This window comes from Phlebotomus papatasi, chromosome 1 (genome assembly GCF_024763615.1).
Source record: "Phlebotomus papatasi isolate M1 chromosome 1, Ppap_2.1, whole genome shotgun sequence".
Lineage (NCBI taxonomy): Eukaryota > Metazoa > Arthropoda > Insecta > Diptera > Psychodidae > Phlebotomus > Phlebotomus papatasi.
The window spans coordinates 106,838,294-106,982,472 of record NC_077222.1 but is presented as its reverse complement, the minus strand read 5'-3'; the positions used below and the strand labels follow the sequence as shown (position 1 = coordinate 106,982,472).

The 144,179-nt window shown below is 35.1% G+C and overlaps 5 protein-coding genes across 6 annotated transcripts; 1 reads left to right on the top strand and 4 right to left on the bottom strand.

The window, feature by feature from the left end:
- Positions 1–84,953: 84,953 nt before the first annotated feature.
- On the bottom strand, positions 84,954–98,075 carry LOC129799103 (uncharacterized). The gene is made up of 4 exons (XM_055842739.1): positions 98,022–98,075; positions 92,639–92,864; positions 91,957–92,467; positions 84,954–85,694 (listed from the first exon to the last, which is right to left on the bottom strand). The coding sequence occupies exons 1-4, from the start codon at positions 98,035–98,037 to the stop codon at positions 85,101–85,103; spliced, it is 1,347 nt and encodes a 448-aa protein (XP_055698714.1). The 5' UTR covers positions 98,038–98,075; the 3' UTR covers positions 84,954–85,100.
- LOC129799104 (zinc finger protein 43-like) lies at positions 97,934–103,340 on the bottom strand. Its single transcript, XM_055842740.1, has 3 exons — positions 103,142–103,340; positions 102,352–103,073; positions 97,934–98,599 (listed from the first exon to the last, which is right to left on the bottom strand). Exons 1-3 carry the CDS (start codon positions 103,259–103,261, stop codon positions 98,380–98,382), a joined length of 1,062 nt encoding a protein of 353 aa, XP_055698715.1. The 5' UTR covers positions 103,262–103,340; the 3' UTR covers positions 97,934–98,379.
- Positions 103,341–105,888: 2,548 nt separating this feature from the next.
- Positions 105,889–112,217, bottom strand: LOC129799102 (chromatin assembly factor 1 subunit A-like). 2 transcript variants are annotated; one of them, XM_055842737.1, is made up of 3 exons: positions 110,412–112,217; positions 110,193–110,359; positions 105,889–107,068 (listed from the first exon to the last, which is right to left on the bottom strand). In XM_055842737.1, exons 1-3 carry the CDS (start codon positions 112,039–112,041, stop codon positions 106,025–106,027), a joined length of 2,841 nt encoding a protein of 946 aa, XP_055698712.1. In that variant the 5' UTR covers positions 112,042–112,217; the 3' UTR covers positions 105,889–106,024. The 2 variants fall into 2 exon arrangements, with proteins under 2 accessions (XP_055698712.1, XP_055698713.1); XM_055842738.1 differs by having other exon boundaries at positions 110,193–110,347.
- Positions 112,218–114,788: 2,571 nt separating this feature from the next.
- Positions 114,789–119,012, bottom strand: LOC129799101 (dual specificity mitogen-activated protein kinase kinase dSOR1). The gene is made up of 3 exons (XM_055842736.1): positions 118,708–119,012; positions 117,626–118,619; positions 114,789–115,354 (listed from the first exon to the last, which is right to left on the bottom strand). The coding sequence occupies exons 1-3, from the start codon at positions 118,818–118,820 to the stop codon at positions 115,244–115,246; spliced, it is 1,218 nt and encodes a 405-aa protein (XP_055698711.1). The 5' UTR covers positions 118,821–119,012; the 3' UTR covers positions 114,789–115,243.
- A 3,099-nt stretch (positions 119,013–122,111) lies between these two features.
- Positions 122,112–142,110, top strand: LOC129809888 (ubiquitin carboxyl-terminal hydrolase 32-like). Its single transcript, XM_055860035.1, has 5 exons — positions 122,112–122,253; positions 128,364–129,833; positions 137,407–138,708; positions 139,278–139,402; positions 141,592–142,110. Exons 1-5 carry the CDS (start codon positions 122,196–122,198, stop codon positions 142,108–142,110), a joined length of 3,474 nt encoding a protein of 1,157 aa, XP_055716010.1. The 5' UTR covers positions 122,112–122,195.
- The last annotated feature ends 2,069 nt before the right edge of the window (positions 142,111–144,179 follow it).

Genomic DNA, 144,179 nt, shown 5'->3' with positions numbered 1-144,179 from the left:
TTCTCCTGGGCCATTTCTTCTCCGACATCACCAGAGAATTTTCCTCTCCTCCTCACCAGTTCCTCTGCACATAAAAGTAGGAGCATGAATTTCAATTTTTCCCAAGAACCGAAGCAATTTTAATGTTTATGCTGTCTGTGGGTTCTTGTGACATAACACTACTTGAAATGCACAGCAGAGAAGTTGTGGCGTCATTTTCTAACCCTCAGCAGTGCTATAAATTGCACCCCATAAATGTTCTTGAGGGCAATATGTTGCGACTTCTTGTGACATCTTGCAAGGCGAAAAGGGGGCATAAATTCGCCTCAATGATATTCATTTCCTTCCCTTCTAGCGCCCTTTTCCACACCATAAAAATTGTCACTTTTTCCTCATAACTCTCCCAACGGTCCAAATTTAATCGGCGGATTTCCCCAAGGATTTAAATCTTCCCAAAATAAGTGCTATATTTCACTTTTTGCAGGGATGGAAGAGCCAGCAGAATATTATACATTTTAGAATTTTAAATTAAAAATTTTTTATTGTAGTAGGGGGGTCACCAAATTCAGGAAAATAGTATCTGAAAATGCTTGGCTTTTGAGCTGATTATTATTCATGTCGATCAGTCAATCCTCGGGGACTGTCCAAGAGCACCGATTAAAAATTAAAAAGTCCTAAATACACATGTGGGTCCCTTCCTTGCGCCCTTTTGAGCTGGTAAGAGACGCAACAACCAGCGCTAAAACGGTTTAATATAGACCAATATTTTTTGGATTTCATCTAAAACATTAAGTACTCATTAAGAACTGAATATGTTATTAATTTAATGAGTTAGTTTTTGAAAGTCTTAAGACATCCAATTACTTAAAAAATTAGTCAAAACAAGTAAAACGTCAGGTCTTTTTGAAAAATAGCGAAAAAAAGATGGCATGCTTAGGCTTAACACTAAAGGACGTAATTAAGGACTTTGTTAATGTCCTTAATTAAGTAGTCCTTAATTAAGACATTAAAATAACTTTACACTGTAAGTGCTTAATTAAAGACTTTGGACTAAGTTTAAAAAAGAGGTCTTTTTTTGTGCCTAGAACTGGGCTAGAGGTTTAGCCAAACTTCCGAAGATGTACTGTCAATAAAATTTTCCCGTCCTTTCTTTTTAAATCTTAATTTGCCCTTAATAACCCAATCATAAGTCACAATATTCCAAAAAATCTTGACTAATAATGAATTAAAGAAGTTAAGCCATATGGCTAAGTCTTAGGTTTAAAACCTAAATAATGAACACCTTGTTCCGAATTCTGTTACTTAGTCCGGAATCAGGTCTTTTTATTTAGCTGTCTTCGAACGAGCTCCTGAAATTGTTTTGAAAAAAGTTCTAGATGTGTCTATGGAAGAAAAAAAATCAAAAATATGATTGGTTACAAAAGTAATAATGAAAATTTAGAAATATTTATATTCTTGCTGTACGAATTTATGATATTAATGGAATAGTAGGGGAAGGGCTCATAATTTGGGACAGGGTACTTACAAGCATCAATGTTTTAAATTTGAAGTGAGATATTTTCAATACTAATTGATTTTTTTGTTGCTGTGTATTTAGAAGGGCTGTTTACAAACTTGGCAAGCTGTTTATCGTCTTTGTTTTTACTAAAATTAGTCTTAAAACGTTTAAAAATGAATTGATATGTAAAGGTGAATTTAACTCAAATTTTGGACACCTTAGTTGTAAATTTGTACACTTTGGTTGTAATTTTGGACAGCTAATCCGCCTCAATAGGATGCCATTGTTCTCCATTTTAAGAACTACAATGATATACTAAATAAATCTATAAAATGTCTAAGCTCAATTTAAAAAAAATGACATTTGATGGACGATTATGACATAACATAACCTATAAAAATTTAAAACATTTTCCTGAAAAAACGAATGAATTATTATTTGCACTCGAAATTACTCTGGCTTCGAAAACTTTATATACTTCTTATATTTTTTTAATGGATTTAACAAATTTTTCAGGAAACGTGTAAACTTAATAACAACTTTTAAAATAAGCCAGATAGGTCAAATTCTTCAAAGGAATATGGAAAAGTATGAAGTGTTCAAAGCCAGAGTGCGTTCGAAGCCTGAAAGCTTTTTGCTACTGGGATTAAAATACCAGTTACAGGCCCTGTCAGTGACTAAAACAGAATAGAACTCGAAACGCTTACGTCATGAAACGAACGTTTTGTATTTAACTCATTTAGTGCCATTCAAAGAATCAAACCAATATATCAAATATATATATACTAAGCCTTTATAACTGTGTTATCACACTTGCTCATTAAAATTTTAATATGATTCACATTAATTGTCGCTAGTGAGAGTCTAAATGTGTAATTTGTGTGTTTGAATAATTTTATGTTCAAAATTTGATCTATTTGTTGATAAAAAGATAGACTTGGCCCGCAAAATTTGATATAAATTGATTTATAGCATTAATGCGAAAAATTAATGCGATTTTCTCTTTAATATTTTAATGTGAAAAATATTTTTGCTTTAGGCAAATTTAAACTTATTTTTGCAGGCCAAGTCCACTTCTTTATCAATAAATAGAAAAAAACCCAAATATTAAGTGACTCAAAGACACAAATAACATATTTGAACGCTCACAAGCGACAATTATTGTGAATCACATTAAAATTTTAATGTGCAAGTGTGATAACACCGTAAGACTCTTTAATTCGCTTTCAATATTTACTATTTTAATAAGTGTCTTAAGTCGCTTTCGTAAGATTATGTTGCCGTGGTTTTCAGAGCAATCTCTATCGTATGCATCGTATCGTATCGCATCGGATCGTTTTTAAGAGCATGCCTTAATATCACCAGAAACCTAGGCACATTTTATGTAAAGCTTTTAGGAATGGACGTGAAAGCAACACACGCAGCAACAATAAATGAAAATCTACAAATCTAATCTTATTCCATTATAAAGCGCTCGAAGACACCGCCATGGATAAAATGTGATCAAAAATCCTTTGGTAATAGTTTTGAAAATTATTGGCATACGATCGCGAGACTGAAGAAATTTATCGATTCAATTCCGTGTGTCTGGGAGAGAGAAGGTGCCCTATGTAAGAAAATTAATAACATCCATTGCTGTGTGATTGATGAAATGCCGGAGCGTGACAAGTGTGGAATGAAATTGGTGCAAATTGTGGGTATTTATTTGAATATTGAGAAATATTGTTTCATGTGGAATTGCTGCAAGTGCTGAAGAAAAATCTTGCCGTTGCGCTAAAAACAGAGAGTCTCAGCTGGTCAGGGTGCCAAAAGTTCTTCCAGGACTTGAAGTTCTTGCTGGAAGAAACTCAGCCAGATGACGCCTTTCCTTTCTTTTTTTCCGGGGATAGCTGTGTGGGAAAAAGAATGAGGTAATTAGTGGGTTGGATGAGGAGTGAGAACCCTAACAAGACATCTATCATTCTTATTTGAGGATTTTTTTTTGTGCGCCTCTCTTTGCTAAATCGTCTAACAAGATTTCTACGCTGCCCTTTTAATTACTACTCCCGCAACCCAAATAGTGTCTCAGAGGATTTTTTTCCTGGCTCTTGTTCCTGGGCGACACTGAGGAAAATGAGGGATGTTCGAGATGATTTTCTCGCCAGCAAGGGAAATCTTCTGGAGAAGAAAAATATCTACCCCTGTCCCAGAAGAGGGAAGCAAGAATCTTTCCCATGGGGTGAAATTAAGCAATTTTTCATTCAGCCAGAAAAGAAGTCAGGAATAAAAGAAGAAACCTCTTGAGCTACGAGATTTCAATCCCATTTCTCGCATCAATAACACTTCATGGAGATATGCCGTGGATACTAACGATGGACACTCAGAGCAAACTAATAAAATTGATTGAGATGATATCATCGCCTGGTATTTTTTTTAGTCTTCGGGGCCAATTCCATGTGATTCCTTTTATCTAAATTGTGTCATTCTTAATGCTTTTTTAATTTAATGATTCAATTAAATTTTTTTTATTTTGGCCTTCATGCGCTTTTGTGCTTCACTCACACGTTGGGACCACCAACAGAAGTTCATGACATGGGTAAGAGGAGAACATTTTGTCAGTAGCATTTTCACATGGCGTCTCCCTTTCAGAATCCCAGACGATCTAGCTGCATCAGCAATAGCAGAAGACATGGCCTTCCAGAATTTAAAATTAGAGACGAGCCCTGATAAGCTTTTAGTAGGTGGGATTTTCCAAGAGAAAACTTGAAATGTGAGAAAATTCGATATGAGACGTATCCCAAGATGCAAAATAGCTGCCTTATAGAACCAAGTATTAGACAAGTCTTTTAGTGCACTTTTAAAAGACTTAAAGTGAGGATTTTCTGTTGAAATTCATATAGAAGCTTTTAAGATCCTTAAGAGTGCGCCACTTTACTTATAATAATCTCAGTGATGGAACCAAGAGCGTTATAAGCAAATAAAAAGATTTTTAGTTCTATAGTGCCTTACTTAGGGAATTCTACAATACTACATTAAGAAAAAATTGCTTTTTGGGATACTTCCTTCTTAGTATGTTCAAGGTCAATTCAGGGACAAGATCTTTAGGACAGGAAGAAAATCTTAAGATCCTTAATTATCTTAAATATTCACATATTTTCCTTATTTATGCTCTTGAAGATTTGTAAAGTAAACACATATTCTTAAAGAAAAATGGAATCAAACTGAATAAATTAATTTTAATTAACATTGTAAATAGTTAAAATCGGTTTGATAAGATTATTTTTCAAGAGGTTATCCAAGATCGAAAAACCGACACATTTTCCTACCAGAATCCGTAGAAACCATGGCATCGTTCAAAGATCCCGGACGAATCCGATATGGAATATATGATACGAAGTCCAGAATCTTTAGAATCAAAGGGAATCACAGAATTTAATTTTCGCTATACGCTCATACTGCTAATAACTGATAATCAACGGTCAGTCAAGTACTCCTCCTATTCGGTTGCATGGGACAGTGTTTAAAATTCGAAAATTCGCAAAAAGGAATAAATTGGATCACAATCGTAATAATACAGAATCACGGAATACCGAGTTGAATCCTCAAAAGAATCAAACATTTGGAATACAATGAAATCACAAAGAACAAGGGAAGCCCTTGATTATTTCCATAGTTTATTTATTTGTTTTTTTAAATTTAACTCACAAACAATTTTATGATCGTTTCTATATATAGTAAAAGCTATTTAAAAATCTACATTCCGAAGCATATTTCAAACTTAATAAATTTTTCGAATTAGTGTAAATACGTTAAACTCGGCTGCAGCCAAAATCCCGAAAGCCAAAATCTCGAACGCCAACATCCGGAGAAAGGCCAAAATCCCAAAAGCCAAAAGCCTGAAAGGGATGAAATTATATAGAGGAAAATGTTTAGAATAATTTCCTAAGATACAGAAGATTTCCATTTGCCTCCAGCAAGCGCCGGCCGGTACAATCGTGGGAGTAACTATGATACTTTTAAGAATTTGGGATTTTGACTTTCGAGATTTTGGCTCATTCGGGATTTTGGCTTTCGGGATTTTGGTTTTCGGGATTTTGGCGTTCGGTATTTTGACCGGGACCCCCTTAAACTATATCCTAAATAGGTTTCCAGTCGATGTTCCATCTAAACTCTAAAATCCGAATTTAAATTTTCAAGTTATTTTAAATTATTGAACAGACATTTTCTTTCTATACTCTCAGAGCCTTTGTTTCATTCTTCAAAAGTGTCTAGGCTAAAATTTAAATAGCTTCTATTTATACAAAATTAATGTACCAAAAATTCGAAAAGAACTTAACTCTCGAGATACACAGAGGTCTCAGATATTCGAGTGACAGCTGTCAAACACTTGTCAAGGGTTCTTCCAATTTAGCTGCAATTTCTCCCTGGAGTATGCGGTGAGGAGATCCGGGTATGATAAAAGGTAATCCATTTATTATAACCTAGAGGCAGAACTAGAACAAGGTGCCTAAATCAAATTCAGGATCTTGCCTTGGAGCATCTTGGGATTAACTGTGAACACCTTAGGTCTAAAGCTCGTATAAGCTGTCAAATATATGAAAAAGTCAAAAAATGTCCCTTCTTGCATGGGGTTTTATCTGTCATTTTCGGTCTCACTCACCCGAATATCAAAAAGTTCTGTCTGATTCTGTCTGGTTCTGTCTTTCGAAATTCCTACGGGAAACTACATGAGCCATCTTTCCGAATTAGCTCAATGTCAAAATATCTTTTCCTTGGTTCTTAAAGGCAATCCTCGGCTTTTTCGAACTTCGACTTTGAACATATACAGCTTCTCTATAACTGCAAACATCCTTCAAATAACGTTTTGCTTCTTCGAATCTATTAAAAAATATAACAAAAAGAATTCATCTAAAAATTGTTCGATCTTCGAAACTTTGAACCCTTTTGAACCATTCAATACTCAAAAATATTTTCGGAACAGTAGGATCAACTTTTTCATTAAATTAAAAAAAAACAAATCAAAATAATAAAAAAAAAATAGTGAAAGCGTAAAAATCGCTTGGTCTATCTTGGATAATTCACTAGATCTGTGTGATCTAGTGAACTAGATTCTTAATATCGAAAGTTCGAAAACAAACCAATGAAACCGTTCAAGTGCCGAATATGTTAACTTCAACTTTAAACTTTCAAAAGATCTTTGGAATAGATTAAGCTTAGATTTCATTCCTCGAAAGTCTACTTTCTACCAAACGAAATCATCTTGGCGAAGACACTTTTGGAAAGTAAACCCTATGATTTACCGGCCGATCGATCGAATGTATAATATAGATCAGAGGGACAAGCGGACAGGTAAAAACATTTTCAGTATTTAACATTAATCAGACGACGATACTTACTTACTTATTTAGGTGACTGCAATGGCCCTTTAACGGACTGGACCTCTCTCATTAACCTATTCCAGTATTGACGCCTCTCCGTCAGCTCGCTCCAGAACGTAGCATAGGTCGCTGTCGTAAAGCTCATCCTATTGGTGGCTCCTTGCAAGTTTTCGTAACAACCTTGCTTTTACGGGGAGGGGCTGTCAGCCACGCGACCAACCCTATCTAGAAGGACCAGATCCTTTGTTCGTTAGCCTCAGAAACTCATCCTCGAAACTCTACTTTTTACTAAACGGAATCATCTTAGAAAAGTTACAAAGCATTTTCAGTGTTAAACATTGATCAGAAAAGGATAGGCCTCCTCAATGATCACAGAAGCTGTGACTAGTAAAGCATCCCAACTCAAAAAGATGATGGATAAAGAGGAGAGTTCAGTGTCGCATCAAATCTGTCATTCTCAATTTAATGTGTGTCTCTCTCAAAAGAATATAATGACGCTTTAGTGACAATTATTGGCGGGAACCAGTTTTTTTTATTGATCTCGCGGGATCTCAAGCAAGAAACCACCCGGAGACAGACACAAGGTTGAATATACCGAGATTGCTACCTATTCTTCATTGGCATAAAAACTTCTATACAAAAGTCAATTTCCCATTTTGATATTTTAACGGCTGGTGCACCCTGTGATTATTTTTACGACGTTGTCCATGGATGTGACTGAAAAAGAGTCACCTTCAATTAGGGCGAATTCAGTGGAGCCTGATGGACAAAACGACCGCCACCGATTTCAGCTTCTTGAATTCAATCCAGAGTCATCTTGTTCTCAGAATCTTCCACATCGAGATTCACGTCAATTCTATCCATCTCCACCTTCGATCTCTTTTTCAGGAGGAATTTTTGCTCAGAGAGGAATTTTCCTGCCCAGGAATCCAGCGAGCAAGTATTTGGCGTATTTTTTTTTGGTCTTGTCGTATTATGAGACACCAAATGCCAGTGATCTTTACGAGTCACAAAATGCCTTATCGCACTCTCAAAGTCACTTAATTATAAATAATCTAGAATTTTTACGATCCCCATCAAATTTGGGACACCAAATGGAGGAAGTGTGTTTCGCTGCTGTTCAAATGACCACATTAATGTTACTCCTCTCACTCCTTTTACCCAAAATAGTCCAAAAAACGTGTAGATGGCATTTGAAAGGAACCCTCGCAAATCGACTTCTAACTTGTGAGAACCCATAACGCATTTATTTCCCTAAGTAGTTAACATAAATAGTTGGATCAATAAATGATGAATTATAATATAAACGACTTCACTTAAACGTTTTATGCGTCTTATGCACATTAGAAGCGTTACATAATGCTGGGTTAAAAGATTCTTGCTGATTAAACATTACGCAAGAGAGAGTTACAAAATTCCAAAAAATATTAGAGGAAGAGCTAAACGTTCAGTACACAGGGTATGGTGGGGCAAATTCGAGTACAACAATTGATAGCTCAAAAATTCAATATTAGTAAGAGGTACTAAACTTTTAGCACATGCATGTACTACAGTAAATTTTGCAACTATTAATTGTTACTACTAATCTGTCGCTTCAATAGATACAGTTTCTGTAAGACAATTAATAGTTGCAAAATTCAAAATTATTAAGAGGATCTAAACATTTAGCACATGCATGTACTAAACAAAATTAGAGAATTGAAGAAATTTCTGTTTTACGAAATTTTAAAATAGTGTTATATGAGTAAACCTCTATTTTATCTTGCAAAATTCCAAGTGAATAAATAGGAGCTAAACATTTAGCACATGATACATGTTTAACTAAATGTTTAGCTCTTGATTATACACTTGATATTTTGTAAGATATAATAGAGGCTTACTCATATAACTACTATTCTAAAATTGAACTAAACAGGAATTTCACAATTGTATAATTTTGTTTAGTACATGCATGTGCTAAATGTTTATACTCTCTTATTATTTTGGATTTTGCAACTATTAATAACACTATATAACACTATTATAATGATTGAGTAAACCAATAAATAACTATGGCATAAACTCTGATAAATTCTCTTCAGTTCTGGAATTTTAAAATTAGACCTACTTCAGAATAACACAATAATCTCTTACAAAAATTCAAATATAGAGAAGAATAAAGTTTTAGCACATGCATGTACTAAACCATAGCTGGATACAAATTTACGTTCTTATGTAAGACTATCACTTCAGTACATACATTCTGTAGGACAATTTATAGTTACTGTATTCAAGATTATCAAGAGGAGCTATATATTATGTAGCACATGCATGTACTAAACTAAGTTAAACCATAGAAGAAATTCCTATTTTTATACAATATAAATGTATGTACTCTATCTTTCAAATTCCAAGTGTATATATAGGAGCTAAACATTTAGCACACGAATGTACTATATGGCATTGTAGTAATATAGAATAAACCCTGATAAATTCTCTTCAGTTCTGGAATTTTAAAATTAGACCTACTTCAGAATAACACAATAATCTCTTACAAAAATTCAAATGTAGAGAGGAGGTAAAGTTTTAGCACAAGCATGTACTAAACCAATTCGAAATAATTTGTTTTTATGTACGATTGTGAAAAAAATAAACAAAAAATATGTACTTAATAGGGTATTAGCACATATTCTGTGCGAAATTGTCAGACCATTACTTTTATTACATGTTTAGTTCAAAGGTACAACGTATTAAAACACTAATATTAAGAGAGATTCAATGAATTTCTAGATGGTTTGTGCTGGAAATATACTGAAAAATTGTAACTACAAATTCAAATTAAAATTGAGAATTATGTTAAAAATTTAGAACCTGAATGTACTAAAGCAATTTACAGAAAAGATTTAGTGTTTTTACATTCTAATGGCAGCAAAATACGTAACAAATTTTTGGCATATCTGAAATGAATATAAGAGATGTATTACAAATTTAGTTATATTTTTTAGTACACAACAAATAAAATTTTATTAGAAATTTTCTTAAGAAAAATGACCTTTACTCTTGGTAACTCTAAGATTAATACACCTATTCCAATAAAAAAATGAAAGAGCAGAACTTTTTACCTGAACATCTTTTTTTAGTACATGACATTCTTCATGTGCTTCTGCACAATCTACTTTTCTTTGCCTTTAGTTTCTCTAAAATCATTCTTAACACATTTTAAAATTAATGAAAATGTAGACGTAGCTTTGGTAGCCTATTTCGGCCGCCTTCATTATAATAGTTCCTTTCCCTTCCGGAATTCTTTCAATGTCTTTTTCGCATCGTCTTGTTTGTCCAGCGGCATTTTTTATTATTTTTTGCATAGAGTATGCAAAACCTAAAAATTCATAGAAATCCGAGCCGAGGAATAAAAAAAGTGGCCGGAATTGCAAACAGGCCGAAATTTGGCACATTTACCCTACTAAATTCTTAATTTTCTTTTTTTTTGAAAATTTGAAAATAACGTTCTTTAACGTTGTAAAAGAAGAATTGCAACGGAAACAATTCATCCACAGAAATCACAAGTAATTTTTCTTTTGACCTGTGGGTAAAACAATTACATTGATGATGGTATACTTAATTGGTCAAGTTTGACAGACAAGTAATTGAGCTGTCCACCAAAATATCTCAAGATAGCATCTGTTTCAATTTATAGTTGTGTCTTAAGTGAAAGTTTGACTTAAAAACTTTTGTCCACGAAAGCCTAAAATGTTAAACGCATCGCTCTCAGGGACACTAATGATAAGTGTTGAGTGAAAATGTGCTATTACATTGGGGATAATTAAAATAATTCCTGGACATGAAGACATGACAATGCGCGAAAAGAGTGGCGCTCAATAGTGAATCGAAGATGGATATTCTTTGTGATCAATTTGTTTACTTTGGGCAAGATTGAAACCTGCCCTATTGTCATGAAGTTGACATGGAACAATTATGCTCGGGGCACGACTGAGTTGGGTTTTGTGTTGTGCGCGCGTGAATTGGACGGGCTCCGGCGGTTCATGCACTCGACGCGATCACCTGGCACCACGGGGAGCACCTTCACGAACTGTCAAAGACTGTAGAAAATAGGAGAAACACATTCTCTCCAATGGCTTAACACACCATTCGACTCTGTGTCTGTCGATTTCCCGCCAAATCACTTTGCCATTCCCCATCCTCCTACCCTCATATCCACCTTCATCTTTGCTGGCGGGATGGATGCTCTGAAACAGTGCGCTGGAGATGAAACAATTTATTCCAAAGTGCAAATAATTGATGGATGCGTCTGAAGTTTTATACTCATAACATCATTTTAAGATGCCATTTCAATGCTAAATGTATCCTGCCCTTCTTTCACCATCTCAATCGCTCTTGCTCTCTTTGAATAAGTGAGAGAAGTCATGTATGGTCCATCCATATGTCCGACAAAAGCCGCTCTTTTTCACCCCACTCAAATGGAGTCCCAAAAGCTCCCAAGACGAATATATCGCAACAGGGCAGAAGACCAAGACCTTGTCCAAAGAAAAACCATGCGAATTAAATTGTTGGAAGTAAAGAAATAAACATTTACTTGCGGCATTGTTTTTTTTCACACTTCCAACCGACACAAACAGATTTATTGCTAATCGAGCGCCAAAAGGGCGGCTCACGATGACAAACGCCGAACTCGGCGGGAAACTTCCAGTGCGGGATTCATTTCCGTGATGTTCCGCCCAGAGACATCATCATTGATTCCCGCATGGGTGCCTTAATTGCCTCCCTGTGATCGCTTGCAATCTCGCGAAATCGATCCATGCCATAAATATTGGAAGATCGAAGAAACAGTTTCTCAGGCTCTTGGACGATTCCAGCGATGCATGTGGCTGGAAAGGCCTATCTCCAGGTGTTTCAATCACCCTCACTTGTGTCCTTTTCTGCATCTTCTTCGTGTACTTGCCTAGATCGGGGGAGAAAAGATGCTTAGTGGATCAAAGATGAAAACCAGTCAGTTTGAAGATTGCACCATGTCCTTGGAGATGCCCAAAGAAACGTTTCGTCAAACTCGATAGGATTAAATTTGCAAAGACGGAAACTTAAGAAACAGCTCGACTTTACATGCACTTGTATGCTAAAGCAGCCTTGTGGAGTGTCTGAGTTAGGGGAAAGTACTATCCCTTCGAACGTTCATGCCTTCGAATAATGTGAATTTTCTTTTACATTTCCTAGCAGACTTACATATTTCTATTAAATATTAGTTAGCTTATTATCAATTATTATTAATTATGTAATAATTAAGTAACATCTCGTAGGAAAAATTAATGGAAATTCGTATTATTCGAAGGCATGAACGTTCGAAGGGAGAGTACTTTCCCCTACGGAGTGTCCTACTTTCAGAGTGTCCGATATTCAACACTGTCCGACTTTTAGAAAATTTTCCTACAGTAAATTTTGGAATAATCAACTTAATATTCGAACAATTTTCTTACAAGTTGACGAAAAATCAATTAAATAATCTTAGGAGTACTCTTGTAGGGGAAAGTGCTCTCCCTTCGAACGATCATGCCTTCGAATAATGTGAATTTCTTTTGTTATTCATAAGAGATTTACACAAAATTATTACAGAATTATCAACAATTGCTGATAAGCCAACTAATATTTGATAGAAATGTGTACGTTTCTTAGGAAAACTAAAAGAAAATTCACATTATTCGAAGGCATGAACGTTCGAAGGGAGAGTACTTTCCCCTATTGCATAGCAATTTTATTACTAGCTTAGCAACGTCCGAACTTTTAATTTGATTAGTCCGGAATACCAAATTCTACCCTACCCAAGGAGTTCCTTTAGATAGATAAATTGATATCTTTTAGATGAATTTTCGGTGTAATGTGTTGTAGCGGTTGTAGCAGATAGTGAACGGAACAATAGACCTTTCTTGATTTTTCCTCTTTAATTCTTCACGACTTTTCGAGGATGGAAGTCTTCTTCATCATCTAGTGCTATATTTCGACCGTATACGTATACAAGCTGAAGTCAAAGTGGGAAATTCGGTCTAATTTTTTGTTCTTCAATTTGACTCTATTTTACCAACGTTTTGATCCTGTATGGGATCTTCCTCAGAGCCTATTAGGGGAAAGTACTCTCCCTTCGAACGTTCATGCCTTCGAATAATGTGAATTTTCTTTTAGTTTTCCTAAGAAACGTACACATTTCTATCAAATATTAGTTGGCTTATCAGCAATTGTTGATAATTCTGTAATAATTTTGTGTAAATCTCTTATGAATAACAAAAGAAATTCACATTATTCGAAGGCATGATCGTTCGAAGGGAGAGCACTTTCCCCTACATACAAATTGAATCATTTACTAAATAATTCCTTGCACAATTTTTAAACAATTTCTTTGGGACTTTAACTCCCATCAAAGTCCTCTTCATCAGGTTTTGAATGTAGAGGAAAAATTACGTACAGGTCGGAAAATCTGCTGCTGCACTGCACTTGGACTTTTTCACAACTCTTCACTCTGAAGTTCACCATCCAATGAACTGACATAGAATGTATTTTTTGGGCAATGACCATTTATAAGATCGACGAATTGCCACGTTTTAGCAGTTACTACGTAGGTTCATTAGATGGTCAACTGAAGTGAGTGAAGAATTGTAAAAAGTCCAAATGCAGTGCAGCAGCAGATTTTCCCACCTGTACGTGAATTGCACCTACACATTATAAACCTGATGAAGAAGACATCCATCCTCGAAATATTCGTGAAAAATTAAAGAGAAAAAATCAAGAAAGGTCTATTTTTCCGTTCACTATCTGACAAATTGATAGTTTCATGTGTGGCAACAAGTGGACACATAGTTGTCGGTCATGTGGTCAAGTGGTAAAGCACCCGCTCTATGATGCAAGTGTCCCGAGTTCGTATTTCCTTTAGGTCACCAGGAAATTTTCTAGAGTTAAAGGTGTTCGAATTGCATTCAGTTCCAGTGAGCTTCACTGCACTTGATTCCACGGGGCATGGGACTGATAACCACATTCAGTCCGTCTACAGCTTCAGCTTCAGCCGCTCCACCCTCCTCGTACGTCCTGTCCTCGCCAACTCGCCCGCAGCATCCAGGTCTCCGTCTGAGTTTCTTATGCATCTCCATTTTTGATTGATCCTTTTATTACGGGTTTTGTGTATTGAACCAGTCAGTTTTTCAGATTAATTTCATTAGGCAGTCCGGCTTCAGTTTGGGACGATCACTGGGATAGCTACATGCGTAAAGTAAGGCCGTTTCCTCAGAGTTGCTAGAATCTTTACAGGTTGTACTACACTAACGCTCAACACCCAGACTGTCGAGGCATTTTTAGGTAATGTCCGTTTATAAGACCGGCAAATTGCCACGTTTTAGCAATTACTGTTTAGCAGATACTCCGTGCTTTTCCTGTCCACAAGTATGGCATGAACAGTCTAGACTATACACACGCGACGCAACAGTTGTCTGTGGCCGGCCAGACCGCTTGGTACCGCTCAGACCGCACAAGTAAATCCTCCTTAACGATAGTTTTCTTCATTTAGGGGAACACCTACGATAGGGCCTTACCAATGAATTCGGTCTTGGGTACTGCCAATGCGAGGTGGTCGGCTGCTTCACTACCCTGATATGGAAAGTAAAGCAGCTTTCCTATCAGAGAATATAGGGATCTCAGTGGTGTAATAGACAAAAGCGTTTGTTCTTGGGTGGGTAGATCCGGGGCTTGACTCACAATGTTGTGAGATTAAGTCCCGCCTGGTGGAAAAATCTGAATGTCTAGTCTAGGACTTTTAGGACTTGGCATAGTTCACCATTGCTGTGCCATTAAGTTGCAATGGTTCACACAGAAATGGACTAAATTCCTTAATGAAGCAGAAGTATTTCGGACCCTCTGGGTCTGTTTCAACGTAGGTAGAAGTATAAGACCACCCTCTGAAATAATCCTAAACAGAAAAACCTATGCAATAAAAGTTGCAGAAGAATAAAAGAAAATCCTTTCACAAAAAAAAACTTTAAAACGAATTTATAAATTTTGGAAAATACTTATGAAAGTTAGTTCGAAATCAATGGACCCCGAGAAATTTTATTAAAAAACCAAGAAAAATTTCCTGAAATTCAATTAGCAAAACCTGTAAAATTAAAAAAAAAATAATGAAATTCAAAAAATAGTTTGGTAAACTTTAAAATTTTAAAATCGTATAGGAATAAAAGAAATTTAAAATTAAAATTAATAAAAACAAAAATTAAGAAAATATAAAAAGAAGGCATAATGCTAAAATTTTCAATATGAGCTGAGACACATTCTGTAAATCCTATTCTAAATGAAAAGAAGAAGAAATATGATCGATAATAAGTAAGGAAAAGTGTGCTACTTTCGGACGACTCAAGCTTCCAACAAATCAAGTTTTTCTCTATGTTCCTTATGGATTTCACCCATGAGGATGAAGACTTGGACTAGCTATTAAAATATTATATTATGATGGGCCAAATTCATTAATAACAAATTGAAAAAAAATGATTTGTACGAAGCATAAATCGTCTGAAGGGTTCGAAGGCAGCGCGCTTTCCTTTACTTAGCAGTGATCTCTAGCGAGAATATTTTTCGATTGTGGGCATAATTATTTTTTATCGGCGCGATTAATACGATGATGGAGACTGCTCATTAAACATCAAAAACATTAACATTAGATTAGCATTAAAAAGCAACGGTTAACGTAATTATAATCAAAATAATGTTCAAATTACATTACCATCAGTTTCTGACTGATCCGTCTCTAGAATTAGTTATTAGAAAACTAATAGAAATTTAGTCACAATATTATTTTGATTATAATTACATTAGGCCATCTCTCTGCTTAATGCCCAGCGCACAATAACTTTTATTTATAAACATGTTTTCATAATTTCCCATAAGAGTGAGCGAGATGACTAGATCAAGATCTCACTCACTCTCATTGAAATGTCAAAAATATGTTTACAAAACAAAAGTTATTGTGCGCCAGGCATAAGTCGTAAGTGTGTCTAGAGCTTGGTCTAAGGCATTAGCTTCTAGAAAATGTTTAATCAAAAACTAGGTAAAGGACAGTATGGGACAATTTGGTACTCAAACCGTTTACAATTTAGACAGGTTCAGTAAAGACGTTTGTGTCTAATAAAACTAAGATACCGCTTCTTAATACAGTTCATTGGCTTATTCTCCCTTGTTCTCCAGATTAACATAAATCTTCAAACAATATCATTCTGCAACTCTGTACAGTCAGGCAAAGATTAAAAGTTAACCAAAGAGATAAATGAAGAAATATTCAATTAACCATCAAATGCCAATCAATATGAGACGATTTATTGACGATGGACAGAAAATCATCTAAAAATATGCGTGTACTCAGTCCTCGGCATCTTCCACTCTCCTGCCCAGACATTTTTCTGTCGCTTGCGATCAGCAAAGAAAACATCTGGCACGGGGAGAGTCACAGCATTGCTGGTACCAATGTGATGGCCTATAAACAAAACATAAAACGGTGTGGCGTAATTCAATATTCATAACAAATCTGTCATTTGTCACTTTTCACAGGAGGAGCAAAAAAATAAACGACGCTTTTAAAATATTTTTCAGTTAATTTTAGCACAGATCTCTTGAGCTATATGGTATCACCAGACGTTGGAGAATATGAGGCAAGAAGATGCTAAGGCACTCTGTGGCAGAGAATGCTGAAGATGAAAGTCTTTGCACCGTGAATTAATTCTCTCTCTTTTTTTATTCTTTTCTTTTAGCCCAAAAGGCAAAACAATTGCTACGTTAACACGGTGTATTCCCTGGGTGTATGGGTCAATTAATTTATGTAAATTCTTCCCCATGCTCCGGACGAGGTCACGGGATCAGTGGGAAAGAATTTGTGAGCGTGCGCCTCAATGGAGCAGAGTGGCATGAGAAAAAAATCTTTTGACATAACATAAATCATTTTATTTGGTTATTCTCCAAAACAAACCATTTAAATAGCTAATCGAGCGGTGAGCTCAATCAATATGAAATTTTTGTCTCTCCATGGGCTAAAATTGTAAAGTCATGAAATCCGCGTGTTGTCGCACTGAAAAAAAAGCACTAGATTGTAATTTTAAGTCATTGCATAAGTTCTGTCCTCTTTTTAGTAAAATCATGTAAATTTACAATAAGATAATGAAATTTTTATTAATTAAAATACAATCAAACAAACATATTGCATTCAGGACCAAGCTTTCGAAAATTGGAATTTTTCGAAAATTTTTTCGAAGTTTGTCATTTGGTTAGCATTTTTTGTTCGAAAACTGCTGACCGGTCAGCATATTTTTGCTGATCGACTCAGCAAAAATATGAAAACGCTGCTTTTTTCAGCTAACTGGGCTCGCTAGGATCTTCGAATTCATTCAAACCATTTTTCACTTGTCAAATATATAGAGTGTTCGAATATCACACATTTAATTTATCAATTATTATATTTTCGAAATTGTTCAGTTAATTTCGAACAGTTACACTTGCATGTGAAGACATTTTCGCTTTTCGAAAGTTCCTTTTAAAAGTAATAGTATCAGTGCTGAGGCGAGCGATAAATTCGTTGACTTTAAGATTCTATTCGATCTCGATTGTATTTACGAATGAATTTCTAATTTAGAATAGTAATCATGAACACAAGAAATTTGTCATTAACCACAATAACAAACTCGACAACCAAATTTTATTATTATTTAAGCAAAGAACGATATACGAAAATCATGCATGTAATTCCTCATTTTTTAATCAATTCACTTAATTCCGAAATGTTAATCTTGAATATGAAGATCTTGAATATGATTATATCTGTCACAATCACAAATATCTCATGTACGTGTTTCAAAAATAAATATTATCAGTACTAAACGCCAAATATGTCAACTTTAAGCTTCTATTTAATTTAAATCGAATTTTCGAATTTCGAATAGTACTCATGAACACAAGTTGTTTGTTATTTTCCAAAAATATTATAGAATATTCGACAAGCAAATATGATCAGTATTTCAGCAAAAGACAATATGGGAACGTCATACTTACAGTTTTTCAGTATATTTTCGAAACAATTCATTTAATTTCGAGTAGCTAAACTTGATTTTGAAGCTTTTATCACTTATCAAAAATATCTAATCTATGTATTTCAAGAGCAATTCCTACGAGCAATAGAACATGCAATATGTCAACTTTAAGCTTGCATTTGATTTCAATTCCATTTTCGAATAAATTTCGAATTTCGAATAGCACTCATGAATACAGGAAGTTTGTTATTTTCCAAAAATATTATCGAATATTCGACAAGCAAATATGATCAGTATTTAAGCAAAAAGCAAAATGTAAACGTCACACTAACAGTTTTTCAGTATATTTTCGAAATAATTCATTTACAATGCCCGCTTTGTAATCCGGATGATTGGGAGACAAAATGACAGATGTCCGCTTCGTAATTCGGATAGATTTTTTGAATTTGTTCAACGTCTCGAAAATATAATACAAGATTTTTTTTGTAGAATTAGAATAAAACTTTTAAAGAAGATTAAAAAAAAAATCCGGATTAGAAAGCGGGCACTGTAATTTCGAATAGCTAAACTCGATTATGAAGCTTTTATCACTTATCAAAAACATCTAATGTATGTATTTCAAGAATAATTTCTACCAGCAAAAAACGCACAATATGCCATCTTCAAGCTTCCATTTGATATTTCAATAGAATTTTAGAATAAATTTTGGATTTCGAATAGTACTCATGAACACAAGAATTTACTAATTTAAAAAATATTATAAAATATTATCAAAAAAATATGAGCATTATTTTTCCAAAGAATGGATACGAGAACAATCATATTTTCGAATCAATTCTTTTAATTTCGAATCTTGAATACGAAGCCTTTTCTTCGGACTGGAACACCAAATATGCGAACTTTAAGCTTCCATTTAATTCCGAAATTCTAAATTGCGAACTTCGAATAGTTACTCTTGAACACATGAAGTTAATTACTTGCAATAATTTTACAAAATGTAAATAAACAATTTATTATCAGTACTCAAATAGAAGTTCCTTGAACTTTAATTAAGACTTCATCACTGCTGAATCAGAAGAGTGATCTACTTCTAGGTTTTCGAACGGTTTTGTAACTAAAAATTAATCGAAGAAAAATTGAATGCATAGTAAGTCTAATTTTATTATTAACTATTTGTGATATAATTCGGGTTCCCGAATGGTTTTCATCCCGATTCCTGAATGTTTTAAAAATCTTGAATAACAAGCAATATTACTGGTGTCTCAGGATTTACCCTAAATATCCGATCCTTAGTTAATATTTTCCAAAATATCTTCTTTGATAAGAAATTAGAGTAAGCTAAGTCATCTTACGGCCGAAATAGACTCAGGCTGATCCTCGAGAAGACTTAGCCTGAACATTAGGCCGTAAAGGATTAGGTGAAGGAAATTTATGCAGCGAACCTCTATCCAATGATCCGAAGCCCTTAATGTATGATAGTTCGGGATAAACCTTCACTGCTAAATTTTGCAGGCTAAATATTCTCAAGGATCAACCTGAGTATATTTGGATTCTTAGGTCTAAAGCCCATATAAAAGTAAGTACAATCAGCATTCAAGTAGACAATACTAAAAATGCGTTTGTAACTTCGAAAGATCTTCGAATAAATTTTCGAAAAAAATTGCAAATTCGAAGAGCAGCTTCTGAATACAAGGAATGAGACTAGTTCTCAGGTTACTAAAAAAAAAGCTCCGAAACATAAGTAGCAACCCATTAGAAAAAGGAATTCCAAGAGTTCTTCATCACAAATCGGTTTCTCTTGTCGCTTTATACCTTCGAATGGTGACCTTTTTCAAACTCATTGGATTTATTGGAATGAAATTGTCACACTGTGGGGTATTTTTTGGTCTGATCCACCTTCCATGGATGATTAAAGAGTTTCCGGGAATCATAATTCAAGAGAATTCTAATTAGTAAATTCTTTTTGGTGATTTTCTCATGAATTTCATCGTCTCTCAACTATGACACAATCCATTTAGTTGGTCGTCCAAGACGAGAAAAAAAAAGAAAGATGAGGACAGAAGTTGGTTGAAAAAGTGACAAATTGTGTGACACTCTCATTACCAGGCAAAAGACCTGGAAGATATATACTGTGGATCCAACCTGAGATGCATGAGAGAGTCTCTTCACGAGCAATTAATTCATCAAGATCAGCAATGGTACTTTTTTATGTCCCAACCAAAAGAGATTGAGGGCCAGGAAATGGCTATTGTCTCAGGTGAAATAAATTTGTCACATTTTGCGCGACAATACCCCAATAAATCTTCATGTACTTTCATCCCTCCTCCTGTCTTTGGCTATTTAATTGTAGACTCTCTGTGTGGCAAATAAGAACAATAATAACAAGAGAGAAGAAAAGACGACAAATGACTCAAGATAATTTACTGACTCTCGACCATTATTAAGACGCCCTCCGCGTCTTTCTTTGCACCATCGGACAAGAGATGGGAATTTATCATCATTCACCCAGCTGGACCTGGGCAGATTATAGAACTTGCGAGCGGCTTCCGCCAAAAAGGCCTCTCTTTTGATCGAAATCACTTGGACGACTTGGACGCTCCTCTCTCTCTCTCTGCAATTAAGCTGTAAAATGTTAATTAGTTCACACGGACGAAACTTTAATTGTGCTCTGGAATGTTTCCACCTTCTTTTCGGGTCACATGTTCAAGCACAGAAAATCTTCCTCGTCCAGCCATCTGCAAAGTGTCGTTCTGACCATGAGAATCTGTCTGACTGGAATGAGATGTCTGAATCACCGAGAGGTGTTGCAACAGACTAATCTTGATCCACTTGATTAAAGTTCTTATACCAGGATGTATTTAAAGTATCAATTGAAGCAGAGGCTTCGCTACTTCGAAAAAAATATTGATAGGGTACGATGAAGTAATTCGGAATCATGTCTAATTTGGAACTTTGAGGTTTCCTAACAATTTTAGATGTCAAAAGAAAAAACAACGAAGAAGTACCTACTCTCGAATGTAAAAATTTGCACTTCTTCGTGTTTTCCTTTTCTCTTTGACGATCTAAAACAGCGAAAAAATCTCAAAATTCCAAAATAGACATGATTACGAATTACTCTATCTTACCCTAGCACTCCAAAAGTTTGTCGAGGATGTTGTTCCATACAAATTATAAAAAACTTTTGCTAAACCAACGAAAGAATGTATTTACCTCTTAAATAAAAATCAAGAAATAGGATTAGAGGAAATTGCCCATGCTTCGTACGATCCCAAGTTTCATAAGGACTAAATTTTTTCTATGTTTCTGAATAAATGTGACTCCGCAATATATTTTAAAAACTGGAGACTGCCCCCTAGTTTTTAAAATATGAGTGCGATGGGTTACATTTATTGAGAAACATAGGAAAAATTTAATCATTACGAAGCTTGGGATCGTACGAAGCACGGGCACTTTCCCCTACAAACTTCCTTTCAAAACAGAGGTCATACCGTTCCGAACTTATATAGAATCACCTACCACTTCCCTTCCCTTAAATTACTTTTGGAATTAATGTTTCTTAAAAATATCGGATGTATCAACAAATTATAATATAAAGAAAAAAATATGTAGAATTCTACAATTGATAAAATAATAAATTCTTTGCTCAATACCCTTATAAAAAGTTCAAGAATTAAAAAAAATCCTGAAATTTACGATAATGTTTTAAATTAGTAAAACGCATTAAAAAATTAATAAAAATTCAATAAATTTTTGTTCTTATATGTTTCAAAAAATCAAAAAAAAATACCATCAAACTTTGTATAAAATTCAAAAATTACAGTTCTAAGCGGGGAAAAATAAAATTTGCAATATCAACCTTAAAATAAAACTAACTTTGAAAAAAAATTGTATAGAACACGAAATAAAAGTGACCAAGAAGTTATGAAAGTGCTTTAAAATTATTTAACTAAATTAAAAAAAAACTAGTTCTAATATATTTTAATTATTTATATTTGAAAAATAAATAAGCCAAATAACCAAAAATTAAGGAAAAGGTTTCACTAACTTGAAAGAATAAAATCAAAAAGAAATCTACTGTAGTTCTTTGGGAAAAAATGCAATCTCACCCCAATCACAACTACCAAAAATACCATAAAATTTTCTAAAAAATTCAAATATTATAATTCTAAACTGAAAAATATAAAATTTGCAAAATAAACCTTTAAATAAAATGAACTTTGAAGAAGATTTTGTATGAAGTAAATTGGTTCCAGAAGATAAAAAGTAAGTAGTTTAACACTTGTCCAAATTTTAAAAATAATAACATTAATAATATTTAATTGTATTTATTTTAAAATTAATTAATCCAATTCCCTAAAACTTAAAGAAAAGGTTTTATAAAACTGAAAGATTAAGACCAAAGTGCAATCAATTGTCTTTCTTTGAAAAAAAAATGCAATCACATCCCAATATTTAAATTAAAATTGAAAAAAAGACTTCAAATTCTAAATATAAAACCAATATTTTGAGAATATTTTGCTGCTTTTCAAGATTTTTAATATTAATTTTGAGAATGAAATAGGATCATCTAGAGATCTTACTATGTATGATATTGTTTCTTGTTTCGTAAGAGATCATAATAAATAAGTGTTAAATAATGTAATTATAAAAAATAAATAAATAGTACATATGTTTAAAAAACGGATAGGTAAAAAACTATACATGAAATATCGTACAGTTGATCTAGATCACCATTTTTCACATTTTCGTTTATTCTTACATTATTTACTATTTATTTTTTATTTCTTTTTAACTATGAATATTACTTAAAATTACAATAAAAATTGCTTAGATTTGAAAATAAGGTAAGACCATCTTCAGGCTAGAGGTTTAGCCTGTTCCAGATGGTCAGAAAATCTTAAACAACCAATTAATTTAGTTCTTCAGAATCCAATAAATTAATTGGATTTTATAATACAATTCTAAGTTAAGATTTTATGAAAAATCTTGATTAATAAGAAGTTAGAGAAGTTAAGCCATATGGCTCAAGCCCTGTAAGAATTTAACTCTTTAAGGACGATTGAGACGCCAGTTTCCCTTGAACAAAAACCATTTTTTCTGAGTATTTAGAGAACAAAACAAGTTTTAGTAAAGAAAAGTTTTTGTTTTTCCGACACCGGTATTCTATTCGTCCTTAAATGGTTAGCGGTACTGGCTAAGACTTAACGGACCAATTGATTCTTCCCTTAACCGAAAAGATCCCTGATGCAAACTCCAGTAGTAAAACCTAGTGAAATCTACATCCTTATACGGGCTTTAGACCTAGGGCTTAGCCATATGGCTTAATGGAGGTTTCCCCTAATTAGGAAATTAGGGAAGACTGGGGCAAAATTAGTCACGGATGCTATAGTTTGCCTTATAAGGAACATTGAGGAAACCATAATTTTAACGAAGTAAACACCTACTTCCTAATCTTTAAAATTTTTATAAACCTGATACTAACATTTTTTTGTGAATTATACGTAATAAAAAATTTCATTTGCTGACTAATTTTGCCAAAATCTCATCTAAAAACGATCCTGTTTTTCGAGATTTTTTTTGAAGATTAAAAAACGCCCAATCCCAATTAAGATAGTTAAATACATTTTTTTCGAAAAAAAATTACAAAATGTCAAACTTGGAGCGTCTCGTCGCAGAACTCCCTAACTGACAGAAATACTTCGAATTGGTTTTTAGAAATTTTCATGGTATATTTCTAGATAGTTTATCTATCGATTTAAACAATAAGAAACAATAAAAACAATAAAAAATAAATAATATAATTACTTCAAAAGGACTCGAGTGTAAGCGCAATAAATAAACAAATAAAAATATAGACCTCTTTTGACATTAGAATTAGGGGAACCCCTAACTTCAAACAATTTTTTTTTTAAAAATTACTAAAGATTCACTATTACAGGTAAATGATCCTTTATACAGACTTCAACCCTAAGGTCGGCTTCAGACTAGAGGTTTAGCCCAGTTCCCGAAGGTCTCACAAATCTTAATAACAAGCAATTTTATTGATTTTTCAAAATCTAATGAATCATTTGCCCTTAATATTCAATCGTAAACAAGAATTTCCTAAAAAATCATGCTGGATGAGGAATTAGAGGAGTTAAGCCAGATAGCTAAGCCTTAGGTCTGAAGCCCGTATAAGGCTTAGCTATATGGCTTAACTGCTCTATTTTCTTATCATTCACGATGTTTTGGAAAAACTTAACTTAGGATTGGGTTATAAAATATTAATCATCTGTTAGGTCCTCAAAAAGCAATAAAATTGATCAAAATTGAGCATTTTGAGACCTTCGGGAACTGGGCTAAACCTCTGAAGGCCACTTTAGCCTAGGGGTCGAATTGGTGTTCTAGCTCGTGCCATATGAGAAGCCTCTTGGCTGGAATTTGAACCTCTACTGATGTTGCTGAGGATGGATTTATGCATTAAGTCGTGGCTTTAATTCGTTGGCATTTTGCATCTCAAATTGCAGTCAATAGTTGAACGCCTGGAATAATTGCCAGTCGGGTGTCTGATCTCCCATCTCAAGAGGATTTGTCACTGATGCCCTGAGTAGGTGGAGGAGGCCCAAGAAGCCGATGAGACACGCTGTCACTTGCTCAGGTGATTAGAAGACAATGTCGAAGTGAAGATGTGAAAGGTGTGAGTCGTTTTGGCAATCATGCACTGTTTTCTTTGCCTCTTCATCTTGGTTGTTCCCTATAACCCTGAATGTTGTGCCCCAACCCATATGGCAGAATGTCTTCCAATTGTAAATGACACTGTGGCTCGCAATCTGACAGCTAATGAAAATTACGGTATTGCAGGATGGAGCAATTTGTACAAAAGCCATAGGCACCCTCCCATACCTCTCCTTGCCTTTCCCTGAGAAATGGTACCACGAGGAGTTGCACTTTAGAGAAGTTTCCAATGGTGAACCACAAGTAAATGTTCTCGGGTTCGCCTCATCTTGCCACATTTTCCAAACACAATGTTGTGTCACCAGGCAGAGGCAGGAGGATGAGGTGAATGGGAATAACTAATTCCGTGTCTCGAGACACAGTGTGAGGGACGATATGGTGAGACCACAAGTATTGATAGCGCGGCACAGAGACTAAGCGAGAAAGACACGGACATGAGGACATGGGACACGACACCATTAATTAACAAGATCGCACTGTGAGGTTTCTCATCTCATCCAGAGCTGCCTCAATCGCGTTCAATGAGGGAGATTTACGGGGCATTTGCCCATGCCCATGGGCTCAAAGGGTGACCAAGTTCGCTTGACCACTGCTACATAGATTAGCATAGATCATTAGATCTTTGACTTTAAGGTCCGATTCTTAGATCTATCTTACGTGGTCTAAAATTAAAAAGGTGCCTAATCGTAACGGATCAAGAATTCGAAAATCTTTGAATAACTTAATGATCCTGCGTACTTCCAATTTGGCATTTAGTAAATTAGGTAAAATAGATAAGGGCCCAAATCAGACTGATCCTCGAGAATATTTATCCAGTGGAATTTTGCAATAAAAGATTAAGTAAAGGAAATTTATGTAAAAGACCCCTAATCGATTATCCTGAACCTTGAGTGTATGACTGTTTTGGATAAATCTTTACTGCCAAGTTTTATGTGCTAAGTATTCTCGAGGATTAGCCTGAGTCTATTTAAGCCCTAAGGATCTACATCTAACTCGAATTTATACAATTTCAAGCCTTCTATTGTGTCGGATTTAGCCCTACACGGGTATAATGTAAAAAAAATTCTTAAAAACTTCGAACTCGAGATAATAAAGACCTCTACTTAGTTTTAAAAATCTAGGCAGGACTAAAATAATTTAGGACTTGACCGTAAATGTGTTAAATATCTTTTAAACCTTTAGATTCTAAATCAGAAACCTGCCTAACCCTACCTTAATCCTGGAAGTAAATTGAAGAGCAAGTTTGCCTCGTCATTAAAAGATGGAAAAAGTGTCTTGGATTAAGGAGAAATGGATTTGTAAAATCTCGTTTCCCCATATAGAAAAGTAACGAGATGTTTGGCTACCCCTGTCGTCATAGGGATTTTTGTAAAATCCTTTCATTTTCAACAAGATATCTTGTTGATACCGGATACTGCACATATTTTACTAAAAATATACAAAATCTTGTAAAATTTTTGTCAGTATTCTTTTTTTATTCACCAAAAATGACGATTTTGTAGTCGGAAATGGTCTCTAAAGTCCTATCTAACCATTTCCTGCAGACAGCATACCGGCTTATAATTGCTATATATAACAAAAAGCATGAAAATCGTGATTATTATATCCACCAAATTGATAAACAATTTGACAGAAAATATTCTAAGACCGTTTTGAGAGAAAGGGATAAAAATGAAAGAGAAAACGATATATTTTGCAACGCCATCTATTAAGAAATTCCCATGAAAACGAGATTTTGACAAAACTTTTACAAGAATTTTGTTAATTAAATTTGGTGGATTCGGTTTTAACAAGAAATCTTGTTGAAAATTAAAAGATTTTACGAGAATCCCTATGGCGACAGGGGTAGCCAAACATCTTGTTACTTTTCCATATAAGTTGACTTATTTTACAAATTTTTTACGAGATTATTTACGATATATTTTTTTTAGAGTACGAGACAAGTGGTACCGTCCATGGTTTTAACCAGGCGATCACCAGTAACTAATTTAATCTGGTACCAATCGTAAATTTATCGACTAACAATTTAAAATCTAAAAAACAGAAACTGCTTAAGCTGTCAGCATGACCTTAAAGAAATTGTCAGCCCCTTGGTGTAAATTCGAGAAGATCCCAAAGAAGGAAATTGGTGCCAATTTCACCTTCTTCATTTATTTTTCCATGCTGAGGCAGTCTCCTCACCTCGTAAGTGAGGAATTTCAAGCTCATTTCCCTCTCGATACGATGTAAAATAATTTCCTCATCTGGCTTTTCTCAAGCCCCCTTTAGCTTGATCAATTTTCATCATTTTGTGCAATTTCCCCGCTACAAATCGCTAAATCCATTTGGCTCTCGTCACAATTCACACTATTTGACCTCCCGCCACCTCCTTTGGTGATTTTGTGTCCAACGATCGCACATCGATTGGATCATAGACTATGAGGCTGGAGCAACTGAGTCCATAACCCTTTTAATGCAATACTGTTGTCGCTTCATACGAGAACCATTTAATTGGAAATTGTTCATAAAACGCGAGATCACGCCGATAACAAGGTGCTATACATAAAGAGTTGACTTCTTATGAGAAGAAAAGAGTCCTGGGCAACATGTGGAGTTGGGTGTCAGGCTTAAGAAGACTATCGACCTCGTGCGGTTGCTCGCCACTACAGACCATTATAATGTATTGGATCACATATGGGGTGATATATCTCTGAAAATTCCATGGGATTTTTCATAAATACTCTGTCAAGAGCAAAATACATCTCTCTGCTCTAAATTCCATGCACATTTTGCACCATCGTGGCTATTTTCAACCCAGATGCAACATTAAGAAATTTCTCCTTCTAATGTTGCCTTTGGTTCTGGGACAGATGAAAAATGCGTGGGTCTTCCAACCCAGACTTTATCTTCTGACCAGGCTGTGTAGAGAGTGATTTTCAGAAGCTAATGTTGAGTGGATGTTTTATCTGGAGCGGTGGCTTTTGATGTGATCATCAATGTGTGAGGCAAATTTCTCAAGCTTCTCTGTGACAAATTTGTCCAATGATCTTCATCACATCTTGTGTGAGCCACTCAGTCACAATTCCAACCCACGATCATCGAGCTACTTCTCTTATTGTTCTTGCAGTGTCCCAAACCTCGTGCCACTCTTCATCTCCACGTCAGGCTGCTATTCTTCTACATCTCGCGACCAGAAGAATTAATTTAGGGGAGGACGGGGCTGTGCTAAGGCTTAGCAATATGGCTTAACTTCTCTAATTCCTTATCAGTCAAGATTTTTTGGGAAAATATGACTTAGGATTGGACATTATGGGCAAATGATCCGGTTAATTCTGAAATAAAATTGACTGTTATTTTGAAATTTGTGACTTTCGGAAACTGGACTAAACCTCAGGTCTGAAGCCGGCATAAGTCTCTCAGGCAGCATGAAAATATCACATTACTCGAAGGCTTATACGTTCGAAAGGAGAGTACTTTTCCCTATAAGGGTATGGGTCAGGTCGGCCTTCGATTATTATAATTATTTCTTTTTTTTTTTCAAAGCAAAAATTATATTTTGTAATAAGTCTTTTCTATTAATAGAATAGAATTTTTCCATTGCATTTTTTTAAATGAAAAAAATGTTATATTCGGAAACCTACGGTTACGACATTTACAGGTTGATCTGTCATCATCTTCCTCTAAGTTTCTTCATTAAATCTTGAACAGATGAAATTTAAACCATCGAAAAGAGAAATTGATTTATGCGTCAATCCGGGAATATTACAATTTTCCGTAAATAAGCTGATATTCAAACCGAAGTTCCAGAATTTGGAATTTTGGATTTGCATAATACCGCACAAACCATCTTGGAAATTCTGATCTTGACATTGTGGTAATAATTTAGTAATTATACTGTCCAAGCTCCGCCTTGAGCAGAGCTCAGGCTAGAGAAGGAAATTATTCCGAATAGCTCAAAACAATTCCCTGCTCTTCGAGTGGCTCCAGGAGCTTCCTAGTCTGCGGATCCTGGTTGAGTTGTCCCCGGCGTCCTTCGACAGCCTCTAATGGTTGACCAAAAGGCCTCAGGTATAGGGCAGAAATGCCACCTGTTATAGGCAACAATCAGGTGCCTCTCTGGGGAAGGGCAGAAAAATCTGCACGCAACTCGGCTATGGGGAGCCTAATTGCAGGATCTCAGGAGAAAATTCACTAGGCATCTCTCTGAAAGCCGACTCTAAAATTGCCACTGGAGGCAACTGGAGCTTATTGTTCTAAAATAATCTAATGATATTTTCAGATTCAGATAACTTTTAGAATTTATTTGGATCAAAGCTTGGTGAAATCTAGCAACTAGTCACGAAAATATGAAAAAAAAATCGGATATTCAGTATTACAGGGGCACAACTCCAGTCACAGATTCACTTTCTGCGAAGGGGGTAATTTTTCGCTCTAATTTTTTACATTCCTATTTTCTACTTTTGCTTAATTTTATGCGTAAATTTCCTTTATTTTTTGCATAATTTTTAAACTATTTTGCCTAACATAAACTTTTTTTATAGAGTTATTTTTCTGTATATAGAATGCGTAATAATAATACAAAATTGTATGTATTTATATTCTTTAAGAATAATTTAATTCTTAAAAGTCTTATAAATTTAATAAAGTTAATAATTTAATAAAATTAGTTAATAAAGTGCTTATTTTCCCTTTCTGACAGTCCTTCACTTCCTCATGGAATTGCCCTACGGAGAGTGTAAAGAACTAATTTTGTTTTGTGAAACCGATTCAAAATTTATATTTGAACTGCCCCATCCTCCCCTACTGGCTTCTGGCTAAATTCTGTAAAGCGATGTCCACGAGACATTTATATGAATGTCGCCCCTCTTTTGTTGCTGCACGATCACCGATGATTGCGCTCATCTCTTAGGCCATTGTCTCCTCAAAAGCGGAAGATCCATCAGACAATGGGTGTCTTGTATTTCAGTGATTTTTGTCACTGTCACACCATGAACTTTTCACTTGGAAAAAGACTCTTTATGCCAAAAGTGAATGGCGAGAAATTAATTTATGCCTTCATGTCGCGTTCTTTTGCCTTCTATTCAAATTATGATTAATTGTCCATGGTGGACAATGGGAGTGGACAATTTCTTATGTCACTCTTGTCTCGTGTCTCAACCTCTGTCTTTTATCTCCTCAAGATGCACATAAAAAGCCTCTTGTGGCGGCTTCTGTTAGTAAACTACTGAATTCTCTCAGCACAAATCTCGCCAGAGAATTTTACTTTTTTGAAAGAAAAAGTAAGGATGGGCAAAACCTACGAGTTCCCCTCAATTTCCAACTAATTTCACTCGAAATCCTTAAAGTAAATATGTCAACAGAGGATTTCCCCAAACAGTTTGTGTTTAGAGTTGAAATGAACCCTCGGGCTAAATGTCTCTCCGAAGGGTGACTACTCCCAGTTGCTGAGTTGAGGGTATGGGGTGGAAAGTCGCATTTGCCCCCAAGGAGTGCTTCCTTGTGAATGTTCCAAAGAAATCTCCAACGTTTGTCAGTCCAAAACCAAGAAGGGTGTAATCATCCGATTGGAAAATCTAATTAGGAAACTGTTGTCTTTGATTAAAAATTGAAGGAATTGCGGTTGGATTTTGCGGAGAGGAGAGATACTTCCACATTTTTCCTGCTGGGGTGGTTTAAAACAAGATTGGATGTGTGGATAGGTACTACTGTAAAGGTGAAAATTAAACTTTTAAAGATTGAGTAAAAGGTGTTAAAGTCATCCGACATTTAGCCGAAATTGGTAATTGCAGAAACATTTTTGAACTAAAAATATTTTTATTTTTAAAGCGGTCTTCACACTAAAAGTAGAGCCTAATTTCCGATGGTCTTGAATTTCTAAAAAAAAAAAAGAAAATCAATTGAAGATATTTTTGGAAATCTGAAATAAATTAGTTGTCCTCAATATCCAATTTTCAAAAATCTTATTTACTTTGAATTTTAAGAAGTTAAATTTTATGGCCAAACCGAAGGTCACAAATTCGCAAATAGGGAGCAATTTCATAGATTTTTGAAAACCTATAAAGATAAAGATAGCATTATTAAAAATAAGTTTCCTAGGTTAAATTTTTCCAAAATTGTGATTCATAAGAAATTAGAGATGGCTATGCCTTCCGTCTGAAGCCCATATATAGACCTAAGCTTTATACGGACTTAAAACCCAAAGCTTAGCCATTATAGACGATTTTATCTTAAGATTTGGAACTTAAGGACAAATGGCCCATTAGATCCTAAAAAAATAATAATAAAAATTATTGATATTTAGGATTTTTAAACCTTATGGAACTGAGTTAAACCTGTATTCTGAAGCCCGTCTAATTTAAACTTCAAACAATAATAATGTTCTATAATGGGTCAAATTCATTAAAAACCTACTGAAAGGACTGAATTTTTCTAAGCTTGAGTCGTCCGAAAGTAGGGCGCTTTCTCCTAACTGTGTCCCACAAAATCCCATAATTTTTGGTATTAACTAAAAGAATCTACTTCCGGGTGAAAAGGTAACACAGAAATATATAAAATGTATAAATTCTGAATTCCGCGGTGCTTAGAAAAGTTCTTTTCATTTTACTAAACTAAAAATTTTTAGTTGGTGAAATGGAAAGTCCCGCAAAAACCTCAGGATTAGTCAAAAGAAGGAATTTTTCCGCCTCTGCCTCAAAAATATTTGTCGAGTGGCGCGGGATGTGATTGTTTGATGGTTAGCCCAACAATTGCTGTATTGTGAGACCCAGAGAGCCAAAGAGATCCAGATAGAATTCCAGTGTGAGATGCTGCGGGGGGAATAGTGGATTCCAAACATTATGGGGAACAGGCAAATGGTTTGTGCCTGTGGAGCGTTTTTTTTTTGTATTGAGGGACAACCGCGTGCGAGAGATCCCATTTTTTCACTTATGGACCATGACTTCTTCAAATTATGCACAGATTAAATCTGTCAGTTGCCATCAATTTTTTTTGGCATGTCATCTTGGTCGCGGTTCTCTGTCCCATTTTGTGGAGTTGTTCTTTTCTTGAATTTCCTCTCGGAGTGGGAGTGAATGACACAATGAGTGGCCTTTCTGTTGGAGAACCCCCCTTTTCGCGCGCAACACTATAAAGAAATTGGTCTCGTAATGTCGCTCTGATGATGCGATTAGACCACGATTTTGTGCGAGAAGAAGAAGTGACCTTATCTGATCGGCTTTCTTGTGCGGCTCATCTTTTTTTTTCGCGCTCGCGCCCCCCTGTGACCCCTATCCGCGGCCAACCCGAAAAAGACGCATTTCTTGCACATTTACAATCTGTCTCGCAGTTTGTCATTTTATTATGTGGCGAGTGCCCGAGACAAGACATCTCGAGAGATTTGTGTGAAAAAGAGATGGACCAACGGTATAAAGTCACTCGAGTTAACAATCGTTGTAACAGCACAATTGCAATTTTCGGATCTTTTTCGAAAATCGTTAATGTTGGAATGCAGAGTTTCAAAAGAAATATCGAAACTCTTAATTGCTTTGTCCGGAATTTTTCGTTAACACGAAATTCCATTTTTTCTTATTTTTCTTATTATACCAAGTTAAGATAAAATTTCCTCTGTCTGCAGTTTTCTTTCTTAAAATTGATATAGGGGAAAGCGTACTACCTTCGGACGACTCAAGCTTCGAACAATTTTTTTTTCAATGTATTTTAAAGTAATTTGGCCTATTGTAATATTATATTTTAATCTGGTGCAATGGCTCAAATTTCCAGAAAAGAGCTATGAGTAAAAATCATTAAGAATATAGAATCAAATTGAGCTGTCCGAAGCTGAAGTCGTCCGAAGGTAGCGCGGTTTCCCCTAATTTCATTTCGAATTATTAAATTTTGAATAGAAAAGTCTGTTGGAGTCGTCAAACACTTCAAAACATCACGATTTTAGACATTTTGTACCTGTAAACTATAGCATATTTGAAAAAAAAAGAATTAAAAAAATTTAGTGTGTTTTGTCGATGTAAGGATAACGGAACGAATACCCGCCTTTTATTCTTCCTCGTGCTGAAATATTTCTTCAGTTGGCTAATTTTTTCTGAAAGAATGCTCTAGCAAAAACTGAAATAAACCGGAAATATTTTCAGAAATCCACTTAGGAATAATTACTTATATCTAAAAATTAATTAAACAAATATAATACATCTTATTTTAAAAAATCATTTTTATTTCAAAACTTAACAGGATCCCTATTTCAAGTGGTACAGGGCTTGCTTTATGATTTCAGTATTCAAGGAATTCTGTAACAGTATTACAATGTCATATGAGAAATTTTCATGTTAAATTCTAGAGTAGAACAACATTGAAGCAGGGGCCTCTTGACATTTCATTTTTCCATACCTCTTTGAATAGAGGCACTGAAGACTATTGGCAAGTTTTTTCCTAAAGAGAATTGACTTATCAGTCTGATATATTTCGAAATCCTGCATTAAAAGCTATCTAAAAATACATATTTCATAATGTTCGCTGAAATAATACAAGAACTACGAGCAAATTTGTTTAAGTCGCGGTGCAATATCTGCAAAATTTTTACAAGGAAAAGTGAAAAATAGCTTCACTTTTTATTAGGCTTGATGGGCCCCTGATTAAAGCCTAGCGAACATCTAATAGCCATTGTAAAGCATCTCTGTGAAGCTCTAATTAGCAAATATGAGTCGGATCTTTAAGTAGTTCTTCCGAATTAATCACATAAAAAAATTAAAAGTTGTCCTATGGCATTGTCATAATGTTATAGAGTTACCTGGATTCATAATTTGATTAGATTATCAGAATTTTATAGAAGTAGGTGCTTGATTAAAAGTGCATTCAGTGAGCTTTTCTGCCTTTGATTCTAGAATTAGCGTTCATGTGAACCCGCAGCTACTTTATGGGACATTGTTCCGGGATTAAGAAATGTTAATCCCTTAAGATCTTTAGAAAATACCCTCTAGAAGAGTCTAGAAATTCCAGAAGGACTTACAATAAAACTTTTTATGTCAAACTTTACCAGCAAAGAAGTCATAACACAGTTACGACAATTGATGATACAAGCGACAATATATTGAATCCCATCTTCGAAGGCAAAAGTTCCTAACAAAAGAGAGACTTCAATTTCCAGTGAACAAACAACTCCTCCAAAAGTGGCTGATGAAAAAATTAATTGTTTGCCTTCAACGGAAAACTAATCAGTTCATTCATCTAACCCTTTTTTTCTACTTTACTCAGAGTCCGCGGTGTCCAACATCTTCACGCTCCTAACCACAAAATTTCATAATGTTGGCGCGCAGTAAAAAAAAGATCACTGATCGTGAATTTACAAATGTCACTCTTTCACACCAAATAAATCTTACAGAGAGATGCTATTATTAAATTTCTTAGGTCTGGACATTTCTCTCGTGGCGATTCTCTATCTTCCATTGTCGATCGTTGTGGCTGGGTGCGCGAAGATCGTGGCAAAATCACGAAATCGGATGACTTGGGAGCGTGTGGTAAGAAGGAGGATTCATCCATTGAGTGTATGACCAATTTGTTGGACTTCTGCTAGTTCACCTTCTCTGGTGGCACATTCTCAATTGCGAAAGAATCCCAACCACACCAAAAAGGCGGACTCCATCAGAGTCACGAACTTCATCACGCACAGAGAGATCACTTAAATTATAACCACTTGGCCACATTTCTCATGATCATCCGTGTGTTTTTGAGGTTTCTTCTGGGTGCTCTTGCCATTTCATCGCGGCTTCCCTTCCATTGACAATTCAGGAGACATAAATTTGTGATAAAGTGACCAAGTCAGGAATAACAAGACATGAGAGAATACTGGGGGATCGGAATAAGAAATCCAGTGATATGCGTAGATTAGCTTATTGTAGGGGAGATTCTTAATGGCAACCAATTGAAAATCCGCAAAATTCAATTTGGACCCAAAATTTAGATTATAGGAAATTGTTTATCAATTGTTATGCCTTCCTGAAAGCTATTTTTGAAGAAAGACTACCCAGAAACGCTATGCAAGCCATTGTTAGGAGGCATCGTCCTCGCGGCAGACTTAGGACAAGGTGGCTGGATCAAAATCAGGATATTGCCTTGGAGCACCTTGAGATCGAACCAGAACATCTTCCTGAAGTGGAGAAGGATCGACAGGCGTAGGCTGCCAAACTGGAAGTCATGGGCTTATGACCCCAATAGGGATAAAGGGTTGAAAATAATGATGATGAAAATCTATTTTGAAACTGTGAAAATTAATTTCTTATGCATTTAATTTGCACATTTAATTGCATTTAATCAAGGCCCAAAACCTTAAATAAATGTTTTATGTTGTTTGTATTTGATTCAAATGAATGGATTATAATGAATTCGAATATCTAGAAATATTTTTTTATAAGAATTTTGAAGATTCATTGCAAAAGTATTACTATAATTTTGATAACAAAAGCTTATTTTTTTTAATTCATGTAGCAAAACTGCGCACACTAATTTTTAAAATAAGGCGACCTATTGTTTCTTAAAGATCGAGAAGCATTATCCTAGTGGTTAAGGATATCGAATATAGAATGGTTAATTTTACTCCAAATTCTACAGAATGTTACAATTGATCAGCATGATCCTTTTAATAGAAATCTGTCTAAAAGATAGTGTGTGTGGAAGAGATTCAAGGGTCTGAAGAACTTATTGTAGAGACCCTCTTTTAACAATCCCTGAGATCATATTGATATGAAAATTTGGTTTTGTAATTAAAACGCCTAAACATCGCCCCTGCAAACTTTTAACGCCATGCCGGCTTCAGACCTGAGGTTCAGCCCAGTTACCGAAAGTCTAAAATTTCAAAATAGCAACAAATTTTATTGATTTTTTATAATTAACTGGATCATTTGCCCATAATGTCCAATCCTTAGTCATATTTTCCCAACAAATCTTGACTGAGAAGGAATTAGAAAAGTTAAGCCATGTTAAGCCAGCTTAGCTCTGAAGCCCGTATTATAGAAAGTTGTAGGCAGCTTATTTCTTGCATCCTAAGTCATCAAATTCGGTTAACGGCCAAAAGACTCAAATCGAGATTATAATGCGGGCTTCAGATTTGATTTTTAACAACATGTTTTAAGTTATAAAATTTCAAAATAGGTAAGTTTTTTAGAAAAAGTTTAACTTACATTGATAGAATAAGTGCAACCAATACTTCAAGTTTTTAAAATTCAGTGCTCATACTTTTTATTTAAAAATTAGGGGACATTCGGGAACGAGATCAAACCTCCAGTTTAAAGACCATCTTAGAAAATTACCGAGGTCAGATTCCTTAAACTTGTGAAAGATTCCTTAGAGGTTAGATTTCTTAAAGCGAATTTAAATGTGGGGGGAATAATGCTATATTTTTCCCTAAATTTCTTTGTTTACAAAGGATCTGATGCTTGTAAAGAGGATTGGGTGATGAGCTAATAACCCCTTTCCGTAAAAGCAAGATTAGGAGCTTAGTACGAGAGGTCCAATCCCTTAAAGGGACGGTGCAGTCACCTAAGTAATTAGGTTAAGGATTAACATATCGAATTTGGTATATAGGTCTCACATTTTTCGTTCTGCAATCGATCTTTATTGGTCAACGTATCGGTCCTTGATAGGGACCTTCCTCAGGTCCATATGCAATAACCTTGAAACATGTCCAAATCAACGGCACTCGATGGGTCAAGTGGTAGAGCACTCGCTCTACGATGCATCTGTCCCGAGCTCGACTCGAATCGTTTTTAAGTCACCTGGAATTTTCCTGGCATTAAAGATGTTCGGAGTTCGGATTGCAACTCCATCCCTGTAAGAAAAAATACAATGTGCGTACCAAACTCCCCTTGTTGAAAGGCCTAAGTTCCTCCATGGAACGTTGTGCAATCACTATTATTATTAAGGCCTAAATCAAGGACCGAATCGTTGGTCATTAAAAACCTATTGCAGAAAAAACTAAGACCGATATTCCAAATTTATCATCGTAAATTTCCTAAGGGCCTTAAGTAGACTCAGGACACAAATATTTAACCTATAAAATTCAGCAGTAATGGATTAGGCAAAAATAATTAATGTAAAGAACCTCTAATCGATGATCCTAAAGCATTCAATGTAAGATAGTTTGAGATAAATTTTTATAGGTTTTAAAATTTTTAAACTTTACAGGTTAAATATTTTCGAGGATCAGCTTGAGTCTATTTGGTCCTTACTGTCGACCTCCAACATTAAGTTAGAAGATTATCAGGTGTCTTTGTATTAAGGGATGATAACTGTAATAGTATGGTCAAATTCAGTTCAAGCAATATTTCAACAGGAATGATTTTAAAATCATTATAAAAGAACGTGGGCCTCAAGGCAGACCTAAACGAGATGGCTAAAAAAATCCAACATCTTGTCTGAGAACGTCTTGGAAACGCATCCGAACACTTTTCTAGAGGGGTAGATGATTAAAAAGCATGGAGTAGTAATATAGTTTAGGTGTTCTCAATCCACGACCGCATTAGCAACAATCAGTTGAAAATTAATAAGTCAATAGAATTGGATGTAAAGACCTTGACAGACCTGATAATTAGCCGAGAGACGGCTTAGCGCTATATTAGAAATAATGGTTGAACTGCATTTCCATCATTTTCCACTAAGTCGTCTCTCGACTTAAGTCGTAAGTGTGTCTAGGGTATAAGAAATATTGAATCTCGTAAACTTTACGCCCCATATCTCTTATTGTATTGAAACATCAGGGAACCTTGGACACTTTCCACAATAAATCTGTCTAGGAAAAAAATGGTTAAAATATAAAATAGAAAAAGAATTATTACCTTATTGTACTTTTAGATCGTGTAAAGTATTGTAGTAGGATCGGAAAAGTTGACCCATTATGCATGATCATGGAGTTACAAAGAAATGCTCTTCGGTAAAGTTCGAGCTTAATCTGAGGACATGAAATTTTGTAAGAATTGCAAAATGGAGATTTAAAAGAATCTTACCTAATAAAGGCTAATGTTTGCGACACTTCTTTTGAATTACATGCACTCAATTTAGCATGCGAACAGTGATCGCGAGAGCCGCAAGTAATCGCACTAAAGATCGCCAATGTGTGCACATTGTTGGTTGGAGAAAAATTGTCCAAGAGGAGAGATTGACTTACACCTTGCTCCCGATCGAACATCGTTTTTGCATTAATGTCCACTGATAAGGATATATGGCGATAGGGTCTTATCGTGGACAGTGAGTCTGGGCGTTGTGATCTCCCCCCTCAAAGAGCGGAGATTCCTATTGATCGTGCTCACTCCCTTTTATTCCCCAATCCATTGGAGGGCACAATAAATTCCCTCGTTCCTGGCTTCTTGTGAAATTCCTCATGATGTTGTGTCGCTCCGAGGAAGAACCAATAAATGGCTATCGTGTTGATCTCTCACCATCACTCCGCTGATTCCGATAGCACTCTGGGTGAGCACCCCTCTTGGTCTCCCCAGCCATGAGACCCGCGCATTTGTGCCCGCACTTGGGGCTCTGATCAAAGCCAAATGCGTCTCAAGTCATTTTGTCCGCGTTCCCTCTCGGAAGATCACACGGACACAAGGAGATCGTTTATTACAGCATCCCAATGATGGGTGTGCGAAATCTCGCCGAATATAGTGCTCGACTCTTGCGACCCGCCCGCACCACGAATGACTAAGTGCAGTACTATTTTGCCGCGTCTTTTCACATGCCTTGTGAAATTATAATAAGCATACCACATACGAGATGTAACTGAGCCGCTGGTACAGCAAATTATTGTCTATACGTCCACTTGATCGGCTTCACAATTGCTTCTACCTTATGATCACCGTCTGATCACCGATGATGTTGTTTTGAAGGAGCACAGGGTGATTTTGCAAATTAATCTACTGCTGGGATTGTTATAAATTGAACTGAGTTTTGTTATCGGGGGGGGGGGGGGTTATCGTATTTGTTTTTGATTTAAACTTTGTCATATTTAACGACCGAAATGGAAATCTTCAGAACTAAAATTTGTTTTTATTCTGAGGATCAAAATATGAAATAAATTTGAAGATGAAAATTGAAAACGAAAAAAAACCCTGCTTTTGAAGCTTTTTCAAATTAAAATAACGTAAAAATAAAAGCAATTTATTAGAAATGTGGATTCTCAAAAGAAAAAAAGTTTTTCCACTAAACATATAATTCATGTGAGCAACACATATGCGATTGCAACTGTAAACAAAGCAGTTTTGACTATCGTTTTCTAATTTGACAAACAAAACAATTAATTATTTAATAAAATTTCACAATTACTCTATTAAACCCCATAATTATTAGAAAAATATTTTGATCTTAAGCTACTTAAAGCCTTAAAAAAGAATACTCTACTAAGTGATACAGACTTATTCAAAGTTAGATGATATATTTGAAAGTGTTGAATTGTTACCTAGTTTTAAAAGCTTTATCGATACATTGTTTGCAATGGATTTCAGAAGGAATCAACGGGATCAACCAGCTACCTCTACTGAATTTTGCGGTAGAATGTCCTTTTCATCCTAATCAATTCTATTCATGATGGTATTTTTGCTGTCTTTATCAGACTTCCAGATGACCAGACTTATCTTTCATTTCTTGAAGAAAGCATCATCATCGATTCACGTAGAACTCTTTCATCTGCCGAAGAAATCAATTTATTTATTTTATTATTTAAAATTTTATTCCCTTAACAAGTTCACTTTTGACGTTTTGACAGAAGTAAAGTTGAACACAATTTTGTTCAAAATAATTTTAAAAAATTAGAAAAAAGCTGTCTCCATCCAAACATCTAGAATCTAGATTTTTTCGGCACCGAGTTGGACTCTAACTCATAATTGTGAGAACGAGCCAGGGATCTCTTCCGACAAAGAACTGACTGACGCTCTTACCAACTGCTCCATGAGATCCCCTGCTTTCAATTTTCTAAACAATCTTTCACAAGTAACTACGGACACAAGAAGAATAAGGAAGATCTTCAATGACGTAACGGTCATAAACGTTAATGAATAAGCATCTGGTCACAAGAGCCCAAACAGGCTCAGACTGATCCTCGAGATTATTTAGTCTTTAAAATTTCTTAGTAAAGCATTAGGTGAAGAAAATTCATGGAAAGAACGTCTAATCGATGGTCCTAAGTCCTCAGTTTAAGGTAAGTCTTTACTGCTAAGTTATAAAGGCTAAATATTCTCCAGGATCAGCCTAAGTCTATTTGGACGCTAAAGCTATATCAACTTTTACTTACGTCAGAACTGACTAAGATCCTTTTCCATTTGTTTTTGCTCGTTTTAGGAGAAATACGAAGTCAAACAAATCTTGGTACTATTAGTTGATGTCTAAGAAGTATGTCTTATTCAAATTTTTATTTTTTTCTTGTATAGCGTACGACCTATTTGACAATTGTGATCCCAGTCCCTTATCCCTAAGCAGGTGTTAAAGATTCTGGATCTTGATCATAAGACTGATAGCCCCGGTGGATAAGTGTGTGCGATATTGGAGTTATGACGCACAGGTCTCTCCGTTCCTAGCGACATACCTCAGTCAGTACTTGGATCTGGTCAACCTGTGCCACTGTCCACAACATAATTTATGTCCTCATGTACGGCTTAAGTCGAGAGACGACTCAACGTAATTATAATAAAAATAATGATTAGACTACATTCCGAATAGTTTTCCACAAAGCCGTCACTCGGTTTAAGCCGTAATGCCCTAGTCAGGCTTACTCACACTGGGACTCCACACAAAGCCATCTCTCGGCTTAAGCCGTAAATCTGTCAAGGTCATTACGGCTTATACCGAGATATAGTTTAGTGGGAAATTGATAGGAATGTAGTCTGATCATTATTTCGATTTAATTACATTAAGCCATCTCTCGGTTTAACACTAAAACGACCGTTTTTGCTCGTTTTTTCTAGCGCTTTCGGTCAAATGACAAACCACGGTAAGGTAGGATACTCAAAAAATTGTCTTGGAAAAGAGAAAAAAAAATAAAGTTTAAACACTGAAGAATATATTAAATGCATAGTTTAATAAATTCATAAATTTTGATAGTGACATATTGTACCGTTTAAATGTGGGTTAATTTTAAAAAGTTTCTAAACCGGCCTATTTGACCGGATCTTGGTAGGTTTAGTGTTGAACTGTAGGTCTGTCCAGCACATTGGTAAAGTGACACGGAAGAAGCATCTCCATCCAAAGGTAGCGTTCCTGGGCAGACGAACGAACGGAGGCTTATGCCCTAGGCACACTTACGACTTAAGCCGAGAGACGGCTTAACGTAATTATAATCAAAATAATCATTTGACTAAATCCGCATCAGTTTTCCACTGACTCAACCCGTATCTTTTCTGATCATTATTGTGATTACAATTACGTTAAGCTATTTCTTGACTTAAGTCGTAAGTGTGTCTAGAGCGTTACTCACTTTATCTTTAAATTTATGATTAATTTTAGAAACCAATACGCTTTTCAAATGCGATCAGAAGAAAATTTCGTTTCGTTAATAAATCCGAAGAAATACGGTTACCGTTTACCACCTTACGTTGACGTCAAATTCGGTCCAAAGAGAAATAAAAAACGTAGGGTGAAAGGAACGTCTATTGACACTTTAAGAACTCGTGTCAGCACCTATTGACACCCTACTCTGTACTATAATTTATTTGATAATTTGAACATCTCTTGTTTATAGTAAAAGGTATATTACAGAAAAACGTTATATTACTTATATTTTACTAGATACATTAAATAATTTTTAACATTGTGACAAAATTGTCAATAGGGGTTCCCTGTCGAACAGACGTTTCTCCGACCCTATTTCTCATCCAATTTTGATCCAAGTTTAAATAGGTTATGAACAAAATTAATTTTTGATAGATTAAGCTCCTTACTGATCCAATATTTCTAGAAAATCATCTGCTCTTCTCTATCACTCTAGCATATGCCTTCGTCAATTATGTTTTCTGATGATTGCAAATTTTTTTCTGCGAATTACCCTACAGTAGGAAGAAGGTGAGAGCGATTGTAATAGAGTGGTTGTATGTTGATCCCAGGAGAAAAAACCTCATCACATGAGACCATAAAGAGCATGACAGTGTAAGAAGTGAATTCATCTCAAAATTTATTGTACGATCCCCTATTTAAATATCCCATCTTGTCGTTCGTGTCACGATTCGCTATTGTTGACGTTGCTGACAGTAACACGATGATCATTGGGTGCACGATCGTGCGTTTCATTTCAATTAAAATCCCAAATCTCTCAAATCACATGTCATTTTGTCTCAATCAAAATTTCCGCCAAGAGTCCAAATGGTGCTCAATCAAGGCGCGATCGCGGCAAAGCCACTCTAACCAATATACAGACATTATCGCTATTATTGTTATTTAAAAAAAAAAAATATGAACAAGAGAGTGGCAATGCGAAAAAAAAATTTATTAGACATTAATTTCATGCCGTTGGATGATGCGATGAAAAACAAATGGAAACATATCATGACACGATCATCTCACGATTGCCACAGTTATTTCCACTTTTAACTTTATTGAATTGTTAACAATGCCATAATTTTGCACTAAATCTCTTTCTCTTTGGCTTCCCTTTCGTGGCGTGGGCTTTTTTCTTCTACTTGGGATGTCTCTCTGTTGTGGCTTTAAGGAGGAAAAGAAGAAAAAAAAATTACTAATAGCACTAAACACCACATTCATCTTGGGAAAAGGAGAAGCTACAGAGATGATGATGGCTTAGTGGATGAGACCCTGGGTGCGCTATCTCAGTCTCACCTGAGATTACTAGATGCGATGTCTCTCGATCACTTTAGAGATCATCATAAATGCACCTTAATTGCATTTTTATTTGTAGTCTGCATCTCATTTACACAGTTACTTACAACTTTGTGTCACTATCATGTGCATTGTGATTGGTATTTTCCCACTGGATCCCCCTCGAAGATCACTTAGTGATCGTGCACTTGAGATTCTTCAGCTTGGGAGATTCTCATCAGCTGTTGACACAGTGAGATGGCATTATTTGGTAATTTTTGTCATACAAATCACTCTCAGGGAATTCAATATCACACGCAATTGTAGGAATTCCTAGGAAATAATCCAGAGTTGTGATTAACAATGATCATCGATGTGAGATCATTTCCGCGCAATTTCTTTGTAAGATTGCATGTGATCTCCATATGCCCAAACTCTCGACAGTATCTGCAATCTGTGTGATTTAACTCTTCATCCATCAGACTTGATCTTTCGACCCAAAGAAGCAACATCAGTTGTTTATTGACATGATCACAATGTACCTGGCGATCGAGAGGGAAGAAGTAAACTTCAAGGATGTTAATTGTTGCCTTGTACAGGTATAACATGCCAGCAAGAAAAAAAAAGAGGCGAGGTCTGAAACGGAAGAAAGAGGAGACTTTCAATTAAATGTTTCTTTAGTTAGTGTTTATGCTGGCAGAGACCAATAGAAAACACCTGATAGTCTTTTCGAATTGATAGGCATGAAAATCGCTGGTGGATCAATATAATTGTGGCGTTTTTGAAGTTGCACGAGACCAGAAATTGCTCATTTTGGGCCCCAATGATTGTACAATTAATTTTGACACATGGTCCCGTAGTGCGACTCTCGGTCTTGGAAAGATGAAGGAGGAGATTTCCATGAGGAACGTGTCCTGATCACTGTAATTTGGGATGGTGGCCTAAATGTTCCCAAATTGCTCACTTGCAATTGGGTGATCTTTCTCCACCAAAAAGTGTGCAGCTTGTGACGCAGAAAGGACGCCAATTTTCGATCAATACACTCCCCTTTCTCTCGTTCCATTGCTTTGTGATCTGGATAAAGGGGGCAGTTTTGGACAGTGCAATTTTCTCTCACTATTCTTAGAAAGATTCCTCAGAAAAGCTATGCAAGCCATTATGAGAAGATCTCGATCTCGAGGCAGACCTAGGACAAAGTGGCTGAATCAAATTCAGGATCTTGTGTGGGAGCATGCTAGGATCGAACCTGAACATCTTCCTGAAGTGGCGCAAAATCGACAGACCTGGGCTGTTAACCTTGATGTCATGGACCCGCTATGATGATGACGGTACTTCTTTTAATAAACCCACACAAAAATATAAAGATAAATGAATATCATTTGAATTTAATAATAAATTATTTATATTATTTCCTTACTATTTTTTAATATTTTGCAATTACTTTATAAGAAATTTAAAAATTTGGACAATTTTTATTCAGAATTTTGCTTCAAAGCGTAATACCGGCTTCAGACTGGAGGTTTAGCCCAGTTCACGAAGGTCTCAAAATCTAAATAAAAGGAACTTTGTTGATTTTTAAAAGCTAATGGATTATTTGCCCTTAACATCCAATCCTAAGCAACAATTTCCTCAAATATCTTACCGGATAAGGAATTACAGGTATTAAGCCATAAGGCTAAGCCTCAGGTCTGGAGCCCGTATAAGGGTTTAGCTTAGCTTAACTTATCGGCTTAAGGGATTTGATGAATTTTGAGATTATTAAAAATCCATTTATTTTTCTTTACCAAAGTCAAGAATATTTTCCAGATTTCGAAAAAAATTAAATATTAAAATTATTTATTATTTTCAGTAGTCTTCAAGCTTGAGGATTAATCCAGTTTCCAAAGGCATTAAAGTTTTCAATGTACAATTGCAAAGATTTCTCAAAATTTGTAATAGATCAAGTGCGTTTGATATGCTAACTAAAATTTTTCCTAAAACTTTTGCTTCATAAGAAAATAATATAGTTAAATCACATGGGTAAACCTTCCCACCTAAAGGCCCAAATAGACTCAGGCTGATCCTCGAGAATATTTAACCTGTAAAATTTGGTAGTAAAGATTTAGCTTAAACTGTCATACACTGAGGTTTTGGAATCATCGATTAGAGGTCTTTTGCATAAAGTTTCTATAACTTATCCTTTGCCGCCAAATTTTACAGGCTTAATATTTTCGAGGATCAGCCTTAGTCTATTTGACTCTTAAGGTTTAGGTACATGGCTTAACTTCTCGAATTTGGATATGGTTTTCCCGATTGGATATTAAAGGCAAATGTTGAAAAACTGGCAATATTGCTTGATTTTTAGAATTACGAGACATTGGGAAACCGGGTTAAAGGTTGAACCTCCAGTGTGAAACTCGTATTAGGTAATAAAATTGTATTATCAAGTAATATATACTCCCTCCGTTCCGAAATAAGTCGTACGTTTGGGAAAAATTCTTGTTCCGAAATAAGTCATACGTTTGGGAATAATTGGGATTAAGGGAAAGTTTGGTGGTAAAAGTTTTGTGTATCAACAATTATCTCTTGTAAAGAACTATTGTTAATGTTCAGAACTAAAATTGGGGTCCAATCTTCATGGTAAGTTGAAAAACGAATGTCTTAAAAATGTCTTACTTTTGGCGTTTTATTTTCAATCTAAAATAGGTACAGAATGGTGAGAGATACAGACTTGGGACCTTCGGGGAACCCCCCCATAAGTTGACCCTGGGACCATTAATATGTCCTTTATTTTGCCCCCACCCCTTCCCTACCCCTCCAAAATCATGTTTTTTGGGATTGTTCGAAAACTCGTTGTGCGATTTCTTTTTTTTAAATCCTGGATATGTTTTAGAGAAACATATAAATGGTCCCAGGGTCAACTTATGGGGGGTCCGCTGAAGGTCCCAAGTCCATATCTCTCACCATTTAGCACTCAGATATTCGAAGACATAAAAAAAGGTGTTCTTTTTATTGCTCATTCTGGAAAATTTGAAATATAAAAAATGTCATATCGGTAATAACTGTTGATTTCTACATGTGCATACTAAAAATTTAGAACAAACTCTAATGTGTAATGTTAATCACAGTCCATTTTTTAGTAATTAACTATCTACCGGAGCTCTTTGAAAAAAACGCGAAAAATCAACAACTTCAACATATGGATTCCTCAACTTACCATCGTTGTAAGATCCCCATATTATCTCTGAACATGGAGGATAGTTCATACATAAGATATTTACAAATAACAAGAACATTCTCTGAAACCATTCTTTAATCCCTAATTCTTCGCCAAACGTACGACTTATTTCGGAACGGAGGGAGTATTTTTTAATATAGTTATCCACTATTCATTTTCTTATTGAAAAGATTTAAAATATTCTTGGTTAAATAAAAATTAAAAAAAGTTGTAAGCCATCCTGTCACCTTACGCGGGACTCAGACCTATGGTAATGGCCCTAGCCCTATGGCTTAACTTATTAAATATCTTATCAAGCAAAATTTTTGAAATTTTTTTATTGAAGACTAAAAATCAAGAGCAAATGGTCCATTACTTTTTCAAAAAATGTTTGAATTGCTTGTTATTCGGTATCGTTAATCTTCTGGGGGATCCCGGTCAAATTCCCGAAAACCAAAATCCTCAACGCCAAAATCTCGAACGCCAAAATTTCGAAAGCCAAAATCCCAAATGGGCCAGAATCCCGAAAACCAAAATCTCGAATTATTAAAAGTGTCATAGCTACTCCCACGATTGCACCTAGGCTTGCTGGAGGCAAAGGGAAATTTTCTGTGTCTTGCGAAATTATTTAACACATTATCATCCCTTTCAAGATTTTGAACATTCGGGATTTTGGCTTTCGGGGTTTTGGCCCTTTTGGGACTTTAGCGTTCGGGATTTTAGCTTTCGGGATTTTGGATACCTCCGCTTTTGGGAACTGGGCTAAACCTGAAACCTAAAACCCATATTACATATGGTTTAAAATATTTTTTGAGAAATTTGCGTCTTTTGCTGACTAAAATGAAAAGTTTTTCGGGAAAAATTGAATACTTTATTCAGAATATTGAATTTTTTATTGACCTGATTCTGGTTTTAACTAAGAAGACTACCTACATCTCAGATTGAGGACCACTAATTTTAGTTAATAGTTTGTACTATTTTATTCATAATCGTTTAGCAATTCATTTGATACTGAAGTCAAAGGTGATCGGAAGTCAAACAGCTGTCCAAAACAGCCCCACCTGTTACTACTTTTATTCTCCCTTAACCCTCAGTTAGCTCTGTGGTCCCCACAGTGAAACCGAGAAAGGAGAAGAAACATGTGATTATGGCGGTATAAATCTTTGCCATTATCGTGGATGGAATTATTCGCATGATTTAGTTTATTGGGAGGCCTTCCTTTATCTCTTCCCTCTTTCACTTCGACATTCTCTCCCTGGCTTTTGGATGCCGTTTGGTGCCTGATGAGAGAGTGACTCTATGGACAGAGTGTCTAAGGTGAATTGTAACCCAAGAAAAAGATCAGTGATCGATTTAATAATAGAGGTACCTTCTCGACTCTTGAATTGTCTCTCCTTTTGTTATACCCTTGGATTGCACTCTTCTTCCATCATTTCTCACTCACCTCCTCGATACTGGAAACCCATCAGCTGCTGCCACAGCACCAATGTTAAGATGGAATTAACTGCACGAAATGCTGTATAATTCACATCCCCACGCCATCGTGTGATCTTCTTCTCTCCACCATCTCATATATCCATGTCGAGGCACCGTGATTCACAAATCCAGAAGGATCCTTAATTACAATGTGTGTGCACCAGCAAATTCAGTCACTTCAATGATTAGGTTTATACACTAAATAGTCCGGGACCAAAAGTGTAACTGGATTAAATTTAAGTTTGATCCAAGGGGTCATAGTCTGGAACTAGAAATAATCTTTCCGGGAGGCTCCTGGGAAATGGTTGAAAACCCGAGAAACCCACCAGGTACCCGAAAAATCCATGGAACAAGAAGGTTATCATCAGACCTTACAATAGGGTTGTTTCCTCCCTGGTTCCGGATTTTCGGGGCATGAAAATATCCCCTTCCATTCATTCAGTTCCATTTACCGGGCGTTACCCGGCGGACGGGACTTGCGCTCTTATCAACTTCTCCAGGAGATCCCTAGGATCCATGATGAATCCTAAGGAACCACTGAGACCCAGAATATCTTACGGAGTCAGAGACAATGTAGAGAAACTTATGGGAAATCTAAGAACTAATGATCTCACTGCCAAAGAGATGACCAAATGACTACCGTTCTTATTGACTACTCCATCAGATCCCCAGAAAACTCACAGAACCAGAGACATTTTCAAGAAACTGATAGAAAACTCAAAGAGTCAATGAGAGGTTCGAGGACCCATAAAACTCACAACTGCGAGAGTCGAATCAGGGATCTCACTGCCAAAGAGCTGACTGGCACTCTTACCAGAAGATTAACTAGGTCCTTAGAATCCATGATGAACCTAAAGAACCAATTGGGAACCTATAAAATCTCACGAAGCCAGAGATACTGTCGATAAATTCATATGGAACTCGAAAAAAGCTAATGAGAATTTCGAGGACCGGTCGAAAAACTTTTTAAAACTCATGGAAAACTCAGAGATTCTTTTTACTGAACCAGGCCTCTAAGGCCTATACACACTATATGTTCATATTAGAGCAAATTTCCTACGTTTTTATAGAAAAAACTGTCAAACATGGACATAAATTACTCTAGTGTGTAAAGGCCATAAAGGCCCATTCAAGATCCCGAAAGCCAAAATCCTGAATAGATTGAAATTTGGAATGGGTCAGAATCCCAAAAATGCAAAATTCCGAACTCAAAAATTCCGAATTCTTAAAAATGTCATAGCTATTTCCACGATTGCGCTGAATTTTGAAAATTCCGGATTTTGACTTTTCTGGATTTTGGCTTTCCGAAATTTTGGCTATTCGTGATTTTGGCCTATTCGAAATTTTTGCTTTTCGTGATTTCGACTTTTCGGAGTTTCGACTTTTCGGGATTTTGGCTTTTCAAAATTTTGTCTATTTGTGATTTTTTCTTTTAGGGATATTGGTTTTTCAGGATTTTGGCTTTTCGGGATTTTAGCTTTTCAAAATTTTGGCTATTTGTGGTTTTGACTTTTAGGGATATTGGTTTTTCAGGATTTTGGCATATCGGGATTTTCGCTTTTCGGGATTTTGACTTTCCAAAATTTTGGATACTCGTGATTTTGATTTTTCGGGATTTTGATAGTTTAAAGATTTTGGCTTTGGGAATTTTCACGTTCGAGATTTTGGCCTTTTTGGGAATTTGGTGTTCGAAATTTTATCTTTCAAGATTCATGCCCATTGATACTCGGTACTTAAGCCTCCAATTTGCAGTATTTAGTAGTTATTCAAAAAGACAAGACATTTTTTCAAACTGCAGATCCAATTCAAACTTGCTTGCTACTAGGGGAAAGTACTCTCCCTTCGAACGTTCATGCCTTCGAATAATATGAATTGCTTTTATTTATCTTAAGAAACTTACACGTAATTATTAATAATTGATGATAAGCTAACTAATATTTAATAGAAATGTGTAAGTCTCTTGGGGAAAATAAAAGAAAATTCACATTATTCGAGGGCATAAACGTTCGAAGGGAGAGTACTTTTCCCTACCCACTTAGCAGATATTTTTAAATACTATTAGTTTGAAGTTTAAATTTAGTTAGTGTTAATCCCATAAATTAAAGGACTGTTAGCTCTACCAAACCAAATATCAAAAATAGATTTTGGTCCTTCGAACCAAAGACCTAGAGACTGGATGGGTAGCTTCATTCGACGCAAAAATTCAATATCTTTAAAATAATTTTTATGTTCTTGGTAATTTCAAAATTAAATCTTCAATGTGTAAGGACGACTCGGACCGATTCTCGAGAATATTTAGTCTAAAAAAATGTCAGTAAAGATTTCTCTGAAAATGTCACATACTGAGGGTTTAGGACCATCGATATAAGGTTATTTGCGTAAATTTCCCTTGCCTAATCCCTTACTGCAAAATTTTGCAGGCTAAATATTCCCGAGGATCGGTTTGAGTCTATTTGGCCCCAAATAATGTCTACACATTAGAAGCAATTTTCGTTTAAAATCGCCTTTTTTTTTAAATTCTGACGTTCCCGCTTGATAGGGTAAATTTTCTTTAAAATTGCATTGTTTAAAGAAATTTCTCCTAGTGTGTAGAGGCCTTAAGAGCAAATCCAGGATCAAATTAGCATATAAACGTAGCTAATGTGCTCACGATAAATCCGCCCATTAGATAAATTCAGCAATTCCCCTGGGAGAGAGCCCTACCTCTTTACCCTCAGAGACGCATTTTTCATCCTACCCAAATTGCTGACCAACCGAAAAAACAACTTCTGCCTTTTCCCATGTTCCAAAAAAGGGCGGCGAAAAAGGTGATCTTAAGCAAAATGACACAAATTGCGATCACTGTGAAAATAGATCTTTTCATCTCAAGAAATGGCCTCTGTGATTCCTTTTTTACCATCGACCCTTATCCAACAATTTGGCTAAATTCACCTTTGTTCTTTTTAGCGAGGGCTATGATGATCTTCGGAAGTTGTGGCAATTAAGTCAATTGTGGGTCTTCTAATCGCAAATAAATTGTGAGGGACTGCCTACATTTTTGTGTGGAAGTTTGCAGCGTTGTTGGAATTGTTTAATAAATGGGATTTTAAGGAAAATTACAGGCTGTTTTTGGGCTCACGAATGCGTGAGCAGGGTGAATTATCCCAAGGATTCATGATCATGATCACTTTGACACGGGGGCATCTCTTGAGAAATTGATCGTCATTTTTCTGGGCAATTTTCACCCTCGTGATCGCTTGACATCTGGTTTCAAATGCTCAAATTCAGAGGGAATGCAACATATTTATAGTCCCTAAATATTATGGTACCTGGTCGCTTACCAATTCCCAAATTTATCAAAAGTTTAAATGTGATAATGTGAATTAAACGCTAAGCCAGAGACTACCAGCTTCCTAATTCTGAATAGCAGCTTCCAGAAATGATCTTCTAACCTCAGATAAATTGATGTCTTTCGTGTTCTGGGGGTTGGTACACAAATCCACATGACGTTCGATTGGGTAATCGGTAATTCTCCAATTCCTTAAATTTGCACGGATGAAGGCCAAGAATAATGAGAGGAATTTCAATGGTTTTTTGGTTGGGTGGGATCATGAGAAAATGCTGTTACAATGGGCATTTTGAAGTTCGATCATTAAAAGTGATCGTAAAAGCGTCGATCAGGGCGGTGGCGGCGGCGCTGGTGGTTGAAACAACAGATTGGTCTTGTTCTCATCATTAGATAATGAAGAGTTTCACCAGTAAACTTTAGCACAGTGCTCCCAAGATTCACATAATACACCAATCCACCAGCAAAAAGGGGGAGGCAAAAGAAGCACAAGTTGTCTGATGGCCTGAGACGGCCCCACAGCTCCAAGGAAAAGATGTTGGTGTGGATCTTGAAGGAAAGCAACAACAAAAAAAAATCGAGATCAAGAGGGAAAAAACTCTCCTGAATGCGTTCCAATAATTACATCTTTCAAAGAGACGCGTAAGTCGTGATCTCAAATTTTTTCCTGGGCAAAAAGACAAGACGGTCAGCCCGAATGTGAAGAAGTTTATAGAATGGATGATGGCTGATGGTGCCAGAGAGTGATCGGTCGATCGTTTTCTCAAAAGAGACCCACTCCAAATGAGGAGGGATCAGGGGGGAGAAGAGCCCAAGTGGGAAATATTGTGTGCAATAAAGGAACAACAGAAGTATAATATCAGTTCATAAAGTCATAAAATCGTGCAGCAACTTTTTCAATTGTGACTTCCAGTCTCTTTCTCTCCTTGTTGCCTCCACTTCTAACTACAATGATCTGTGATCGCAAATTGGAAATAGTCAAGGAAATTTCTCACTATTTTTCCACCTAAGCCCTTTTGCTACGATCGACTTTAAGAAAATATCACAGGCACTGAAACAGAAGAAAGCCCACGAAAGAATTTGCTCATTGACTTCTTTAGACACTGGTTGATCAAGTTCTGATGTGCCATTTAAATGTCGATGACCAAATATGTATATAATGCTCTATTATATCTCTATTATACATTGGCTTTACACTACAGAAGCCCCGAGTTTGATTTTCGAATAAATACATATCCATCGAAAAAAGCCAAACATTTCAGATACAATCTTAAAATTTAGCAAACTAACGAAATATATGAAAAGTTACCAGTACACAGCTATAAAGACTCACTTAACCGCCTGATACGGGAGAGTGGGGCACCTCTGAATGTTTATGAATTCCTTCTGGGGACTTACAAATTGCTGGTAAACCGTATAAACCACTAAAAAGTTCGTAAAAGTTTGTACATTTTCACAAATTATATTCGACAAATATTCACTTGACGAGCATTTTTTGTTCTTCTACAAACATTTATTTGTATATATTTGTTTAATAAAACTTTACGAACATTTGACAAAATTTTACGAACACTTTTTGTATGTTTACGAACTTTTACGAAGAAATGTTTATAAAAGAACAAAAAGTAGCGGAGACTGGGGCAAAATTTGTCAAAACGAAAATTTCAATATTCACTATTTTCTAAAATAAAAGAGACTGAGACTTGAAATTTTTATTATAGATAGCCTTCATGAACCTTCTTAAACTTACAGCTTCAAATGATTCGAGGAAGGATTATGTAAAATAAAAAAAACATGAAATTTTGAGCTCTATTTTTGGAATATTTGGCTTACAGAAAATATCAATACTGATTAGCTCAATTTAAGCACATTTCTCGTTAAAATAGAGAAAAATTATCTTCGACAAAGTTGTAAAGGAATAAAGTTCCTATAAAAATCTGTCTATTTGATATTTTTAACGTTTGCGAGAGTAAAACGTCACAAATTATCCGAAGACTGACAAAATTTGCCCCAGCAATTTTGTGAATCTCCACAAAATCGACTGATTCGAAAATGATTCGAAAATCACATTTCTTTCGAGGTAGAGGAAAATAGTCTTCTGCAATGTTGTAGAGCAGTAAATTTCCTATAAGAATATGCTCATTATAAAACGTTTAAGTTTTCTCAGAGCTCGTGAAAGATTTAAATATGAATTTTGACAAGTTTTGCCCTAGTCTTCCATACTTGTTTAAGCGAACATATTACGAACAATGTTTGTGAAAAAAGTACAAATTTTCACGAATTTTCTCATGGGTTATATTTATAGGATTTACGAGCTTTTCTTAAGTCCGCAGTAGTAATTCAGAAACATTTACGAACAATTTTACAAAATACTTTTTCTCTGTAATACACACAAAAAAGTTCGTAAAAGTTTGTACTTTTTTCACAAACATTATTCGTAAGACGATCATTTGATAAGATTTTTTTGTACTTTTACAAACATTTGTTGGTTAATTTTTTGTCATTTGTTCGTAAATTTTTGCCAGAAAAACAAAAATAAATGTTTGTAAAGTACGAAAAGTGCTCTTAAGTGATCATGTTACGAACAGTGTTTGTTGAAAAAGTACAAAAAATTACAAACTTTTTATGAACTTGCTTTACAAGCATTTCATAAGTCCGCACTAAGCATTCACAAACATTTACGAACCATTTAATGTTTTTATTTTTTATAAAAAATAAATATGTAAATAAATATATAAATAAAATAAATAAATATTTATAAATATGTCTAAGTTTACAAAACATTAATATTTTTAAAAACTTTATTGATCTTCGAATAACCCTTCCTCGTCATTCGTTCGTCGCTGACTTACCTGGGTAACGCAGTTAGTGCTTATTAAGTACTTAATAAGTCCTTATCTCAAGAGCATAATTTTAAGAGCTGTATATATCATCCAACTATTTAAAAAAAAATATGCAAATGAGACAAACGTCTGCGACTAGTGGCTAATATAGAAACTAATAATGTCTATCTCTACTTTAACGCTAAGTACTTAATAAGGCCTTTGCAAAAGTTCTTAATTAAGTAGTTTGTGTTAAAAGCATGAAATTGAAGCGCCCAAATTTCTTTACAAACTCCTGTAAACGCGAAAATCCCCTTAGCCAAAGGACGAGTGGGATACCGGTGTCCCAAAAACAAAAACAATTTTTTGACTACAGAACGTTAGGTTGTCCTACAAACTGTCAAAAAAAATTATTTTCGTTTTTAGGACTTAATTACTTAACTTATTTAATTCAGGACTTTAGGCTAAGCACTTTTTAAAGTAGTTACCCTAATGCGAATTTTTTTTTAATCTTAATATTTTTTTTTTATTTACCAAAAAAATAACACTTGTCAAATTTGCAAGATAAACACGTTGCTAGCAGCTCTGTTATCTCGTCCAGCACCACTATTTTTCGCTAGCTGCAACTGTTACCGGACGGAACTGTTGTCCTTAAATCTCTCATGAGAAGTGATTTAGATAACATTTGAAATAATAAATTGATATGTCGATCAGTTAAAAATTACAATGTTGAAAATTTTGTAAAATTAAGACTCCCAGGACATGAGTTTATGGGACTCAAGGAAATGCACTCCCGGCTCCCGAAGTGTACACTGGTGGGACTAGAGAGAGGATTCATCAAAACTAAATACAAAGGGAAGATTAACCACAATATGGGACAATTGTTGAAAATTTACGCTTCCGTAACGCAAATTGAGGGCATGTAAGAATTGAGGATATTCCTTAATTACAAGCTGTCCAGGACCGAAAGCTCTGGGCAAGATTGAGGAAGTGTTTTTTGTGAGGTGACTTCAAACCCACTGGCCATCACCGGTCTTCCCCTATCTACACATATCGCGCCAGTCCTTTATCCAATTTTATGAAAGCATTACACATACTTAATAATATTTTGTGGCTATGTTTTTTGGAAACGTCAAACAGTTCCATCTGTATTGATCCAAATGGTTAACATTGTATCCATCGAATTGTCTAACTTAGTTTCCTTTATTTGCCACACGATCTGGCTACGGTCACCTAAAGAATGCCTTAATTAAGGACTTAATAAGTACATATTAAGGACTTATTTTATGCACTTTGACAAAGCTCTTTCTTAAGAGCAAATCTAAAGAACTTAAATATTGATTCTTATAAAATTTTTATAATATCATCAACCCAGTACTCTGATCATCCTGTGATTCTATTTTCGAATAGTTATTCCACCTCTGATGCTCGAAGGTGTTGCGAGATGACGAAGAAATTGCCTGGTATTTTCCTCAACATTGTACATTGGATGTCAGGGTGTCAGAGTGCTAAAGAAGATGACGACCAAGTGTGCAATAAAAATCACTTTGTGAATCGCCTAATCCCTTTGAACCGGATTTTTATGGGACGCAATTCACATTCCTGTGATTATTTTCCTCAGCATCTCTCATGGTCCCAACGTGATCATCAGAGAGACCGATCGCGTGAATTGTATATACGATCATAATACAAAATTGATCGCAATTATTCCTCCCCCACCCCCACCAAATGGTATCCTTTTTTTTATTCAATAATTTCCCAACACATTTGCAACTCCTACGTTTTGTTTACCCTTCTTTATTTTATTGCTCGAACTCAAAGAGACAGCAATGTGTGTAATGTACCTTGAGTTTTTTGTTACCTGTATATTTCTGTTCTAAATCTAACGATCCCCTAGGAGGTTAAATTTTAGTATAATTTATACGAAAAATATCCTCATGGTATTAGAAAGTGTTTACGTCTGTCAGCTACAGTATTTTAAGATAAACGACGAGTCAAACTATAGGAGATATCGACTTCCAATTTTGGTGACCCCCCTTGATACCTGAAGATATTTTTGGAAAAGCTTTGAAATAACAGATACTAAATTATTTGAATTAATTTCTTTTAACCGGGCTTTTTTTAAATCGAAGAGAAACTAACCTAGGAGAAGTTTTTGAAAGTTAGGCTTACGTAAGTTCTGTACCACTTGATCTTTTCCTATATTCCCTGACGAATAAAGAAAGTTTACTCATGATCTTTTTCAGGTAATTTGAAATATAGGACTAACTATTTAAATATAGCAATTGGTCAGATTCATTAAAGAATATAGGAAAAATCGAGTGGTACGAAACTTCCGACACTCAAAGCTTCAAACCTATCCCCTACAGGGCTCATTTCTCTATCGATTCAATTAAAATGGAATTTATTTGGAAGGTCTTGAATTTTCCCACTCGATTGTATTGGTTTCCAACCGGTTAATAGGGTCGAAGGAACACCTCTACGACAGGGAACCCCTATGACACTTTTGTCAAAATCTTGCATTTATTTAATGCATCCCATTGTAAGTAATATAACGTTTTTCATTAATCTGCGTTTTTCGATAAGGATAAGTGTTCGAAATTCGTATTCCAAATGGTACAGAGTAGGGTGTCATTAAGTCCTGAAATTAATTCTTAAAATGTCAATAGGTGTTCCTTTCACCCTAATTGGAAAGAGATCGGTAATTTTTTTTTCAAGCTAGAATCTAACCGATAAGTGATATCGACTTAAAGTTTTCACTGACCCCCTTCATAAGTCGATATACCGCAGAAGTGAAAAGAAGATAAATGAGTAACTTTTTGAACTTTGAACCGATTGCCATCGATATTTTATGAACTTCTTTAGAAAATGCGATTTTGAAGTGCAAGATCGCGATAAACTCGAGCACTCCGCGAATTTTCCTTCACCATTGTTTTTGTTTCGCCTCCATCTACCAGTTCATTCAGCAGCCAAGTCCAATACACAGGTATGTTATTGTTATTCAGCTGCACAATACAAGATCGCCGAGATCATTCATACAAATCTTACAGAATGGAAGGAAAAAAGTAAAAGAGATGAGGAGGAAAAAAAAGTTTTGTGCAAATTGTGGGAAAATATTTATCATAAATGATATTTCAGTTGTCAAACAATTTGAATGATCGCATGTTGGTCATTCCTAATTAGATCGCCAAGGGCTATTGAAATTATCCACCTACATGCTGCAAGTTTGCAATATTTTCTACATATGGCGAAATATCACTTTCACACTGATTTGCTATCTTTAATGTTGTTGGCTGTGACGCAAAAGAAGGTTGGATAAAATACCCTGTGCATGTTGCGTACAATAGAGATCACAAGCCCACTTCTCCAGAGGAGTCCATTTCTTGTACTGCCATTATTATTCCACAATTAATCACAATGAAAATGTCGTGACAGTTTTTAGCCACTTTTATCTATTGAAACCATCTCCGTGACATTCTGTCAGTTGGAAGCTGAAACAACCCAATATGCTGCCTTTTTTCCCGCCTCAAAAGACCTCGCGAACTTTGTGAGTAATTTAAGTGATCTGCCACGCTAACAGATCACCTTAAAGATCACCACGAGTCACTGTCCTGGGAATAAAACAAATTTATCTCACGCTTATAATTCAATCTTCTATTAATTGGAATGTGTGATTGAATTTCTGAACTGAGGAATCTTCTTCAGGATAATTATTTATAAAAGATCACCCGAAGATCACTTACAAGTCACTTAATTCCTAAAGACAAAATAACAAAAATTGATTTTTACTTTCAATCCGATTTCTCACAACATTTTTCATACTTTTTTTTAAAGATCACTTAAGGGGGAGGGTTATGCACTGGCTTATAAATTAAGATATATTTCTATGTCTTTAGTAAGCTTAAGTATACAAAATGAATATTGATTCGATTTCTTATGTGCTTTTCCCTTAAAAAACAATTTTTTATTTTAAGACTATAATTCTTGTGAGTATCACATACGCAATTGCAACTATAGCCGTATGGAAAGTGCAAGAAAAAATAGTCATCAACGAAATGTTGTATCAAAAATATTATTGTTATTATTTTATTAATTGTAATGCCCAGTGCACAAAAACTTTTGTTTAGTAAACATGTTTTTGACATTTCAATAAGAGTGAGTGAGATGTAGATCTAATAATCTCGCTCACTCTCATAGGAAATTTTGAAAACATGTTTACTAACAAAAGTTATTGTGCGCAGGGAATAAAAAGAAATCATTTGATCTCTTTCTGCTCGAACTTAAAAAAAGAGCAGTTCTAATCCATTTTTTTTTCAACTTGTGACACGGCTAGAGGTCAAACGGTAAGATATATCAACTTCCAGTTATCGTCGACCCCCCGCCCCATAAGTCAACATTATTTACGACAGTCTTTTTTCTTTTTCACCCCACATACCTTCTTCCCCACCAAAACCATGTTTTCCTGGTTTATTTCGAAAACGGCTTCTATGATTTTTTTCATTTTCAAATATATTTTAGAAGTAGTCAAGGCGAATATTTCGTCCTTGAACACGTATTTTCGAAAACCATTTCGATGTCGAATTTTTTAAAGTCGAAGTTTAAAACCACTTTGGAAAGCTTATTTTTCTACGCTTGTGCTTAAATTTGCATTTTTTGAAAGATCTTGAAATTTCCAACCGGATTGCATCGGTCTTATTCGGTCATGAGTCGTATAGTAATTGCAATTGATGTATCATTTTAAAAAAAAATTCAAAGATATTCTTTATTTATTCGAAAGCTTGTGACACGGCCAGAGGTCAAACGGTAAGAGATATCGACTTTCCTGCCCCTCCAAAACCATGTTTTTTGTTTATTTCGAAAACTTATCTTACGATTTCTTTCATTCTTGATATGCTTTGGAGGTAGTCAAGTCGAATATTTCGTCTTTGAACAACTATGTTCGAAAACCATTTCGATATTGAATTTTTGAAGATTAAAGTTTAACCACTCTGAAGGGCTTGTTTTTCAACCAATTTGCTTAAATTTGGATTTTTTCTCTCCGATTCCTCGATTATTTACCACTCAATATATCCACCTTTCATTCCTCGAAGACCACTTTTTTCAATATATCTTCGCGTTTCAGTCGATTTTTGAGATCTCACGCTGTTTGTCCGTCTGTTTGTCAGGCCGTTACCACGCCTAGAGACCAAACGTTTAGAGCTAGAGCTAGAGGCTTGGGACCTACGGGTGAGCTCCCCATTAGTCGACCCTCAGGTCATTAACTTGCCCCTCATATTCCCCATCCCTCCCCTTACGAAAACACGTTTTCGGAAATTGCTCGAAAGGACGTTGAATCATTCCTAATAACGGTTTTTTCAAGGTCAAAGGTTTAAAAGGCTGTAGAAAGCGCATTTTTCAACCAAACGGTATCATATTTGAACTCGTTGAAAGGTCTTGGATCCGAAAATCAATTTTATCGTAAGCTCTTTTCGGCGATTTTTTGAGTTATCTATGTATTGGTTTAAATCGCTTGTGAATTGGTAAACGGTAAATGATGCGAAAGTACTTTTATTGTGTAGCATCTAAGTTACGAGTTCGAGTATTTTGCAAAGCATGGGACACTTTGCCACCCCTTTTTAATTAGTTTCTCTAAATAATAAGAAATAAAATGTACAGATAGTTAAATGGAAGACTAAAGTTTTTAAACTAAACGATACCTATTTCCCTAACCTTCTCGCTTATAATTTTTCATTTCCTCTTTTGTATTTTTTTTATAGGAGGAACCAACTTATGAACTTAGATACCAACTCCGTACAAAAAGGCTTTGGGGTAGAATGGAGCATTTACAAAAAAAAACCTGATTATTTAGTCCTTAGTCCCATTTAGATCAGTTTAGACCACTCGGATCATATTCTCTGATTGACCAAAAGCTTAAAATCATTGAGGCCATTTAGATCGTCGCTTTGGATTAGTATTAAATTTTCCAGAAAAGGATTTTGGGGCAACACAATATGAATCTTCGATGGAAAATAGCCTAACTGAGACCAGTTACATTGAATTGGGCCAATTATGGCTCCGGTACATCTTTGAGATCAGGAAAATTTCATGAAGTTGAAATTTAAATCCCTTTTTTTCTCACACCTCATTCTTTTGCACTCTTCTTCTTCTTTTAGACATCACAACAAATTATATTTAGCTCAATCGAATTTGGAGTGCAAAAGAGTATAATATATGCATAGAAAGGTATGTGAATTTTGATTTCATGAAATTTTCCTGATCTAAAACGTGTGCCGGAGCCATTACAATCGATTTTGGGACAATTCAATCCAATGCGGCAGACTAAATGGCCTCATTCATAGCTTCAGCCAGTCCAACAAAACGACGATCAAATTGATATATTTTACGGGATTAAATGTTTATTAAAATGTAAATAATTGTTTACAACTTTTCTTTAATAGCGTTTCATTCATAACCATCCCCCTTGGATTTTGATTCATTCGAGCAAAGCTTCATTAATTGTTCATTTTCCCAAAACAAGCATTTCGAAATGTAACGATCGTGCCCATATTTTGTGAACGAGATTTAAGAGAAAAAAAAATAGGTGCTTTTGATGCAAAATGTGTAACGATCGCGATCGTATGGTGAAAGATCGCAAGTCTCTTGGCTATTGCTTCAATCGAGTGCTGACACTAAGACAAAATGCAGGTATGAGCTAATTACTATGCACCGTGGTATAATTTGAATCTCATTGTGGACACATTTTATCTGACGAAGTGCACAATTACACAATCACTACCGCGAGCCAGAGATATCGCATAAAATGCACCACATTCAGGTGCTTTTGTTCCTCCTAGACATTAGTTATAGAGCAAAAGTTGGGAGTAGAAGATATTGGCTTCCAAACTCTCACTTAACTTGGTACTTGTAATCTTATTAATTTCACTATCTCTTGATCGCGATTGAAGGTGTGGGGTGTGGTTTTTTGTGCACAAAACAATTTTGGCGACCTGTGATCGGTATGGGAGGCATAAAAAGGCACAATCTGTGGCCATACAGATCACATTCAATTTCAATAAACATTCAATAAAAATTAAACTCTCGCTGGTGCACCGAAAAATTCCAAATAGATCATGAGAAAGAGGTAGATCATGGGTACTACACTCCGAGAAAAATAAGTACGCCAAATTATTACATCGATCGTTAGTAATCCCAAATTTTAAAGAAGAAACAAATTCGTGAACACAAGAAAAAATTACCCAATTACCACATTCTTAGCAATAAATTGTTTAGTATAAAATCCATGAAAGTACTGCTGTACTCAGATAAAGGCAGTGAATTTAACTCGCCTGAAGTATATCTCTTTTATGTAAAAATAAATTTTTGCTTCCTAGATATTCAAATATCAAAATTCAAGACTAAACAGTCAGAAATAGGAACTTAGGGTCATCGAGATCCCTATCGCCTTCCACGACCGTACTGAAAGCAGCTCCAACTCTCCAACTGATATATTTTTTGATACGTTTTCATGATTGCCTAGGTTGCTATTTCGTTCACATACATTAATGAACGCTAAATCTTTGAAGGATGAATAAATTGGCTCTCGTTGTGCACCGTGAGCGACAAATCGATAGATCGACGCCGATTGAGAAATTTATTGATAAAATTGACAAATTTTTTGTAGAAATTTGCAGATTGGTACGATCTTTGCAAAAGCGATAAATCAACAAGACTGTTACAATACAGATCGGCAAGATCCTTGTAAGAATTTGACAGATCGGCATGTTTTTGTTTATTGGCATTTAACTATTACTTATGCAGATTGACATAGCTGTACAATTTTTACAAGATTAACAGATCAGAACGTTTTCTTTCTTTGAATAAAAACGGTCAATACGATTTTTTTTAGAGATCAATAGATCAACACGATTTATGTATATCGACAGATTAGCAAGATCTTTCAAAAAGATTGACAAATCGGCGCGATTTTTACAAGATTGATAGATTAAAACGTGTTCTGGTCATTAAAACGCTCTGTACGACCGTTGAGAGATCGATAGATCAGAACGATTTATGTATAAAATTTGACAGATCAGCGAGCTTTTGTTGATTGGAATTTAACCACTATCATTGCAGATTGACATAGCGGTACGATTTTTACAAGATTGACAGATAGAAAGTTTTTTTGTATAAAAAACGGTCAATACGATCATTTTAGAGATCAATAGATCATCATGATTCATGTATATCGACAGATCTGCAGGATTTTTGCAAAAGATTGACAAATCGGCACGATTTTTACAAGATTTTGTTGATTGGCAGATAACCATAATCTCTGCAGATTAACATAGCGGTACGATTAGCGACCGAGAGATCAGCAAGATTTATGCATATCGACAGATCGGCAAGATCTTTGCGAGAAATCGATAGATCGGCATTTGAGTAAACCATTAGGGGACCGGTTATTCTTCCTTCTAATCGTTTTTCAAAGTCATGGTATGGCTGGCAAAACTTTCAGATCAGGAAAATTTCGTAACATTAAAATTTACCTCTTTTTTTCTTCAAACTTTCATCTATCTCATTCATGGCCACCTGAAACTGGATTGATCTTATTTAAATTTGGTGTGATATTTAAAAGAAGAAGAAGAGTGCGAAAGAGTAGGATAGACTTACGCAAATAATATCAGAAAGAAAAGGATGTGAATTTCGATTTCATGAAATTTCCTTGATCTAAACGGTGTGTGTCAGCGCCATTAATAAAACACTGTACGAATAAGCAGTACATATTCAAATTCGGTCAGCAAAAAATCAAATTTTATTAGTACTAAATTTAGAACCAATTTAGTGACTATCGTTTAGATATCTAAGTGACAGTGAAGATTTAAGGTTTATTGATGAACAAATTCAATTCTTTCTCCTCATTTATTTTTTTACCATTAGGAAGCTGTGGAATGCTTATTTTCCAACAGATTGCTTCAAGTTTAGACCCGTTGGAAAGGTCTTTGAATCCCTAACTAATTTAAATCACTTTCAATTAGTTATTTGATTTGTTAGATGCAGATAATGAACCAACAACTGATTTACTTTAAAAAAATTAAAATGTATTGCTACGCAATTTTATGCAGAGTTTAAATTAGTCACAGGAGTTTATATTGTTTGTGAATCGGAAAGGATTTTTTGAATTCCAAGTAATAAGTTCGAATAATCCGCAAAGCATTGAACTTTTCCACCCCCTTTGGTCTATCTGCACTATTTTTCATTAGCCCGAATTTTTCTGTGTATATTATAGACCCACATTTGGAGAATAGCCTGTCATCTGGGGGACTCCCTTGGTGCGATCGAATGTGGATCGTGACCAGGAAAAGCACCACATAATAAAACTTTTCGACGATGTTTCACCTTTTTTTCGCACGACTTCTCCTCACCATCTCGCACAATTTCAGGCATTTGAGGTCGAATTACAATTATTATTCTTCGACATGGCAGGAGTTATTTGAGATTTAGAAGCCTCTCATGCACTCTCGCTTTGGTACCTAATGAATTTAATAGCGACAAGCAAATAAATTTTCAGAGACATTCACTACCTCGATCGTCGTCAATATGGAGCAGTAAAATCGATGGTGTTATCGAAAGACATGCACTAGAGGGATTCTCATGGGGCAATTTTGCAATTTCTCCCCATTGGCAACTTTTATGATCAAAACGCTAAATTTTTGCCTCATTTTGCCAGCATTTGATTTCTAATTGAACATCAATTCTTAAAAGCTTTTCGATGAAATATTTCCAATTTACATCAGATAGGGCCGCACTGGCACCGATGCTAACAATAGCCAGAGTCTATTTAATTATTCATTCGACATTCCACTAAACTTTAGTTTACATCTGTCGCAAATTCCTCTGTAGAATGTGATGTGAGAATAAAATAAGAAAACACATGGAATGTGACAAAGAAGTGGAGAGGTACTTTTTCCTCTTCAAATTAATTTTGCCCTTTGGCTAAAAAGAAGTCCCTGGTCAACCTCATAATTTTCCTCTAAAGTGTCGCAAGTTGTTCGGGGGAGATGGTGATAATGCAAAAGACCTGATGGAGAGCAAATGCGTAACTAATAGTGAATGATTGTGGTAAGAAAATGAAGTGAACAAGAGCAATAAAAGTGTACAAAAAAGCTCACGTTGTTCAAAAATCTCGTATATTTTCTGGAAGGTATCTCCATGGGCTGAAGAATTAACTCAATGGCAATGAATAGTCGTGGGAATAGGTGAGCAAGACACCCAATTAATTTGAATGTGTGTCTCACGTTGGGCTGGTTAGTACAATAAGAAGTTTTCTGGATTATGTATTTGAATATTTTGATACATCGAGTCTAATCACTGGAATTATCACATTAAAATAAAATGGCATAATCACCTTCAAAAGAGAAATAAAGATTATCGAAATAATATATTCACAGCTTGTCATTATGCTAAGTAACATCATTTTTAACTCATTAAAATTCCCACCTTTCAGCCCCCGGTTATTTAGCGAATCAAAAAGATTTCTGAAAAAATGACGGCACTATCCGTCCGTTCATCCGGGCTCTAACAGAAGCTAAAAGGTTGGAGATAGTGATTTGGAGTATTTGGAGACCCCTGTAGGGGAATGTAGGCAGCCTTCGCACATTTTTTTGTGCTTCATATTAATGACTTTTTCTGACTAAACTACACCAAAAAGTTCTCTGATCTTTTAGGTTTCTATATGCATGCCTAGTTCACTATCACATAATTGTTGATTTTTACTGGACAGGAAATTGAAAAAAAAAATATGACGATTTGTGTGATTCTTGCCCCCGGGGGCAGCGTTCACACGATGGGGGTTTGGGTTCGTCATTGCTTTTTTTCTCGAAATAAATTTTATCTACAATTAAAACTTATTTTCCAATTGTTATACCGTACCCCCATGAACCCGCGGAAACTATCACTGCACTAAAAGAAGATCTTTAAAACACATTTTTTCACATTTCTGGAGCACTGTTTTTTTTCTTCCAAATGAATATCGAAAAATCGACTATGAACGTTCACACGGTTCACACTGTCAATAAACGTCGTCTCATGGAGATGGGAAGGAGACTATATGCCTGTCGAAGAGGAAATGACCACGAATGTCTCACTGTGGCTTATGAAGCTTTAGTAAGGTTATGATTTTCAAGCTGGAGTTGTCTAATGGATGTGCGAACGCTCACACATTCAGTGTTTGAAACCACACACAGTGTAGTACTTGCGAATTTTCCGTCACCGTGAAAATAATTTCCCTCCGATGCAAAAATTTATAACGTAAATATCATCTCAAGTATACTCTTGATCCACTGTGTAAGTGTTTTTTTTTTTAGAAATGAGTTTAGGGGAATGTTGGCATGGTTCGCACAGAGTGAACCTTCAAACAACGCAAATTTTCTCTTTGTTTACAAAGAGCTAGTTCGTCATTTCTTAGCCATAAGATAGATAATTATTAAGCTCATGAAACGAGATGAGAAATGGTAAGTCAGCTCTTAACAAACAAAGAGAAAATTCAAAGTTCACTGTGTGCGAACCATGCCTACATTCCCCTAACTGTGAGGAATCAAATGAAATGTACGCCAGCAAAATTGCTAATTTTGGGCCAATTTTCTATTTGTGATCCTAGTACCTAGGATAGAAGGGCTTGACTGCCTGTTTTTACAATGAAGATGTTCTTATGGCTAAGAAATGCAGAAACAACTCTTTGCAAATAAAGAGAAAATTCGCATCGTTCGAAAGCTCACGCGTGCGAAGCCTGCCTACATTCCCCTAAATAGACTCAAGGATCGTTACCACCTTTCAAAAATGCGACATGTTTTCTTTTTTTCATTTCATAGCGAAGACCAGGGCAGATTTATCCAGCTAATGAAATTTTTCTTTGACTATAAATTTGTGAATAACATGATTTAAATAAAATGATAAATAATTAAGTGGATGAGGAGGGAGTTAATTATTCTGAATAAGTTGTAGTTAGCTCGATATTCTTTCGCAAGAAAAATATAACACCCCAACGTTTAATTCTACCTCTGACTAATTTTTCCCTGGTATCCCCTATATGAAAACCCCATTGAATCAGTCCTAATATGAAGTTTTCAAGATCAGAGATTATAAGGACTCTAAATAACCTACTTCTCAATCGATTGGGGTAAACCTAAATTTGTTGGGAAGGCCTTTGAATCATTGATAAGTTTAAATCGGTTTCATTTAATTGTGAAACCGCAAAACTATAAAAAAAAACGATCTTAAAAGCGGTTTAAATCGTTTGTGGATCGAAAAACGTAAAAAAAATTACGCATTGACGCTTGAACCAGGACCCAAGAAACATTTTCTTCACTATAATATCTTCGGCAGTTCTCCACAAATTCATATAATCTGCTTAAAGCGGTCTTAGTTCCGTATCTGTGACTTCTAAAAGTTCTATTTCAAATTAATTTTAAAATTATTATTATACACTTCTTTTGACATAGTGCTTTTGAATGAAAAATTTTTACACATAGATTTTTAAAGAATTAAAAGTTTGTGTAGCAACGGCCACAGCCGTCTTAGAGTTGGTAACCAACATCCAGAGTAAAACGATGGAAATCTCTTTAACAGGTTGTATGAGCTATCTGCATCATCCAAAGAAAGCTTGCATAATTTGAAAGAAAAGTTAAAGCAGACTAAAACGTCTAATATGTTTGGATAAGCCGCCGTTTTCTATCTCTAGGAAGTTCATTTCAGAAAGTTATACTCCCTCAATGAAGAAAGAGAAAGGGGTAGATAACTGTGCCGCTCACGGTTCACTCTGAGAGCCACTTATTCACCCCTTGAGAAGAAGCAATATAGGGGAAACTGGGTCACAACTAAACACGGGGTACCACCAAACACTGCAATTTTTTAATCGGATATTCGGCTTTCAGAGGACAAGACGTACAGAAATTTATAGGCATTATAGGGATGCATGTCCACTGAAGGAATGGTCGAGATAGTCCAAGTAGTATAAAAATAAAAATTAGTGTTTGGTGCTACCCCGTGTTTGGTGGTGCCCCAGTTTCCCCTAGACCAGTTTCTTCGATTACGCGAACATGTTTTTTGGATTTCTTGGATTTTCTGAAACATTTTTTTCTGTTTTCTATGATTTACTAAGCTATTTTTAAAGTTTTGAAATTTATGAACCAATTCTTGCGTTTTTCGGATTTTGTAAAGGAATTTCGAGGTTTCTTGGAATTAGCAAACATGTTTTTAGGGTTTCTTCGGTGTCGTGAAGCATTATTTTTTGTTTTCTAGGCTTTCGCTAAATTATTTTTATATTTATTGAATTTCGTGAATCAATTTTTGAGTTTCTTTGATTCCTCAAAGCAATTTTCAGGTTTTACGAACTTAGTGAACATACTATTTGGGTTTCTTGGATTTCATAAAGCGTTTTTTCGTGTTTTTAGATTTTCGCAAAAAGCTATTTTTGGGTTTGTCGAAATTCGTGAAACAATTTTCAGGATTCTCGGATTTAGTGAACATGCGTTTTTTTGGATTTCTAGGGTTTCATGAAGCACTTTTATGTTTTTTGAGATTTCTTAACCTATTCTTAGGTTTCTTCAAATTCGTGAAGCAATTTTTGAGTTTCACGGATTATGTAAAAGAACTTTCAAGATTCTCGAATTTAGCGAACATATTTTTTGTGTTTCTTGAGTTGTGAGAAGCATTTTATTTTTTGGTTTCTAAGGTTTCGCTGAACTAATTTTAGGTTTCTGGAAATTCTTGAAGCAATTTTTTTGTGTTTTTCGGATTATTCAAAGAAAATTTCCAGGTTTCTCAGACATAGGGGAATGTTGGCATGGTATACAGAGAGTGAACCTTCAAATAACGCAAATTTTCTCTTTGTTTACAAAGAGCTAGTTCGTCATTTCTTAGCTATAAGATAGATCATTATTAGCTCATGAAACGAGATGAGAAATGGTAGGTCAACTCTTTGCAAAAAAAAAGAGAAAATTCGCATTGTTTGAAGGTTTAGTCTGTGCGAACCATGCCTACATTCCCCTAGTAAACATGTTTTTTAGGTTTCCCGGAATTTATGAAACATTTTTCTGTCTTTCAGGCTTTAGCTAACCTAGTTGTGATATCTTGAAATTGATGAAGCAATTTTTAAATTTCTCGGATCATGCAAAGGGATTTTCAAGTTTCATGGGATTCGCAAAGTAATTTTCAGGTTTCTCGGATTTAGCGAACATGTTTTCTTTAGGTTTCTTGGGTTTCTCAAATATAAACTTTTGGATTTCTCGTGTCTTACGAAACAAGTTTTCTGTTTCTCATGTTTCACGAAGAAGTTTTTGTGTTTCTTAGGTTGCACGAAGTCGTTTTTAGGTTCCTAGTCTTTCGCAATTTTTTTTTTGTGCAATTGACAAAGGTTTTTTCATATGACTCACCCCTTGAACAAAAAATTTTAAAGCTATTTCTGCGGTCATCTAAATCATGAATTTGAGCATTCCTCAAAGTTTCGAAAGCTTTTCCATCCCTTTTAAATGGTCTTTCTTTAATTGAAGTTTGTTTTAATGTAACTCCATTTTTGAAAAATCAAAGAATGGTTGTTTAAGGAATGTAATGTTGTTTAAAAAACCTGAATATGTCTTCACCCAAATCTTTTGCGTGAATCTCACAAAAATTTTAGGTCAATTTTAAGGTACTAGATAAATCACAAGTATTTCGTAATAAATTGTCTTGCTGAGATATAAAAATAAAACTATCGAATGGCAATATTTATTCAATAACACTTCTTCGTGATGGCGATATCGTCTTTTTTTCATGTCCTAGAGATGCTCTATGTCTTGCAATTTCAGTTTCAAAATTAAATTTCAATGAGACTTGGTATTTCGGTGCATGCTGTGAAGTGAAAATTCCATCTTGGGTATATCTAAGATGTTGGAATTTCACCAATTCGACTGGTTGCCCATCAAATATTGAAGAAGGAAAAGTGGTAGATTTTGCGAAACAAAACATTACCACACAAAAGGAGACTTCTTTTCCTCCAAGGAAATTCCAAAAGAAAATTGTTTTCACTTCTATTAGTATAATATTCATGGTGCACAATACACTCTATTGATGCCCTGCATAGACTCCAAAATGAAATTGGAAAACTTGGTCAATTGATATGGGAGGGCGGTTGGAAGCGAAGGATTTCCCTCTTTCAATTTCAAATAATAAACGCTCGTTGGAGTGTCATCAAGTGGGGTTGTTAATTTTTCAGATTCTGCAAAGCGATGACACTGGTTGGGAAATTGTGTGGGTGGGAATTTGTGCCTGGTGTCGTCGGTGTTGGCAATTTACGAGGGAGTCACCGTACGCGGCGCCAATCGTGAGCTTAAATTTTGCATTAGATAACTTAATTTTCGCAAAGAGAACAGAACGACGCTCGTCGGCGGGTTGTGATTAAATTTGAATATTTCAAGTCATCCAATTCGCGATGGAGGCTCACAAGATACCGCACCGAGAGAGTATGGGAGCCCTGGGGGGGTTGCACAATTGTCAGTGGGTGCTTCCACCCTCCATCACCCTACGTGCGTCACTTTGCCATGTTGTTGGCTTTTTGAACATTTCTCCTTGGTAAGCACAAAACTCAAATACAAGGCAAAAGATACAAGAATTCCGCGACATGATGGGATGAGATGCTACTTGAAGTGAACATCCTGGGAGAATGGGATAAGACGTAATCTTTTGATATTTCTCACCCAGAGTAACGGAGAGATGAAGAATTGGGTAGATGTTTTCTCGTGGGGATTCCCAGGAAGAAGTACAAACGGAGACAAATAAGCACGAGGCAGGAGCCAAAGAAGAGATTAACTTGGTGTTTTCTTCTACGTGATGTCACTTTCAGCATCTCTGCTCCACCCACACCCTTCATACCATTTCTGACGCGCATGAAAATTGTCTTATGAATAATCCAAAAATAATTCTACACTTCTGGTGAAAATGGCAGCATTTTCCTCTTTGTTACATCACTGAGAAAATGCACAGCAATTGGTCCTTTTTACTGCCTTGTCTCGCAATGTTCTGCTCAATGTCTTTTAAATGGCTTTTAAAACAAGACTCTTTCAGATGTTTTACTACATTTTAAAACTTTTTTTATTTTACCCCAATGAATGTATCATTCTTTCCTTTATTGCAAAAAAATCTTGACTATTACTGGAGGGTGAGGCAGTTAGCTACACTGAGAGAAATCAGAAAAAGTTAAAATAACATTCCGGAAATGTTAATTTTACCCTGCATTATTGATCCGAAATCGGTGTAAATTTTATGCTTTTTAGGTGTATAATGGGTTAAAGTTACCCTTTTTGATGTTAATTTTACACTTAAAAAGGTGTAAAATTAACATTAAAAAATGTTGATATATTTTTACACCTAAAAAATGTTAAAGTTACGAGGAAAAAAAATTAATCGCACCCTCTTTTTTCTCAGTGTAAAATAAAAATTTGTAAGAATCATATGACAATTGCATTTAGGCTTAATAAAAAATTCTTTTGGTTGGTGATCGGAAGACGATATAGTTCGATTGGTAGAATGCATGATGAGTTTTTATTACGGAGCAATTACTAGGTAAGGAAAATATGAGTGTCCCAGTTTTGTGAATTATCTTTTCGCAGCATTAGTCGAAATAGTTGCGAGTAAAAAATTTCAAGACCTTTCAAAAAATCCTAATATGTAAGAAATTCGTTTAAAAAATAAGTCTTATGGAGCGGTTGAATTATGGTTATAAAAAATTCAAAATGGCGAATTTTTGATTACCTTGATTACCCCGAATACTTATCCGAAATAATTGAAAAAGTAAATTCAGTTATGTCAACGCATAAACTAGTGATTAGCATAGATCAGCTTCATAGGAAAAAAAATATATATGACAAACGCTAAATGTAAATTTTTCTAAATTATTTTTGATAAGTAAGATTTCAATGCAACTTTTAACGAAAGATAGTAAAAAGAATAATAATTTAGAAAATCACAGAGATGAAAGAATTAAACTCAATGACAGTATAGTAGACTCTATCAAATTCGGGCATTTGCGACAGAAACGTAACAAATTACAAAGAAATACAGGCATGAAAGTGTTAGAGTGAGTAGAAGTTTGAATTGTCTAAAAGAACCTTGTATTTAAATGTAATTTCTAAAACAAACTTATATATCCTTGTAGCCAATAAAGAATATGCATACCCAGAACCGAAAGTTCTGGACAAGATTGGAGAAGTATTTTCGTAAGGTGACTTCAAATCCACTGGCCATCACCGGAGAGTCCCCTATCTATACGTAACACGCCAGTCTTTCATCCAATTATTGAAATCCTACGTTTTCTTGTTCGTCTATATACTTATATTAAATTTAAATAGAAGGATGTAGGACTGGGACTACATTGAACTAGGTTTACATTGAAAACGCCATTTTTCTGCATTTTCCTAAAGAAAGCAGAAGATCTAAAATAAATTATGGATAGATTCCGCTTTCTTTAGAAATATACGAAAAATAACGTTTTCAATATATAGACCCAGCTCAAAGTAGCCCCACGTCTCCCTACTCATATTTTTTTTTATAAATTTAATGAAAAAAGCCAAATACATAATGAAAAATCACAAAATAACTAAGAAGAACTATATCAAATTCAAACGTATCTGCTTCAATCATAACCATACTTGAAAAATGTCTACACACTTTTTTTCAAATTTACGATCACTCGAATTAAAAATTAGAATTAAAAATTAGAGAGAATCGAATCAGAATTATAATTGTACTGTAGTTCATAGAGTAAAGTAAAATATATCGCAAGATATCAAAGTGCCTCTTTCTGAAACTGCCCCGAACTCCCCTACAAGAATCAGTTTCTAATCACTTTGAATTAAATTCGTGGTCATCCGAGCTATATCCATATCCAAATACGAAAATACAAGAAACTCATCCGGCTTTTCGATTTTCCTCCGCTAAATTCCAGCGTCAGCAGAATTCTTTGGAATGCTTTTAAAAGCCAAGAACTCGCCTCGAGACATTGTGGCATGGAGCTCAATCGCAACCCTTTCTGTGGATTTTCTGCCTTGCCTGAAGTGTCGCTGCGATGTGACCTCAAACGGCTGATTGGAGGCAGATACAACCAACTTAATATAATTTGTTCATTCACCGAGGTCGCGTATCAGAAAACACACATTTTAGTATAATTAATGAGTAAGTAATTGATTGAGGGAGCCGGCTGAGGTAAATTACTATTTTCAGGAATCACATTAAAATTCACTTTTGTCGCCGATACCTTCAGGCCAACCATAAAAGAAACCGATTGTTCGATATGTGTTGTCGCTGTAAGATACCAAGGGGTAGCTCATAAAAAATCACAGTGGCTTAGGTTCTCGATTCCTGGAAATACTTTAAGGACTTCCTGAGTTGCCCTTGGGGTTCTTGAAAAAATATCTGGATTCTCCAAGTTCCTGAAAACACATGGGTATTCCTGGGCTCCTTGAAGATTCCCATTGAGTTCCCTGATAAATACATGGGTACCCCAGGTTCCTCCAGGGTACCCAGAAAAAGGTATACAGGTTTCTCGGGTTTTTTGGAAAATGTATGAGTACCCTGGGTTTCCTCTCCTGGTGAGTTCCCTGAAAAAATATATAGGTTCCCTGAGTTTCCTTAAAGATCTATTACCTTGGGTGCCTTCAGTTTTCTGTAGGTTCCCCGTAATTTCCTTGATAAAAATATAGGTTCGCCAGATTGTCTGATAAAATATACGGATTTTCCGGGTTTCCTGAAAAATATACGAGTATCCTGAGTATCCCGGGAGAGCCCTTAAATATTTATGGGTTCTCCTAGTTTCCTGTAAAATGTATGGGTATCCTGGGTTCCCTGTAGGTTTCCCGTGAATTCCCTAACAAAAATATAAGGGTTCCCTAGGTTTCTTGAAAAATGTGTGGGTACTCTGAGTTCCATGTAGGTTTCTTAAGAGTTTCCTAACTAAAACAAATGTATTCCCCGATTTTCCTAAAATTATGGTACCCTGGGTTCCTTGTAGGTTCCCCAGTTTCCTCATACTCTTGGGTTCCCTGAAAAAAATATATGGGTTCCGCGGGTCTCCTAAAGACGTATGGGTAACCTGGACTTTCTGTAGGTTCTCCGTAAGTTCCCTGAAAAAAATATGTGGGTTCGCCAGATTCCCTGATAAATTATATGGGGTTTCTGGGTTTCCTGGTATCCTGTAAAATGTATACACTGAGAAAAAAGAGGGTGCGATTAACTTTTTTTCGTCATAACTTTAACACTTTTTGGGTGTAAAAATATATCAACATTTTTTTAATGTTAATTTTACACCTTTTTAGGGTAAAATCAACATGAAAGAAGGGTAACTTTAACCCATAATACACCTAAAAAGGGTAATATTTACACCGTTTTCGGATCAATACTGCAGGGTAAAATTAACATTTCCGGAATGTTATTTTGACTTTTACGGATTTCTCTCAAGTGTAGGTATCCTGGGTTTCCTATGGGTTCGCAGACCAGACTGACTCGAATTCCTCGAAATGAGTTACCCCTTGTAAATTACCGTGAATGTCTCTGGGCTGCGGGGTTGATTTTGATTAAGTGGAACATGCTTTAAAGTGGATGTCCTGGGCCAGGAAAACAAAATTGCAAATTGTGGGGGCAATTGGTAGTGACTATCAACCCCTCTGTGACAATCTTGGGGAACTCCCCCTTGTGCTCCAATGGTTGCACTGAAGGCCAGAGATGCAATAAATTGCAGAACTTGCGGGCATGTGTGGTGCAATTAAATGCAAATTGACACCATCGGCAAACGTGCGCGTTGTCCAATTTGTCAATTGAAGGGCGGAAAATGCGCGCGCAAATTCAATTTTCCTCGGCATTCCGATAGTAAAAGAGACTCTCCTCCACTTTGGCGCGTAAATTAATTTCTCTTGGCAGCGCGTGCAATTGAAATTCTCTGATTTGCTCACCATTATTTGCTGATGTGCACCCAGAAAGGTGGCGATGTCTTCATATCGCGTTAATTAATTGCTCGATTACCGTAATTATCGCAGTGAGAATTAATCGCTGGACCCCGCGATCCTTTCCCCAAGACACCAAGTGCCAAGATATTGGCCGAGGAATGATTTATTGTGGCAGATTCTTGGCTTCCACCACACGCGAGAGAGTCGATGAGTCTCAATAATTGATCCTCGATTAGTTGCAACTTCCCAGACTCACCTCTCAAGCGTTCACTCTTCAAAATTTGCATAATTCTGTGGCAAGTATCTCTGCTCCACAATCTCACCATGTCTTCCGCCACGGCATTGTCAACAGGCACCGTGTTCAAATTAATATTTCATCCGATTAATGAAGAGATGACTTCCACAGGGGCTAAGTGAGAAAGAAATATCGTGCGGTTAAGTAACCGCAAAAATTTCTGGTATTAAAATGTGGTCAATGAGGGAGACCCTCACAGTTTCTCCATTTGATTCTCTGTCGTCACACCGAGACCATAAATATTCATAAAAGAAGGCATTAATTCAGTGCAATGCACCTCAACAGACTTAATTGGTGTCACATGAGGAAGCTCATGTTATTATCATCCCCCTTTCGGAATTTCCGACGTAAGTTCAAAGAAGTACCTGGGATTTCTGCACTTGTTGTTCCTGTCTTTTGACTTTTTCGTCTCGCTTAGTGACTTCCAGATAAATTACTCAATTTCCATTGAAAGAGGGTAAAATGCTTAATTTGCCAATTAACGCATTGAAAAACAAATCTTCTAATAAACATTTTTTAAAAATTTGATAAAAATCCTAATGATAAAACAGTATCGTGCACCTGATTAATGCAAATATGTTCCTACAATTTATGTTCCAAAATATACCGCCGAATGATAATTGTCTAGTCCCAATAGAGTTTTACTTAAAAAAATAAAAATTAAAAAATCAAACATCAATGCGAGATTTTGAAAATTCTTCAAGTTTGATCTTAAATATTTAGCAAACTGCTAGAGATTTGAAAGAATAGCCTAGATTCCTACAGCCTCCTACTTTACGAGTATAAACAAAAATTTAAAAAAGAAATATAATAAATAGTTAAAAAATAATTTTCCATTTTGTATATCGGTGCCCTAATCGTCCTTAAAAGTTTACGTAAAACCCAAAATTCAAAAATCGTTTATAACTTATTAATTTTAAATTTATTTTCGTTTTATTTTTATTTTGAAATTTTAAATGCAACGACAAAATTTTATTTTACAAAAATACTGTTCAATCCGATAAAGCTATTGATAAATAGGATAAAAATCTATTGATTGACCGGTAAATAACCTAGTTTGGTTAGTAAATAAAATATTTTTACTACTCAAACTGAAAGAGAGAGGTGTAGGGCGAATAAGTAGGGAAATTAAGTGTCTTTAAAATTGTGTTTTTATTTTCTATCTTTAAAAGAAATTGAGGTTTATCATAATGTAATTTAATTTCACAATTAGTTTGTCTAGTTTAATTAAGTCATGGTAAAATCCAATTCCGTTTTTTTTTTTAACCCCTATTTCAAAGGTACCCCACTTTCCGCTATACCCAAACCGCTCTTTTCGAATTTGCCACTGATCTGAAGCTTAAACGGTAATAGATATCAACTTCCGATCTTCGGAACCAAAACTGCAGAAGTCAATTTTTCTATTCAGATTACAACGGTCATTATTTTGAAAGCCGTGAGCTACTTCCCCTCTCTAGAACGGTACCGCAACAACGTGTTCGTGGGGAGACGGGGTCGGTAGGGATTTGACCGTGGATTCGGGAGCATGGAGCTTCGTGTTATAGGCCCGCAAGAGTGGATAATTGGTTATTCCAGCACTCAGGACAACAATAAAACACATTCATTGGATTATTTCGAAAACTGCTTCTAATTTTTTTTAATTTTCGGATAAGTTTTGGAGGTGCTCCAGGTGAACATTTCGTCTACACAAAGGAAAAACTGAGGCATGGGTAATCACGGGGTAGTTGCAAATATTATAGATTTTTCTTGATATTACTGCCCCAGTTTCCTCTACCTATGACTGAGAGAGTTTCAATATCGAATTTTCGAACCTTAACCTCTCTACAGTTCCCATTTTTTAACCGATTTGCTCAAAATTGGATTTTTTGGAAAGGTCTTGAAATTTCCAATCAGGCTGCATCCGCTTCTTTTTTATTAGGGTACTGAAATGGTCCCAAAGCAAGCCCAGGCACTGCGACTGATTAGTGTTAGTTTATTGTACCTATCCTCTTTATTTGTTAGAGCGCTATTTTGGTATTCTTAATAAAGGAGAGTAGGGTCGGAGGAACGTCTGTTCGACACGGAACCCCTATTGACGCTTTTGTCAAAATGTTGAAAATTATTTAATGTATCTAGTAAAATATAAGTAATATAACGTTTTTTTCTGTAATATACCTTTTGCTATAAACAAAGATGTTCAAATTTCATATCCCGATTGGTACAGAGTAGGGTGTCAATAGGTGCTGACACGACTTCTTAAAGTGTCAATGGACCTATAGCTTTACGTTGGGACGATTTCATAGCAGAGGTAGGGTAATATGTATTTCGCCCAGGAATATCATTCGTTGTATCTCAAATGCTGCACAGTAGCACAGGATGTAAATATTGTCCTCTTCGTCCTCTGGACAATATCGGCAAATCTCTTCTGTGCTGAGTCCTATTCCTTTTAAGTGGGAGCAAAGAGCGGTGTCCCGTAAGCAGGTCAACTAGCGGTCTTAACTAATGGTATTTTATTAAGATTAAGATCTCTTATCTCAATTTGGCATCTGGTTCCAGGATTAGCTTAGCACGCCGAAAACCAGGTCGTTTAGCTCTGTGTACCTTGTGCTCATTGGCTGCCTTCCCGTTGGAAAGGTCCTTTATACCGCTCCCAAATAGTCGCAAATAGACATTGGACCAAATGATTATCTAAGCTTCTTGATACGCTCTTCCACGTACCACTCAGCTTGGTACGTGAAAGCTGGATGGTTTAGCTCATAGTCGAGGACTGCTTATTTATGAAGAATCGCTTATTCGCAGCTAAGGGCCTCGACAGACCTGAGGATTAACCCAGACATGACTTAGCGCAATTATATTCGCAATAAAGGTTACATTAGTTTTCCATCATTTTCCACTAAATCGTGTTTCGGCTTAAGTCGTAAGTCTGTCTAGAGCATAATCTGGAGGTGTTACACGAGTCCTGCCTGGGCCGTTCAGTGATCCGCCAGTTACTGACCCCCCTCGATAGTGTGAACAAAACCCGGCCCGGAGAGAGACTGATTAGTCAGAAACTGATAGAAATGTAATCTGATCATTATTTTGATTATAATTACGTTAAGTCGACTGTCTGCTTAAATCGTAAGTATGTCTAGGGCATAGGTGCCTAAATATCAGGCTGACACTCGAGAATATTTAGTAGGAATTTGATGAAATTTAAAAGTATTTGGTAAAGGAAATGTGCAAGGACATTATATAATCAATGATCCAAAGCCCTGAGTGTCTGACAGTTTAGCATAAATTTTCACTACCAAATTTTAGAGGCTAAATATTCTCCAGGATCATCCTGAGTCTAACTTATCAGAAACGTTTAAAAAATGAAATTCTTCTTCGACGGTCTCTACTATATTAATTAAAGATTTGTACCTCAAGTTATTTTTACCTCGGTTCTTATATTAAAGTATAGTAATACTCAAAATATAAATATTTAAAGCAATTCCATTATTTTTCCTTTATGTGAAACTTACATAATATTTTAAATGAACCTGCGGAATATAAACAAGTCACAATATTTGGGTTCTTTTGCAAATTGCTTAGCTGTAAATATTTCAAAATATCATGCAAAATGTATGTTGAATTTTTAATTAAGAATTTAAACTTGAATTATCAATCGGTTGTTCCGGGCTTGTGAATAAGTAACTGCAAGACTTTGCGATAGTTGGCGGATTAGATACCTTCCGGGACTTGTGTTGGGTGGAAATTTCTCTCAGCGCCACTCAATTGAATCAGTGAGTAATCAAAAGAACCTCACGTCTTTGTCCAAGAGTGACACGAGATCTCTCATTTAATTTTCACCCTGTTTAATAAATGACCAAAAGAGTCCAACAATAAAGTGGAACACATCATCATAGCTGTGGGGATATTATAAGAAATGGTGAACGTCTCTTTGGATGTGCTTCAATGAAAAATGCATATTTCATGAAGGTGGTATGTCTAAAAAAGAAGAGTGGCTATAAAAATAAAGTCTCTATATTTAATATGTGTAACAACACCACACACGGCACTTTAATAATGTCAGCAATCAACGACAATTAAAGAAGAAGTGGTAACTTTGGCGCTAAGGACAGTGGCCTCGTCGCTAACGTGCGTTTTACATGAAGAGATATCTGGGACTCTTGCATAAATCCCCCTCATGGGTTTGCTATTTGAACACAATTGTTCGATTTCATGATGGTGACGATGGCAAAAAATCTCAACACTGAAGAAAGCGCCTTTTCAATATCATTGCAACATGAAAAATTCTTTAAATTCTGCAATTTTGTCTCTTCTGCAACTTTATTCCACTCTTGTTGTGCTTTTGGGGATGGAACAGGTGGAATATTGCTTAAAAACTTTAGCTTCAATAATCCTGCAACTGATTACAACTGAGAAAAATTTATATATCAAGAAGATCATACAAGAACTATTCTAAGTTCCTTTATAAAAATTCATAAGACCAAAAGTATCATGGAAAGATCTGACCGAATTTATTAAAAAATGGAATTGATAAGAAAAAGGGAGGATGGGGCAGTTTCATAAAGGGGCAATTTTTCATTACCTGATATTTTTCTACCCCTTTGAGAGGGATGAACAATATCTTCAAATTACTAAAGCAGTAACCTAAGTTCCTACCTAGTACCATAACACTACTTAGTACCTAGTGACCTAATAATATAATATAATTGCTCAAAGATTTAACTATGCAACATTTAACTGAATTAATGTGCTTTTAGAACTTTGAGCAAAGTTTTTACTCTTAAAATTCATTCATAAGATCAGGGGCATGACATTTCTTATGTTTCCCATATGTTTCTAGCGCGCCGAAGAAGCTTTTGAGTTTATTAGCTGTTTTCTGTCAATGTAGAATGAATTAGCAAAAACTCTAATATAAAATAAAAGCCAATTTAATAACGAAGACTCAACCGAAAACCCCAAATTGACAACCTACGTAGTTTTGAAGATATCTCGTGAAATGTGTACGAAAACAGGAAAATATTTACAATAAAACTGGTCACATTTTTCAGAGCTAATGTCACCCCCTGGCATAAGATACTAAGATACTACCCGTCAAATAATTTCGTCAGATATCTTTCAGATTTCTGCAGAAAATATCTACACCTCTGCAGAAAATCTGTCGAGAAATCTCTAGATATTCCTACGAATTTTATTTGGGCTTGGGACAAAATTCATCAGAAATTTTTGCAGATTTTCTGACGAATCCTGGTGCATACTCTGACGAATTTCTGTATAGATATTTTGCCGATTTTCTGTAGATTTTTCTACATTCCAGACTTTCCAGACAGATGTGTCAGAAAAGATGGAATATTTTTCACTGAAGTCTGCAAAATTCTATAGAGTTATTCTTGGTGATATCACAGTGTTTATATAAAATAAAGAATTCTGTGACGCCGTGTTATAAGTAGAGAATAGTGAAGTGATAACTTTAAACACAGTGTCGACCTGAATTTCGTGTTTTTTGTATCATTCCACGGGCGATTTTTAAGAAATTAGTATTTTTGCTCGCATTTTTTCATTTATCTAAAATGTTTAATCGTTAATGCTTGTTAAGCAGAACATACTATTTTCTTTGTAATTTCTACAGTTTCTTGATAAATCAACAATATTTTTGTTGAGACAATGGAGACTATGCAGATTTCCAATGCAAAAATTCTGCCGATAATCTGCAGATTTTCGGCAGAATTTCTGCCGAAAATCTACAGATTTTCTACGTAGAAATTCTGCCGAAAATCTACAGATTTTCTCTGAATGTTCTAGAATATACCGTTACAATTCAAAAAAAACTTCCGAGTAAAATCGGCAGGTAGAGCAATGATTTGACGGGTATTTTAACATGAAACCATTAGAAAATTCTTGCAAATATAGTACTTCAGTAGATAATTCCAATACTTTTAAAATTACTAAAAATCAAAAGTTCTGGAAACTTTCGTTTTAATGAAGTTTTTTTTTAAATTAATTGCATAGGTAAAATCAGAAGCGCTACACAGTTAATTATTTAGTGGACATTTTATTACGTTAACTTATATAATATATTAGGAAACTTTTAAGGGTAAACTCTAAAGGTTTCACTATTACTCTTGACTTGTTTTTACGGTCAAGAAATTTTTCGAGTTTGAATATATTCCCATTGGTAGCCTAATTACCTTGAATTCACATCTCTTGGACAACAAATTCCTTGTGTGATTCTGGCCATTCTTTCACTTTCTCACAAGTGATGAAAATTTTCCTTTGGCCAAGATAAAAAGTACCGCGACCTATTCACAATTTTACGAGCAATAAGAGTGGCATTTTTTTAAATAGTGGTCTAGGAAGGAGTTAACATTAATCATCTAAAAGATCTCCCATCAAATCCCCGAGACACAAGTGTACCTGAACTAAAAGAATTTTTCGTGGGTGCTCCATAAAGTTACTTAATTTGCATAAGTAAGACGATCTGACGATCTGGTGAGATTCGCACCGTTTGTCACTTCCGGACGAACCGAAAATAAATTCTACCAAGCGTGGAGTTTCCATTGGCGACAAAAATTGTTAATTAAATTCCATTTTGGGAGAGCAAAGTAAAGTGAATTTCTTTCGTGAATTATTCATAGACAAAAAGCGTGTTCAACAAAATGGAATTTTTGCCATCCATTCTTGGGTCGGCGGGAGCTTGAAGATGGGGTTTTTCTCCGTGGAGAGATTTTTCACTGAGACATCGAAATACTTGGATTTTTTTCTGGGTCTGCTGGGGATTTTTTTGCCTTGTTCCTCCTTCTCAAATAGAGTGACTTTTCCCCGATTCACCATAATTAATGGTGTATTTCTGTGGCATGAAGACAAGTCATGTCGTTGTCCGACGAGATGGAGATTGTGCTCTGTGGGGCAAAAACGTCCCATTCTTCAGTGGCGAGGAGCGCGACCAAATGTGACGCATGAATATGCAATTGTGACTGGAGGACCGAGACAATTTGTGACTCTGTCCCGAAGAGAAAATGCCCCAAGAAGAGATTTCTGGGCCATGATAGTGCACCACAAAACTTTCCGCTCTCGATGACACTCTTGCCTTCTGCCCAAGAATTGGGAATTACACTGCTAATGATTCTTATGTTAATCACGAATGTTAATCAATTAAGAAATCGTATTTAATTAAGTTAAAATCAGACGATAAGAAGTTTAAGAATTTTTTGTGATAATTCTGTAAACAAACAGAACTCTGTTAGGGGAGAGTGGGGTAATTTCGAGTATTTTGGCTTAATAATAACGAAACGATTGGCAATTTTAACTTTATAAGCTTTGATGTTGAGTTGCTTAATGTTCCATCTGAAAACTCTTAAACTACTTAAAAACATGTAGGGGGAAGTGGGGCAGCTTTGAAATTGGCTTAATTTTTCCTATTTTTAAGTGAAACTGAACCTAATTATGATATAATTTAGTTCAACGAACATCAAATTACATCATAATAACGCTCAATTCCATTTAAAAATAGGAGCAAAAAGCCCAATTTCAAAGCTACCCCACTTTAAAAGTGCCTTATTTCCTCCTATCCGGCATAAATAAATCAGTTTTCTGTATATTTATTTTTTTATTGTTCAAAATAAAAGATCCATTTTAAAAGATGAAAATGTAAAAGTTTTTATATTTTTGTCCTATCAAATAGAAAAGAAATGAAGAGTTTAGGGTAAGTGTGCCAAATTTCTCGGATTTTCATGAATTTTTAGTTTTTACATACTATAATGCAAAAGAATAACAAAAAAATGTAACTTCGACAAACGAGATGACGTGAAAAAGACATTGGAAGAATTCCCGAAGAGAAAGGAACTATGAGAATGAGGTGGCCGAAATAGGGCACCAAAGCTATGTCTACATTTTTATTCATTTTAAAATATATTAAGTATGATTTTAAAGTAAATAAAGACGATAAACTTTCTACAAGTTTCTAAGCAACACTCCTTAAGTAGAAGGAATGAATAAAATCAATTTGTATTAAAAATATTACATTTCAAACTTGAGACTTTGGCGCTTGCATGCAACTATGTCGAAATTTGGCACACTTACCCTGTGTCCAAAATTCGAGCAGTTAAAATTCCGTGAGATAGGGAATTATTTACAACACATTGAATCTTTGATGATGATTGAGTTGGTTCCCTGTAATTTCCAAAGAGCGATATCAGTATTTAGATCTGCCATGGAGTACTCTCTGTTTGTCAGTGACAGCACCAGTCTGGGTATTCAATTGTGACATCTCGTATTCCTAATTATTTTTTTATTTTAATAATCTTATTCTTATAAATGTAAATAAAAACTCGACACTTTGAAACTTTAAAACTGATATAAAAGCTTAAATATCATTATATCAATTTATAACTTGATTTTCTAATATATTAGTTTAATAATAATTAATTTAAATTTAGAATTTTAAAAATACCATAGAAAATAAATGTTTTCTGATTTAAATTAACGATTTACGATTTGTAAACGCTATAAAATCTGTTTTTATAATTGTTCTATAAGTTTTCTTTCTAAACTTCACACTTCATCAAGAAAAATAACTTGCCGATCTTTCTTATTAATACTATTTTAAATTGTTTTTAATAAAAGCAATTAAATTATTAAATAGAGAAAATTGTTTTATGAACCTGTTCCAAACTGGCCCTTATATACATTTTACATATATATAAACGAGAGGCATTTTTATTATAATGTTTTTCGTGAACATGATACCTAGGTAACAGTTTAAAATATCTTTACTATCAAGGGCTGTTACCCTAGAAAACTTCGCACTCGAAATATAAAGGACTTTTACTTAGTTTCAAGAATCTAGATAGAACTTAAATATTTCACGACTTGACCATAACTAGGTCCAATATGTTTAAAAACCTTTATATTTCAAATTAGAAATAGCAACGTTCCGTAGAGGAACTTATAGCTCTTCCCGCAAGGGGAGTTCGGAACATCCATTATATTTTTTTCTTATACAGGGATGGGATTGTCAGTCCCATACTCCGTGAAATCAAGTTCAGTGAAGCTTACTTTATGCAATCCGAACACATTTAACTCCAGAAACATTCCTAAAAGGGTTTAAAAATGTCAAGTTCAAACATTTCATATGAGAACATTTCTTTTGGAACATTATTCACAAGCTCAAAACTTAATCTCCTCAAAAAAAAAAAGATAGTCAGAGAACGTTTTGTCTAAATTCCTCAAAACTATGCAGAAATGACTCAAACAGTAGAATTTCTCTAAAAAAAATCCTATGTAGTTTTTTAAAAATCTAAGGTGTTTATTAATTTATCGATAAGATCAAATTCATTAAGATTATATTATTTTTTTTATGCGATTTACACTACTACTATTAATTTTTTTATGCGTTAAACTACTACTTAAATCGTATCTGAAGTAGATCGCACATCACGACAGTTATCGCAAGTACTGTCATGACGATTTTTACGAGGATTAGATTAAGAGCTAAAGGAAGCCTTCATCCTTATAAATCAGAAGTGTGCAAGAACGGTGTTAGTCCAGGTCAAAACGCCACCTGAACAAACTTATTGACGTTTATTCGGTTTCAAACGCTTCTTGCACAGCCCTGTTATAAATTTTTCATTGGCCGGATGTCTACACAGTAGGTACCACCACAGTTACGACACTTAATGGCTGCTCCAGAATAACAATTTTCGCTTTTATGGGGCACATTGCATTTCTTACAAGGGAGCGGTATGCGACAGTTTCAGAATCCATGACCAAAAAGTAAACAAGTTTCGCAGAGTGGATGCTTTGGATGGTAATCTGTAGTGGCGCTATCCTATGATCACATTCATGAGCAAGCAGACGCTCCTAAGTTGTGCTAAGGAGGGCGCATTAAGGCCTCTACACATTGGAAGCAATTTTCGTCAAAAATTGCTTTTTTTTTTTTTTAAAGGAAATCGTTTACGCTACTGTAGGTAGAAACGTCAAAATTCTGTCAAGTGTAACTAAGTACAAACAATCAACAGCATTGAACATTATTAAATGTTTTAGTCCAGTAATGTTCTTAAAATCGTTAACATGAAGTCGTTTAAGTCTTTATTGCAGCGGTGTGCAAGAACCTTTGAAACCGAATAAACGTCAAAATAAGTTTGTTTAGGTAGCGTTTTGACCATTGACGTACAAGATTCATTTGACGTTTGTTCGATTTCAAACGGTTCTTATTCTCCTCTGATTTATGGGTTAGTGTTTTAAAACTTGGAAAGCTTAGAAATTATACTGTAAGGTAAAGTGCCCTCGAGTTGACCGGTTCCTCGTTTCGACCGGTGGTCAATATTTGAATGTTTGATGCTGAATTTCTATAAAATTGTCACTGATTCGTATTTGTTTATAGAATAATTGACCTATTAATGTTAGAGCATATGCTAAATGTTAGTGCAAATATAAATAAATTGAATAAATAACTCTACCGGTCGAACTGAGGAACCGATCGACTTGAGGGCACTTTACCTTATGTATCTTTTTTTTAGTTTAGCCAATACCTAAGAGAAACTTAATTCAGAATTTGTTAGCTTGGATCTCTTGCATTATAAATGTTTAAAAATTATACTACATAAACTGCCCCACTGTCCCCTTCGCTTTTTATTTGTAAGCGTACTTTATGAGCGCGTTTTGATTTTTTTTAATATAAAAGGTCTCTAAACTGTTTTTTGAGTAAATAATTCATGTCAACATAAAAAATCAACAATTAACAACTAATCTTAATAAAAAAAAAATCCTAGAGCTGAAAAAACAATTAGCTAAGGCGGAAGAAATTTAAAATATTTCTCTCACGAATAAAAATACAAATTAAACCGATAAGCAATTTATGGCTATGCCCAGAGAGTTAAACTTTGAGGTAAATTGTGGTGTCTTCTGACTAAAAATCACCACTCTTGGAGCTCCAATCGTGCTCCAGGAAGAGAACGAGTGAAACTGTAAGATTACAGAGTGTCCAAGTGTTGAGAGGAATTGCTGAAGAACGAGTCTCTTTGGCCACATCGCTATCTGCCTCCACGTAATATTTCAATTAGTGTTTAAATGAATTTCGCAGAGTGAGAAAGAAAGATGTCTTAATTATCGGCTTTATATTTATTGTGAATAATTTATAAATGTTCGCACATTGCTCGCAAGTGCTACCTTTTTCTTCTCTCTCTTGCTCACTCCACTCTGACTTGGTGGATGGGATTCTCTGGTGGCCAGGAAAAAGAAGTGCCTGGAAAACTTTTCTTGGCGCCACCTTTCATCCCTCCATGGCACATATCTCACCTTGTACGACAAATTTATGTCTTTTTTTTTCACCACCCATTTCTCCATTGGATGGGAGGAAGGAAACCTCAGGAGTGATTTTAATGGAATCCCATGCATTAGGTGAGACACCATCAGGATGGGTGCAATTATTGAACCCAGCGTCGTGGAATATAATTAAAAGAGTAATTTATAGCTTTTAAATGGATTTTTTTGCCAACGGTTTTTCCTTCAAGCTGAGAGATTTGCCTACATCGGGGGCTTTTCTCTTTCAAATGCGAGGGGAATAACGGCCAGAAAGATTGTAATAAATTCTGGATGGTGATGGTGTCTAAAAGTTAATCTTTATTTCTCTCAAAATGCATTACAAAAATGCCGATCTCAAGCACAGTGAATTGGAGTGGGAATAGCCCTTAGGAAAATCTTTGTGAGTAAATTTATTAAAATTATTGAGATTCGCATCTCCAGCCTCAGTACCTCACAGGGAAGTCATTGATCTTCGTCTCATCGACGTATTTCCGGTAATCTGGTGGCTGCTGCTGATGATTCTGGATCCTCAGACCAGATATCACCTTGACATTTGCATTCCTCGTGTACTCAATCTTTCCGTCATCCTGACCCTTCTGCTCCTGCAACTTTGCCGCAGGCTGGGGAGTGGAATTGTCCACTTTGGAGTATTCCCGGTGCCGGAAGTTCCTGTACGTCTCCATGGCAGGATAGTAGTCACTGTTGTAGCGATACCGAAGCTCCACGTTTGGTGGAGAACGCACAACTTCCGGGAGATTGGCGTAGTAGATGATGCGGCGGTTCCTGACATGAGGAGGACGAGGAAGGGGAGGTGCGTAGGTCACATCATTGACGTAGGGAGTAGGATAGACAGGGTATCCCCTCATATCGACAGCCGTTGGAGGGCTTTCGAACCGATGCTCCGGGTAGCTACTGTAAGCAGCATAAGGCGGGGGAGGCATGAGATTCCTGGACGAATAGGAATCGTAGAATCGCATTCTTCTCCAGGGCTCGTAATAATCAGGCATCCGATACTTGTCGTAAGTATCTGCATAACCCTTCAAAAACAAAAACCAGATTGAATTCAATTATATTCAAAACAATAATGGTAACGTTTACTCGAGCATAAAATCATATTTTTAAAATATTAAATCAAATTTATTATTTATTTATTTTTGTTTTCATTTCTTTTAATGAAATTTAATTTCAATTAATTTAATGAGTGGTTGATATTCAATTTATTCAGTAATGGCTCCGGCACACCTTTTAGATCAGGAAAATTTCATGAAATCGAAATTCGAAACCCTTTCTTTCTCAAGTGTTTTGAATATGGCTATCTCATTCTTTCGCATACCAAATTCGATTGAGCATAATTGAATATGGAGTGATGTTTCAGAGAAGAAGAAGAGTGCGAACGAGTGGGATACACTTATGCAAATCTTTTGAGAAAGACACGGATCCGAATTTTGACTTCATGAAATTTTCCTGATCTAAAAGTTGTGCCGGACGCATAAAAACCGATTTACAAAGAAAAAAATCAATTTTGATTAGGAAAAAACATCAATTTCAATCAGTGATATAATTGAGTTTTATTAAACATAAATCAAAAATAATGACGCTGGCACACCTTTTCAATTGAGTGAAATTCAATCGATTGAAGTTTTACCTCTTACTTTTTCAAACTAAAATTAGATATAGCTCTCTCTTTCTGTCAAACGAAAATTGAAATTGAAATTGAAACTGAAATTGTAAATGAAATTGAAATTTTATGGCGCTGGAATACCTTTTCAATAGAGTGAAATTCAATCGATTGAAATTTTCCCTCTTATTCTTTCAAACTAAAATAGGATATGTTTATCTCTTTCTGTCAAATGAAAATTGAAATTTTAATTTCATTTTCAATTTCAATTTAGATAGATAGATAGATAGATAGATATTCATCAGCAATGCTTAAAAGGAACCACACAAGTACATTGTAATTATTAGCGGCCACCGCCGTCTTAGCGTTGATGACCAACCTCAGGAGTGAAAACGGTGGAAAACTCCATCACAGGTTGTATATGCCGATCATCCATAGGATGTATAAATTTTATACAGTAAATATTTTAAATTTACAATGCATCATGTTACGAAAAAGAAAAGAAAAACAGTTAATACTGCTCTGTATAAAAGTGCCCTAACAAGCATTGTGAGAGGAAAATGGCTAGCTCTGACCGAGCTGTGAGCCATAGATTAGGGCATCAGCCCCAAAGTGGACAAAAGGTCACACTTACAACAACAAAAAAAGTATATGTGTATATTTAAGAATAAGGTTATTTATAATTAAATTTATTCAATTTCTACATCAAAAGAGGGTTAAACCAAAATAACGCGAAAAAATAAATAAACAAAAAAAAAATCATTCCACATTGAAGCATCAAGTACTAAAACATAGTGACAAGAAAATCCTGGCGCATCTCACAGGAGCCGGTGCCCCAGTACCGCGGCAACCCCAACCGGTCCACAGGGCAGATGCATCCCGGAAACAGATTGCTCCCCCTCACTAACACAGGCCCGAGCTTTGCGAATTTCAAATTTCATTTGACAGAAAGAGACAGCTGTATTTGAATTAAGTTTGAAAGAGTACGAGGTGAAATTTCAATCAATTGAATTTTAGTCAATTGAAAAGGTGTGCCAGCACCATTAATTTTCATTTGGTAGAGAGAAATAAACGTATGTTATTTTAGTTTGAAAGAGTAAGAGGTAAAATTTCAATCGATTGAATTTCACTTTCAGCAACAAGTTTAAAATTTATAATTTTGACCGGAAATAATTCAAAGAACTTGATTATGTCTCTGGCACACCTTTTAGATCGGTCAAATTTCATAAAATCAAAATTCATATCCTTTTCTTTCTAAATTTTAGCATATGCCTATCCTACTCTTTTGCACTCTTCTTCTTCTTCTTTTGAACATCACACCAAATTGAATTTGGTTCAGTCCAATTTTGAGACCGAAAGAGTGGGATAGACTTATGCAAGTCTTTTCAGAAAGCAAGAGAAGTGAATGTTTATTTCATGAAATTTGACCGATCTGAGAGGTGTGCCGGAGCCTTTAGGTATTAATTTTTTTCAGTAAAGAAATCAAATTATAACCCGCAAAACAAAAAACAAACAAATAAAATCTTTTGATCAGTAAAAAAAATCAAATTTGACCAGTAAAAATATCAAATCTGATCAAGAAAAATAAATGATTTTGATCTGGAAAAAAATCGGCCAGTAAAACGTTGATTTTGATCAGAATATAATTAAATCAAAAGCAAAACAGTCTATTTTAATTTTCAAACAAATTAAATCAACCCCAGTAAAAATCGATTTTGACTAGGAAATAATCAAAATTGATCTAGAAAAAAATCAAATTTAATCAGTAAAAAATCAAATTTGATCAGAAGTAATATAAAATTTGATCAAAAATATCTATTTTTGATCTGAAAAAAAATCTATTTTAATCGCGTAAAAATTTTGATCTGCAAAGAATAACAATTTTTTTAAGAAAATAAATCAAATTTGGTCAGTAGAAAAAAACGATTTATATAAAAAAGACCAAAATTATTCACTAAAAAAATTGAAATTGTCCAGTAAAAAAAAACAAATATAATCTGCAAATAATATCAAAATATTTTCAGTAAAAAATGGATTTTGGTTTCCATAAAAATACAAAATTTGATAAGTAAAAAATCTATTCTGGTCAATAACCACTTCGACATATCTTTTCAATTAAGAAAGTTTCATAAAATCAAAATTCGCATCCATTTCATTCTCAAACGCTTTTTGTATATCTCTTCCATCCTTTCGATCAAAATTTATCAATAAAAAAGTCAAATTTGATCAGTAAAAATATAAAATTCACTAAAAAATTAAAATCGATCAGTAAAGAAATTATATATAATCTGTAAATAATTATCAAATTTAATCAGTAATAAAATAAATTTTAATTTACCAAAAGAAATACAAAATTGAATCAATAAAAAATCGATTTTGGGCAGTAATCACTTCGGTACATCTTTTAAATTAAGAAATTTTCTTTAAATCAAAATTCGCATCAACTAATTTCTTTTGTATAATTCTAATATTTTTTGTTTATGTCTCTTCTACCCTTTCGACGAATTCTTCTTCTTCTCTTGAACATCTCAACAAATTCAATTTTGTTCAAGTCAATTTTGAATATCAAAAGCTGGAATAGACATTCAAAACATTTTAGAAGGAGTTGCGAATTTTAAATTCATAGAATTTTCCTAATCTAAAAGGTGTGCCAAAGCCATGAAAAAATCAAACTTCGCCAGTACAAAAACAAATTAGGTAATCGGAAAATTTAGAACTTTTAAAGAAGTGAAACCGTCACATAACTTTTAGCACAGGAAAATAAATGAATATTTTCTCTATAGGGGAAACTGGGGCACCACCAAACAGGGGTACCACCAAACACTGCGATTTTTTAAATAGGTATAAGATTTCAGAGAATGAGACTTACATGAAATCATAGATACTATAGGGATGCTTGTCCAGAGAAAGAATGATCCACATAGTTCAAGTAGTTTAGAAATAAGAATCTTTTTTCGCAAAATTGTGAGTTTTTGATAATTTTAGTCGTTTATATATCTACCTGGAAAATAAAACTGAAATAAGTTACATCAAATTTCACTACACCAGTACTTTCCTACATGTTTTGGGATAATATTTATGTATCTACTAAAGAAATTAATGTTCACATTTTTTTAAAAGAATATAAAATCCATCACAAAACAGAGTTTGGGCACCAACAAACAGGCAAATTTCTCACAATTGCAGATGTCGCGACCGTAGCTTGAATGGCAAAATTTTTCCTCTTATCTTTCTTACTCTTCATCTCCCTCTTTGTTCGATTTCAGAAATTTATCTCCATTCATGGGATTTTCATTCAAGACTCAGGAGAAATATAGTTTCAAGAACCCAATTTTGCATTAAATGATTTTTAATGATTCTTAAATGATTTTAATCAAGGATTGATGAATGATTTCTCGATTTTATTACAAATAATCAGAAGAGCGCGCAAAATTTGAACTTTAGGTATAGTGTTTGCCACGATTTTAGTGGCGCTGCTTTCCAGTCAGAAGTCGAATGTTGTCAAAATGATGAAAAATCCATTGAAAAATATGTTCGTTGTGCAGTGCTTTAGTTTTTTGCTATTTTGGTCACTCATTCTAAATTTTGCAGTGCTTTTTTGAGAATTATTTACATTTTCAATACATTCTTTATAATTAGGAATTGTAGTGAATGCCCAAAATAACTTCAATGTGTGAGAAAATGAGGTGTTTTTTGGTGCCCCAGAAGGTGTTTATTGGTACCCCGGGTGGTTGGAAAAAAGCGAAAAATGCATGATGATACAATTTTCCTTTTTACGGAAAATTGAAGTGCTTCACATCATCCTTGTATACATTAATATGCAGCCTATACCAAAGACTATAACATGGGGTAAGCAACATTTTTCTAAAATTCACAGTTTTGTTAGGAAATTCAGTCAAAATCGCATCTTTCAAAAGTGTTTGGTGGTACCCCAGTTTCCCCTAGTACCATCTCAAATCAAAATTGTAAAAATTAGATGAATAATTTTGCAGATTTAATTGTTTTAATGACAGTTATTGACCAAATTAATGACTAAAATCAATTTTTGACTGACCGAAATTGATTTTTGATTGATAAAAAAAATATTTTTTGTCGCTCTGGTAGACCTTTTAGATCAGGAAAATTTCATAAAGTCAAAATTCACATCCTATTCTTTCTTAAAAGCCTTGAGTATGTCTATCCTACTTTTTCGTACTCTTCTTCTTCTCTTTTGGACATCACGCCAAATTAAATTTAGTTCAGCAAAATTTTGTGCTCAATCTTTTGAGAAAGAAGATGACATGAATTTTGATTTCCTGAAATTTTACTAATCCAAAAGGTGTGGCGGAGGCATTACTATCAATCTTTTTCTTACTGATCTAAATTAATTTATTTGGCTAATAAAGTTTAATTTTTTTACTGAGTAAATGCAATTTATTACTGGCCGAAATTACAGTTTTACTGATCGTTTCAACATTTTTACTGATCATATGTTAACAGATTAATCGTATTTGTATTATTTCCATCTTTTTAATTTATTATAATTATTTTTTTATTAAGCTTTAATTATTTTCTAATGAATGGGGTCGGTTCAGAAATTCACAAGTATAACTCAAAGTCGAGGACTTATAATGCCTTTCTGTCTGCCCTCTGTAGATTGTCTTTGTCAAAAAAATTTGGAGATCTTGTAGTAAGTTTCTAAAATACTTCTAATAGATAATCACTATTTTATAACCCTTTAAGATTTTTTCACAAGATGCGATTCTTATGCCCTAGACACTTACGACTTAAGCCGAGAGACGGCTTAGTGGAAAATGATAAAAATGCGGTTTAACCATTATTTCGAACACAATTACGCTAAGTCGTCTCTCGGCTAATCCTCAAGTCTCTCAAGGCCCTTACGCCGGCTTCAGACTGGAGGTTTAGCCCAGTTCCCGAAGGTCTCAAAAATCTAAATAACAAGTAATTTTATTGATTTTTCAAAATCTAATGAATCATTTGCCCTTATAATCCAATCCTAAATAACAATTTTCTAAAAAAATCGTGCCTGATTAGGAATTAGAGGAGTTAAGCCAGATGTCTAAGTCTTAGGTCTGAAGCCCGTATTAGGGTCTTAGTCCGTCTTCAGACTTCAGACCAGAGATTTAGCCCAGTTCCCAAGGGTCTCAAAACCTTCAACAGCAACCGATTTTATTGATTTTTAAGAAGCTAATAAGTCATTTACCCTTAATAATACAATCAGAAGTCAAAATTTTCCAAAAAATCTTGACCAATAAGAAATCAGAGAATTTAAAGCTGTCTTCCCAGTTTAGCCCAGTTCCCAACGGCCTCAAAATCCTAAATAGCAACCAATTTTATTTCTCTTTCAGAATATAATAGGTCATTTGTCCTTAATAATCCAATACTAAGTCAATTTTTTTCAAAAAATCTTGATTGTTGAAAAATTAGAGCAGTTAAAGCGGTCTTCAGACTAGAAGTTTAGCCCAGTTCCCGAAGGTCTCCAAATCCTATATAGCGAGCAATTTCATTGCTTTTTAAGACCCTAATATGTCATTCATCTATAATATTCTAATCCTAATTAAATCTTTTGAAAAAAAAATCGTGATTGATAAGGAATTAGAGCACTTAAGCCATATGGCTAAGCCTTAGGTCTGAAGCCCGTATAAGCCATATGGCTAAGCCTAGGTTGAATCCTGTATTACCTTGTACTGAAGAGGAGGAGGCTCTAGGAGTCTCGTTCGATAGTCAGAAACGATTCGAGGCTCAGGATACGGTTCATAGGGCTTCTTGTAGATTTCCTCAGAACGTGCCATGCTCAGCTTCTGATCTCTGGCTTCAGGTTTGTCCACAGAACTCCTCTGCTGAGTGATAAAATTAACCCTGGGAGCCCTGGCTTTGATCCCATCATTGATTGCACTCGCTTCAGCCACGGAATCATCCTCCAGGTCATCCTCAAATAGCCTTCGTCCCTGTCTGTAGTACCCAGGCTCCATGATCTGCTTCTCCGGCCGAGGAAGCTCCTCAACATCCGGAGGCATTTCTACTTCCGTTGACTTTGTCTTTTCCCCTGATGTCCCTCTCGGAGCTCGATCGATCATCTCAACACTGTCCTCAATCGCTTCTGACTCCAATTCCCGACGTTTCCGAGGAGGATCTTTGGCCTTAGATCTTGAAGATGCCTCCAGAGGCTCTTCTGGGATGTAGGATGTATGACTAAGGGAATAATTGGTTTAAAAGAATTTCGCTTGTGAATTTTAACAAAAGTTTATTTATTCTTTTATCAAAGTTTAATTAGAGCAATCATTCTGATTATGGAGACATGTAAATATACCGGAAGTTCAGATTAATTACAGTCACGATCTCAAAAGTTTATCGAACTCCTACCTCAACCTGAAGTGACTCCTCAATCCTGGGGATTCCAAAACTTTGTAGGGACTTCTTTTGCTCCTTACAGCCTTCACCAATTTATGTCCCATGAGACTCTGGCTCTCCATAAAAGTATCATCCTCGGGAGAGAGCAAAAAGCCACCCAGGGGAGTCAGATTGTACCCATTGAGCAGCTCCACATCGCTGGGCACTGATGATACAGTCCCAATGACCAGGAAGAAGCCTACAAGAGTGTCGCGTGAGAATTAACGAATGCGCATGCAAATGATCATCAATGAATCTCTCTCTCTCGGTCCCATTCCCGAAATCCCAGCCAAGTGGAACGCTTTGCCAGTGAATGATGTGCCCAGAAAAAAAAGAGATCATCTCCGCCTGGTCATTTTTAGTCCAGAGTGTGATGCGATTTGCAGGGCAACAATGATGAAGTGCTATTGTGACACTGACTATTGTGCTCAAAGGCGGAAATTTGAATCTATATCGGGTCTTATTGAATTTTTGCGAAATTCCCACATCTCTTGCGCAATCAATTCTTCTTCCAGTTGTGTTGCTAAATTACGTGTATTTAACAATGAATTATTTGATTATTTAATAAAGCTATGGTTTCGATAGGTCCATTGAGTAACTTTTTAGGGAGTTTTTTTGCGAATGGTTTACTGCAGTCTTGTGATGCTTATTCTTCGAAATGATCAAAATGCGATTTAAATTTTGAATTACAAGGTGTGCGATTTTTACTGCAATGAACTTCACAGTTTTGATGAAAATTTTAAATACTTATATCTTTAATTTAAATCGACATTTAGAACATATTTCTTATTCTTAAATATATTATAAGTTGAATAAGTTAGCTAAAATAGCAGTGAAAATTTAAATCAAGCCAAAACGACCTTAAAATCTTTGATAAGTTCTGAATTAGGTCACTTTTAGGGCATTTACTTGAACGTAGAAGAAAAACTTAAATTTTAAACTAAATATTTTACTTTTATATTTAGCTTTTTTATTTCATAGAAAAGCGTATTACTCCGACACAAAAGCTAAGTCACTTCCTGACAGAAGTTATAGATAGCTAAAATATTTAAGCACAGCATAGACTACAAAATCCCGCCCACTACAAAATAGACCACACCTCCAATATGAATTGAAATTATGAACTATGAGTAAAAACAAATGCAAACGTGTAAACGAAGTTTCAAAAAGCCAGATATCATCAATTTCTCATCAACAACATTGGTACTATGGGCACTATTTTAATTAATTTCAATTTGTAAATCATTGTTCACGTACAGTGGCGGATATATGTAGTAGTAAAGAGGCAATGCTGCCGGGACCCTACACAGAAAAAAATATTTTCTAAAAATGTTCGTAAATGTTTGTGAATTCCTATGGGGGAGTTACGAAATGCTCGTGAGTCGTATAACCCACAAACATGTTCGTAAAAGTTTGAATTTCTTCACAAACATTGGCCTCAATTCTGAGACCAAGATCAAGATCAAAATTTCAAGCTGTCAAATATTTCCAAGATCAAGATTTCATATTCTGACGCGAAACATTAATGGAACTTAAAATGTCTTAGCTAAGAACCAAGATTTCAAGATTTTCCACACTTAACGACACGTCACTTCTGACAAATATCTTCATTCTTTGTCGAATTTGTTGAAATCTCACCGTATAAATTAGAAAAATTAATTATATGTTGTATTAAATAGTATATTACAGTCCATAAACGGGAATAAAAGAAGTGTAAACAAAACTTGTGACATGTGATAAACTCTAAAATGCTTATTCAAAATGTGATTCTTTTGCAGGTATTCTCTGGGTGTTGTACTTCGAAACGTACATTTAGAAATATGTACCATTACGATTAAATTACAAGATCAAATATAGCATTTTTCATAATCATTTTCTTTTATTGTATCATCTCTTATAGAAATATTCCTCATCAAAAACTATTTCCGCATGAAACTCTTCAAATTGTTAGTATCTTGAAAATTCCAAGCACCTCCGAGAGGTTCTTTGAATTATTTCAAGAAAACAAGAAATTTGACGTCTTGAAATCTTGAAATATTGGTTCCAGAATTGCAGATCTTGATATCCACACGGTTTGTATCTTGGATTTCAAGATTCCAAGACATTTGACAGATTTGACATCTTGATCTTGATTTTTGATTTCAGAATACCAAAATCTTAAAATTTTCTTGATCTTGATCTTGATCTTGGTCTCAGAATTGAGGCCATTGTTCGTAATATGATCACTTGACGAGCATTTTTTCGTACTTTTACAAACATTTGTTCGTAAATGTTCGTAAACACACAAAAAAAATGTTCGTAAAATTTTGTCTTTGTTTGTATTCGTAAATGTTTGTTTTCCTGTCCAACATTTTACGAACATTTACGAACAAATGACAAAATTTTACGAACATTTTTTGTGTGTTTACGAACATTTAGAAACAAATGTTTGTGAATATCGATTTTTTAATTCAAATTAAATGATTTTGGGCTTTTTGGGACACTAACTGGTAAAAATAAAAGGGTCAAATTGATCCAACTGGTAAAAATGAAAGGATCACCGAGGATTCTTTCAAAGTGTCCCTGTTTTGACACTTATTAACCTTCGGAATAAACAAATAAAAATAGTGATAAAGTCATCTTTGGTATTCGCTCAGATGAGATAAATATGGTATCAGTAATAAGGTCATGATAAAATATAATCTAATGTGATTTGCATACAAAATTTTAAGAGACACTAGCGATCCTTTCAAAAGTTCAAATATGATCCATTCTTTTGAAAAGGATCGAATATAATCTAATTTGATCTTTTCATTTTTACCAGTGGAAGCTTAAAAGATTCAACAAAAGACATTTCAAAACATTAAAAGCGCCTTGAGTTTAATTGAGTTTAAACATTAAAAGCGCCTCTTTCAAAAAGAAGCTTTAAAAAGTTTCTGAGACTCCAAAAAAAATCTACTCCTATAAAAAAGGTTGACGTTGAAAAAGGCATTTCCTGACCATTTATTAATCAATTACCCACCATTAAATTTACATTAAAATAAATTTTATACATAAAAATGATTTTTTTTTGCTTTTCATTATCTAAATTTCTACAAAAAGAAAAGAATTTTGTTTATGTAAAACGTAAAACTAATAAAATGTGTTTATGAGCTATCTGAACCTCTTTAAGAGCCTTGACAGACCTGAAGATTAGCTGAGAGATGGCTTAGCGTAAATATATTAGAAACATTAGAAATAATGGTTAAATTACATTTCCCACTAAGCCGTCTTTCGGCTTAAGTCGTAAGTGTGTCTAGGGCATAAATTACCAAAATTATATAATAAGATTTATTAGATTAAAAGGTATATTTAAGAAAAAATGTTTTAACCACTTTGAGAACATTCGTTTTGGGACATTATTCACAAGTTTAAACTTCAAATTCTTTTGATACAAAACTGCTTACACAGATCAATGAGAACGTTTTTATACTTCTTAGATTTCTTATTTAAATCCGTCGAAATCGTCGCAGATATGGAATAAAAATAGAATTTTATAATGCGTGTAGACGAAAAATGTTGGACATTGAAAAATTGCTGTCATATGTTAACTACATATTATAAAAACAAATTTCCGCAAGAATGACGAATTTTTCGCGTTATTGTTATAATTCTTGCGAGCAACGCATATAAAATTACAAGCATAAGAGAGTGCAACGGTTCACTCTGGAGTTGGGAGTTAGACTGGAAAGTTAGACTAGATTGGAGTGATCTGCCCCGGCTTGACCATAGGCAATCCAGGAAGGGTCCACCCCGGGTCGTCCGAGGGTGTTTCCGTGGGAGAGAACCCCTTATCCTTAAGAGAACCCCCTTATTATTGAAGTTAATAAAAGTCTACAAAAGAACTAGTGTTTTTCTTGAATCTGGGAGCTCCTGTTGCCGCTCCTTCGGTCGCAAGTTATTTAAGATACGATCCATATGATCCTTTTTGTTTTTCCAGTGGCTCGGACATCCTCGACCCCAGCTGTAAGGGGTCAAACTTCAAAAATTAGCCGACCCGTAAATCCGGTTCTAATTAATATTTTGTCTCAAATTATTTTTATTTGTGCATCTCGATGAAATATCTCCGATGAGTTCAGAAAATCGCCATTGGCGCCATTTTTTTTAAATCCGCATTGTGAAATATAATTAAAATTTTCAATATTGTAGTCTAGACAGAACTATAAAATGGTGTAGGTTTCTTGAAGTTACAATAGAACCGGAATTATAAGGGATAAAAATTTACGAAGTTAAACATGGCATATCTCAGCTTCTTTTTAACCAAATTTGATAAGTAAGGGCACAGATGAAAGGTCTCTTATAATCAGGGGCCTCTCGACATTTTATTTTTCCATACGTTTTTGCATAGAAGCACTGAAGACTATTGGCAAGTTTTTTCCTAAAGAGAATTAACTTATCAGTCTGATATGTTTCGAAATCGTGCATTAAAAGCATCTAAAAATACATATTTCATAATGTTCGCCGAAATAATACAAGAACTACGAGCAAATTTATTTAAGTCGCGGTGCAATAGCTGCAAAATTTTTACAAGGAAAAGTGAAAAATAGCTTCACTTTTTATTAGGCTTGATAGGCCCCTGCATAAAACACTAAAACTCAAAGGACCAACTCTAGGAGGGCCACAGTCAAAAAACCAATTTCAATGATCACTCTTTAATTGAATTAATTCGGCTCCAGAACAACCGAAAAGATCAAGTTCTTGGACAAAATATATAGGGCATTCCCGCCTACATTTCACCCATATTATCATCTTTTTGTTAATTTATTTGCGTAGAAGAAATTTCTGCATAATTGATAGGGAAATTCAAGACCTTTCCAGTGATAACATATTTGTTCAAATCAATTTACCTAATCAGCATCAAATTGAAAAAGAAATATTTTAGACGAAAATTGATCTTCAGTGGGCCATTTTGATTGACGTTTGTCGATTCAAAAAAAAGTTAATTGGAAGTGACACTTCAATCGCTGGAACCTGTACTAATTTCTTACCGTAATTTAGACTCCATCCAGTGTAAAAATATTCCACCCACCTGTAATTAATTAAACAAACACCACTGTTGCTTTCAACACAACGGAAAATGGGAGATTTCTATCTCGCAGCTCTACCGCAAAAACCACCGCGGAAAATAGAATTCACAGCTATAATGGCAATAATAAAATGTGTCCAATTTATGCCAGGTGACAAAAGAATCCCTCAAAATTTGTGAATTGTGTAAATTGGCCAAACGGTATCCGGGAGAGAGAGTTCCACTTTTTTGGCGGGAAATATACATTGGCTTTATTGCATTTTCTTCATTATAAATTGTGTTATCACTTAAAATAAAAGAATGGGACTTTACCTAGGATTTTGATCATTCTCTTTTCTTTCTTTCTTTTTATTTATTAAATTTTTTTTTTCTAAGACAGGACACAGAGACTTAGAGTTAGCACAACTAGAGATTTGCAGATTGCACAAGAACCATGACTCGGAAGAGAATTGCGCGTGATGCCGCACCGCGAGCTCCAGACCAACTGACGAGAGTCCCCATTGTCGTGCTGCAGATGAATGGGAAATCTGTGGGCAGCCGAGCGAGCCGGAGGAGACAAAAGAATCCCCAGAGTGTCCAGTGTGAGGTCATTAGCTTGGATGAACTCTCATTTTCTCTCTGAGGCGTCGGGAGGCGGCTGGGCGGGCGGGTACTTTTTGTCACTGGCTCCTCAGTGGTTCAGCCCGTGCACCTTGCCCATGTGGCTGTTGAGGCTGGCCTTGTACAGCGTACTGTACGTGCAGATGGAACACTTGTAGGGATGCTCGTCATTTCGGTGAATTCGGGCGTGCTTCCCCAATTCGTGACGCGTCAGGAAGCACTTTCCGCACTCCAGACACTTCTCCTTGCGGTCATCCGTGTGTGTCCGGCGGTGGGCTATGAGATTGTACCTGCAGAAAAGGGTATATGCTCTATATCTAGACACATATACGGCTTAACGCTTTAAGGACGATTGGGACACCGGTGTCCCATAAAGAAAATAATTTTTCCTGACTACCTAAAATTTTTCTTTTCTTATGTTTGTACATAATTGTTAAGTAGAAGGTTGAAGGAATATAGAATATTTTTTGCAAGTCTCTAGCTATTTGCTATATAGTAAATATTTAAGCTAAAAAATGGCGAATTTTTAAATTCTCAAATTCATAATTTATTTTATTTATTTTTATACTTCCAATTTTTTTTAAGCAAAACCCTTTTGGCAATAAAAACTACAATACTCATACGTAATATTTTTCATTAAAGCGAAAAATATTATTCATTGGTATTGTCAGAAGAATTACTTAAATTTTTGGGCTATTTTTGTTCCTATTGTTCATACACTGAGAAAAAAAGAGGGTGCGATTAACTTTTTTCCTCATAACTTTAACACTTTTTAGGTGTAAAAAAAATATATTAACATTTTTAATGTTAATTTTACACCTTTTTTATGGCTAAAATTAACATAATAATTAACATAAAAATAAAAATAATGAATAAAAATATTTAAATAACCGTATCTTTTAGTACCCTGAGATCTTTAGAGATTTTAACTCTTTTTTCAAAAAGAGCATTTCTGCATAACAGACATTTCCCTAGATAAATCCTTTTCTTCCAGTAGAGGTGGTCAAGGCGAATATTTCGTCTTTGAACATCAATGTTAGAAAACCATTTCGATATCGAATTTTCGAACGTCAAAGTTTAACCACTTTGGAGAGCCTAATTTTTCAACCGATTTGCTTAAATGTGGATTTTTCTGAAAGATCTTGAAATTTCCAATCCGACTGCATCAGACTTAATCTATCATAAGTCGGTATAGTACCCGTAATTGATGTATATTTTTCGGATTTACATTTTGTTATTTGATCGAAACCTTTTTAATAATAATAATAATAATGCTGGCACAACATTCCATGAAGGAACAAGGCTTTCCCGCAAGGGGATTTCTAGACGTGCATTATTCTTTTTTCTTGTACGGGATGAGGTTGTCAGTCCCATGCCCGTGGAATCAAGTGCAGTGAAGCTCACTGAATGCAATGCGAACACTCGAAAGCTTTATACTCATGCTAAAATATACTAAAACCTACTTTTCTTAAGCAATTTCATAATTTCGGAATGATTTTTGAAAGTTTATCAATCAATTCAATTGGTAGTAAATTGGTAATGTATCCAAAAAACATGCGAAAAGTTAATACACGAATAGCTCTTTCTCGTTAATTCGAACACTCCGCAAAGCTGGGACTCTTTGCCATCACTTTTACAATAGGAATCATCATTTTTTGTTGAATCATCTCAAAAATGATTTAGGATTTAAAGGCGCTGGCACACCTTTTCAATTGAGTGAAATTCAATCGATTGGAATTTTACCTCTTACTCTTTCAAACTGAAATAAGATATATTTGTCTCTTTCTGTCAAATGAAAATTGAAATTTCAATTTCATTTTCAATTTCAATTTTCATTTGACAGAAAGAGACAGCTATATCTGATTTCTGTTTGAAAGAGTAAGAAGTAAAATTTCAATCGATTGAATTTCACTCAATTGAAAAGTTATTCCAGCGCCATAAGGATAAAAAATCAATATTCAATTTAAAATTCACACCCCTTTCTTCTTCAAAGTTTTTTTTTCCAAATATCTATCCCACAATTCCACTCTTTCGCAATCAAATCTAAAATGAATTTGTTATGATGTTCAAAAGAAGAAGAAGAGTGCAAAAGAGTGAAATAGATATATACAAAACGTTTGAGAGAGAAAAGGATAAGAATTTTGATTTCAAATACCTCAAATTGTCATCTATCTGGTGACAAACGAAATTTATTAAATTTAAATCTAAATTCAGTAAATCAAAAAGGTGATCGAATAGTATAATTTTTATTATGTTTTGCAAATAAAAATAAATTTCTAATTCTCCTGGAATTATTCCAAATATTTTAATAGATCCATCGATACACTTTTCAGATCAATAAAATTTCATGAAGTTGAAATTCGAATCCCTTTCTCTGTTAAACCTATTAAATATGCCTATCTTACTCTTTCGTACTCTTTTTCTTCTTCTTTCAAACATCAGAACATATTCAATTTAGCTCAGTGCGAAAGATTGTGATAGATATATGAAAAAATGGGGATGAAACGCCTGAGAATTTTGATTTGATTATAGCATTTTTTCATCCTAGTAGCTTCGACAAACGTTTTAGATCAGGAAAATTTCATGCAGTCAAAATTCGAACCCCTATCTCATTCTTTCGTACTCTTCTTATTCTTTTAAACGTCATAACAAATTCGATTTAGCACGGTAGAATTTGGAGTGCGAAAGAGTAAGATAGACATATGCAAAATGTTATGGCGCTGGCATACCTTTTCAATTTAGTGAAATTCAATCGCTTGAAATTTTAACATCTTAGGGTAAAGTGTATAATTTGGAATTAGTGTTACAAGTTGGACAATTCGCCGGTACAAGTTGGACATGGCTTTTTTCTTGATAAATACAGTACAAAGTTTGTTTTTAAGCACAAGGAACCAAATTATAAAACTAAAGCATTAAAAATATACAAATAAAAATGAAGTACTAAATTTATCAAGACGAAAAGCCCTGTCCAAATTGTACCATTGTCCAACTTGTACAACTGTCCAACTTGTACCACTTTACCCTACTCTTTCAAACTGAAATAAGATATGTTTGTCTCTTTCTGTCAAATGAAAATTGAAATTGAAATTGAAATTTTCAATTTCAATTTTAAATTTCATTTGACAGAAAGAGACAGCTGTATCTGATTTCACTTTGAAAGAGTAAGAGGTAAAATTTCAATAGATTGAATTTCACTTAATTGAAAAGGTATGCCAGCGCCATAAGATAAAAAATCAATATTTAATTTAAAATTCACACCCCTTTCTTTTTTCCAAATATCTATCCCACAATTCCACTCTTTCGCAATCAAATCTAAATTGAATTTGTTGTGATGTTCAAAAGAGTGGGATAGATATATACAAAACGTTTGAGAGAGAAAAGGATGTGAATTCTGATTTCAAATACTTCAAATTGTCATCTATCTGGTGACAAACGAAATTCACTAAATTTAAATCTAAATTCACTAAATTTAAATCTAAATTCACTAAATCCAAAAGGTGATCGAACAACATAATTTTTGTTATGTTTCGCAAATAAAAATAAATTTCTAATTCTCCTGGAATTATGTTTGTCTCTTTCTGTCAAATGAAAATTCAAATTGAAATTGAAATTTTCAATTTGAATTTCAATTCGTGTTCATGAAATTTTCCTGATCTAAAAGGTGTACCGAAGGCATTATTACACGATTTGCATATGTCTATTACACTCTTTCGGACTCTTCTTCATTTAAACATCAAATCAATTTAGATTTAGTTCAACCTAATTTTGAGCGCGAAAGAATGAGATAGACATATGGAAAACGTATGAAATTTGATGCGAATTTTGATTTCACGAAATTTTCTTGGTCTAAAAGGGGTGCCGGAGCCATAAATATTCATAAGGGATTTAGGAAAATAAAAGATAATAAAGAAATGTCAACTTAAAGGGGGGTCACTAAAATTCCGAACTCGATAACTCAAACCGTTTAGCCTCTAGATTCGAAAATCGGGAGCAAACGGCCAATTATCGAAAAGTAACTCTAAAATATTTTTGTGTGACTTACCTCTGCTTGAAGGCCTTCCCGCAGAGTTCGCAGGGGAAGTTCCGTTCATTCGTGTGCACCAGCATATGAACCACCATCTTGCTCCTGCGAGCAAATCCCCGGCCACAGATCTCACAGACATGCGGCCGGTAATCCGTGTGAGTATACTTGTGATACCTCAAGCCCAGGTACGTCTTGTAGGCTTTCGTGCAGTCCGGATAGTCGCATTTGTAGGGCGTAAGATCTGAGTGTCGAATGAGGTGGAGGGTCTGATTAGTGGTAGTCTTTCCGCAGATGTAGCACACTTTGAGTGTCCTGTTCTGCTGCTTCTTTTTCTTCTTTTCCTCTCCCTCGGGCTCCTCCTCTTCCTCCAGCTTCACCTTTTTCATTCGCTTCTTGTACGGTTTTCGCTTCTTCTTAGGCTTCACCTCATACGCTTCCAGCGCAAAGTCCTCTCCAAAATCTCCTTCCTCACTCTCCTCATCGGCATCTTCTTCCTTCACTCCCTCTCCAAGATTCACCTCCACACTCTCATCTGGCACTGGGGATTCAGTCGTTAGGGTTATGTCTGGCGCTACATCCGGGAAATCCTCAAATTCTGCCTTTATTGGCTGCTCAAACATTCCCTTCCGGAGCAACTCATCATTCTTCACGCATTGGCTCCTGAATGACCTGAACGACTCAATGTACCTCAAGCAGCCGATGCATATCGTGGCTGGAAACACACCCTCATTCTCTCTGATCTGTAACAAGAACAAAACACCGGTCAATCCCAGGAGATCCTCCAGTTACCTCAGAATTCAGAACTCACCACAACTGTCGTGTATTCCTCAATGAGCTGATCAATTTTTTCGTTCTTGTCCTCAAAAATACCCACAATGAAGCCATCGGAACGCAAACATAGACGACAATACGCTTGATTCCCACTCATTTGTGGAGGAAAATGCTGGAAAAACTTGCTCACAAAAATACACACAACATTCCAAAACACAGTTTTTTTTATGACGGCTCTTCCGGAAAACTAGATTGACAGTGCGCGCTCTTTCGGAATTTTTGTTTTTCGCGCCAATTTTGCAGCACGCGATTGCTAGGGAATTTGATGATTTTTTTTTCCATTTTTCGCTCAAAAACATGACAAAATTAATTAAATTTTCTATTATTTCTACTAAGAACTGAGAGAAGAATCTGGAAAACTAATTAGTGTTAGTAGATAGAAATAGAATAAACTTTAAATCTCAGCTGAGAAGGTTCTGATAAGATTTTTTTTATTAATTCAATTTTGCAAAGAAACGAAGTCATATAAGGAATTAAAAACAATTCTTTAAGAAAAAGATTAAAACGATTAAAATATAATAAATTATTACCTTTTTAATAATTTATTTTTAATTTTTAATTAATTACAATAAACTCTCCCAAATTCGGGCATTTGGGATCGAAATGTCAACCGAATTAGAGAGAAATTCGGGCAACAAATTGTTTGAAATGCAACGATTTTTGTTTATCTGCATACTCATATTGAGGTTTATATGCTCATTGATATTATAAATTTAATGAAAACCTCTAATTAATGCAAAATCACATCAAAGCTAAGATAAATCATGACAAATTTGAGCATATTTGCTTCATTTGATAATCATAATCGAACTTGAAAAATACCAAACAAACTTTTTTCGAATTTAACTGCCGCCCGAATTATAAAATAGCCCGATCTTAAAAGAGCCGAAGTAGCGAGAGTCTACTGTAATTTAATTAATTTTAATTAATTTTTAATTAATTTCATTAATTTGTAATAATTAAATGACAAAAGAAGCAACGGCAAATGAAAATTCAAATGAGATCAATATCAAACTTTTCACAAAAGGTCATTAATTTCACAGTCCAATTCCTTTCCCACTACTATTATTGTAATGAAAATTAATTTTTAAGCAAACTTCAAAAGACCAAAAGTTTGTTACGGTCATTAATTCAGCAATTCGTTTAAGTATAGAAAAACAAAACATCCTACACTCGTCTTGTATAATGATCTGCTTCAAATCCTTCAAAAAATGAGGTCTCTCTGAGTGGCGACTTTGATTTTCGACAAAGACCAAAGATTTTCGATTGGTGAGAGGCGTGAGAGGTCTATTCTTTAGGGTAGCCATTTCCTAATGCCTCTATCCTGAAGGTATTTTGTGATGATTTTGGCCTTGTGAATTCGTACCTTGTCTTGCTATAGTATAAAATTGGGCACTAATCATACAATTTCCTTCTTATATAGTAATCCCTCGGTTCCGAAATAAGTCGTACGTTTGGGAAAAAATTGGGATTAGGGGAAAGTTTGTTGGTGGTAAATGTTTTGTTTATCAACAATTATCTCTTGTAAAGAACATAAAGAACTATTGTTAATGTTCAAAACTAAAATTGGGGTCCAGTCTTGATGGTAAGTTGAGGAACGAACGTCATAAAACTGTCTTATTTCTCGCGGAGAATAGTTCATACATAAGATATTTGCAAATAATAAAAACATTTTCTGAAACCATTCCATAATCCCTAGTTTTTTCCCAAACATACAACTCCGACTTACTTCGGAACGGAGGGAGTAGTTTATAAGTAAAGTAAATCGTGCCTCATCAGGCACGATTTTTTTAGAAAATTCTTGTTTAGAATTGGATAATAAGGGCAAATGATCCAATGGATTTTGAAAATTCAATAAAATTGCTTGTTATTCAGATTTTTGAGACCTTCGGGAACTGGGCTAAACCTCCAGTCTGAAGCCGGCATTACGCAAATTCTCGATTACCGTTTGGGTTGGTAGCACTAGGTGAAAATAATATCAAAAAATTGAAGAAATAGAACGAAATTGCGATAAACGGTGAGCAAAAAAGAACTGTAACAGTTTTTTTTTGCTCACGGTTTATCGCATTTTCGTTTTATTTCTTCAATTTTCTTATATTATTTTCACCTAGTGCCACCGAGTATGAGATAAGGTAATACGGTAATGGAAAATTTTCGTAAGAATTGCAATGAAAATGCGTAAATTAACGAAATACGGTGAGGCTATTTCGAGCATTTTATTGTCAATGTGATTCTGTCCTAAAGCGTCTGGAAATGGTTTTGAATTAGGACATTTACCCTAGCGAAACTTTTTTTTTATTGTTTCTGAGATTTCATGAAACACTTCTCAGGTAAATGTCACGAGTTTCTTTGTATGAATCACCCCTTGAGGGGTCACTCCTTTTATAGGAAATCGAAATACTGCGCCACTATAACTAACACTGCTCTGTAAAAAAAATATCCAGCCAGGGGATTCAGCACGAAATAATCATCTCCAGACAGATATTCCATCTCGTGGACACGAAATCCTTCCAGGAGCATGAGAAACATGGACAAAAAGGACTAAAGGAGCAGGAAGAAAATTATTTCAAATGGAACATTGCCTGCAATAATAATTTTGAGAAGAATTACAGCACCTCAGGGACTTGTTGCTTTTTCTTCCTAAATGTTCAACCCCTTCAACCCCTTCTTCCTGGAGCACGAAGACAGAGGGTGGACATGGTAATTTTAATTAAAACTCCCCCATCTTTCTAATTGCATAATTTATTCATTAAAAAAAAATGTGGAAGAAAATATTTTGTCATCAACTTCCTCTTCGAAAGCAAAGAACTTAATGCAATTTCGCGGGGATTAAAATAGGACGTAAAAGCGAATGATTTACCTAGTCTAACTCTATGATCTCTGTTGGGGCACTTTCCTGAGCCGGAGGCTTCTCCTCTTCGGGTTTGGGCTTCTTCAGGAACTGACTGATAAGCTGATTCTTTGTGGTTGGCGAAAATGCCTGACCACGAGGCACTGACATCAGAAGAGCCACTTTCTTCTTCGGCGGAAGTATCTTTTCCTCCTGATCCCCTGCAGCGTCCTTCTCAACTGGAACTGGCATTGGAATCTGATCCATGGGGATTTCTTCAATCCTCTTGTTTGGCGGAAGTGTGTACTTCCACGTGTTGGGAAGTGTCAAGTCCTGCAATCCGTATTTCTCTCTGATTTCCGGATGAACATACCAGCACATTCTTCCCTGCATTACACCAGCTTCCGGACAAACCTTCCACTCAGCCACTTCTCTGAGCTTCCTCTTGAGACCAACCTTTGTCACTTCCCCAACTTCCTGGCCCTCCTTCTGTTTGGCTCTCGTGGCCAGGAATTCTTCCACCAGGAAACGTCCATTGTGGCAGTTCCCATGAACCAACTGGATCAGACTCTTGACATCATCCTCATGGAGCTTCTTACGCTTCTTCACACTCACAGGAGCCGGAGTATCGTCATCTCTGCTGGGAGAAGCTGAGGAACTCACAGAGTCCCCCTTGAGAATGATTGGTCCACTGAAGAGCATCTTGCTGGCCGAGAGAAGCCTCCAAATCACTTCAGAGCAACTTGGAGGCTTTTCTCCACTCTCACTCTGCCACACGCAACCAATGAGCCGAGGTTTCAGCTTCTCCGTTTTCTTCTTCATCTCATCCGCAAATTCCTGCTGCAGCAGCTTCAGCTTGGCCTTTTGCATCTCCGGAGAATTGTCTTCATCCATTTCATCCTCATTCTGCATCTCTTCGTCACTGAGATGCCCATGAGGGACGAAGAAATCATTGTCCACTTCGTAGTCATCCTCGGATTCCTTGTCCTTCTCATCATCGCTCCCATGCAGAGATTCTCCAGGCTCCTCCTCTTCCCATTCATCATCGGAATCCACCTCGTAATCGAAAATTTTCTGAAAGGGAATCAAATTTCGGTTTCCGGAGAGCTCGTATGTGACGAGAAAGAATTAGGTTATGTTAAGCATAACCTCAAAAATTCATGTAAATTTTATTAATTGTTCCTTAGGTTAGGAGAATAATTAAATGATCACAATTCTTAACACAAAGTAAACCAGGCTGAACTAAAGGTATCTTTTAATTTCAAATGATATCAAATTCTAACCTCAAAATTAAAAAATTAATAATAAAAAAAAAAACAAAATACGTGTTGCGATAAACTTAAAGATTTCTAATGGTACTTTCTAATGGTTCCATTTGCCTCTGAAGTGCACAAATTTGTCTAAATATTTGCTAAACCTCGGAGTTTTTTTTTGAGGTTAGGATCAATTAAAATTTGAAGGAGCTCGTCAAATTAATTAATGAGATTAGATGAATGGCCATAACTCCAATTCCAACTCCCGGAATTTTAAAGCAATTTAATTAAATAATAAAAACCCTCTGTAATTTTTGTTAAGTGAAGAAAAGGACAAAAATAATGAAAATTATTCAAGTTTTGGGCATTATTCTTTAATTTTGAACGTGTTATTATTATGAAGATTGTGGTTATGTTAGGCCTAACCTAAAAAATAGGATTTAAATAGCAAAAAACTCCATTTACCGTGCATTAAATGAATTGAATAGAGTAAAATGGGTTACTTTGGAATCATTTCTAATTCGGAATTTTAAGATTTCATCACTATTTCAGATGGGGAAATGAGAGAAAAATATGATAAAGTTCTGTTCCTTTTGTTCTTACTCTCCGTTTACTTCTTCGTGGTCTTCTCTTCCTATTTGCCGATCTGGAACAGTGAAAAAGTCTCCAATTCCAAATTAAAAGTGGTTTCAATTCATTTCTTGCATTCCAACGTTGAATTGTAACCTCAAACTTTTTTTAGACGTGTCATTATATATTACTAATTTCTGAGTTTGATTACATTTGGTAGCGAAAATTCAACTATATTGTCTAATTTACTTTTAAAATCACGAAAAATGTCTCAATCAGTAAAACTCAGAGTCCATTTAGCAAAATTTGATATTATTTTGAGGTTATGTACAACAAAACAATTTTTATTGCAAAAATGAACTCATCGAATAATATCAAGGTCATAATAATAATGAATAATGAGGTCCTGTTTAAATGTATTAGGACTTCTTACAAAAACAAAGCTTATATTTGGTTAGAACCAACATAAGCTATTTTTTATTATCTTAGAAAAACTATTTGCTAAAATATGAGACACTCATTCTCAACCTCAAACCTTTCTGAGTTTTATCACATTTGGCGTCAAAAATTCAATTAGATCATCTTATTTATTTTTTAAATGGTGGAAATTAATTCAAAAATTAAGCTTGAGAGTCCATTTAGCAAAATTCGGTCTGATTTTAAGGTTATGTAGAACGATTTTGCATTACAAAAACAAACTCATGAAATAATAACGTGGTTTTGATAATAAGAAATATTGTGGTAATATGGGAATATATTTATAAAGAATTTTTACAAAAAAAACAAAGGGTATATTGGATTGAAACCGACATAACCTCAATTTTCTTTATCAAAATTTCGTAGTAAAAATATTGGCTAAAATATAAGGGCCTTATTCTTGGTTCTGTTTGTTCTAACTTAAAAGACTTGAAAAATTATTCATTTTCAATTTAATACACAACTATACAGCGAAATCATAAAGTTAACCTCAAAGTTTTGTATTTTGGAATTTTTGAAGTTGTTTCATTTCCGATTTTGTTAACTTTAAAAGGAAAAATAAAATAAAATATCTTACTGTGCCTAGAAATTGTCAAATTATTAATTTAAGATTTTTAGCTTTACGAAACATCATTTGAGGTTAAGTTTGACCTAACCTTATATTCCAAAAAGCCTACTATTTTAATTTAAAAATTTCTTTGTAAAAATATTACCTAAAATATAAGGACTTCTTTCTCATTTTTGGTTTTGTTTGTTCTAATCTGAAAGCCTTCAAAAATCATTCATTCATTTTCATGTTTACAGCCAAATAAGATAGCCTCAAAGTTTAGATTTTTTGAAGTTGTTTCATTTTGTTTTCATTTTGAAAGGAATAATTTCTTACTGCGTCTAAAACTGTCAAATTATTATAATTGTAAATTTTGAGGTTATAGAAACGACGTTTGAGGTTAAGTGTGACCTAACCTAATATTCCAAAACGCCGACTATTGTAAATTAAAAATTTCTTAGTAAAAAATATTAGCAGAAATATAAGGACTACTTTCTCATTATTGGTTTTGTTTGTTCTAAACTGAAAGCCTTAATTATTTTTTTCATTTTCAAGTTTACAGCCAAATAAGATAACCTCAAAGTTTAGATTTTTTGGAGTTGTTTCATTTTATTTTCATTTTCAAAAGAATAATTTCTTACTGCGTCTAAAACTGTCAAATTATAATTGTAGATTTTGAGGTTATAGAAACGACGTTTGAGGTTAAGTTTGACTTAACCTCATATTCCAAAAAGCCTACTATTTTAATATAAAAATTTCTTAGTTAAAAATATTAGCAGAAATATAAGGATTTTTTCTCATTCTTGCCTCTGTTTGTTGTAATCTAAAAGCCTTCAAAAATCATTCATTCAATTTCAAGTTTACAGCCAAATAAGATAACCTCAAAGTTTAGATTTTTTGGAGTTGTTTCATTTTAATTTCATTTTGAAAAGAATAATTTCTTACTGCGCGTAAAAGTGTCGAATTATTATAATTGTAGATTTTGAGGTTATAGAAACGACGTTTGAGGTTAAGTTTGATCTAACCTATATATTCCAAAAAGCCTACAAATTTAATTTAAAAATTACTTTGTAAAAATATTACAAGAAGGACTTCTTTCTCATTTTTTCTTCTGTTTATTCTGTTCATTCAATTTCAAGTTTACAATCAAATAAAAGTAACCTCAAATTTTAGATTTTTTTGGAATTGTCTCATTCTAATTTCATTTTCACAGGAAAAATTTCTTATCTTGCGCCTAAAAGTATCAAATTATGGAAGAATTTGAGGTTATAGAAACGATATTTGAGGTTAGATCCAATTTAACCTTAAATTTCAAAAGAACCTGCTTTTTATTAAATATATTCCGACTTACCTCGTCCTTTGCAAAGGGATTCCGGGCACTGAGCTTGACGTTCTTCTTCCTCCAGGTTCCGTAGTACGGAGGACGCTGATTTTCGTGGAAGGACAGGAACTTGACTCGGTATTTGATGGTGGGTTTGATCTCTTCGATCTTCTGGCCCTCATCGTCTGAAAAGTTGACTTTTAACCCAATTACAGGATCTGTGAATTATTTCCCATTGAAAATTCTCACCTAATAATTGAACATCTTCGTCTGAATCATCTTCCTGTGGCCAGGTCTTTCCGCTCTTTCCGGGAGCACGGTCCTGAGTATTCAATTCCTTCAAGTACAGCTTCTCCTGGTCAGGACATTCAGAAAGGACACGGTCCAGGAGAGTTTTTTCGTCATCTCTGAGGCTACGACGAATATTTGGCGCCAATCTCATGTCAGGCTTCACGCAGAAGGGCATAAAGCGTGGTCCTGAAGTCTTTACGTCAGCAGCGGAATTCTCCTTGTCCTCAGTCGCAGGAGTCGCCGGGGAGGGTTTGGATTTTGGCTTGAAGAACTTCATGAAGTTATCTGAAGCCCTTTTTGCCGCTTCCTTCTTCTCTTCCTCCTTCTTGCGCTTTTCCTCTTCTTTTTGACGCTTTTCCTCATCCTTCTTCTTTTTTTCTTCTTCTTTTTGACGTTTCTCCTCTTCCTTCTGACGCTTCTCTTCCTCTTTTGCACGTTTCTCCTCATTCTTCGCTTCCAGCTCTGCCAGGCGCTTCTTCTCCTTCTCTTCTTTCTCCTTCTTCTTCTGTTCTTCCTTCTCTTCCTTCTCCTTCTTCTTCTGCTCTTCCTTCTCTTTCCGCTTCTGTTCTTTTTCCTCTTCCTGCTTCTTCTTCCTGGACAATTTCTCTGCCAGTCTCTCCTGGCGGCGCTTTTCCATCTCCTTCTGCCTCTCCAGTTGCTTCGGAGTCAATTTCTTCACAGAATCCTCCGGTTGAGAAGGAGTCTTGCACTCTTCCTTGGCCCGTTTCCTGGGCGGAGTCTCCACAGAAGACGCCTGATTGTCCCCATCGGAAGATCTGCTCAATTTCTCATCGCAGATCATTTCAATGTCATTGGACTTTTCCTCTCCTGAATCCTCTTCTGAAGCTGCTGTTCCTGAATCCTTGTCATCTTCGGAGGATTTCTCAACTTCCTGCTCATCTTCCTTCTTGGATTCCTCTTCAGGAATTTTCTCTTCCAGATTTTCTGGGATTTCAATGACTTCCTCTTCATGAGGTTTACTGTCATTTTGAGCCACTTCACCCTCCGGATCCTCAACAGAAATTCCAACCACTTCAGATTCTTCCTTCTTCTCCTCAACTTCGGGTTTCTTCTCCTCAGGATCCTCCTTTTTCCCTTCTTTCTTCGACTTCTTTCTCCTTCCCCTGGGCTTCTTTGGCTCTGGCTCCCTAACCTCACCACCCTTATTCTTCCTAGCAAAAGGGAATTTTATCAGAATTCCCTTTGAATCTTCTTCATCATTGTTCTCATTCCCTTCAGAAGATTTATCCTTCTCTTCAGAACTACCTCCCTCCACATTCTTGGAGTCTTTGCGATTGTTCCTCTCTAAGGATTCCTCATCGTGGATGACAATGATAGCATCCGGATCGGAAAATTCCTCAGCATCTTCCACACACTCAACTTCTTCATCTTCCGTCGTTTTCAGGACTTTGGGAGCACGATCTTCCGTGACAGGAGATGAGAGCCTACGCTTTGGGGTACCATCTGACTTGTTGGTGCCACCAGGGCTGAGAATCTTAAAGGGTAGTCGCGTCTGGACGAGTTTCTTACCCATGTTCGGTGATGGAACTGGTGATGCCTTTGTCCTCTTTGTCTCTTCTCCAGGCATTTCACTTTTTTGTAAATTCACTGTAATCTCAACAAATGCACTCTTGGGAAGACAAATAGCACTAAAATGTTCTAAAATATCAAGTAAAATTCAATAAAAAGTGGAATTTTTAGGAGCCGTAGAATGTTGTTTGTTCGCCTACTGACACATCCCGCCAAAAACTATCGTTCCGGAGAGATCATACACACATTCTGAAAATATTCCGAAACACTGAGAGAAATTTTTCAATTTTCCTCTAATAGAACAAAAAAAATATTAGGAAATTCGCTGAGTGCTCGAATAGAGAATTACGATCATTACGATTAATCATTAAATATTTATTCATTAATATCCTAAGATCTTTGTGGTAATTCTACGTAAAATTAAATTTCTTCATTAATCCATTAAAGAATTTTGTTAAAAGAACTTAAAATATCAGCTCAATACCGATTTGTTTCTGATTAGAACTCAGATTTGTAAAAAAATTCAAGACCTTTCAAATGAATCCAATTTTGGTATAAATTGGTTAAGAAATACCTGTGTACGAGGGCTTTGATGCTTCGATTTTGAAAAATCGGGATGAGAAGTGACTGGAAGTCATTGTTGTTTACGAACGAAATAACCTACAGTAGACTCTCGCAAATTCGGCTCTTTTAAGATCGGGTTACTTTTTAATTCGGGCAGCGGTTACATTTGGAAAAAGTTTGTTGTCATTTTTCAAGTTTGATTATGATTATCAAATGAAGCAAATATGCTCAAATTTGCCATGGTTTGTCTCAGTTTTGATGTGATATTGCATTATTGAGGGATTTTCATGAAATTTACGATATATAATCAGTGTGTAAACTCAATTTTATATGCACATGAATAAAAAGTCGTTGCATTTCAAAAAGTTTGTCGCCCGAATTTCTGTCTAATTCGGCTGACATTTCGGTCCCATATGCCCGAATTTGAGAGAGTCTAATGCAGGCCTGAGCTAAAATAAAAGCCGAAGTGAATTTGGTGGTACCAGTTGGTATTCTTCGAAATGCCGCGAAAATTCACGTAGAGAAAATGACAAGTTTTTAATGTAAAAATTGCTTAATTTCTTAAAGTCATTTTCACAAAAAAAAGATCCTTTTTATAATTTAGTTGATTACAGTTATTTGGGTTAATTGTGAATAATTGTCTATATTACAACAAAAACATTGGGAAGAAATTTTGAGCTGGAAGACTCATATTCTTTTGAGCTGTCCCAAAATTCAGGATATGTTTGAGAAAAACCCTTTTGCACAACACTATTTTGGTTAATAATGAATGCAAAAGTACATATTACAAGAAGGAACACGACTTGCTAATAAGGATAAAATAGAGAAGAAAATATTTTGTCGCATTTCAGAGATTTTTGCAAACGCAACGCCGCCAGACGTTTGTCAAGTGAGTTATTTGTGTCTCTATCTGTCTCTCGAGTTGAATTGCGCGCGATTTAGGAAACTTGTCATTTGAAATGATATTTTTCTTTAAATTTCTTCATATTTCCGCAAGATTCAAGTAAAAGGGTATTTAGTGAACAGCTATCCGTCTTCCGACAAAGATATCAAAAAGACAATTTCTTTCTATATGAGTTTTTATGTCTGTTATGTCTTTTTGGCGCAAAAATATTTATCATGGCACCATGAATGAGCAGGATTAGTGTCACCAGTATGGCTATCTATAATTTCTATTAAAATTATCAACACAAAATTTCCGATATTACAGGACTTTTAACGAGTACTGTATTTTTTAGTATCTCTAAAAAATACAAAATTCAAAAAAAATCGTAGGCACTGTTTTCGAAATAAAGGGCACTGAAATTTTCCAAAGATTAGACCTCAAAATTCTATTTATAATGAATTATAAACTGTAACTAAGTTTTTGGAGAGATTAAAGACAAATAGGAAAAAAACGAAAAAGTCTCAAGAGAATATCTTTGTTTTTTACGGGAAACCATCGAATGGATGACGTCCCGTTAAATAAAGAGAAGAAAAAGAAGAATATCTTTTTTGAAGGAGTCACTGAATACCAAATGTTGATATCTGCTACAGTTTGGTCTGTAGACCGAAAAGAAGTCTGCTGACCGAATGAAAGGCAAATCCCGGTTCCCCGAAACAATATAGATTCCCGGGCTTTCCGGTAGCTTTTCCGGTTTCCTGAAAAGACATATGTATTCCTCGGGTTTCCTGAAAGGACATGTGGGATCCTCGGGTTCCATAAAAAGATGTATGGGTTCCCTGGACTTCCTGAAAAGATATACGGGGTCCTTGGGTACCTTGAAAAAAATATATGGGTTCCCCGGTTCCCCGGGTTCCTTGTAAAGATACATGGACTTTCCGAGTTTCCTGAAAAGATGTATGAGTTCCTGGGTTTCCTGAAAGGATGTGTAGCATCCTCGGGTACCCTGAAAAAATTTATGGGGTCCTCGGATTCCCTGAAAAGATATATAGGCTCCCCGGGGTTCTTGAAAAGATATATAAGTCCCCCTGGTTTCCTGAAAAGATGTATGAGTTCCCCGAGTCAAATTGCAGTCAAATAGAAAATTTCAAGACCTTTCTAACACATCCAATCTTAGCCAAATCGGTTGAAAAATAATCCTTCTAGAGTGATACTAAAAATTTAAAAAAAAAATCCAAGATGGCGAATTTCTCGAAACAAAAAATTCGCCTTGTCTACCTTGGCTACCGCCAAACGATGTCTGAAAATCAGAGAAATCGGTCGAAATCGAACAATAAAAAATAAAATAAAACTCAAAATTTGTTCTTTGCGTATTCTGTCTATATATTTTTATTTTACGAATATTTAACACATAATATATGAGATAATTATGGTTGAATATCTTTAAAACAATCATTAAAAAAAATTATATGCAAATAAATAAACACAATGATTCTCCTAATAAAATTACGTAAAGTCCACGAAAAAGTCATTCCTTCAGTTTGGAAACAGAGAAATTGAGGAATGTTCTTTTTTTTTTGATAAAATCTCACATCTAGAATAATAAATCTTTGTTTTTTTCTTCCGTGACTTTTAGAATCTCTCATATTTAAGTTTTTTTCCACTAATTTCATGTATTTACATTAGAAGACATTCTGAGCTCCTCGGATGACGATAAATCTTGGACACCGATAGAATTCGATAAAACACTTATTATTTTTATGACTTGGGTGTTGCGGCATCTTCTTTGGGCGCTCGGCGACCGCGACAGGATTCAGTTTGGTGTTGTATTCCGTTTCGGCGTCGAGGGTGGGAGGTCCATTGTTTTGCACACCCATCCGGCAATATCGACGTCTTCGCGTTCATTCTTGATCCACGGATGATTCTGAAAAGTAAGGTTAGGATATTCAAGAGGCCTGAAATGTCTATTTCGGGCGTCTTGGGACTCTCTGATACTCAGAGAATTTTCAGAAGGCTTTCAACACCTAAAGTCCATAAAAATCCAAATAATAACCTAAAATTCTCCAATTAAAAGGTTATGCGTAAATATGAGGTTATGTCGAACATGAACTCAAAAATTAGAAAAGTGATGTTTAGATTGCAAGAGATCTATAGAAAATTAAAAATAGAAATAGAAAATTAAGAAAATATAAAAAAGGAGCAGAGTAGAAGATCAAACAAATCTGTTTTTGGTTATATCAACGTTCCAAGACTTACGTTATTTGGTTAAGTTTACAGGGTTAGAATTTTATCCACTTTAAATTGAAATGATATTAAATTACCGCTATATTTATCTTTCTAACGAGTAACTTATCTTTGAAACGCGATTTCGGTTGTAAAATATCTTATTTTTTAAGGTTAGGTTAGATTTAAATAGACATCTTGCTAGGTTAGGCGCATCATAACCTAAAATTTTGAGAACTCCTACAAAACTGTGTAAAAACGGTAAAAATCCAATTTAATTTTTAGGAAAAATCCATAAATTTCCAAATAATTCTTCTAACAAAATTTTCAATGAATTATTTCAGATTTTTAAATAACAACGCAATTAAATTTTCCGCTCAGAAACCTCAGAAACCATTCTATATCTGTTCCGTTTGGCTATCGCGATTTTGAATTTTTAAGGTTAGACTCAACATAACCTAAAACTTTGCGATTTCTCGAAAAAAAAATGTGTAAAAATTGTAAAAAGAGGCTATTGATTTTCTATTTAGCGTAAATCCATAGATGTCGAAGGAACTTTTTTAACAAGATTTTTAAACAAATATTTATAAATAAAATGTTTTTTTTTTTTAATAAAAATCCTAATAAATTTTCCGCTAAGAATCGTATTCAACTATGTTTGGCTACAGGATTTTATCCGCTAAATATCACATTAACCTCCGTTTCGTTAAAAGAATTTTGAATTTTTAAGGTTAGAGTGAACGTAACCTAAAATCTTGCTCACATAACCTAAAAAATTCCCGAATTGCCGAAAAAGTCTGCAAAACTCTTTAAAACCAGTGACAAAAAGCCATAAATGTCCGAAGAATTTTTCTAATAAAATTTTTTAACAAATTTTCAAGGAAAATCCATAAATCCGGTTAGAATTTCTCTTTCAAAACTCGTATTTAGCTCCATTTGGTTACAGGAATTATGAGTTTTTAAGGTTAGGGTCTACGCAACCTCAAATCTTGCAAACATAACCTAAAAATTTTTGAATACCCCGAAAAAAGCCATAAATTTCCAAGGAATTTTTCTACTAAAATTTTTTAATAAAATTTTCAAAATTTTTCAATGCAAAATGCTAAATTTAGTTGGATTTTATCTGCTAAAAATCACATTAATCTCAGTTTCGTTAAAAGAATTTTGAATTTTTAAGGTTAGGGTGAACGTAACCTAAAATATTGTTAACCTTGTTAACATAATCTAAAAATTTCCGAATTCACGGAAAAATCTGTAAAAACGGTTTGAAAACCAGTGGATTTTTTTTTAACAAAAAGCCATAAATCTCCAAGGAATTTTTCTAATAAAATTTTTAAACAAATTTTCAAGAAAAATTAATAAATTCAGTTAGAATTTCTCCCCCAAAAATCGCATTTAGCTCCGTTTGGTTACAGGGATTATGAGTTTTTAAGGTTAGGGTCACCTAAACCTAAAAACTTGCTAACATAACCTTAAACTTTGCGAATACCCCGAAAAATATAAGCCATAAATTTCCAAGGAATTTTACTAATAACATTTTTAAAGTATTTGCAAGATTTTTCAATGAAAAATCTTAAATCCAGTTGGATTTTTTCCACTAAAAATCACATTTAGCTCCGTTTGGTTACAGGGATTTTAAATTTTCAAGGTTAGGGTCAACATAACCTAAAACCCGGCTAACATAACCTGAAAATTTCCGAATGCCTGGAAAAATATGTAAAAAATGGGTTAAAACTCAGCTAAAACGTAAATTCTTTTAACAAAAAGCCATAAATCTCTAAGGAATTTTTCTAATAAGATTTTAAACAAAATTTTAAGGAAAATCCCTAAATCCGGTTAGAATTTCTCCCTCAAAAATCGCATTTAGCTCCGTTTTTGGTTACAGGGATTTTGAATTTTTAAGGTTAGGGTCAACATAACCTAAAACTTTGATGAAAAAAGAAGGATGAAATGCTAGAAAAAATAGACTCACCATTAGGGTTTTGAGATCGGCTCTCTCATCGGGGTTCTTCTTCAAGCATTTGTCCACGAAGTCTTTGAATTCCTCGGAGAAGATTTTGTGTTCCAACTTGGGAGGTGGTTCATTGACGATGTAATCGAGGAGTTCGAAGATGGCCATTGGCTTGGGTTCAATAATTGACGAGCTGCTGTCCTCGCCATTTTCCCCGAAGATCGACTCCAGCATCTTTGCGTCCGGCGGCGGAATGGGGTACATCCCAATGGCCATTTCCACCAGTGACAATCCCAGGGACCAAATGTCCGACTGCACGGAATAGTGAGTGCCCTGGAGACGTTCCGGAGACATGTAGCTGCGAGTTCCCACGAAAGAATTGGCCATGGAGTCTATGAGCTGCCCGGAAACGCCGAAATCGCAGATTTTAATCTCTCCGCTGCTGTTCACGAGGATGTTACTGGGCTTCACGTCCCGATGCATAATGGCATGTTTGTCCCGAAGGTAGCTGAGTCCCTTGAGAACGGCGAAGGTGATTTTAGCGAGAATGGCCTCGGGAATGCGTCCAGCGCGCTTGAGGATCAGATCCAGCGATCCTCCATCCATGTATTCCATGCAAATGCTGATCTCTCCGTCATTCGTGAAGGCTCCGTAGAAGCCCACAATGTGAGGGAAGTTGCACTCATGCAGAACTTTGAGTTCCCTGATAATCTGCTTCTTAATGGCTGGCTTCACTTCCAGATGAATGAGTTTGCGTGCCATTATCAATTGGGTGGGAACATGACGCACCTTCATAACCACACCCCCATTGCCCGAACCCAATTCCCCCAACTTCTCCAGATCCTCATCACTCAACTCCCCAATCTTCTCCTTCTGACTCAGAAATACCTTAATCCTCTTCCTGGCTGTGTCATCCATCTCCAGCTCCTCCAGTGTCTCCGTCAGCGCCTCGATGCTCGTCTTCTGCTTCCCGAACATCTGCCGGTTCATATTGGAAGGATTCGGGGAGAAGGGGCTAGAAACAGAAGAAACCACATCAATGCAACATCCCCCAAGGACTTCAAAGATCTCCCTGATCTCCCAATGGGCAGGGGCATACTCACTCTGAGCTCGATGGGGTGCGGATTGGTGGGGTTGATTGGGATTGCGGAGGAGCAGTGTTAACAGCTCCCGGAGGCAGTACCAGTCCGAATTTGTTCTTTGTCATTTTACTCATGATTCTCCGGCCGCACTTATTCACATACGCCGCAAACTGATGCACAGATTCCACCACGAATGATTTTTCACACAACAAAATGGAAATAGACAATGTTTTCAGGGTTTTTACACGATTTTCTCGCTATCAAATTTTGGGAAAAACAAGTCACCACAAAAAACAAAAGTTTTTTTTAGCTTTTGACGTCTTTCCGGAAAATTTCAAATTAACGGTTGAAATACAGACGATGGAAAAAATTTAGGACCACTTCTCCTCTTCAACTTTAAAATTATCAAGAGCATCAGAGGTACATAAATTGACATAATTTATAAAAAAAAAAAATTTTAAAAGTCGCCAACCTAAAGATGTTATACAGACAAAAATAAAAAAGGCAAAAAGCAAACAGGCAGATAAAATAAAAAAGGAAACAATAATAAACAGATAAGAATAAAAAATTCTTATTTTGACAAAATTACCCTATCAATTAAAAAAATAAAAAAAAAATTGATCAATCACGTAGGTATTCATCTGATTTAGCTAATTACTAACTTCATAAGAAATCTAATTTGTAATTAGAGAATTAAATAGATTTAAATCAAAAATTAAATATCATGAAAACAACATTTCGTGATTGAATATTCAACAATTTCCCTAGTTTTTTTTTGTTTCTTTTGTATAGGGTAAAGTGGTACAAAGTCTGACAATGGAGCAAGTTGGACAGTGGTACAAATTAGACAATGGTGCAATTTGGACAGGGCTTTTTTTCTTGATAAATTTAGTACTTCATTTTTATTTGTATATTTTTAATGCTTTATGATGTAAACACACTAGAAGCAATTTTCATCAAAAATTGCCTTTTTTTAAAAATACAAGGATAGAGGAAATTTTCCTTAAAAAGGCATTTTTTAAAGAAATTTCTTATGTTGTGTAGAGGCCGTTAGTTTTATAATTTGGTTCCCTGTGCTTAAAAACAAATTTTGTACTGTATTTATCAAGAAAAAAGCCATGTCCAACTTGTACCGGCGAATTGTCCAACTTATAACACTATGTCCAACTTATATCACTTTACCCTGCCTATGCCATTCAAAAAAAAAAAAAAATTTTTTTGAAAAAATAGCGATGCTGGGAGGGATGCGTCAATTTTTAAAGTTTACATAATTTTTTTTATTTTTATTCGGTCCCAGGATCATGCACATTTTCGGAAGAGAAAACCATCTTGTAAAGGCCGTCCTGAACGATGTATCTAGATTGCGAAAATTGGAATAAGTCTCCGACTTCACCGTAGTTTCGGATCGTCCAATAAGCCTTATTGGTGTCTTGATCTCCATCTTGCTATTTACTTTTGTGATTCTTTTTTGTAAGAAATTTTATTTTATTTAATAATTTTAGTTATCAATCTAACAAACACGGCAACAATTAACACGCGCTTGCTCCCTAACCACGTTGTCGAATCTCCCATGTGTTTTATTTGGTAGTTTCCCTCCTTCCTATAAAGCCCACTGAGTATCGTTTATCAGCTTATCAGTCTTCAGAAAAAAGATCGTTTAATACGATAAAAGACTATACACACTATACACACAGTCTGAGAAAAAGAATATCTGCCGTTTGGGTTTGGAGGCTGGTCATCAACGCTGAAGCGGTGGCGGACGCGCGGTATCGAGGGGCTAATGTAAAGACATGCTGGTAATAAAATACAAATATGGTGCAAATTTTTTGATAAAATTTTTCGACATTTGAAATGCTTTTACTACGTCCAGATCGTCCAGATAATTGCATACATTTGCGGACATTTCAAAAATAACTTCACAAATTAAGCTCACATGTAAGCTGGATTTTCGTAGTTAAAAAAGAAAGAAATATTGAATTTTTCTCTGTGCCACTACCATTAATCCAGAACAAAAAGATTCAGTTAAAAGAAAAGCATTAACAAACAGTACTTCTTGGTCAGAATTTTTCAATAAATTGATAGAATATTCAAAAAAATTATACCTTTAATAAAAGAAATTAAAGTTTTATTATGAAAAATAAATATAGTGTTTTCAAATTTCCCACGTTAGAAAATAAGTTTATACATTAAGGCGTAATATAAAAAAAATTTCATAAATTGACTCCTAGTGGTAGGCAATTTACATAATTGTATATGTGCATAGTCCCGTCAGATGCATAATCCCAGAGTGCATAATACCAGGGATTGAGTGTAATCTTACATAAATTCCGTTAGTTTTGCAACTATCGCTCGTATTTGGGAAGTACCCCCCAAGATTTCGAATTTAGAAGATTCTCTGTCACGGAATACCGAGATAATACACATTGGGATTATGTACACACAATTATTCATTATTGCCTACAATTGGGAGTTAATTTCTGAAATAACTTTTTAAATAACCCTAAATCTATAGAATTTTTACGCGGTAAATTTGAAATACATTTTAAAATTTAAATGAACGATTGGAGATAACGGAGATAACAACAGCCTGAATAATTGGATCAACTATATTTTGCATACATCATGGCGTTCCTTTAACTTACTCAGCGGGTATGCAAAATTTCTGTATGCATAAAATCCCATGCATTAGGTGAGATTAAAAAAAAACGTTCTACATTTATTTGAAATTATTGTTATGATAAAAAAATTAGTAATTTCTTGTCCATGTCAAAAATTCAAAAGTGACATAGCACGTACTAAATTATAAAAAAATTGTCAAATGTTTATTTAAATTAAAATATCTGCGATTTGTGATCCTGACAGCATGTCAATTCAAGAAAGTGAAAGAGCTTATTATGATTCTAGTTTTAATCTCCAATCTCTATTGAGACAATAAATCGGTTATATTTTATTTTAATATTTTTCTGACATTAAGATTAAATATTTCAGAAAGATAAAGTGTGTGAAATTAATTTTTAATTTTAAAGATAATTATCTTTTCGATATAACTGCCCAACAAATAAAACTGTCATACTCTCAGTTAGAATTTAACTTATTTTAGTTAATTATATAGAATTAGAAAATAGAAAATTACAAAAATAAATAGAAAATCTACATTCCTATCCCGTATAAAAACTTTTAAACAAATTTCGCATTTCATGAATCTATCGCACAATTAAAAATTAAAAAAAAAATAATAATAATAATAAAAATCTTTTCATACCAAATGTAAAAATATTTTTAAAATTTCATTGTTTTTAGTTTTCTTTTATTTTATTTAAGATTTTTTTAATTTCATTAATTTGCAAAAAAAACTAAGTCGCCTAAGTCGCTATCACTTGATTTTCCGAATTTTTTACAGTGTACATCCGGACGAACTTCACGCCGTGAAAAATCGTTTTGTCAGTGAACTGTCAGTGCGAATGTGAAAAAAATGAAGGAATTTTACGTGAAAAATATTTAGTGAAATAATGGGTGCTAAAGACTCAAAACCATCCTGTATTAGCTATGAGGATGCAATTAAGCGCGGTTAGTAGTGATATTGATAAGAATCCACAACTATCCTGTGAAATTTCCATGGGAAAATCAACACGCAAAAATGATACCTTCGCAAGAGACTCCGCCAGTGTTTCTGCTCCCCCTCACCTTCGCGGATTCCCCATTGTATTCTTGTCGCTAACTCCACTGATACGCCAATTTGCAGATGTATTGTGTGTACAATTACGGGTCTCCTCATCGAAGAAAAAAAAAGTGCCAAACAACTAAATTTTCAGTGAATTTTCTCGACATTTCTGGCTGTGTAAACAAAATTCTGGCTGTTTTCTCAGCATTCCCACCTTCTGCCCAGTTTTTCATGACAAGTTTCTCTTCCGTGGGAAGGTGTTTTGTGATTTTATTGGGTCACTTGATGTCTCGCCCCATCACACTCGCGAGATTGGCAAATTCCTCAGGAAACTTCACAGGTTTCACCCCCTTTTTGCAGGTGTTCTCGGCATTCTTTTCAATGTCGTGCTTCCAATTTTTTCATTTGCTTTTGAGGTCTTTCGTGGAAATCACAGAAATAAAAAGAAAATCACTTCAAAGTGTACATACTTCAATTTTTTCCGTGAAATTTTTGGAAAATTTCTTAAAGTTCCTTCAGAGTAGGCGTGGAAAATTCTAATTTATTTTCTGGGATTAACCTAACATTTACCTAACCTAACCTTAAATTAAATAACCTAACCTTTTATATTTAATTGATTTATTCATTTAAAATTAGTTGTATAATTATATTAAATGAAAATGCTCAGGGAGTAATGTAACACTTATAAATACAGTAGAGTTCCTCAAATTTGAACGACGGCGACGGTTGAGTTCAAAATGTAAAATTTGAGGTTATGTGAAGAAAGTTTTTCGTGGAGTCTGAATTAGAACTATTTTTCTTTGGTGTTTTCTCATTATAATCGTATTATATTAACTTCCGCAACGAATTCCATATATTTCACAACAAATTACATTCATAAAGTTATTTATCTTAATTTAGAGAAAGTGCATTTCACATGAATTCCGTTACATTTTTGAAAATATTGTTCAAATTTGAGGAGTGAGAAATGTCATCTACACCCCCCAAATGTTCAAATTTGGGGAACTCTACTGTAGGTTATGCCTTATATAACCTCAAAAATACAGAAAATGTTCAGTGGAAAACTCTTTTAAATTTGGTAAAATCCCCAACGTAAGATATCTTGTAGAAAATTATTTAATTAATCTCAGCTGAATTCAAAAACCTGCCACATTTTTAGGATTTGAGTTAGAATTTATTGCAGTTTGTATCATGATCCAAATTATTTTAATTGGTAAAGAGGTTATTTAAGAAAATCAGGTTATGTATGACCTATTCCTCCTATTTCCGAAAAGAAAGTCATCATATGGCAGGAAATTACCTAGTTTATTCCATTGGGATTCATTTTCTTATATTTGACCGATTTATTCATTCGAAAAATTAAAAGGTTATATCAAATTTAACCTTAAAATCTGAAGACAATATTTTGCATGTCAAATTTTTTTCTTCGGCTTTTTAGAAGGTATTTTTTAGCAAACTATTTGCGATAAAAATGTTAGGTAAAAGCATTTATATCGAACTTTAAAATGCTTTTTCTAGGTTAGATCATGCCTAACCTCAATTTAAAAATAATCCAGTAATTTTTATGTCTCACGCCTCAAGTAAAAAAAAAAACAAAGTAACATCAGCTAGAGTGAGACATTTGACTTCATCCTTTTATTTCATTAAAATAAAATCATCTCAGATTAATATAACCTCAAAAACGAGCATGAAATTATTTATAGAAATTCAATATAGGAAATCCTAACAAGTTTTGTATATTTCCGAACTTATGACAATTATTTTTACAAAATTTTAACATTCCAGTGTGAATTAGAGATATTTTAAATAAAAAAATTGCAATTTACTAGAAGTGTAACCTTAAAATATTTTACTATTAAAAATAAAAAAAAATTAACCTAAAAATATTTTGATTATACTGGCAAAATTAGAGAATGACACAAAAAATTTTACTATCTTCAAAACGCTATACTATTATCAATTGGGGGAAGTATACTCTCCCTTCGAACGTTCATGCCTTCGAATAATATGAATTTCTTCTACTTTTCTTAAGAGTTTTACACATAATTATCAAATAATTATCAATAAATTGATGAAAATCTAACTAATATTTAATACCAATATGTAAGTCTCTTAGGAAAACTAAAAGTAAATTCATATTATTCGAAGGCATGAACGTTCGAAGGCAGAGTACTTTCCCCTACCCTTCTACCAGTTTTATACTATCACAATGTAGGGGATAGCGCGCTACCTTCGCATGATTCAAGCTTCGGACAAGTTATTTTTTTCCATGTTCCTCATGAATTTAATCCTTGACTCTTTTCACGAAATTTTAGGCATTGAACTTTAAAAAAAGCATATTAAGAAAAATGTGTCTTTCGAAGGTAGAGCGCTTTTCCCTACTTATCCAAAGAATTTTTCTATTGGCGATCCTTTCGTGAATTCGAGAATTCTGTAAGTTTCACTATTCGTTTAACGAAAATATGCAGCTGTCAAAATGATCTTTTCCAATTAGTACATTTATTCTCCGAAAATTCCTTAAATTTTCTTATAAAATAATTTAACGAAAATATTCAGTTGTCAAAATAAATTTGTTTTCATTAACCGCCTTTAAAAAATCCTGTAAATATCGTTTTAAAAATTGTTTAACGAAAGTATTCACTTATCAAAATGAATAATTTTCTCATTTTTTCATTGCTCTATTTTTTTTTTTAAATTTCGTTATAAAATCGTTTAAAGAATAGTTCCAGCTGTCAAAATAATTCCTCTGGCTTGTTGATTTCTTCTTCAAAAATATTTTTTAAATCTCTGTTTTAAAATCGTTTAGCTGTGATATTATAACTTTATAACTTCTTCAAAAACCCCTTTACATTTCGTTGTAAAATTGTTTAACGGAAAAATGCAGTTGTCAAAACGATTCCTATTCCACATTATTCCATATCTTTAGTTTTTTCTAAATTTCTTTAGCTGGAACGCTTGTCACTCTTTTTGATAATCTTAAATATTTTTTCTTCCATATTCTTTATCTTTTCTTCGTTATAAATAAAACCATTTGACGAAAAGATACTGCTTTGAAAATTGCCCTTTGGGATGATTCTTCGAATATTTTAAAATTTTGTTATAAAATTGGCGTTATATGAAAACGAAAATATTGAATCTCCCTTCAGTTATAATTCATTTCTTAAAGAGTTTCCTAGAGATTTCTAGTTGATTCCCTGTTTCAAAATTATTTTAATCTCGTTATAAAATCATTTAATGAAAATAAATATTTGTCCAAATATAATGTCAGTGTGATACTTTTTTGGTTGCCTTGTTCTATTTTTTTTTTGTTTAAAATCGTTTATCGAGAATATTTAGTCGTTAAAAAGTTATTGTCAAATTAAAAGTCCCTAAATGTTTTTATTAAATCGTTTAACGAAAATATTCACTTGTCAAAATGAGTTATTCTGATTGGTCCGTTTTGAAAAGTTCGTCAAATGCCAGCACGAAATCGTTTAACGATATTTTCAGCAGTCAAAATGAATCTCATCCTGTCGTTTGATTAATTTCTTAACGATTTTTAGTTGATTCCTTCATTCAAATTTTTTAAAATCTCGTAACGAAAACAACTTTTTATCAAAGTTGTTTTTATCAAAGAAGTTTTATCAAAATTTCTTAGGTTGACTTATTTATTTTTTATTTTTGTTTAAAATCGTTTATCGAGAATATCCAGTCGTTGAAAAAATTATTGTCAAATTAAAAGTCCTTAAAAATTTTTATGAAATCGTTTAACGAAAATATTCACGTCAAAATGAATCATTCTCATTGGTCCTTTTTCCTTATTGAAAAGTTCGTTAAATCTCAATACAAAATCGGTTAAAGATATTTTCGGTCAAAATGAAACTCTCCCTATCGTTTAATTTAAGTCATTTCTTAAGATTTTTTTTAAAAAGATTTCAATTCAATTCAATTCAATTTCAAGATTTCTAGTTGATTCATTCTTTCTAAATTCTTTTTATCTCGTTGATAAAATCGTTTAACGAAAACCCATTTATCAAAGCATTATGTCAAAGTATGATCCTTCTTTAGTTGACTCATTATTTAATTCTTCTTTTGTTTTTAAATGTAGGTTTAAAATTGCTTAACGAAAGTTAACGAAAATATTCATTTGTCAAAATTAATCATTCTCATTGGTTCTTCTTGAAAAGTTTTTTAAATGCCAATTCAAAATCGTTTAACGATATTTTCAGCTGTCAAAATCTCTCCCCTTCATTTGATTAATTTCTTAACGATTTCTAGTTGATTCTCTCTTTCAATTTTTTTTTTAAATCTCATAACGAAAACAACTTTTTCTCAAAGTGTGATATACATCTTTGGTTGATTCATTTATTTTTTATTTTTTTGAAATGTTTAACGATAATATTCAGTTTTTGAAAGTATAAAATCTCAAATTAAAAGTCCCCAAAGATTTTTATCAAATCGTTTAACGAAAGCTAACGAAAATATTCACTTGTCAAAATGAATCATTCTCATTAGTCCTTCTTAAAAAGTTTTTTTTAATGTCAATACAAAATCGTTTAACGATATTTTTGGCTGTCAAAATGAATCTCTCCCCTTCGTTTGACTCATTTTTTAAGGATGTTTTTTTTTAAGATTTCTAGTCGGTTTCCTCTTTCAATTTTTTTGTATCTCGTTATAAAATCGTTTAACGAAAATTCATTTGTCAGAGCATATGTCAAAGCGTGATATCTTTTTCTTTAGTTGAATCCTTATTTAATTTTTTTTTGTTTTTAAATGTAGGTTTTAATGAAGGTTTAAAATCGTTTAACGAAAATATACATTTGTCAAAATGAATCATTCTCATTGGTTCTTCTTGAAATGTTTTTTAAATGTTAATTTATAATCGTTTAACGATATTTTCAGCTATCAAAATGAATCTCTCCTTATCGTTTGATTAATTTCTTAACGATTTCTAGTTGATTCCCTCTTTCAATTTTATTTGTTTAATTTCGTAACGAAAACAGTTTTTTTTGTCAAAGTGTGATATACTCCTTTCGTTGACTCATTTTTTTTTTGAAAAGGTTTAACGATAATATTCAGATTGTTGAAAGTATAAATTCTCAAATTAAAAGTCCTTAAATATTTTTATTAAATCGTTTAACGAAAATATTCACTTGTTACAATGAATCATTCTCATTGGTCCTTCTTCAAAAGTTTTTTAAATGTCAATACAAAATCGTTTAACGATATTTTCAGCTGTCAAAACGAATCTCTCCCCTTGGTTTGACTCATTTTCTCAAGGAATTTTTTTAAAAGATTTCTAGTTGATTCTCTCTTTCAATTTTTTTAAAATCTCGTAACGAAAACAATTTTTTATTTTTGATAAAAAGTTGTTTTCGTTACGAGATTTTTGTTGTTTTTATCAAAGAAGTTTTATCGTTTTATCAAAACTTCTTCGGTTGACTCATTTATTTTTTTTTTGAAATCGTTTTACGATAATATTCAAATTGTTGAAAATATAAATTCTCAAATTAAAAGTCCCTAAATATTTTTATTAAAGCGTTTAACGAAAATTAACGAAAATATTCACTTGCCATAATGAATCATTCTCATTGGTCCTTCTTCAAAATAATAATAATAATAATTTATCGATTGATGCCCAGGTTACATATTATAACAAACAGGACTATACAATAAAGTTTTTTAAATGTCAATACAAAATCGTTTAACGATATTTTCAGCTGTCAAAACGAATCTCTCCCCATGGTTTGACTCATTTTCTTAAGGATTTTTTTTTTAAATATTTCTAGTTGATTCCCTCTTTCAATATTCTTGTTATCTTATTATAAAATCGTTTAACGAAAATATTCACCGGACAAAGGAATCTCTTCCATTGATTGGTTTTTATATTATCCTATTTTTTTCTCTTTAAAAATTCTTGAAATCTTGTTATTGAATTTGGGTTTCTTATTTTATTTGTCTCGATATTTTTTGGGAGAAAGTCAAATAAATAGTTAAGTCATCGGTGCTAATTGGTGGCAATATCTCTCATTCGCAGTCTCGGACACTGAGCTCAAGCGAATAAAAGAGGCATTCAAGCGATCTGCCGGCACTGGGAACACCTGCCTCAGCAAAAGTGCCTTCATTCAGGATGTTCTCTGTGAAGGTGTGCCCCAGTCCATTGCAGAATGCCTCTATGCTGCCTGCGGTGGCACACAGAAGGGTATCTGTTTCAAGGAGCTCATCTGTGGCCTCGTGCTACTGGCCAAGGGGACTCAGGAGGAGAAAATTCGGTTTCTCTTCAATCTCTATTGCAATGAATCCGGAATGCATATTGTCAAGCATGATTTTATCCGGGCTCTGCAGACAGAACTGCCACAGCAGACGGTTATTAACAATAACAATTGGGTATCGCTTTTTGGTCAGACGGATCGGGTGACTTTTGAGCAGTTTAAATCTTGGATAACGATCCATCGACAGGGAACGGTGCTGTCCAGGTGGCTTTTGGTGGAGCCTTTGGTGAATCTGAGTTCGGAACTCGAGACTCCGACGTTCTTTCAGAGTTTGGCGGGAGTGACGCATCTCGAGGAGCAGGATATTCGGGAGTTGGAAAAGGTGTTCTGGAGATTGAAGGGATCAGCTGCCACGGGACAATTGGATTTGGAGAGTGTGAGTCCGTTGCTGAGTCCACCGGTTCCGCGGAATGCTCTGGCGGGAGTTTTTAATGCTTTCGATGAGAATCGCGATGGACACATTGATTTCAAGGAACTGTGCTGCGGCGTGAGTGCAGCCTGCCGTGGACCGAGTGTCGAAAGGAGTAAATTCTGCTTCAAAGTCTTCGATACGGATCGGGATGGTGTGTTGAGTCAGGAGGAACTGAAGCAAATGGTTGAGGTTCTGCTGTTTGTGGCTCAGGAAAGCAATAATTTTGCCTTCTTCCGGAACATGACGCACGAAACCGTGATGAAGGAATTGACCGAACGGGCTGAAAAGAATGAAGCCTTTGTCTTCACTCAGGAAGATTTTCTCATGTGGAGCATAGAGAGTCAGTTGAATCTGGTGGCGCAATTCCTGGAGCTCCTCTTTGAAGTGTGTCATGTGGTTTTTGGCCTTAGGCCACAGTGTCGTCATATGGAGTATGACATAGTCAAGGGATGGCTCTCGCGGGAGGTCAAGAGAGGCTACAAAATTGGACAATTTTGGTATTTGATCTCGTCAGAATGGTGGCAGAATTGGCTGCAGTACACACAAAATGTCCCACCATCTTCCTGTGCTCACTGCAAAGTCAGCCGAAATGGCTCTGGCGTCCCAGGAGCGGGCTTCGACGAGGCTGTGGTTTGCGATGAGAGCTTCACGTCAAACTCCACGGAATCCATGGGAGATCTCCTGACTGCTGGCGATTCAACGAGCCTGGGATCGTGCAGCAGTGGAATTTCCTACGGAAGGGCCGTCTCAGTGGCTCCAGGACCCATTGACAATCGTTCCCTAATCGCTCCCACCATCTACAAGAATGTTCCAACGCTCACGGGTGAGTTATCTTTTTTACGCTTCCAAATTTATTGTCACTTGCATCAACATGTCGTACATTTTTTATTTTGCAAATGTTCATTTTTCTGTGGATTTTTTTTTAAAAAGTTCTTTAGTGTTTCTAAATTAAACGTTTAAATGTTCGGATGCGTTTTTAAAAACGATTTCCAATTTCCAGAAATAATTCTAAAATCAGTTATACGTTTCCTGAAGCGTATTCGTGATTCCTGAAAAATTTTCGTATTGCTTAGTTGCGTTTTCGATTTTTTAGAAACGATTTTTTTCGTTTTTTAAAATCGTTTCTGTGTTCTGATGCGTTTTTAAAAACGATTTCATATTTCCAGAAACGATTCTAAAATCATTTATGCGTTTCCTGAAGCGTATTCGTGTTTCCAAAAGTATTTCCGTATTCCTTGGTGCTTTTCGATTTTTTAGAAACGGTTTTTTCGTTTTTAAAAATCGTTTCTATGTTCGGATGCGTTTTTTAGAAACGATTTCAAATTTCCAGAAGCGTATTCGTGGTTCCTGAAAAGCTTCCGTATTTCTTAGTTGCGATTTCGGTTTTTTAGAAACGATTTTTTGCGTTTCTTAAATCGTATTCGTTTTCCTTGGATGCATTTTCCAGAAACGATTTCAAAATTCCAGAAGCGTTTCTAGAATCGGTTATGCGTTTCCTGAAGCGTATTCGTGGTTCCTGATGAGTTTCCGTATTCCTTGGTGCGTTTTCGGTTTTTAGAAACGATTTTGTTCGTTTCGAAAAATCGTTTCTGTGTTACTTGGATGAATTTTCCAGAAACGATTTCAAAATTCCAAAAGCGTTTTTAAAATCGTTTATGCGTTTCCTAAAACGTATTCGTGGTTCCTGAAGAGTTTTCGTATTTCTTGGTGCGTTTTCGGTTTTTAAGAAACTTTTTTTTTCGTTTCGAGAAAAAATCGTTTCCATTTTCCTTAGATGCGTTTTTAGAAACGGATTGAAATTTCCAGAAGCATTTCTAAAATCGTTTATGCGTTTCCTGAAGCGTATTCGTGTTTCCAAAAGTGTTTCCGTATTCCTTAGTTGCGTTTTCGGTTTTTAAGAAACTTTTTTTTCGTTTCGAGAAAAAAACGTTTCTGTGTTGCTTCGATGCGTTTTAAGAAACGGTTTCCAATTTCCAGAAGCGTTTCTGAAATCGTTTATGCGTTTCCTGAAGCGAATTCATGTTTCCAAAAGTTTTTCCGTATTCCTTAATTACGTTTTCGGTTTTTTAGAAACGGTTTTTTTTTTTTCTTTTTTTAAACCGTTTCTATGTTCGGATGGGTTTTTAGAAACGATTTCAAATTTCCAGAAGCGTTTCTAAAATCGTATATGCATTTCTCGAAGCATTTCTGAATTTTCCGAAGTGTTTCCGGGTTTCTTGCGTCCCGTTTCCAGGTTCATTTCAATGTCATATTTACAGAAGCATTTCTAAAATCGTTTTCGTGTTTTCAGAAGCATTTCCGCGGTTCTAAAAGCGTTTCCGTGTTCCTTAATTGCGCTTTTCGTTGTTTCAAAACGATTCTGCGTTTAGAGAAATAATTCCGAGTTCCTTGGTTGCGTTTCCAGGTTTTAAGAAATGCTTTCGGGTTTTCAGAAACGATATTGTGCTCTTGTGTTCCTTGGATTCGTTTTTAAAAATAATTTAACATATCCAGAAGAGGTTCTAAAATCGTACATGTGTTTCTAAAAGCGTTTCCGTGTCCTTTGGATACGTTTTCGAGTTTACAGATACAATTGAGCGATTTGAGAAACTGCCAAATTTTCTATGGCCGTTTCTGCATTTTCAGTAGGTTTTTTGGGTTTCGAGAACTGTTTCTAGTGTTTTTTTCAAACGGAGTTTAAAAATAAATACTTAAACTTTAAACATTTCTTTGACTCTTGAACGCATTTTTGTATTTGTATATTTTTTGTGTTTCTAAAAACGTTTTCGTGTTCCTTAGATGCGTTTCTGGCTTTTAAGAAATCATTTCGCGTTTATTAGAAACTATTTCCTGTTTCCAAAAACATTTCCGCATTTCCCGAACCTCTTTCGTGTTTTCTGAGTGCGTTTTCAACCTTTTAGAAATGATTGTGCATTCTCAGAATCATTTTTTTAAATTTCCAGAAACGTTTCCGAGTTTCCAAAAGCTTTTATAGCGTTGCCTTGTTCCTAAGGTGCGTTTCTAGAACCATTTCTTTGTTTCTTGGATGTATTTCGGCATTTCAGGAACTCCTTTCGCGTTTCTTCAAGGGTTTCCGTGTTCCTTGAAAGCAATTCTGAGTTTTCAGTAACGACTTCATTTTTTAGAATCGCTTCCAAGTTTCTAGCAGCGTTTCGAGTGTTTCCCTGTTCCCTAGATTCGTTTTTAGAAACAATTCTGAGTTTCTTAGATGCACTTTTCTAGATTTTTTGTGTTTCTAAAAACATTATCGTGTTCCTTCGACGTTTTTCTGGCTTTTAAGAAATCATTTCGTGTTTATAGAAACTATTTCCTGTTTCCAAAAGCATTTCTGTATTTCTAAAATCTTTCCACATTTTCCGAAACGCTTCCGTATTTACTGAATGAGTGTCTAACCTTTTAAAAATTGTTTATGCGTTCTCGGAATCATTTTTAAGCTTCCAAAAACGTTTCCTTCCAAGTTTTTAGAAGCTTTTAAGATGCGTTTCTAGAAATATTTCTTTGGCTCTTGGATTCTTCAAGCGTTTCCGTGTTCCTTGAATGTGTTTAGAAACTATTCCATTTTTTTGTTAGAATCGTTTCCGAGTTTCCAGAAACTTCTCAAATTTCTAGAATAGAAGCATTTTCCTGTTCCTTAGATGGGTTTCTAGAACCGTTTCTGGTTTTTTCGGTTAATTTTTTTTTTGCATTTTTAGAATTGTTTCCATGTTTCTGAAAACATTTCTCTGGTTTCTGGATTCATTTCCGAGTTCTCAAAATCGTGCCAGCCTTTCTGGAAACGCTTCCACGTTTTTGTGAGCGTTTCCGCATGACAACTGAGGCGCTTTAGTGACTAAAAAATTTCTTTTAGTGCACTTGCTCTAAATGGTTTGGATCTCCGATCAATTGACTTGATTTTTTTCTTGTAACATTGTCAAAATACTTGTACGACATTTGCTGATTAAAGTGACTTCATGTCAACTTTATCTTGCAAGGTATCACAATAATTCCCCTTTTTATCAGTTGACCAGAGATATCAAAGTGAAAGTCATAGATTTCAGAGTTTGATCGCGCAAGACCCCCTGTAAATTCCCAAACTATATAGTCTCCCGGAAATCTTATCTCTTTTCCATGGCTATCTTCCACCTTCCAACAAAGATAATTTGTCTATATTATTTGGAATGTTAAACAAGGGAAAACCATGCATATTTTTTTTACTCTCCAATGGCCAGACTGTATTAATTTACCCCAAATATTTGGATATGGTAATATTGGGAAGTACAGAGAGAGAGAGAGAAAAAAAACCCAGGCAAAATAAAAACATTCTGCCCACTCACAATGATAAGCGAATCATGAAAACAAAAGCCTTTGTGGGTTATGCTTATGTAGGTCTCTGGTTTGTATTCTTTATTGAAGGCACGCTTATCATTTTGGCGATAATTGTTGTATAATTTGAATGCAATACTGTAATGGAACTCGAAGTGTCTTTGGAGAGGAATACCGATATAGAGCATTAATGTGATTGTTGCATTACCGTCTGGGAAGGTAATAAAGCAAATTGATACCGTTCCACCTGGTAGATCAATTTAGATTATTTTTTTAGCAAAGACACACACCAATTTTGAAAAATTTCGATGGGAAAATATTTGGGAAATTTAATTTTTTCTTATTGAGCTCTAGAATGTAATAATGGTGGATTTTACAGAGTTCTAACAAGTCGATAGCCATTTTCTTTTTTTTTTTTGGCATAAAATATATTGACTGGGAAAACTTCTTGGCGATGCGATAAGCCGAGACACTTACCAAATTCCTTGGAAAGGTTACAAAAGCATTACCGTCTGTGAAAGTTACAAGGCAAATTAATTCTAGTTCACTTGGCGGATCAATTTATTTTTTTTTAATCAAAGACACACACCAATTTTGAAAAATTTGGATGGGAAAGAATTAGGGATATTTAAATTTTCCTTATTGGGTGTAAATGTAAACACAAGTAGATTTTGATTCTCCAATAGCGTCTTGGATCAAAGGTAAATGGAACTCTATTTGCACAAAAAGTCGTTGATGTACGAAAAATTCAAATTCAATTTCGAAGTCATCCCGGCGGGACCAAAATACACAGTTGACATGATATACAATGTATTTACGACTTATTCGTAAAGGAAAAATACATAGTTACACATGTATTATGTATTTGATGAGGACTTGTCATTCAAAAATACAAGTTCACTCATATACACAGTATAAACTACGTATTTCTGTACTGAGGGTACATAGTTGTATGAAAACTCCGTATAAACTACGTACTTGTAACTGCAAAATAACTGTCAACACACACATACAGATGCACACGACCAAATGGCGACCAAACAAACTTGTCACATGCACCTGCCGTTTTCATTTCCAAATATTGACGAAATTATAGAAGTCACAAGGATTTTAATATATTTTATTCAACCAGAGATAACGATTGAACAATTTAGATAATCACAAAGTATCGTGTAAAAAAAAATATTTTGCAAAAACACTCACAGAATGGAATAAAAACACGCGTATTTTAGGTTTGCAACTTCTTTAATATTTTCACTTCACTATTTTCTACAGATAACACAGCATCGCATAATTATTATATTATTATAATCACTGAAATGACTAATAATTGTAACACATAATTTGTAAACAGAATATCCCAATGGAAAATATTTCCCGTTGTCAAAACAGCTGACAACACGCCTGCCAACAGCATTTTCTGTCATACGGGGTTTTTATTATATTTACGATGTATGTAATACTACGTATTTACTCTGTAAGAGATAATACTTCACACGGACACACTCACACCAAAGCACACTTCGGGTCTCATTTGGTGCAAATAGTACTGAGTAAAATGTATGGGCGTACATGATGATACTGAGTATTCGTACAACGTATATACACAGTTTATACGTAGTTTGGTCCCGCCGGGATACTAAATTTTCGAACAAAGTGGGGAAAATTTATCAATTGTCACACAAAAAAGCTGGCAAAAGAGTTACTCAGTGATAATGGAATGATTAAATTGGGACAAGAACGGTAAGCGTCGCTGTAGATATGGTAGATTTTGCAGTGTACTTTTTGAAGTGAAAGCCCAAGAAAAGACTTTACCTATTTTGTTACCCGTACTCGCAAGGTTGGCCAAAGTACTTCCTGCGCGAATTTCGAAGGTTTATTTGAAAAAGGAACTTACCTAAAATTCCGTTGGAAGTTCGAAAACTTAAAACTACAAGTTGCACAAAAGCTCATGGAAAGAACATTTATTTTAATGAATTTGAAATTCAGCTATTCTGATATCTTGCTATTCCACGTAAATTCACTTTTTGCAGCAAACGTTTAACCAGTATTCTTGACGATTAAAGTGTAAAGAATATCGAAAATTCGTACTGGAAGAGCAGTCAATGCTGAGGCGGCGAATACGTGAACTTGTACTTGAGACTTTCGATCGATTTTCGAATAGATTTAGCGTGGTTTTATATCGTGGAATAGTTATTACTGAAAAAAAAACCCACTATTTTCTCAGATTTCTGATGAAAAGAATTAAGTTCGAAATATTTTCGAAAGACTAAAGTAGACTCAGCAGCTTTTAATGCTGTAAATGATTTTGATTTTAGCCAGTGCTAAAACGGCAAATGTCTGAATTTAGAGTTTAGACTTACGGTCGATTTTCGAATAGGTTTGGCTTAGATTTGGAGTGCCTTTGCGTTTTTAGGTTTTCAGAAATGATGTTGGATTTTCAAAAACGATTCTATGCCTTTGAAAGATTGTTTTGCGTTCCTTTGCTGCGTTATTAGAAATGATTTCGCATATCCAGAAGCATTTTTAAAATCGTCTATGCATTTTTCGAAGCATTTCCGTGTTGTTTGGATGCGTTTTCGAGTTTTTAGTCACGAATGTGCGACTTGAGAAACAACTCCGTTTTCTATGACCTTTTTTGCATTTCCAGAAGCTATTTCGGGCTTCTAGAAGTGTTCCTGTGATTCTTCAACTGGTTTTTCGAAACAATTTTGTATTTCTTGAATCCATTATTGGTGCGTTTGTAGATTTTTTTTGTGTTTCTAAAAGCGTTTTCTTGTCCCCTTGATAAGTTTCTGGGTTTCCGAAAATGCTTTCGCTTTTATACACTGAGAGAAATCCGAAAAAGTTAAAATAACATTCCGGAAATGTTAATTTTACCCTGCAGTATTGATCCGAAATCGACGTAAACATTACCCTTTTTAGGTGTATTAGGTGTAAAAGGTACCATTTTTCATGTTAATTTTACCCTTAAAAAGGTGTAAAATTAAAATTAAAAAATGTTGATATATTTTTACACGTAAAAAGTGTTAAATTTATGAGGAAAAAATCTTAATCGCACCCTCTTTTTTTTCTCAGTGTAGAAACCGAGTTTCTAAAAACGTTTACAAGCTTTAGAAGTGTTTATAGCATTACTCATTACTCTTATACGTCAGTATTCTTGACGTTGTTGACGATTGAAGTGTCAAGAATACCGAAATTTGAAATGGGAGAACAGTCAGCGCTAAGGCGGCGAGTACGTGAACTTGCACTTTAGGCTTCCGATAGATTTTCGAATAAGTTTAGCGTGGCTTTATGTCTTCGAAAAGATACGTCTGTACAGAGCCATTGCGTCTCAGATTTCTTACGAAAAGAACTACGTTCGAAATATTTTCGAAAGAATAAATTAGATTCAGCAGATGTTATAAATTGGTATAAAATTTTAACCAGTTGCTAAATCCGGTCGGTAGATTTTCGAATACTTTTGGCTTGGCTTTAGAGTGATTTTTTGTTTCCTCGAAAGGTTACTACTGAGCAGAGCTAATATTTCACACTTTGTGTGAAAATGTAGTTCAAAAATTCGAAAATGAGTTTGAATTCTTCGAACATTAATGACTTTTTGTGCAAGTAGAGTTCCATTTACCTTTTATCCAAGACACTATTGTAGAATAAAACTCCAGCTGTCGATAAGAACACTGGTAAAAATAAAAGGGTCACCGATGACCCTTTGAAAGGGTCACTGCTTTGGCACCTATTTAACTCTGGAATAAACGAATAAAAACAATGAAAAAGTCATCTTTCAAGTGAACCTTTCAAAGGATCAAATATAATGCATTTTTTATTGAAAAGGGTTAATTTGACCCTTTTAATTTTACCAGTGATGATTAGCTCAAATGGTATGTGTCTAGGCTTACCATTAAGGTGATCCCATTTAATTTTATTAATCACAACGATATTTATTAAGGCAATTATAATTACTCAAGAGGAAAGAAAAGAAGAGGTTTGTCGTTGAAAAATAAAATTCGGTTGGTGTCTCGACTTATTATTTTATACAAAACAAGAATTGCACTCAACAAGAACTTCCTGATAAGAAGTCGCATTAATTTTGCGTTCAGGCGAAGGTGGACGTCTGAAGAGGGATTCAACGTTGGCACAGCACCGTGACTTTGAGCTAGTGCCGGATTCGCTGTGGAAGGCCCTGGCACTGTGGTACCAGGGTCCCCTTCCGCTGCCGCGTCAAGTGATCCAACCACCGGGAAATCCGGAAGTTGAAGTGGAGCTCTATCCGCTGAATCTGCGCATCCTCCGGCATCACTATCCGCCGAGTCAGGCGCAGCAGCAGCAACAGCAGAATTCGGTGGGATCCAATGCCTGGGGAATTGTATCCGGGGGCTATGGGGTGCTCAATACACCGAGTGGCCTTACAGGGAGTGTCACAGCAGCGAGTTTGGCGTCAAATATGCAACCGCCGAAGAAGTATTTGGCATATATGGCGGCCTTTAGCAAACTGGCCACGGTGAAGCAGGTTTGTGAGTTTCTGTGTCAGCGTCTGAAGTTGCGGCAGGAGGATGTGCGACTGTGGCATGTTCTGGGCGGGAGCCAATCGGGGAATTCGATGGTAGAGATGCCGTATTTGCTGGAGGAGGACAAGGCAACGCTGCAGGAACTCATGATCAATGACAATGATCAACTGCTGCTGGAGTGCAGGAATAAGGATCTCACGTGGCCAGAAGAATTGAGTGCTCTGACGATATCTGGGGCCAGTGGGGGCGCTGTTGGAGTAGGCAATCAGGAGAGACGTTCAACTGTTGCCTCCATCCATTCAGTGCATCCAGCTGGAGCCACAGGATTGCACAATCTGGGCAATACATGCTTCATGAATGCCGCCCTCCAAGTCATGTTCAATACCCAACCCTTGGCAAGATATTTCCAGCAGGATATGCATCTGTATGAGCTCAATATGGCCAATAAATTGGGCACGAAGGGACAGTTGGCCATGAGATACTCAGAATTGCTGAAGGAAGTCTGGACAGCTTCTGCCAGATCCATTGCTCCGCTCAAATTGAGATTCTGCGTAACTAAGCATGCTCCTCAGTTTGCCGGCGGGGGGCAGCATGATTCTCAGGAGTTCCTCGAGTGGCTGCTCGATGCTCTCCATGAGGATCTCAATAGGGTAATGGAGAAATCCTATTCGGAACTGAAGGATTCCGATGGGAGGGCAGATAATGTCGTGGCGGCTGAAGCTTGGCTACAGCACAATGCAAGGAATCAGAGTATAGTCATTGATCTCTTCTACGGCCAGCTCAAGTCCAAGGTGACGTGCTTGGGCTGTGGAAAGGATTCAGTTCGCTTCGATCCATTCAGTCTGCTCAGCCTTCCACTCCCAGTGGAAAACTATACCTACTGTGAAGTTCTAGGTGAGTCCAAAAAATTCTTTTAATTTTTTTCAGGTATCTGGACATGATTCCCTTGATTTTGTAAAAAAAAACTGTTTTATTTGAGGTTATGTCTGACAAAACCTCAAAGAAAACTTGTAAATTCAATGAAATGTGCAATTTCTCCAACAAATCAAAGTTTTGTAAGCCTTGTTTTTCAGAAAAGTAACAAAACACTTCTGAAACATTTAAAATAGCCGGAAACTGTTGAATTTTTAAGGTTAGAATGTGATAAAACTCAAAGAAAATAGAAGAGCATAACCTGAAATACCTTTCCAAATACCTCCATTTATTTCTCAATACAAAGATTTGCGGAAATACTTGCATTAACACGGAGAATTCTGCAGTTTTGTTTTGATATGGAATTTTAAGTTTTGAAGGTTATGTTCAACCATTGTATAATAATCTAGGTAGTAATATTACGGCGGTTTTGTTTACAAATGTGCTTTGAGACGTGGCACTATGGAGTCGCTAGTGTCTCAACGTTTGTCAAATTATTTTTCCCGCCGAGAGTCATTTTTCCTTCTTTTTCCTTAGTTGCCTCTCGGCAGTTGCATGGAATGGGTGGATATTGCTGCGTGCACTGCCGACGGCAATACACACACCTCACAATGCACACAATGCGCACACTAAGCCACCTCGCACTGAGCGATCAGGCGAGAGGAAGCGTGTGAATGTATGAATAAAATATTTTCTGTGAGAAGGATTTCATTGTTTCTCACTCATTTAGTGTCTCATAAGATTATTGATTTTTCTATGTGAAGATGTAACATTCATCATCCTATGCGGATTTCATTTGATTCTTTTTCCGTATGAGAATTAAAAGAAAATAGTAATTTTTATCGTAAGAAATGTTTTACTCTCAGCAAATAAAAAAAATTAACCACTCTCTCAGGAGATAAACCAATATTGCAGCTAGAAAACACATCATATTTATCAATAAAAACGCACCATATTAATTAATCAATGAAATATTTTATTTCGTTAAGTAAAATACCTGACGTTGAAAAGAAGTCGTTTTTTTTATAAAACTACATTGATTTACATACCCTTGTGCTTATATTTCCTTTAACGACAATATTTCATTATTTCTCTGCAATAATATTTTCTGATTTCTCGAAATATCTATCGACACTTCTAAAAATCTTCGCTGAATAAATTCTTAAAAAAAAAAAAAATAGAAAAACCATAACATAGGTATAGAGCTAGTGGGGCTATTGAAAGGCTGCAACAAATTCGGACAATATTTATTTAAAAAGTACTGAAATATGGGAAAAATGCAACTAAAGACAGGAAGTAGATATCTCTCACCGTTAAGCCTCTGTAACCATAAGAAACAATTTAAAAAAATAAATATTTCCGGCAGAACTAAGTTTCTGGGATTGAAAAAAAAATATGATTTTTTTTTTGACAAGGGAAAGTTTATGGGAAAAACTAATTTTTTGTGATATAAAATTTCTTTTTCAATCACTAAAATTTAGTTTTTTTCTACAGATTTTCTCTCAAACCATTTTGCGTGCTCACCTAAAAGACAAGAAATAATTTTCGAGATTAAGGAAATAATTCGAGATTAAGAAATAATTTTCTTGAATTATTCAAGATGGCAATTTTTGTGGCGATTAGTGTCGACGTCGACATGTTCAGCTGGACTATACATCCAAAACATATACAAAAATGAACAAAGTCACCACGGCCAATTTTGAGAAAAATTAGAAAAAAGTTCATTTTTGGCATATTTCAGTAGGATAGGGCACACATGAAAGGGAAATAAGAAAAAGAATAACATTATTTTCGAGATTATGTCATTTGGGGAAGGTCATGGAAGACCGAGAGGTCGATATCTCTTACAGTTTGAATTTTATATGGGTTAGAAAACTGAAAAAATGCCAAAAAACATCATTTTTAAAATAAAGCTATTCGTTACTCTACAGATCCATCCCAGATTGTGACCGATGCAATTTAGAAGCAAGATATTTAAAAAAAAAAACAGTAAATTTGACGAAATCCGTTAAAAAAGCCCTGCAGGGTGGTTGACCTTGACCTTGAATAATCCAAAATGGTGATGTAACCGGTATGTGTTGATGGATTAATGTTCTACTGGATTAAGTACAAAACATATCCAAAAATGAACGAAATCTTCAGGGCCAATTTTGAGATAGGTTGAATAAACCTATCTCAAAATTGGCCTATGGAGGGGATAGAAGGGATGACAGGGTGATTTAGGTAAGTTGGTTCGCTAGAGAATATTGACTTGTGGGAGTTGAGGGCTGTGATCGAAGATCGGAAGTCGATATCTCTTCACGTTTGGAAGCTAAGACGGTGAGCAATTCCAAAAAAAAAAATTGAATTGTGGAAAATGCTCTCTCGTGAAGCCCGAGCAGTTTAAAATAAAAGTTCACCTGAAATCAACTTGTTAAGTTTCCCTTTTCAAGAGTGTTTAATTATTTCTATGCATTAAGAGTTTCTGATTCAACGAGTTCAGGAATTAACACTTTAAGGACGATTGGAACACCGGTGTCCCATAAAGAAAATGAATTTTCCTAACTACCAAAAGCTATTTTTTTCTTATGTTTGTAAGTAATTGCAAAGTAGAAGGTTGAATGAATCTAGAATATTTTTTACAAGTGGCTTTCCTCTATGACGCGCGCGGCTACTTGAGCCATTTGTTTTTCTCTTCTCTTTGCTCATCATGCACTTTTTTAAAATAATTTTCCCACAATAAAAATGGATTAGTTAGCAAAATTATTTGTATATAAACCCGAAATTTTGAATCAATAAATCACTTCCACTTCCAATTCCACAATCATCGTGGTCCCATCGAGACATCAAGCTTTTGGTTTGAAGAAATACTTTAAATCCAAACAGCAATGGAAAACCAGCACCATTCTAAAGGAGCAGGAGAGCATCGCCAAGACCATCGAAAGGCTGCGGACGAACTTCAAGAAGGATGGCCCTAGCAAATGGAAAGCGCCTTACCTTGAAAACAAGGTTAAGGAGCTCAACTCATATTGGAGGCAGTTCGTGACCAACAATGCGACTCTCACATCTGAGCTCCAGGGAAGTCATCCTTATATCCTGCATAAATTATACCAAGAAACCAAAACCGTTTACGAGGATTTTATGCGAAAAATCAAAAACTGCCCTGAGTTTGAGAAAGACTCTAACTCAGAGTCGGACGATACTCCACCATCAGATGCGGGGTTACTTCGACCATCAAAACTTTCCAGTACTATGGAAGGTGTAACAGTGACGTCTGAATCTTCATCTGACGTCATCCCAACAACAACAAACACCAGTAGTTACACAGGCCGTGTACACTGGGACAATTCCACGTCAATACGACAGGGTTGCGACAACCAGCAACAACGCAGTTACTACTACTAGTTCCAGATGGAATCATCCCATCACCACGACTGAGCATCCGCTCAATACAACTACGCCAACTTGGAATCTACCTTCTACAACAACAGGGGTGAACAACTTTCCGAACAACTCTCCATTTTTGGGAAACGTCAATACCTGGCCATCTTGGGCTTCATATGGTGTACAGCCAGTCACATCAATCTACAATTCAGGGCAATATCTGCCACCTTACGGGCAATATGGTGGACAACAAGGCCATCTCCCGCTTGGCAAAAAACCCATTTGCCAAAACTCCCACCAGTTCAAATTCCAAAGTTTAACGGAATTTATAAGGATTGGTATAAGTTTTATGATGTCTTCAAAAGCGTCATACACGACAACTATAATCTGGGGAACGTGACCAAATTTCAATATCTTCTCTCTTACTTGGAGGGGGAAGCAGCAACCTTGGTTTCAACACTTCGGCTTAGCGACACGAACTACATCGCCGCTCTAGAAATACTGGAGGAACGCTACAAGAATCCCCGACGCATTATTACTTCTTACTTGGACATCGTCGTCGACCATAAAAAGTTGGAGCATCGCGTAGCAGAGGACCTTTCATCTCTTCATGGTGCCATTCGGGAATGTCTGACTGGACTAGCTAACATGGGCTACAAAACCAATGAATGGAACGCTATAATAGTGCACATCGCCATGAAGAAGCTGGACAACGAAACACAGCGTCTCTTTGATGAAAGTTTGGATTCCGCAAAAATAATGCCAACATTAAAAGTATTATTGGAGTTCTTGATGAAACGCCACCATAATCTGTTGAATTTCAACAAGGGCAAGAAATCAGCTAAGCCAGAGGCAGCTACAAGTTCAACTAACAAGAAAACCTTCCACTCCACAGTTCAGTCGTGTGGTATGTGCAAAGAACAACACTCAATAACTAAATGTAAAAAGTTCATAGAACTGAACACACTGAACCGGAAGAAAATGGCTGACAAACTGGACTCTGCGTAAATTGCCTCATGCATAAGCGCGATGAGAAATGCTTCAGCAAGAAAACATGCTACGAATGCCAAAAACCACACCACACTCTTCTCCACTTTAAGAAGGAGGCAGAGGAGAATGAGCAGTCCAATAATACAAACGAAACTGCTTCCGACACAGACACATCAAATGACGAAGAGGTCAAATCCCTTGCAATCCGCAAGGAACACACTGTCATGTTAGCGACAGCGCTCGTGAAAGTGAAATCAACATCTGGGCGGACGGAGTTACTGAAGAGCTCTTGTGGATCCTGGATCACAAGCAAGTTTCATCACCGAAGATGCCGCTCAGAGTCTTCAACTTAGGAAGAAACCGAATCAACACTACAATCTCTGGAATAGGAAAAACAACAGCTGGCTCATCCCGTTACAAAGTCCAGCTTACCATGGGTCCAAGATTTCCGTCATCTTTTGCGATGGAGATTTCCGCCTTCGTGCTACCGAAAATCACCAATTCTTTGCCAGAAAAGGCAATACAACTACAAAGCGAAGATAATCACGACAACAAAATTCTTGCTGATCCGACTTACATGACGCCCGGCCCAATTGAACTACTTTTAGGGGCTGACGTGTACACATATATCGTGGAGAATGACTTGAGGAAAGTCAAAGACGGACAGCTCACTATGCAAAATACCAAGCTTGGGTGGACCTTGATTGGGAAAACATCGACCACACCAGACTCTCCACGAGTAATAAGCATGATCTCTGTTATCAAATGGAATCAAAAACTAGACCAACATTGGGATATAAATGACGACACACCCAAGAAGGCAACTGATGTGACTACAGAACAACGGGCCGCTGATGGAAATGCTTTAGAGGTCCGCCCGCCCGCAAGACCCCACTTTGGGGGATTCTCTAAAATTGATGTAAAATCACACTCGGGTCCAGATGGAATAATCCAAGTGGCGACCGGAAGTTCAGAGGATATGAGAAGGATCGACCAGTCCATAAGCTCTGCCAATTATCTACGAACGTCCATGATCAAGATTCCGATCTTTCTACTCGTAACAAGGATTTACCTTCAGGATCTGAAACTGCAAAGGCCAA

Coding starts and splice junctions, on each gene's coding strand:
- LOC129799104 (XM_055842740.1), bottom strand. CDS start 103,261: ATGAGTGGGAATCAAGCGTATTGTCGTCTATGTTTGCGTTCCGATGGC. Junction 103,074..103,141: donor AGGAATACACGACAGTTGTG/GTGAGTTCTGAA, acceptor TTCTTGTTACAG/ATCAGAGAGAATGAGGGTGT. Junction 98,600..102,351: donor GGGAAGGCCTTCAAGCAGAG/GTAAGTCACACA, acceptor CCTTTTCTGCAG/GTACAATCTCATAGCCCACC.
- LOC129799103 (XM_055842739.1), bottom strand. Junction 92,468..92,638: donor AGGAGTCACTTCAGGTTGAG/GTAGGAGTTCGA, acceptor TTATTCCCTTAG/TCATACATCCTACATCCCAG. Junction 85,695..91,956: donor CTCCTCCTCTTCAGTACAAG/GTAATACAGGAT, acceptor TTGTTTTTGAAG/GGTTATGCAGATACTTACGA.
- LOC129799101 (XM_055842736.1), bottom strand. CDS start 118,820: ATGAGTAAAATGACAAAGAACAAATTCGGACTGGTACTGCCTCCGGGA. Junction 118,620..118,707: donor CGCACCCCATCGAGCTCAGA/GTGAGTATGCCC, acceptor TTCTGTTTCTAG/CCCCTTCTCCCCGAATCCTT. Junction 115,355..117,625: donor CCGATCTCAAAACCCTAATG/GTGAGTCTATTT, acceptor CTTACTTTTCAG/AATCATCCGTGGATCAAGAA.
- LOC129809888 (XM_055860035.1), top strand. CDS start 122,196: ATGGGTGCTAAAGACTCAAAACCATCCTGTATTAGCTATGAGGATGCA. Junction 129,834..137,406: donor GAATGTTCCAACGCTCACGG/GTGAGTTATCTT, acceptor TTTTGCGTTCAG/GCGAAGGTGGACGTCTGAAG. Junction 139,403..141,591: donor GCGAGAGGAAGCGTGTGAAT/GTATGAATAAAA, acceptor AAATCCAAACAG/CAATGGAAAACCAGCACCAT.
- LOC129799102 (XM_055842737.1), bottom strand. CDS start 112,041: ATGCCTGGAGAAGAGACAAAGAGGACAAAGGCATCACCAGTTCCATCA. Junction 110,360..110,411: donor CGAAGATGTTCAATTATTAG/GTGAGAATTTTC, acceptor TTGGGTTAAAAG/TCAACTTTTCAGACGATGAG. Junction 107,069..110,192: donor ATCCCTTTGCAAAGGACGAG/GTAAGTCGGAAT, acceptor ATTCCCTTTCAG/AAAATTTTCGATTACGAGGT.